Source organism: Pinus tabuliformis, chromosome 9 (genome assembly GCF_031772625.1).
Source record: "Pinus tabuliformis cultivar Carrire ecotype Pingquan chromosome 9, CPIR1, whole genome shotgun sequence".
Lineage (NCBI taxonomy): Eukaryota > Viridiplantae > Streptophyta > Pinopsida > Pinales > Pinaceae > Pinus > Pinus tabuliformis.
Window position 1 is genome coordinate 1,877,580,190 of NC_142307.1, and position 144,179 is coordinate 1,877,724,368.

The window sequence follows — 144,179 nt, forward strand, 5'->3', positions numbered from 1 at the left end:
TTTTCTCTCGCTCCATATATATCTATCTCTCTCTTCTTCCCTCTCTTCACCTTCCATCTATATCTCTATATCTATTTATATCTCTTTTTTATCTATATGTCACCCCAAAAAGATACACACTCTTTCTCCTTATCTATCTATCTCTCCCTCCCTCTCCATCTCCCTCTCTTTTCCCCTTCTCCCCCTCTCTCCCCCCTTCTATCTGTCTTACCTCCCTCTCTTGACATCTCCCTTATCACTTCCTCTCTCTCTCTCTCCACCTTTCTCTCTTTGTGTCTTTATTCTTACCTCCCTCTCTCTCTTCCTCCCTCTCTCCTTCTCTCCCTCTCTCCTTCTCTCCCTCACATCCTGACTCTCTTCCTTCCTCTATCTCCCTTTCTCTCCTATGTCTCTCTCTCTCTTCGCCCTCAAATTCTATCATTATATCCCTCCCTCCCTCCTTCTCTCTCATTCCTTCCCCCATTCTCTCCATCTATACTTCTTTGTATCTCTATCTAAACCAAAAACATACACACCCTCTCTCTAATTTCACTCTCTATGTATTTTTTCTTGCCTACTTGTCTCCCCTTCAAACTCAATCTCTATATCCCTCCCTCTCTGCTTCTTCCTCTCCCTTCCTCTCAAGTCCTCTCTCACTTCCTTTCTCTCTATCGCTTTCTGTCCTACCTCCCTCTCTCTCCCTTTCTCTCACTCCCTCTATCTCTCTACCTCTATTGCTCTATGTATTTGTTCTTCCCTCCCATATATATCTAGATTTAATATATCTAATGATATATTAATATATATTGTAATATAATAAATTTTAAATTATATTAGACTATAGAAGCCATGGTATTGTACTAATTGGTCCATTTTATTATATTGATGCATTATATAATAATGATTTCTAATCATATTCCAATCTACGAGTTCTCACGGATGGCAGCCACAAAAACCTCCTGGACAAAGATGGAGGAAAGTTTTAAGAAATTATTATGGGGAGGAGCCCAATAAGTAAAGAAGTGGGATTTGGTATCATGGCCCAACCTAACTAAGACCAAGATGGAAGGAGGCCTGGGTCTCAGGGACCCTTATACTCTGAATCAAGTAATGTGAGCCAAACTATGGTGGTGTTGGATATAAGGCAGACCCGACCTCTGGAAACAAATCTTGACACGAAAATGCAACATGCCAACTCGAACAGAAGATATCATCAGATATCGTGACCCATCTAAAGGCTTAGAAATTTGGAATATGGAAGTCCAAAACAAATATCTCATACAACAACATGTCTTCTAGGAGATCAGAAATGGGAAAACAACCTTGTTTTGGCAAGACTCATGGCAGCAGCGAGATAAATTTCTTGGGAGATAGGACTTAAGTGATCTCTTTCTATACACAAATGGAAGGAACTTCCATACGGTAGATTAGTATTGGGAAGAATAATTGTCTAGTGAAGAATGGAGGAAATGGAAGGAATGCATGGATTGGCCCCAGGCCCTTGAGTCAGAACAATGGAACTAGCTGGACTGGGAACTAGAATCTAGGAAGCTCTCTATCCTAAATGGACTAGACATCCTAATATGGGGATATACTATGAAAGACACATGTAGTATTAATAAATATGATTTATGGTAAACATATTCATTTTTACTTATCAATAAATTAAAATATAAATATTGTTCAATAATATTATGACTTTTTTAAAATTTAAGATTAGTTTATTATTCAAAATAAATATATTTCATGGTTCATATTGCCACTTTCAATGAGTAGTTTGACATACTTGTTTTTTAAAATTGTCACTCAACTAATCACTAATTGAATAGCATTGTAATTTTCACATATAAACATCATTTAAATTATTTTAACATCAACAATTTCTAAAAGTAGAGACAATCATTCCAATACTCAAGAGACCAATGCCCAAAATGAACTTCATGGATAAACAAACTAAATACAGAAAAGAAAATAACTTCATAGAGGTATAATGAATATCCTAAAGGCTTCTTCACCTCTTTCATGTTCTCCCACCCATGCCTAAAAACCATTAATAGAATGTGAAAAGAAATAAGTAGATTTAATTATATAATTTTATTGGCTTATATCATTAAATTTATAAATTTAAATGTGCTATCTATTTTATTTAATTGATTTTAACAAAATAATTAAATTTAAGAAATGCTCAAATAATTTTAAAACAATAAAGATAAATTAATTAAAATAGATAATAAGATGATTGTTTTATTGTATTTCTTAAAACAATGAAAAGTTTTCATCATAATTTACTTATCAAATCAATAGTGAGGAAAATTACTGTCGGCTACTATCAGTAAATGCATATCAAGGAATCACAATTATTCAAGTAAAACAATGCCACTTAGAATGACTTATTAGTACTCCATAAAGGGGTAGGGTTTAGCTCTTGCAAAAAATATTTTTATTTCAAAAAATAAAAGTAATTTATATCCTCTTGAAATTGAACATTTTGATTTATAGCAATTCTATTGTGAAATAATTTATAAGATAAAGGAATAAGTGAAGTGTCTAAAAGAAGAGAAAACATGAGAAAGATCCATTTTAAATGGTATGGCTGGTGTTGACTCAGGATATTTTCTCCATTAAGCCATTAAATAATGCTAAAATTAACTGCCACGTGTCCTCCATACAACAATGTCATGCTGATGTTATTTATTTGCCACCGTAAACTCCTGAGAGCCGATCAACTGCTACCATGTGTCATGTCCGAGGATAGAAAAAAGGTGCCTTGATACTTTGGTTTTGCCAACGAATTCCTTTGTAAACGGGTGCTCACGACAACCCTCGTAGCTTTTAAAAAGGATTCATTAATAATAAGTTACAAAATTCTAAAATTCCGAAGTTTTGAACCTCCAAGGTTTCGATATTGCAGCCTTTCGAGGTCGGGAGGTAAGAAGTTACGAGGTTCTAAAGTCCTGAAGTTTTGAAATTAGTTCCATGCTATCTCGAGTTTCTTTTAAATGAACCTCCGATATTTCAACGTTCTGAAGTTCCGATTTTCCTACCCTCCGAGGTCCCAAAATTTTGATTCTCCGACATTCTGAAGTTCCTAAATTTGGGGTTCCCAAAATTAATAGATCTACTTACAATTTATGTAAATTAATGAGTTTTTATTAAATTCTTCAATTCTATTATTAGAATTAAATGTGTAATTTTAACCATTTGGAAAATATGTATCAATAATAAATGGAAACATATAATATTTAAAATACCTTTATTTAGTGTATCTATTTAAAAATAAAAAGTATCAATAGAAAGTGATTCCAAAATATAAATACCATAAAACATTATATTTAGAATATTTTTATAAGGCTTAGAAAATATATCTAATAAAAATACCTTATTTTTATTAATATTTTGAGTACATAAAACATATTTATAATCATAATATTAATAAATAGGCTTTATCATCAACATATTCATTTTTACTTATCAATAAATTAAAATATAAATATTGCTCAATAATATTATAATATTTTATGAAATTTAAGATTCGTTTATCATTCAAAATAAATACATTTCACGGTGCATATCTCCACTTTCAAGCAGTAACACCCATGTTTTATAAAAATGTCATTCAATTAATCAATAATTGAATCTCATTGTAATTTTTCACATATAAAAAGTCATTTAAAGTATTTTAACATCAATAAGTAGCGACAATCATTCCAACACTCAACAAACCAATCCGCATGGATAAACAAACTAAATAGAGAAAGGAACTTCATAGGGATATAATTAATGTCGTAAAGGTTTTTTCACTTGTTTCATGTTCTCCCTCCCATGTTTGAAAACCATTAATAGAATGGTAAAAGAAATAAGTAGATTTACTTACATAATTTTATTCTCATATATCATTAATTTTATAAATGTAGATGTATTATTGATTTTATTTAATTTATTCTAAAAAAATAATTAGATTTAAGAAATGCTAAAATAATTTAAAAGTAATAAAAATAGATTACTTAAAATAGATAATAAGATAATGGCTTTGTTGTATTTCTGAAGAAAAAAAAATTTATCATAATTTACTTGTCAAATCAATAGCGAGGACAACTATTATTAGCTACTATAAGTGAATTTATATCAAGTCATCGCCATTATTCAAGTAAAACAATGCCAAGAAAGAAAATTCTTAAATATTATATATAATATATCTAATTAAATGGGCTTTACACCTCTTTTTCTTTGTGGAACACTCTTTTTTTTGTTAGCTGTCCTAAAACACGTATGATACCATCTCCATGCTAAATGTCAATATTAAACACCCTTAAAACATGTATGATACCATCTCCATGCTAAATGTCAATATTAAACACCCTTAAAACCTGATAAATATCACCAAAATACACCACAACATATAAGAGAGAAAAAAAAATACAGTCTTGCAAATTTTAAGTGATTTTTCTGGTTTTTAGTTAATAAAATTCAAAGTTGGAATATATTTACTCATTTTGCACTGTGACTGAATAGTCGATAAGTTAGATGAGGAGATCTTAAGCGATCTTGGAAATTTGACGAGAGAGAGGAGGGAGGACGTCATAGTGGAAAACCGCACCGCCTCAGCCACATGGCTAGCAAACCCGCATTCAAAACCCAAGAATGAATAATTTGTCTCAAAGACTAAGATGGTTTGGTATGTGACTGTGTTCACACTCACTATATTTTCTTCCTTTTCCTCATTGCCGGCTTCACAGTTGCGTGAGTCACTCATATATATTGGCGGCTTCACAGTTGCGTCACTCGATTTCGACCGACTTGACGGATAATCTGAATATTCATCGTCCACACGTGTTTCTGATTTACAGTCTCCTCTCCTGGAGTACGTATGTATGAATATTCAAAACCCAAGATATTCAAACAAAGCAAGCATAAGATTATAATATTAATAAATCGGCGGCTTCGCAGTTGCGGCTGGCGGCTTCACAGTTGCGTCACTCGATTTCGACCGACTTGATGGATAATCTCAATATTCAAAACCCATTCATCATCCACACGTTTCTGATTTACAGTCTCCTCTCCGCTCCTCTCCTGGAGTATGTATGAATATTCAAAACCCAAGATATAGCTGTATGGTTGGTTGGTGTTGACTATAAAAGCCATGGTATATAAAAGCCATGGTATTGGACTAATTGGTCTATTGATGCATTATATAATAATCATATTGGACTAATTGGTCTATTGATGCATTATATAATAATCATATTGGACTAATTGGTCATTGATGCATTATATAATAATCATATTTATTTCATATCACAGTGTATAAAATAGCTGCTATAGATTTAGAGATTCTTATAGCTATTCGACCAGACCAACAACGTAGAGTAAAGTAAAGTAAATATTGAGATTTGTTGTCCAGGGTTTGGTACCACGCTTAACCGCCTCATAGCATAGCATAGCAGAGCGGAGCAGAGATGGGGGGCGTTGATTTTGAAGGTTTCAGGAAGTTGCAGAGGGCAGATGGCTTCGCTTCGATCCTTGCTATCGGCACTGCCAATCCACCCAATGCTGTGGATCAGAGCACATATCCAGATTACTACTTTCGAATCACCGGTAACGAGCATAACACAGAGCTCAAGGATAAGTTCAAGCGAATATGTAAGTTTCAGTTTCTTTTCTTCATTCAGGCGCGATTCAGTTTCAGTTTCAGTTTCAGTTTCTATTATTATTATTATGTCATTACATTAGGCAGCCAGCTAGTCCAACAAGTGAGAGATTCCGAAATCTGCACTGCTTACTTTTCAAATTTAGTGGCTGTAACTTTTTCAGATATTATTGTAATATTTAGTGGCTGTATCTTTTTCAGATATTATTGCAATTTAGTGGCTGTAATATTTTTCAGATATTAAGTTGATTGATTATAATTTAAAAGCATTATTGCAATTTTTCAGTAAAATATAATTTCATATAAATAACTATTTCATAAATTTGGATTCATTGTTATTCAAATGAGAGCCACTAAAATTGGTAGCAATTTTTTTTTTTATAATATTAAAATGAATTAAAGTTTTTTTTTCCCTTGTCTTTCTCTTTCTCTTTGATATATATATTAACAAACTAGAGAATTTGTGTGGGAAATCCCTTGTCTTTCTCTTTCTCTTTGATATATATATTAACAAACTAGAGAATTTGTGTGGGAAAAACAGGTTCATGTGATGAATCATCCAAGATTTTGGATACAGAAATGATGTTAGTTTTTCTAATCATCATACATATGGCTCCATGCAGGTGAAAGGTCGGCAATAAAACAGAGATACATGTACCTGACGGAGGAGATTCTCAAGAAGAATCCCGATGTGTGCGCGTTCGTGGAGGTGCCATCGTTGGACGCACGGCAGGCGATGTTGGCTATGGAGGTGCCCCGCCTGGCAAAAGAGGCGGCTGAGAAGGCCATTAAGGAGTGGGGGCAGTCCAAGTCTCGGATCACTCATCTCATATTTTGCAGCACAACGACTCCGGATCTGCCCGGAGCAGACTTTGAGGTAGCCAAGTTGCTCGCGCTGCACCCGAGTGTGAAGAGAGTGGGCGTGTTCCAACATGGCTGCTTCGCCGGAGGCACCGTTCTTCGAATGGCGAAAGACCTTGCTGAAAACAATCGAGGAGCTCGGGTGCTGGTCATCTGCAGTGAAACCACCGCCGTTACCTTCCGTGGACCCTCCGAGACTCATCTGGACAGCCTGGTGGGGCAAGCTCTGTTCGGCGACGGTGCTTCTGCCCTCATCGTGGGAGCTGATCCCATTCCTCAAGTGGAGAAGGCCTGTTTTGAAATCGTTTGGACAGCCCAGACAGTTGTTCCCGACAGCGAGGGAGCCATCGGTGGGAAGGTGAGAGAGGTCGGACTGACCTTCCAACTCAAAGGCGCGGTTCCGGATCTTATCTCTGCCAACATTGAAAACTGTCTGGTGGAGGCGTTCAGTCAGTTCAAAATATCCGACTGGAACAAGTTGTTCTGGGTTGTTCATCCCGGAGGACGTGCCATCCTTGATCGGGTGGAGGCCAAGCTCAATCTGGATCCCACAAAACTGATACCCACCAGGCACGTTATGAGCGAGTACGGAAACATGTCCAGTGCGTGCGTCCACTTCATATTGGATCAGACGAGGAAGGCGTCTCTACAAAACGGATGTTCAACCAGCGGAGAGGGATTGGAAATGGGAGTTCTATTTGGATTTGGGCCGGGCCTCACCATCGAAACAGTCGTTCTCAAGAGCGTTCCTCTTCAATAATTCAACAACTAAACTTTCAGGTTTAGAATAAATAAATGTGAGCAACTATCCATTTTTACTCTTTACTCCAAGAGAATAAATGTAACCAAGATAGAGTGTTTCTAATAATAGTTCCAAATTCCAAGAGGTGCATGAGTTTCACTGTATCTTTCTTAATAAAAAGTCATAGTTTTAAATTCAAATTGGGAGAGATATAATTTTAAATTCAAATTCCGAAAGACACATCTTTGTAAATTTTAGCAATCAGCCAACAACTACCTTTTATAAATAAACAAAAAAAAATCAAATATCAAATTAACCACTCTTAGCTTTAAACTGTGACCACTCCTTCCTTCCTTAAAATAAAATTTTTTAAGTGAAATCTTTTATTTTTGGTTAATAAAATTCATAACTACCCAAAATAAAAGATGAGTGAATGTAAACAAATATTGTGAACGCACTGGCATATCTTTTTACGTCTTCTATTTGCTATAGTTCTAAATTTTATGTGAAATTTTCTATTTTTAATTACTAAAATTCATAACTGCCCCAAATAAATAAAAAATGAGTGAATGTAAAAAAAAAAAAAATATGACTTTTTACGGTCTTCGGTTTGCTATAGTTCCAAATTTTAAGTGAAATTTTTTATTTTTAGTTAATAAAATTCATAACTACCCAAAATAAAAGATGAGTGAATGTAAAAAAATATTTTGAATGTACCGGCATAATTTTTTAAAGTGAAATTTTAGATTTTTAGTTAATAAACTACATAACTACCCAAGATAAAAGATGAATGAATGTAAACAAATAATTTGAATGTACCAGCGTAACTTTTTATAGTTCCAAATTTTAAATGAAATTTCTGATTTTTAGTTAATAAAATTCTTAACCACCCAAAATAAAATAAAAAAAATCAGGGAATGTAAAAAATTATTGTGAACGCGCACGGTCATAACTTTTACGTCTTCAGTTTGCTATAGGTCCAAAATATGCGAATTTTTTTATTTTTAATTAACAAAATTCATTCATAATTACGCCAAATAAAAAATAAAAAATGAGTGAATGTAAAAAATTATTTTAAATGTACCAACCTAACTTTTTTTTATTTTTAATTAACAAAATTCATTCATAATTACGCCAAATAAAAAATAAAAAATGAGTGAATGTAAAAAAATTATTTTAAATGTACCAACATAACTTTTTAATGAAATTCAAAGTTTGAATATATTTACTTATTTTAAGCCATCTCTGTCGAGAAACTCCAAATTTGACAAGAGGAGGGGAGGGAGGACGTGATAGTTGAAAATCTTAAGCGATCTCGACAGAAAACTCCAAATTTGACAAGAGGAGGGGAGGGACGACGTGATCGTTGAAGGGGTGGAGGGACGACGTGATAGTGATAGTTGACCAGAGGAGGGGTGGAAGGACGTCATAGTTGAAAACCGCCGCCTCATATTGACACATGGCATTCAAAACCACTAGCGAACAACCCAACCCAACCCAACACAATCCCTCCCCTCTCGGGATCGGGAACAATTTGTTTCAAAGACTAAGACTAAGATCCCACAAAACTCATACCCACCAGGCACGTTATGAGCGAGTAATTATGTTAATATTCCACGTGCTTAATTGGTTCCGTACGCACGTCACTGATGTCCTTTCCTCTCCTCATTCGCGGCTTCACACTCACTCTCTTACCTCCATTTCCACCTCTTCACACCGACTTGATGGATAATCTGATTTACACTCTCCTCTCCTCTCCTGCACTATGAATATTCAAAACCCATTCTATCATCATTTACAGTCTCCTGGAGTACAGTAGAAATATTCAAAACCCATTCGTACACACATTTCATGGATTTAAAATTTTAGACATTTAGATGATTTTTAATGGCATCTTATTCATTTAACAAATAAATTATATATTATAATTTAAATAGGTTAAATGTTTAACAAATAAATTATATATTATAATTTAAATAGGTTTAATGTTTAACTAATAAATTATATATTATATTATAATTTAAATAGGTTTAATGTTTAATCAATAAATTATATATTATAATTTAAATAGGTTTAATGGTTAACAAATTTTAGAATCATATATGAGAATAAAAGGAAAACAAATTGACAAAGAAAGATGCACTTCACCAATAAAATTGACACAAGAATCCTGTGATGATTGTACTGTATTATTAAAAATCTTATCAATGGTGGCTATGTGAGCTGCTTTACAACACAAGTCTTTTTCTTCAAGCAAGTCCCAACACCTATTACTTCAATTGATGAAATATTGATACAAATTCTCCACAAAATATCTTCACAAAAAAATATCAATATTTATTACAAATATCTGAAAACGGTGTCACAAAAATATGACTAAAATATACGACATTCGAAACTAATGAATCTTCTTGGCACCATCTTTGAGGATTGTTGGTGATAAGGAACAATAATTCAAATTTCATAGCAAGTCTTATTTGATGAGGTGACATCCAAGTCACTAACTACCCATGAGCTTTTTCCACATGAAATACTGAAAAATAGGATCCAGTGATCCCTTTGAGTATCTCAACCCATGAGAGCGGTACAAAAACTAAGAGAGGTTTTTGTAGATGATGATGTTATCAACAAAAAATCTTTTAGTTTGTGAAAATTATTTTCCATCTCTTCGGAAACCACATTTGAAAACAGTGACTTCAAACGCGAAATTTATGGAAACTATACCTTCAAAGTTTCATGCGAATCTCCTAAACCATTATAGCTCTTAGAAACTTGAGACAGGCTTTTGTAAATGGGTCCATTCTCGACAAAAACATCTTTTATACTGTGATCTAGACTCTAGATCACAGTATATATACAATAAATATGTATTTCTCCTCTTCTCTTTTTGTTAACATATTTACAATGTATATACGAATGATACCAATGGTGAATAATGATTACCATTTATAAAATTATAAATATGTAGAATTTTTATTTCTTCTCATCCCTGTTTGACGATATATATAAGTTGTATATACATATGATATCAATATTGAATGATGGTTACTGTTTGTGTAACTGTACAGATGTGGGCTGGGCTAATATACAAAGCTAAAGAGGGAGGACTGGATTGCATTCAGACCTATGTTTTCTGGAATATGCATAAACCAGAGCAGGGAAAGGTAAGAGCCATTGGAAACTCACCAACTTTTCTATATAATATGGGCAATATTTTCATTGAAAGTGTGAGCGTCCGACTCTCATGGCATGTCAATTTTCAAATCACACTAGATTAACTCGAACATTGTCTACTAGTTCATCGTACAAGTTGTGAAAAGCTATGGCAAAAATGCTCCTCTGTGACTGATACCACACCTTCTCAAAAATTGAAAGCAAAAATGTTTTGATAAAATAGAAAAATGACGCTAGAAGCTTACAATTACATTATGATTTTACGAAAGTGCTTGCTATCTCTTTACTTTCATCCAGTTGGTAAATTACACTCATGCTACACACATCCCAATAATTATAACAAAATCAACTATCCCACATCACCTTGTTATCTAACAGTTAAATTACATATATGTTGGTCTTTCCAATAATGTAACAAAATCGATTACAACACGTCATCCCCACTTGCATGTTAGCTCCTCTCACCTCACGAGGAATGGTATCCCACCCTTTTAGTCTTATCTTCCAACTTGATACCTTTATTTATGGGACTTTTCCCAGAGGGATCCAAAGGAAAATTTACCCAAAAGAGGAAGATATGGGTTTTGATGTTTCATAGCGTATTCTTTAGCAACACATCAATTGAAATTGCATTTATGTTGATGATGGTAGTAATATTTCGATAAAAAAAATTAAATTAATTATATTGTTCTAAATATAAATTTAAAGTTATTTGTATTCATATAGAGGATAATGCTTCTGATAATTTTTACTTTATTTTATTTTATATAATATAATGATTCAATAAAAAATATCATTTAATTTTATATAATTTAATGACTTGATAGTTTAAAATAAGATTATGGCTTGATCATAGAGATATAATATTTCAGTTTATTTGTTATTAGTTTATATTTATCTATTTGTGTTTATTTATTATTAGTATATATTTATCTTGATGGAATTTAGAGGGATCAAAATTCTTTAGATGCGAATTTCTTCCAAGTATAAAATTTGAGGAAACGTTTTCATCTATTGATATTTGATATCGATTTGATCCACTTCAACACTTGATGGATCTAGAACTAATATGAATATAAACCAATTTTCATTTTAAACTATAATTTGTTATAATGTCCTTTAAATGTTGAAGTGGAATTATAAAAGGATTGCTTGTCATGTTTTCTAAGGATACAAGCCTCACATTGCTTCATGTTCCTTGGACCAATGGTGAGAAAGCCAAAAGCACCATTTTTTTTCATCAGGTGAAGATTGTCATAATTGATATGCCCCGAATATAGCATACCACAAGAGATTAGAGGACATTGTACCTTCATCAAGGTGTCAAAAATACATAGAATTATGTACCTATCTAGATGTCCCTTTCAGCTTCAATATTTTCTCATCCTCCCATTTTGTTAAGATGACCATGTTGTCAAAATACATCCTTATTTCAACTTTTCCATCAAACTTGTGAATGGAATGACCTTGTTATTGAATATGCAATGGAGACAACAAGTTCCTCTATAGCTCATGAAGATAGGTAACATTACTGTCCAATATTTGTTATTCAATATGTTTAATTTCATTCCTGGAAGCATCATTTTGAAATGATGCTATATAGAAATCAGTCATCCATGAATTTTGACCCAAGATGTTTTAAGCATCATTTTCCCTTCAAAATGTTTTGTATCCTTGATGATGGTAACAATATCTTCTCGAAGTTTCATTCGCCATGATACATTTTCATCATAATTATTGACAAAATATAGAAGTACTACACAAAACCTTTTTCATATTCTTTTATATAAAAAAAAATTGGCTGAAATTTTAACCTAACCATCTTTAAAATAGGGAAGTCTGATTATTCGAGGTTTTTGTCTTTTCATTAAAAAGATAATTCTTGTTAAAATTTCTATTTTTTATTACTTAACCAGAAAGGGAAAATCGAGAGTTAATGATTGGATAAAACATCATGCACATGATCTAAACCATAACCCAGTAAATAAGTGAAAAACACACACAACCCAATCAAAAAGTGAAATCACCAATAAACATGTCGTTTCCAGTTGTTGCATTCTTCTCCTCTCTGCTTGACATCTATGCGCATTAATTTCTCCTCAACCATGCTACCACCATAATTTCATCTGAAAATGGATATGTGTGACCCTGTAGTTTCAAACTTTGGTTTAATAATGGTAAAGAGATGTTTGATATCTATTACATATATCATAAATATCTATAAGCTCTGTCTCAAAATTCCCCTTCCTTAATTTCTACAGTTTATATTCCTGAATGTGGATTTTGATTTGATTTTTTGCCATATTATGCTACATTAATATTGTCTACATCCTATGAAGTCCTAATTTTTTCTTCTCTTAGAACTATGAAAGCATATTTCTTCTCTTAAAAGTATGAAATGAGGTGGTTGTGGGAATCAGTAACTTGTGGGTCAATATGAGAAATTTATGAGAGTAACAATCATCTCAATGCTCTTGGGAGCTTGGTACTCTAAAAAAGTGATTGGAGATTGCAAGGCAGCTTGGGAAGCTACAAGCATATATGGTGAAGCTGAAGCCAAGGCGATCAAACAGTTTAAGGAGATTTTTCAGGACCATAATTCCCCTCGCGGTTCCTCCATAAATTTTACTATTTGTCCTACCGGGATAGAAGTATGTATGATCAATACCTCATCCTACAAAATTCACTATTCCTTGTTTCAGTTTGTTTATGGAAGGATGTTGATTAACTAGTTTGTGTTGGTAGATTTCATTCTCTAAATATTGTTCGATTCCCGATAAGGACACAACAGTGACAGAGAACAAGATCATTTTTGAAGGGTTCCTCGCATCTATCATTGGAAAAAGTAGTGGATTGTCTGTCGCCAAGACTTCAATCGCAGATTGGGTCTCCAAGCTGGTAACTGCCTAGAAATAAAATTCATTGTATGTGCATTGAATGTGGATAGTAACACAACCATATGAACTTAAAGGCTAAAAGGTGAGGGTGGGTATGTACAATTTCACAGAATATTGAAATATTCAAATCCCTAGATTTTCAACCTTGAAACCTGGAGCTTTTAAACATGGAAATGCATCTTTATTTGATCAATTCCATTAAAAAACCCTTTCTCAAGCACATATCAGACCAAGATTTAGATGGGTCTATGTTGGATCTATGAACTCCACTGCAAGAAGTAGAAACCAGCCTCCTAATTTTTGGGTGAATCAAGATTGAAACTCCTCACACCTATTGCTTTAGGGATTCTCAGGTAAATTTTAGATAGGAATATTGAAATCCTCGGATTCTCTAACTTTGAAACCTTGAGCTTCTGAAAATGGAAATGATATTTTAATTAATGGATTCTATTAAAAATCATTTCTCAACCATTTACCAGACTGAAAAAAAATAGAGATAGATGATTAATTGAAATTGTCATTGGTTAGAAATTTTGGGAAATAATTCATCCCACAGTGGGATTCATTGTTCACTGAATTATTTTTAATCTCTATCAATTTTAAAGAAAAGGAGATGAAAACCATGTAAGGGTTTCTCACTTTTCCTTTCTAAATTGGGCTCACCCTGCATTTGATCCTCCGTCCCCAACTTTCATTCAAGAAAAGTGGCCCAACACAAGAACCACTCTTGAAAATAGAGGGTCATCCATATAGTGCTCCTTATGGTCGTTGCTTGTTTTATTTGGGGAAATTTAATGTAAATATTATGTGGATCAAGAAAATGCTATAAACGATGAGCTCGATGTCCAGAATAGACTTCCTCTTATCAAGTAAAATTATCCGTTTTTGATAATTATAGTCTTCATTGTGATCAATAGTCTTCATTGTGATCAATAGTCTTCATTTTGGTCAATATCAAACTATTTTCTTCTACTATTCTTATTGTCACCACTGTTAGTTTAGCCATCTTTTCATATCGATTATATGAAAGGGGTAGTTGAAATCGTAAACCATTCAAATATTTAATTCAAGCTATTGTACTAAACATCATATCTTCTCTCTCTTTCTCTCCAATATTAGTAGGTTGAATTAATATAACACACAAATCAATGCACATTCAAGTCAAGAATTTTTTTATACTTACACTGAAATCAATGCACACTGTTAATCCAATCACTTTAAACTTAATTTACCATCATACATACAATTACATCAAATTAAAAATAAGCATATACACTAAAATCAATGCAAGCAATCAGATATGATTAGAAGAAAAAGTCTACAATGAAATCAATGAATCTAATACAAGATATCAAATAGGATTAGCAAACAACATCTACATTGAAAAGCAATGCATCTAATGCAAGCAATAAAATAGCACTATAAATCAACATCTACTCTAAAATAAATGTATCTAGTGAAAGAAATCAAATATAATTAGAAATACACATCTACACTAAAATCAATGCATCTAGTGCAAGCAATCAAATAGAATTATAAATCAATATCTACACTAAAATCAATGCATCTTTTGCGAGCAATCATATATAATTAGAAAGCATCTAGATTGAAATCAATGCATCTAGTACAAGCAATCAAATATGACTATAAATCAACATCTACACTGAAATTAATGCATCGAGTGCAAGAAATCATATATCATTAGAAATAAACATCTACACTAAAATCAAGTCACCTAGTGCAAGCAATATTATAGTATTAGAAATCACAATCTACACTAAAATCAATGCATATAGTGCAAGAAATGTTCTTCCCTCTCTCCCCCTCCATCAATATTTATTTCTCCCTCTATCTCTCGTGCTTTATCTCTCTATCTCAAATTGAAACATATACACATTCTCTCCATCTCTCCCACGTCACTCCATATCTCTCTCTCTACTTTTCTCTCTGTGTGTCTTTCTTCTTCTCTCCCCCACTCCCCTTCCAACTCAAACTCTTTTTCCCTCCCTCTATCCTCCTCACTCTACCCCTCTCTCTCCCCCCTCTCTCCTCCTCTCTCTAAATTCCTCTCTCTCCCTTTCTCTCCTACCTCCCTCTCTCGCCCTCCATCTCTCTCTCTCTCTATGATAGGTCCCTATAATACTAGTGATTCCCCTATTACTATTGTTGTTGTATCTTTTATTATTATTGTTGTGCCCCTAATTTCCCCATATTGTTATTAGTGTGCCCCATAGAATCCCATTATTGTCATTTTTGTGCCTTTATATTATTATTGTTAGGTCAACTTTGGTTATATTGTGACCCCTTAGACTCTTATATATAGAAAGGAGGTTTTTTCATTTGAATCATCCAAGAATTTTTCATTTGTGTAATGTAAAGGAGGTTTCCCCCTCGAAGAGGCTTATCTCTAAGGTGTTCATCTATCTTTTCTATCTTTTTGTGAGTTGGTTTCATAACATTTGGTATCAGAGCTCTGGATTCTAGGGTTTCGCTGCTCCAAACCAGTCATCGTGGAATTTTCACTATAACTTTCTTTCTGCGACGTTTCAGAAGCTCAAAAAGAAAACCATTATGACGAAATCTCACTCAACCTCGGGCCCAAATTTCAGATCTTGTCTTGCTATATTTTCGGAGATATAATCTGAGGAATTAGGCTTTTTGCAGACCTTGAATTACATTCCAAACAGGTGACCTTCGGAAAACCATCATAACTTTTCCTTTGAGCATCATATTGAATTTTCGTAAGAAGTTACAGAAAGAGGACGGACTGTAGTTGTTTTGGGTATAATTTTCAGAACCTAAGGTTAAAACAGTGACCCACAGCACATTGTACAAGTTCTCTCTACTGAACCAGTATATACTCAGGTCATCTTGGGACATTTGGCATAACTCTTCATTGGAGAATCCAATCTTGATCAGACATGCGAGGTTAGAAAGATTAATCAAAGGGTTACCGCATGAAGAAATTTCAGACCTTGGAGATCCAAAATTACATAGATACATCAGATTCAATATCGAGCTCCTACAAAGTGAAAAAAGGTGTGCAACTTTTTTAAAATTTTTGCATAAGCTTGGATTGAAAATTAGGTTGAAGGAATTCAAAGGGCATAGTGAAACATTATTATTGGTAATTTATGCCCCAAAGAAAGAAAATGGAAACACCTAGTAAGCAACCTGAAAGCTCTAGCATGACTCACGAAGAAGAGGAAGAAATGCAACATGATATATCAAAATTACGAGACCAAGTGTAACAAATTTCACTAGCACAAAAAGTAACAGAAGCTAAGATGGATGGTTTAAAGAAAGACATAGAAGCTAAGATGTATGGCGTGGAAGCTAAGATGTATGTTTTAAAGAAAGGTGTAGAAGCTAATATGAATGACGTGGAAGCTAAGATGGATGGCGTGGAAGCTAAGATGGACAACGTGGAAGCTAAGATGGATGGCATGGAAGCGAAGATGGATGATTTAAAGAAAAACATGGAATATTTGAAGACTTATTTGAAGACGGATTTGACAAAGTTTCTTGATGTAGGAGCATGAGGCTTAAAGGCAAAAGGCTTCGAACTTATTCCAAAAATAGAAAAAAAGTTTACAAGCAAAGGAGTGGGGTCCTTTAACTGTCAATTTACAAATCTTTCTAGTTAGGATTTGAACTAGAATCTACAGTTTGGGTTATCATGTAATAAATTCAAGTATTTAGATGTAGTGGAGATTCTCGAGGAGAATATTATGCAAATTAGATAAGATTAGTTAATTCGATCCTTTGATTTAGGATCTGGTTGTTAAATGAACCAGTACTTAGGTAAGTCCTGGATCATTGTAAGGGGATTTTGACTGGTTCGGCTTGTTTTGCCATATAAGATTTAGTTGCAGAAATTATATCTCTATGTATTTCCGTGTATATTTGGTCAATCCCGAAGGTGTTGCATCCCTCTGTAATATCACTGTGTATTATTGAAATTCCAGTTTAGCCCTGAAAACTTAGAGTTTTATGTGATCGCATTTAATCACTTTTTGCCATTTATTACCAACTGCGGGGTTTGAAAGTGTATGGATTCCTTGATCGGGTTGAAACGCCGCAATCATTCCTAACTGTTGATTTCATTTTCAACGCCTTACGTCACAATCAATAGCGAGGGTTGGCTCTGGTTTTAACTCGTGTGTCAATAAAAGTCCTGCAAGCTATAGGATCTAATGGCCAGTGTTATCCAATGGATATCTAGCTTAAAAATGAATGGATGTTAATCTAAGTGCCAGACAAAAACTTTTATAAATTAAGGACTTATAAACCTCATTGGATCCTTGAGGGTGGATAATCGTCACGCAGATTCCCGTGCAATATCACAATGACTGTTGGATCACTGAAGACTGTTGACCATTAGATCAATCTCACATCGCATCGGTCATAAGTAAATGAACCTTGGCCTGAGTAACTTATGTTCGAGATTTGCGATGTTTTTAAGGACTTTTAAGGCACTTGTTGTTGGGGGGAAATTAAGCAGTTTAGCTAATTTAGCAAAATAGATAACTTTGGCGGTAGATGACTGATACTTCGCAGGAAACCCAAGAAGAGATTCAACCTGAAGTAGCAAAAATTGTTTCCGGTTTTGAATGATTTTCACTAACACTTGCACCTAGGCCTCCATTTGTGGTATCAGAGCAGCTTAAAGACACTGAACAGGATCTCAAGGACCAAAGAAATAAATCCACCATGGCTTTCAGAGTTGGAAGAGGACGTGGTAGAAGAGGAAGACCTGTTGCAAATGCTGAAGTGATGGAAGCTATGCAATAGATGCAAGCTAGATTAGAAGCAATGGAAACAGGGAGAGATGCAGATGCTAGAGATGTCAGTGAACCTGAAGTTGAAGCTGCAGAAGAGGAGGAACCTGTAGAAGTTACTCTTGAGATGAGATTCTTTAAGTCAGTGTTGAGATCCACATCTAGACCCAGAACTGAGGTTTCAATTTATGCAGGAGGATTAAATCCTGAGGAGCTGATAGACTGGATTAATGACATGGAGAAATTCTTCGATTATGAAGAAACAGAGGATGAAAAGAAGGTGAAGTTTGTTGTCACAAAGTTGAAAGGACATGCAGCACTTTGGTGGGATGGAGTGCAGGCAGAAAGAAGAAGACTTGGAAAACAACCAATTAAGAATTGGAACAGGATGGTGGCAAAACTGAAAAGTAAGTTTCTGCCAAGTGACTATCAGCAAACATTATTTAGACAGATGCAGAATCTTAGACAGAGGTCTATGACAATAAAGGAATACACAGAGGAATTCTACAAAGTGAGTATAAGAGCAGGACAAATCCAAGATACATATGAGAAGGTTGCTAGATATGTGAATGGTCTTAGAATGGACATTCAAGATGAGATAAGTGTACTGTCTCCTAAAACAGCAGAAGAAGCTTATCAGATGGTGTTGGGGGTTGAAGAAAAACTCATGAGGAAGCAGTTTTCCAGAAATAGAGGTACTTTCTGGGGAAGGGGAAGACAAGGTGGTAGAGGAATATCTACAACACCAGGAGATGGAGCTAGCAACAACTCAAGTCAGCATGCACCCACAGGAGGTGATGCAAGTGGTAGAGGGAGTTTTTCCAGAGGAAGAGAAGGCAGAGGAAGAGGAAGAGAAGTTAGATGTTACAGATGTAACAAGCTGGGACACAGAGCTTATGAGTGCCTAGAAAATGCAGGAACACCTCAGAGAAATGCAATTGTTGCTCAAATTGAAGAGGAAGCAGCAACGATGATAGAAGAAGAAAATGTACTAGAGAGAGGAGAATCTTTGGTAGTTAACAAAGTATTGCTAAAGCCAGCAAAGGAAGTTGTTGAACCGGCACAAAGGAAGACTTTGTTCAAGACTGTGTGAAAGGTTCAAGGAAAATGCTGTCAGATGATAATTGATAGTGGCAGCACTGATAATTTGGTCTCTACAGAAGTGGTGGAGAAGTTGAAATTGAGGACAAATAAACATCCAACACCTTACAAGGTGTCATGGCTACAAAAGGGACATCAATTGTTAGTAAATGAACAACGTGAAGTGGATTTGCAGTTGGGCAAGTATAAAGATAAAATTTTGTGTGATGTAATGCCTATGGATGTGTGTCATATATTGTTGGGTAGACCATTGTAGTATGACAGAGGATCTATGCATGATGGAAAGAAGAACACCTACAAATTCAGCAAAGATGGTGTCAATCATACAATGTTGCTGATGGAAGAAGAAGATACATCGAAGAAACATGAACCAAAGACCCTTTTGCTAAGTGGAAGGGAGTACTTACAGTAGATGGACGAAAATGAGGTGAATTTTGCGTTGGTTTGCAAACCTAAGGTAATAATTACTTCCCCAAAAGTTTCAGGTTTACCAATTGAAATTCAAGAGATGCTGGACAGTTATTGTGATATCATTGTACATGATTTGCCGAATGAGTTACCACCCATTAGAGAAATTAGTCATCGCATAGATTTGATTCCAGGAGAAAATCTACCAAATAAAGTAGCTTACAGGATGACTCCCACAGAGAATGAAGAAATCCAAAAACATGTTCAGGAACTATTAGACAAGGGACTGGTTAGAGAGAGTTTGAGTCCTTGCGCAGTGCCAACAGTGTTGAGCCCAAAGAAGGATGGAGGCTAGAGAATGTGCACTGACTCGAGAGCAATCAATAAGATAACAATCAAGTATAGATTTCCTTTACCTAGAATCGAAGATTTGATGGATTGTTTGAGTGGAGCTAGATATTTTACAAAGTCAGATTTAAAAAGTGGTTATCATCAAATCAGAATTAGAGAGGGAGATGAGTGGAAAACTGCTTTTAAAACTAATGAAGGATTATATAAGTTGATAGTAATGCCTTTTGGATTGTCGAATGCCCCTAGTACGTTCATGAGGCTTATGAATGAAGTTCTGAAGGAATTTATTGGTAAATTTGTAATAGTATATCTGGATGATATATTAGTTTACAACATATCTAAGGAGGAACATGTGAGACATCTAAATTATGTCTTACAAAGGCTACAACAAGAAAAATTACTGTTAAATTTAAAGAAATTTTCATTCATGAAGGAGGAGTTCGTGTATTTGGGCATTGTTGTTTCTGTTGAAGGGTTAAAGATGGATCCAGAGAAGATCAAGGCTATCATGGAGTGGCCTTCACCAAAAAGTGTCTTGGAGGTAATAATTTTTCATGGTCTTGCTAGTTTTTACAGGAAATTCATAAGAAATTTTAGTAAGATTAATGCTTCAATTATTGACACAATAAAGAAGGACAAACAACCATTTAAATGGAATGCTGAAGTAGAAAATAACTTCCAGCTGTTGAAGAGAAAGATTACTCAGAAACCTATTTTGATTTTTCCTGATTTTAATAAACCCTTTCAAGTGAAGTGTGATGCCAGTGGAGAAGCAATTGGAGCTATTTTGAGTCAGGAGGACAGGCATGTAGCTTATTTCAGTGAGAAACTGAATGAATCAAAGAAGAAATATTCTTCTTATGATAAAAAGTTTTATGCAGTGGCGCAGTCTTTGAAGAAGTGGAGACATTACTTGACGTCCAAGGAGTTTATATTGTATTCAGATAACCGTGCATTACAGTACATTATGCAACAACCAAAGCTTAACCAGAAGCATGCTAGATGGGTAGAATACCTGCAAAGTTTTAATTTTGTATCAAAACATATAACTGGTCAATCAAAAAAAGTAGCAGATGCCTTAAGTATAAAAAGCATTTTAGTTCAAGAAAGTCAAATTCAAGTGTTGGGTTTTGATTTCCTTTAAGAGTTATATGAGAAAGATCTAAATTTTAAAGAGGCATTTGAAGCTTGTAAAAATCCTGTTTTGTTAGACAGAAGTAAGTGGCTTGATTATTTCTTGCAAGATGGGTTGTTGTTTAAAAGAAATCAGTTGTGCATACCAAATTGTTCTATGAGGGAAAATTTAATCAAGGAGAAGCATAGTGGTGGACTTACAGGACATTTTGGTGCAGACAAGACTTATGAGCAGTTGAACAGGTTTTATTTCTGGCCGAAGATGAGGACTGAAGTGGAGAAGTATGTGAAAAATTGTAAAGTATGTTAGTATGCAAAAGGAAGAAGCCAAAACACAGGGTTGTATGTTCCATTACCTATTCTAGATAGACCTTGGGATATGGTAAGCATGGATTTTGTTTTGGGCTTACCAAAGACTGAAAGAGGAAATGATTCAATTTATGTTGTGGTTGGCAGATTTTCAAAAATGGCACATTTTATTCCATGTTATAAAACCAGTGATGCTACTCACATTACTAATCTGTTTTTTAAATAGATTGTAAGATTGCATGGGTTACCTAAGAGTATTGTTTCAGACAGAGACTCCAAATTTGTTGGACATTTTGGAGGACATTGTGGAAGAAGCTTGGAACTAAACTGAGTTTCAGTTCTGCTTATCATCCTCAGACAGATGGATAGACTGAAGTTGTAAACAGAAGCTTGGGTAATCTTCTGAGATGTCTTACAGGTGAACATCCAAAACAATGGGATCAATTATTGGCACAGACCGAATATGCATATAATGACTCTCCTAATAGGAGTACAAGGCAGAGTCCATTCCATATAGTTTAAAAAATGCACCCAAGGGGAGTGTCTGAATTAAGAAATCTGGGAAAAGCTGAGATGAGAAGTGCTGAAGGGGAAGATTTTTCTTCAGAGATGCATGCAATACATGAACAGGTAAAACAATAGTTACAGGAAAACAACATAAAGTACAAGAGCATAGCAGACTTGAGGAGAGGAGAAGTTAACTTTGAAGTTGGAGATTTGGTTTTAGCCCACCTGAGGAAGGAAATATTTCCAAAAAGAGAGTATAAAAAATTAAAGTTCAAGAAACTTGGACCATGCAGAGTATTGAGGAAATTTTCTGCAAATGCATATGAAATTGAATTACTCCCTGATATTGGAATATCTCCAATTTTCAATTTTGTTGATTGGTATAGGTATGAAGGTGAAAATGCAGATGACATGACAAAAGACCAAGAGAAACAAGAAATTGATTGGGTAAAACAGTTACCTACAGCAAAGGAATTGCAGCCAGAGAGTATTCTGGACAAGAAATTGTTGAAGAAGACAAGGGGACAGGAGTATTTTCAGTATTTGTTCAAGTGGAAAGATCAACCAATTACTGATGCTACTTGGGTGACAGATGCCATGCTACAAAAATTGGGCATTTCTGTAGAAGAGCTCCTGGACAGGAGCCCATGAAGAATTTTTTCCTCAGGAGTTTGATGTAGGAGAATGAGGCTTAAATGAAAAAGGCTTCTAAATTATTCCAAAAATACAAAAAAAGTTTACAAGCAAAGGAGTGGGGTCCTTTAGATGTCAATTTACAAAGATTTCTAGTCAGGATTTGAACTAGAATCTGGGATTTGGGTTATCATGTAATAAATTCAAGTAGTTAGATGTAGTGGAGATTCTCGAGGAGAATATTATGCAGATTAGATAGGATTAGTTAATTCGATCCTTTAATTTAGGATTTGGTTGTTAAATGAACCAATACTTATGTAAGTTCTGGATCATTGTAAGGGGATTTTGACTGGTTTGGCTTGTTTTTCCATATAAGATTTAGTTGCAGAAATTATATCTCTGTGTATTTCTGTGTATATTTGGTCAATCCCGAAGGTGTTGCATCCCTCCATAATATCACTGTGTATTATTGAAATTCTAGTTTAACCCTGAAAACTTAGAGTTCTGTGTGATCGCATTTAATCACCTTTCGTTGTTTATTAGCAACTGCAGGGTTTGAATGTGTACGGATTCCTTGATCGGGTTGAAACGCCGCAATCATTGCTGAACATTGAATTCATTTTCAATGCCTTACGTCACAGTCAACAATGGGGGTTGGCCCTGGTTTTAACTCGTGTGTTAATAGAAGTCCCGTGAGCCGTAGGATCTAATGGCCACTGTTATCTGATGGATATGAGGATTAAAAATGAACGAATGTTAATCTATGTGCCAGACCCAAACTTTTATAAATTGAGGACTTATAAACCTCATCGGCTTTATGAGGGTGGATAATCATCGCACAGATTCCCGTGCAATATCATAGTGGCCATTGGATCACTGAAGACTGCTGACGGTTAGATCAATCTCGCATCACATCAGTCATAAGTAAATGAACCTTGCCCTGAGAAAATTTCATTTGTGATTTACGATGTTTTTAAGGAATTGTAAGGCACTTTTTGTTGGGGGGAAATTAAGCAGTTCTGCTAATTTAGCATAATAGATAACTTTGGAGGTAGATGTCTCATACTCTGTAGGAAACCAAAAAAGAGATTCAGCCTGAACTAGTAGAAATTATTTCCGGTTTTGAACGATTTTCACTAACACCTGCAGCCAGGCCACCATTTCTATAAGAAATGCTCACTAATGGCGAAAGGGTAGTAAAGGAAACTCATGATGAGAACAAAATAAATGTTAATCATGATTTCATAGACTCTAACATTGGATCGAAGAACCACCATGTTCCAAAGATCGATATGAGGAAGTTTGATGGCAAGGATCCCAGAACATGGATACTACAGATGGAGCAATTTTTCAATCTCCATAATGTGAAAAACACACAAAAGGTATGCATTGCAACTTTATATTTGGAACCAAATCAGTTTGTATGGTATTAATGGATTTTCTCTCGTAAACAAATTGTCACTTGGGCTATTTTTACGGATGAAATGATAGCACATTATGAGGATACAAAAAGAAACACTTTTTTTAGCCAATTGATAAATCTCAAACAAAAGGGTTCAATGATGGAGCACATTGAGGACTTCCAAAAATTGAATATAAGGGTAAAAGATATTCCAGAGGAGGATAGGATTGGTCTGTTCATAGGGACTTTAAAAGATAACATCCAACATGAGGTTCTCCTTTGGGAACCAGATTCAATGGAGAAGGCATTCGGGTTGGCAAGAAAAATGGAAAGAAAAATTATGGCAAGAAGGAAGCCTACCACTCATAATCATAAAGATGGAAGTGTTGCTACCCCCAGCCATCTACAACCTACAAGGTTGACACCACAACAATTAGAAGAAAAAGAGCAAAAGGGCTTTGTTACAGTTGTGATAGTAAAAACACTAAAGGTCATAAGTGTGCAGAGAAGAAATTATTTTACATAGATTGTGAAGAAGAGGAAGAAAAGGAACAAGAAATGTCAAAACAATAGGATATACACCATGAAAAATCCCTAGAAAAAGAAGAAATGAATTCGACCATATCTTGTAATGCATTGGCGGGAATTACCAGTCCTCAAACTATCAATATAGAAGGGCATATCAAGAAGAAAAAGGTAATAGTGTTGATTGATTCAGGAAGTACCCATAATTTTACTCATTGTAAGATAGCCAAGGAATTGAATTGCTTCCTATATCCAGCACCAGAGTGTCAAGTGATGGTTGCAAGTGGAGGAACCATAAATTGCTCAAGAAAGTGCCATAATATTAAGATATACATGGGAGAATATGTATTTAATAGCCCAATGCTTTCCATTCCAATGGGTGGTGTTGTTGTTGGACTAGGAGTCTAATGGCTACAATCCTTAGGTACAATAGCTTTTAATTTTCAAGAACTTTTAATGAAATTCTCTTCAGAAGGAAAGGAAGTTCAATTAAGGGGTATCGCAGGGAAACCGAGAAAGATAATCAACTCTAACAGAATGACAAAGATTCTAAAGAAAGAACAATGAGGCATAATTGTACAATTATGTTCACTAGAGGTGGCCACATCGAAATCATCCATTTCTCTAGATCTCCAAAAAGTCTTGGACAATAATTCCAAGGTATTTGAGACTCCCAAAGGCCTCCCACCTATTCGTGATCATGATCATGCTATTAATTTGATTCCAGGAAGTGTTCCTCCAAACATCAGGACTTATAGATGTCCCTATGTCCAAAAGAGTGAAATTGAACGTATGGTTGACGAAATGCTAGAGGCTAGTATAATTAAACCTAGTCAAAGTTCGTTCTCTACTCCAGTAGTATTGGTTCACAAGAAGGATGGATCATGGTGCATGTGTCCAGATTATAGGGACCTCAACAAGCTCACTATTAAAGATACATTTCTCATTCCTGTCATTGATGAATTATTGGATGAATTGCATGGATCAATTTACTTCACCAAGTTGGATCTTCATTCATGATATCATCAAATTGTTTGGTCAATTTAGTGCGTCCTAAATTTCTATTTAAAATGTCAATCCGGGAGTCTTAAACTGCTGAAGTGAAGTGCATTGTATATGCAAGATAACCGATTTCTTAGTTCTTTGTCGTTTTTGATTTTTTGGTTTGTTTATGGGTTTATCTCCTGTGGATTCCCTAGTGTGAGATGGCGAAATTGAAAGTCAAGTATGGATGGTAATGGTGATTTCTACAATGATTGTCCAAACTTTAAAGTTCTCAAAAAGAAGGTTTCAACTGACTGTGACGAAATCAATTCTCAAAACGAAAGAAATGTACCAAAACAATGAACTAGTGACAATGGCCCAGTATCCTTACTGATGTATGAAAAGAAAATAAAAATTGAACTCAAAGCAACTCAAAGACTGAAAGCAAAGAAAACTAAATCACACTACTTCAATCCACATTCTGACCTTTCACCTTTCGACTCGCTCCGGCTATAGGAAGTAATCATAAACAAGCTGAGTAATATAATATCTAAATTGCATAAAAGGAAACTAAGATTTAACTACTCATTCATATTTCAATTCTTGAAAATGACATAAGTAATTCAATCACTAACTTGCAGGAAAGCAAACTAAATCATACTACATCAAATAATATTCTGATTCCTCATTAATTGAGTCGCTTGGCTATAGGAAGGAAATCATACACAGATGAGTAATATGATATCTAAGTGGCAGAAAAGTAAATAATCAAAGCAAAACTGAAAGAAATGACAATGCTGGAATTAAAACTCAGTAAACGAATCAGCAGAAAGGACAAGATGATCTCATGTCAGTAGTCATTAGAAATATGTAATTTGCCCGGGTTGCCTACAAGAACCTGAAAGAAAAGCACTGATCAGCTAACAGTCATGAGAAAACATAAAAGAAAATATGGACAACAATTAACATGAATATCAAAACAACGTAATATATACAAGAAATGATTATAAAAGCAGTAACATAATGAAAGAAAGCAAGAAAATATACAGTAGATACAGAGCTTTGGTGTACAGGGGCCCTCTGCAACCTCAGCCAATCAACACTTAGTCACAAATTGAACTCAAGAATGTTGTCTTCTCATATGTTAAAGTGCAATAAAAACATGGAAATAGAGCACGGTACAGTGGGCTCGGAAAACACAGTCAAGATTAGATATCAAAAGCTAACTATCCAGCGTATGATAACGCGTTATTTGTAAGTGAAAATGCTATAACTGATTCCTAGATTCTACGCTGCCAAATAGACACGTAAATCTCCACGGCCTGAGATCTAGCGGTATGGTAATCATGACAGATAAATCCATGGAGTGGTGGCTGCTCGATTCAGTTCACGGATTGCTCCACAGGTGTTAGCACACCTCCGGAAATTGAGGATCTTGCCATGCAAAACTTCACGTGGGCAAAACAGAGTCGTGCCACCGCAAAACTCTTGGTTTGACCCCTCCTTTGACCGTCTTTGACCATGGTTGTTTGTGAGTGATTCGGCTGAACCGAGGGGACATGCTCCATGTACATGTCATTTGCAGCTTGCCCATGTGGCCGGATTCTCCATTGGACACCTGTAACGTAGTCTTTAACAAAATGGCTGTGGAAACTTGAGCTGGCTGCAAAAAGTGACAAGTTTCCGCAGCTGATTGAACAAAAATCTAAATCAAACAGCAGTCATAAACATGGGAAACTATTTCATAAGCTCTTTTTAGACTAATATGCAATGATTTGACAGCTTGCTAGATCAAGTAAATGGAAAAGAAGGCTGAAAAGGTATATAGGGAAGATGCAGGTTTGGGACTCAACATACCCCCACTGTGAAGGTGTTGCATGTCCTCATGCAACCAAAATTTAGTCATTCCCCTTTAATCCATATGTTTTGAAGCCTCTGCCAGGACATCTAGTCCTGTTTTCTTCTTCTTTGGTGCTACCACCATCCTGGGTTTCCTTATTAGACCTCTGAATTTGAGATTGATCAATTCTCTGCTCAACTTTCTGCACTTTTTCTTCAGTTTCTTGTTTTTCTTTTTCCATAGTCCCAAATGAAGCATAGTGTTATCATGAATAATTTTATCTTCTTTTCTCTGCTCCTTAAGTGCTTCATTTTCTTGCTTGATATGCCTGTTTAGAACTTCTAATTCAAACACCTCTTGCTTTAAGGACTGAACTTGTGCATCTGGTGTCATGTGGGGCAGAGTGGTACTCGGACCTGCAGCTGTTTTTTCTAAAGATTCAAGGTAGTCATATACCTCCTGTTGACTGGGATCTATTTCAGGTGTCTTTCTTGGACTGAGTTCAAAATCTTGTGGAGGAGGAGGACTTCTCTCTAGCTCTGGCCGAGAAGGGCTTTCATCAACATGTGGAGGACTAGTTACAATACTGGGCTGAGGACGAGGTGGACTACGGCTAGCTGGAGGTTTCTCGGGTGTTTCCCCACCCAAGTCAATGAAGTGGGGCTGTTTTACTTGTGTTTTACTCCCCTTTCCTCTTAGCCTGGTGCTTCTCCTTAAGTATGGTGGACTAGTACTTCCTTCTTGTATGCTCTGTTTCCCTTTTTCCTTTTTCTTTGCTATAGTAGCCTGTTCTTGAAGATGCACTAATCTCTCCGACAGTGTTTGATAATCTTCCTCTATCGATGGCTCAGGTGATTGGTAGAATTCTTGTATGTTTCTTTTGCCTTTCACTTTTCTCTGTTTCTTGTCCTTAGTTTTGTTCTCTTTTTCTTTTTGACCAACTTCTTGAGTTTTTGTAGTAGGAGAGTCTTGGACTATGGCACTCTTTTCTTTTCTCGTACTCTTTCTTGGTGTCTTTGGTGTACTACTTTCAGATGCCTCAGATGGCTCTTGAAAGTAGTTTCTTATCAAGAATTGTTCCCAGGTATCTTTGTTTTTCTTCAGTTGGTCCTCAATGAGAATCTTTACAAGTCCATGATGATATAGATGAGGTTCTATATTGCCTATGTGTTTTTGGACTGTAATACTCATCATTTTCAAACTTAGCAGTAAGAAATAAGGAAAATTAATAGTTTGACTCTCTAAGAAATTCATCAACAGTCTAGCATGCTACATATACATTGAACCAAAGCGTCATTCGGAAGGGATAAATTTTTGGATAACTAACAGCAGACTGGCCCATTCTTCTTTCAATGCATGAACAGGAATTCCTTTTGTAAAGACAGTGGTGTCCATACCTAGGTTTCATAGCATAATTCTCCATGCTTGTTCATCCACGCTTTTGTTTTTAAACCATCGCTCACCTTCCTGGGGTAAGCCTATGGCAGCTGCTACTGTTGTTTCAGTCACCGTGAGCTTCAAGTCTCCAATCTCCACCATTTGGCCATCGAAAGACTGTGCAAAGGCTTTGGTTACCTCTTTATTATAGCCCTTAAATTTTTGGATGAAGCGTAACGATTTGGCTTTCTTCAGCAAATCTTTTGCTTGAGGGTAACCTTCTAAATATTTCGGTCCTTTTGGTTCTGCTCTTAGTAATTTTCCCATTCCTTCCTCTGTTTCGAATTTCAATCGAGAATTCAATTGCGTGTGAGGGTTTAGTAGAGGGAAGGAGGCTCGGTTGCAGGGTTTATGGCAAAATACAGTGGCTGCAATCGGTAGAGGGATAGCAGGTAACGGGAGTGCTTCGGGATTACAGGGGGAAAAGAGGATGAACAGCCGCAATGAGTTCACAAAATGGAGTGCAGATGTATGTGAAGAAGATGGTTTTAATAGAATGGTAAGTGAATGGAGTGAAGTCGAGATTTTTGAATTAATGGCTGCGTACGAAATATTACACATTTTAATGGATGGCTGCGGGAAATGTGGTGGAGAGGAGTGGTAATGGGATAGGTCACATCTCATGATTACAGGTGGTGAATGAAAGTGCAGTCCACTATGAGTTTAAACCCGAAAATCAATCATGAGACCGTTAAGAAATGAATGCACGGTGTGCGGAATAATATCGTGGAATGGTAGTGGGTAATGGAGCTATCATTGCACATAGTAGAGCTTTTATGGTTTGATAACTATGCATAATCATGACTTTAATTTTTATTTGATTAAAAAATTTTGCTCATACCTTTGGAAACCTTGTCATTTCTTGCTCATTAGCTTTTAACCAACTGCTCTTCCTTGATGTCTTGGAGATGCTCCATGTCTTCATAGCATATGCTCAGTTACACCTACATTTTCATGATTATTGCACTAACATTTGACTGTAAATTTGAAAAATAGAGTGGTCGTGGCTGCGGAAATCGTTTCTGGCTGCGGAAACTACTTCTAGCTGCAGAAACTGCTTCCAGCTACGGAAACTGAGACATCACCCACTTAGCTGAACAAAGATAGTTAGAAAATAACTAACTGAGTGAAAATGGTCCTCAAAGGGACATTTATTGATGAAATGGAGTGAGATGAAGCAGAGTGAAGTGAAATGAAAAATGAGATGGAGATGGAGTGGAATGGAAAATGAGGTGGGGTGAATATGGAAAATGAAGGAGAGAAGATTTTTTTTTTGGAAAATATAGAGTGTCAGGTGTCCCTGATTTTCACTCTACATTCTCTGCATAAGACCGCCAACCTTTGATTGGTTTTCAGGCTTATACATTTATTTATTTATTTTATTTTTTTTAACTGAAAGAAACAAAGGCTAGGCTGTTGGGGAAGAAGGATTCTTCTCCACCAGACTTATTGCAGAATTCTCTTGGAACATTTTGACAAATTCCTCTTTTGAGAGTGGCTTATGATAAATTTTCAATCGGTGGCCATTCACAATAAGAGGAGTTTGAAATTCATCAATGGTCTTGATTCTTACCGCTCCATTGCTAAAGACTTTGTCAATCTCATATGGCCCAAGCCAATGGGTCTGAAATTTAGCTTTGAAGTCTTTAAACTTGGAATCAAACAGTAGTGCCCAATCTCCCTCTTGAAACTTTTTCTCTTTGATGTATCTGTCATGCCACTTAGCTCTTTGATGTTGAACTAGATCAGTCCTTAAAATTTCTTCTTGTTGGATCTCATCTAGCTCATTCAGCTGCTCCATTCTGTGCTTTTGGGCTTCTGATAGATTCATCCCCAACTGAACTGCTATCTTGAAAGTCTTGACTTGAAACTCAATGGGGAGAAGGAATTCTTTCCCATAAACAAGTTCATAGGGAGAATGTCCTATTGTATTCCTCCATGTAGTTCTGTAGGCCCACAAGGCTTCAGGAAGCCTTTCTGCCCAATCTCTTTTGTGTAGATGGACAGTTTTGGTGATGATGCTCTCAAGAACATTATTTGCAGACTCCACTTCGCCATTTTCTTGCGGATGGTAAGGAGTAGATTTTCTGTGCTTGATTTTGTATTCTTCCATCAGCTTCTCCATCAAGTTATATGTAAATTGAATTCCCTGACCTGTCACAATTTCTCTTGGGACACCAAAACGAGTAAAAATATCCTCATAAAGAAAATTAACAACTAAATTTTCAGTAGCAGAAGGCAATGCTTTGGCTTCTACCCATTTAGTGACATAATCAGTGCATACCAATATATACTTCTTCTGTCTAGATGGTGGATTAATGGGTCCAATGAAATCTAAAGCCCATTTTTCAAAGGGTTCGATGAGTACCTATGGTTGTAATGGCATTTCATTTGAAAGAGTCGGTCTCCCAACTCTTTGGCAGTTGTCACACCTTCTGACATATTGTTTTGTATCATTGAAGAGGGAAGGCCAATAATATCCTAAAGAAATAATTTTATAGGCCGTGCTTTTGTCAGCAAAGTGTCCACTGCATGGCTCATCATGACATACCTTGAGGATGTCAGGCATTTCATCTTCCCGAACACATATTCTGATCACACAATCTAGCCCTGTTTTAAACAATTGGTTAGAAATCCATGAATAATTCGAACTCTCCTGAATAATTCTTCTTTTTTCACCAGGAAATAAATGTGGAGGTAGCTTCCTTGTAACCAAATAGTTAGTAATATCTGCATACCAAGGAGTCTTAATAGTTACTACAAATAAATATTCATCTCGAAACTTATCCTCTACAAGAGAATCTTCATTAGTATTTTGGATTCTAGACAAGAAATTAGCTACTCTATTTTGTTTCCCTGGTCTATCCAACACAGTAATATTGAATTCTTGTAAAAGTAAGAGCCATCTTGTAACTTTGCCATTAGTAACAGGTTTTCCATTAGATATCTAATTGCAGAATGATCAGTATGGACAAAAGCTTCATAGCCTGTTATATAATGTCTAAACTTATTGATTGCATGAACAATTAAGAACTCTTTTTCAGTCACAGTATAGTTCAACTCAGTGGGAGTAAAATTTTTATTGGTGTAGTAAATGGCATAAGGAACTAAATCCTTTTGACCTAGCACAGCTCCTAGAGCTGTATCTGAAGCATCTGTAGAAATATGGAAAGGAAGTTTCCAATTTGGCCCTCTCAAAATGGGTGCTTAAGATATTCTTGTTTTCAAAGTTTCAAATGCAGATTGACAATCAGGATCCCATTTGAATTCACAGTCTTTTGTAAGTAATTTGAAGACTGGAGGTGCTATTTTGGTGAAGTTTTCTATAAATCTTCTATAGTATCCAGTAAATCGAAGAAAACTTCTAACATCCTTTTGAGAATTTGGAATAGGGAACTTGGAGATGACTTCGACTTTTGATCTATCAACTTTAATCCCATCCCCTGAAATATGATGTCCCAAAACAATCCCTTCAGTAAACATCATAAAGCATTTTTCATGACTTAATGAAAGGTTTGTTTCTTTACACCTTATAAGGACTTTTTCCAAATTCTCTAACTCCTCTTCAAATGAATTACCATAAACTGTAAAATCATCCATATAAACTTCTACACAATCATTGATTAGATCAGAAAAAATTCCTAGTACTGCCCTTTGAAATGTTGCGGGTGCATTACATAATCCAAAAGGAAGTACTCGGTAAGCAAAAGTTCCCCAGGGACAGGTAAATGTGGTCTTATCTTGATCTTCAGGTGCTACCTGAATCTGATTATAGCCACTAAACCCATCCAAAAATGAAAAATACTTTTTGCCTACTAAAGTATCTAATACCCGATCGATAAAGGGAAAAGGAAAGTGATCCTTCAAAGTTGCTTTGTTAAATTCCTTATAATCAATGCATACCCTCCATTTACCATTCTTTTTAGGTACTATAACCAAAGGAGAAACCTGTTGGCTATCTGAAATTGGATAAATTAAGTTTACATTGAGTAGTTTTTGGAGCTCTTCTTTCACTATTTCCCTAAGGTTTGGATTCATCCTTCTCTGAGGTTGTCTGATTGGTCTACTATTTTCCTCGATATAGATGTGATGAATGCAAGTTTTAGGGTCAATACCTTTCATATCGGTATACTCCCATGCAAATGCAGTAGAATGTTTTTGCAAGATTTTGGTTAGCTCTCCCTGTTGTGATTTTTCCAAGTTTTTGTTGATATTCAATGTTTTACCTGGAAATATCTCAATGGCGGAACTACCAAACTCTTCCATAGAGAAAAGAGAAATTTGTCTAGATGATAGATACTCAATGTCAGAAGCTAACTGAAATTGTGTGTGGTCATATTCTGAAGATGTCTCAAAGTTTTCTAATGTTTTCAGAATTTGACTATCTTCACTGATTTCAGAAATGGTAAAGACAGGTTGTATAGTATCCTCATCATCAACCCACTCATTATCTCCTATTTCTGTCATTGCTTTTGCTGGAGGATACAAATTGAATTTCTTTGTCGAAATACGATCAGAAATATACATATCCCTAGACCTATAACTGATAAAAGCATCAGCTGTGGCTAGCCAAGGTCTTCCTAAAATGAGAGGGTGTCCTCCTAAATTACTCTTGGGAGTTAAAATCATGAAATCTACTGGATATTCCCAAGAGTTTAAGGAGACCGAAATGTCTTCTAGTACACCATCTGGTTTGATAATTGATCGGTCTGCAAGTTGCAGTAAAATAGGTGTAAAAAGAAGATTAGGAAGTTTTAGCTGTTCCATAGTCTGTCTACTCATGATGTTGATAGCAGCCCCTAAATCAATCAAAGTATTTGGAATTTCTACCCCATTGATATGTGTTTTGACAATTGGACTATCGAGATCTACATACTTCTGCATAGTAATTTTTCCCATCATGATATCTGCAATTTTTCCTACCAGGTGGATTCTTCTTGTATCTCTTGGTTTCCTTCCTGGTCTTTTAAGACTCAACTCCTTTATTGTTTTTGCTAGAATATGAATCTCTCTAATGGCTTGTAACAAGGGAATCTTGATACAAACATTCTTTAATTCAACTATAAAATCATAGTCAGGCAACAAGATTTGTTTTTCCACCCCTTTGTCAATTTGTAATCTTTCAGGAAAAGGAGGTGTGGATGAAGATGCAGGTTACTCAACTATAGGAGTTGTGGGGGTTGACTCTTTTTCCTTTTCTTTTTGAGTGCTTGGGTTTTGAAGAGATGCTTCAGAATCTTTATTGGCTTCAAGAGAATCTTCCTTATAAATGCTTTTCTTTTGAGCATCTATAGAAGGCTTATCTAAAACTCTACCAGATCTGAGTTGTACATCATTGAGAGGAATAATCATATAGGTAGGAAATTTTTGTCCTTCTACCATGTAAGCATTTTGAGGGTTTTTATTGTTGGGGTTCGGCAATGGCTGGGAAGGTAGTTGATTTGGCTTCTGTTGGAATGGAAGCAAGAGTTGAGAATTTGGATTCTGTTGAGAAGGTCGTTGTTGTGGTGGAAATGGCAATGATAGTTGTGGATTTTGATTTGAAAGTTGTGGAGCTTGTTGATTTTGAAAAGATGGAGGATATTGATAAAATTGAGCAAATATCCCATAAGGATTTTGCATACCTTGTACCCATGATTGAAAAGGATTTTGAGGTTGGGACCAAGGTTGTTGCCAAGGATTCCAATTTGGTGGGGGTTGAAAGTTCATAGAGTTATTAAACCCTTGGTTTTGTTGCCCCTGCCAAGGTCTCCTTGCAACAAAACAGAGAGACTCAATTGAATTTGGATCTTCTTGAAAGACAGCTTTGAGCCCAGGAATTGAAGGACAATCCTTGGTCTCATGGTTTTCTGAACAAATCACACATGTTTCTACAACTTTTTCATCCAAGGGACATTCCCTTAGAGCATGTTTCTTTCTACATTTTGGGCAAAAGATGGCCAAAGCTTTAGCTTCTGCTTTCTGCTTGTTTTGTATTTTAAGGGTGTCTAGTTGCTCACTAAGACTCCCTAAGATATCAGTTTTGAATTCATCAAGCATGTTGCCAATCTTAGACCTACTTACTAGTCCAGTTGTAGATTTGTTTGCTCTAATGAGAGAAGGATCTCTAGGCCCTTTTCCGGTTTTAGATTTTCCTCTTGAGAGATGGACACATAGCTCTGCTATATCATGAAGTGGAAGTTGAGATATATCTCCTTTTCCCATCATGTTCAAAATATCTATCCATTCATCTCTAATGGCTTTTAATAGAAGGGCTTTCAAGGTTTCCTCATCTAAGTTACTCATTTTTGCTCTTTTCATGTTGTATTGAAATCTTTCAAGTAAATCCTCCAAGCTTTCATCTTCTCCTTGCACCATTTTGAATACCTCATCCTTGTGATTGGTGGGCATACAATTGTCCAGGTATCTATCCAAATTTTTTTGTTTCATATCATTCCAAGTCCTAATGGATTGAGTGAGTAATCCCATGAACCATTTCAAAGCAGCTCCTTTCAATGTTGAAGGAAACAATTTGAGTTTTTGAGAGTCTTCCAGATAATCATAAGTTCGACACACGACTTCAAACTCGAATAGAAATGTTTCAGGATCCTCATTTCTTAACCCATGAAAGTTTGGGAGGATAGATGGTGAGATGTTTTTCATTGTTGCTTGAGAATCCCCATCAACTATAGGAAATCCGAATGAGTTATCTCCATCCCTATTTCCCCCATTGTTACCTCTACCTCCTCCATTGTTTCCTCCTCCTCCTCTACCTCTACCTCTACCAAATCCGTTTACTACTTTCTCTGTCATGATAGTTTCCTCAGAGACTCCAGAGTCGTCTGGTTCCTCTACTAATGGCGAACGAGGAGGAATTTCTCCCTCTTCTTCCTCAGGTGATTCTACTTCTTCAATTACAATGTGTTTTCCTATAGAAGTAAAGAAAGGGTCTTTTCCTAATTCATATTCGATGGATGGTGTGGGAGAGTCTCCTAATTCAACTACTGCCTCTTGAATTCCAGGAATCCTAAGGCTAGGAGTGTGAGTTGGAGATGATGGAGGTGTCTCTTATCTATTCCTCGAAGTAGATGGAGTTGTAAAAATTGAACTCTTGGCCCTAACTAAAAACCTTCCCCTAGAATCTCTTGCTCTATGCATGTCATTTTTTTTATTTTTCTTCAAGTCAGGCTAATAATCCTCTTTCTGATCTTCCAGGTCGCTCTAGGTGCAAGAAGAGAGCATACTCAAGAAATTATTAAACTAATAACTCTCTCTTTTCTGATCCTCCAGTTCACACTAAGTGCAAGAGGAGAGCATACTTTGAGAAGTTATCAATTTTTCCTTCCTTGAAATTTTCTTGTTTTTTTGTTTTTAAGAAATTAGCTACCTAGTTTCACTTCCCCGGCAACGACGCCAAAATGTTTGGCCAATTTAGTGTGTCCTAAATTGCTATTTAAAATGTCAATCCGGGAGTCGTAAACTGCTGAAGTGAAGTGCACTGTATATGCAAGATAACCGATTTCTTAGTTCTTTGTCATTTTTGAGTTTTTGGTTTGTTTATGGGTTTATCTCCCGTGGATTCCCTAGTGTGAGATGGCGAAATTGAAAGTCAAGTATGGATGGTAATGGTGATTTCTACAATGATTTTCCAAACTTTAAAGTTCTCAAAAAGAAGGTTTCAACTGACTGTGATGAAATCAATTCTCAAAAGGAAAGAAATGTACCAAAACAGTGAACTAGTGACAATGGCCCAGTATCCTTACTGCTGTATGAAAAGAAAATAAAAACTGAACTCAAAGCAACTCAAAGACTGAAAGAAAAGAAAACTAAATCACATTGCTTCAACCCACATTCTGACCCTTCACCTTTCGACTCGCTCTGGCTATAGGAATTAATAATAAAAAAGCTGAGTAATATGATATATAAATTGTAGGAAATCAAATTGCATAAAAAGAAACTAAGATTTAACTACTCATTCATATTTCGATTCTTGAAAATGACATAAGTAGTTTAATCACTAACTTGCAGGAAAGAAAACTAAATCTTACTACATCAAATAATATTCTGATTCCTCACTAATTGAGTCGCTTGGCTATAGGAAGGAAATCATAAACAGATGAGTAATATGATATCTAAGTGGCAGAAAAGTAAATAAGAAAAGCAAAACTGAAAGAAATGACAATGCTAGAATTAAAACTCAGTAAATGAATTAGCAGAAAGGACAAGATGATCTCATGTCAGTAGTCATTAAAAATATGTAATTTTCCCGGGCTGCCTACAAGAAAATCTCATGTCGGTAGTCATTAAAAATATGTAATTTGCCCGGGCTGCCTACAAGAACCTGAAAGAAAAGCACTGATCAGCTAACAGTCATGAGAAAACATAAAAGAAAATATGGACAGCAGTTAACATGAATATTAGAACAGCGTAATATGTACAAGAAATGATTATAAAAGCAGTAACATAATGAAAGAAAGCGAGAAAATATACAGTAGATACAGAGCTTTGGTGTACATGGACCCTCTGCAACCTCAGCCAATCAACACTTAGTCACAAATTGAACTCAAGAATGTTGTCTTCTCATATATTAAAGTGCAGTAAAAACATGGAAATAGAGCACGGTACAGTGGGCTCGGAAAACACAGTCAAGATTACATATCAAAAGCTAACTATCCGGCGTATGATAACGCGTTATTTATAAGTGAAAATTCTATAACTCATTCCTAGATTCTAAGCTGCCAAATAGACACGTAAATCTCCACGGCCTAAGATCTAGCGGTATGGTAATCATGACAGATAAATCCATGGAGTGGTGGCTGCTCGATTCGGTTCACAGATTGCTCCACGGGTGTTAGCACACCTCCGGAAATTGAGGATCTTGCCACGCAAAACTTCACGTGGGCAAAACAGAGTCGTGCCACCGCAAAAATCTTAGTTTGACCCCTCCTTGACCATCTTTGACCATGGTTGTTTGTGAGTGATTCGGCTGAACCAAGGGGACACGCTCCATGTACATGTCATTTGCAGCTTGCCCATGTGGCCAGATTCTCCATTGGACACCTGTAACATAGTCTTTAACAAAATGGCTGCGAAAACTTGAGCTGGCTACGGAAAGTGACAAGTTTCCGCAGTTGATTGAACAAAAATCTAAATCAAACAACAGTCATAAACATAGTTAGGAAACCATTTCATAAGCTCTTTTTAGACTAATATGCAATGATTTGACAGCCTGGTGGATCAAGTAAATGGAAAAGAAGGCTGAAAAGGTATATAGGGAAGATGTAGGGTTTGGGACTCAACATACCTCCACTGTGAAGGTGTTGCATGTCCTCATGCAACCAAAATTTAGTCATTCCCCTTTAATCCATATGTTCTGAAGCCTCTGCCAGGACATCTAGTCCTCTTTTCTTCTTCTTTGGTGCTACCACCATCTTGGGTTTCCTTATTAGACCTCTAAATTTGAGATTGATCAATTCTCTGCTCAACTTTCTGCACTTTTTCTTCAGTTTCTTGTTTTTCTTTTGCCATAGTCCCAAATGAAGCATAGTGTTATCATGAATAATTTTATCTACTTTACTCTGCTCCTGAAGTGCTTCATTTTATTGCTTCATATGCCTATTTAGAACCTCTAATTCAAACACCTCTTGCTTTAAGGATTGAACTTGTGCATCTGGTGTCATGTGGGGCAGAGTGGTACTTGGACCTGCAACTGGTTTTTCTAAAGATTCAAGGTAGTCATATATCTCCTGTTGACTAGGATCTATTTCAGGTGTTTTTCTTGGACTGAGTTCAAAATCTTATGGAGGAGGAGGACTGCTCTTTAGCACTGGCCGAGAAGGGCTTTCATCAACATGTGGGGGACTAGTTACGATACTTGGCTAAGGACGAGGTGGAGTACGGCCAGCTGCAGGTTTCTCGGGTGTTTCCCCACCCAAGTCAATGAAGTGGGGCCATTTTACTTCTGTTTTACTCCCCTTTCCTCTTAGCCTGGTGCTTCTCCTTAAGTATGGTGGACTAGTACTTCCTTCTTGTATGCTCTGTTTCCCTTTTTCCTTTTTCTTTGCTACAGCAGCCTGTTCTTGAAGATGCGCTAATCTCTCCGACAGTGTTTGATAATCTTCCTCTATAGATGGCTCAGGTGATTGGTAGACTTCTTGTATGTTTCTTTTGCCTTTCACTTTTCTCTGTTTCTTGTCCTTAGTTCTATTCTCTTTTTCTTTTTGACCAACTTCTTGAGTTTCTGTAGTAGGAGAGTCTTGGACTATGGCACTCTTTTATTTTCTCCTACTCTTTCTTGGTGTCTTTGGTGTACTACTTTCAGATGCCTCAGATGGCTCTTGAAAGTAGTTTCTTATCAAGAATTGTTCCCAGGTATCTTTGTTTTTCTTCAGTTGGTCCTTAATGAGAATCTTTACAAGTCCATGATGATATAGATCTGGTTCTATATTGTCTATGTGTTTTTGGACTGTAATACTCATCTTTTTCAAACTCAACAGTAAGAAATAAGGAAAATTAAGAGTTTGACTCTCTAAGAAATTCATCAATAGTCTAGCATGGTACATATACATTGAACCAAAGCGTCCTTCGCAAGTGATAAATTTTTGGATAACTAACAGCAGACTGACCCATTCTTCTTTCAATGCATGAACATGAATTCCTTTTGTAAACACGGTGGTGTCCATACCTAGGTTTCTTAGCATAATTCTCCATGCTTGTTCGTCCACGCTTTTGTTTTTAAACCATCGCTCACCTTCCTGGGGTAAGCCTGTGGCAGCTGCTACTGTTGTTTAAGTCACCGTGAGCTTAAAGTCTCCAATCTCCACCATTTGGCCATCGAAAGACCGTGCAAAGGCTTTTGTTACCTCTTTATTATAGCCCTTAAATTTTTGGATGAAGTGTAACCATTTGGCTTTCTTCAGCAAATCTTTTGCTTGAGTGTAACCTTCTAAATATTTCGGTCCTTTTGGTTCTGCTCTTAGTAATTTTCCCATTCCTTCCTCTGTTTTGAATTTCAACTAAGAATTCAATTGCGCGTGAGGGTTTAGCAGATGGAAGGAGGCTTAGTTGCAGGGTTTATGGCAAAATACAGTGGCTGCAATTGGTAGAGGGATAGCAGGTAATGAGAGTTCTTCGGGATTACAGGCGGAACAGAGGATGAGCAGCCGCAATGAGTTCACAAAATGGAGTGCGGAAGTATGTGAAGAAGACGGTTTTAATAGAATGGTAAGTGAATGGAGTGAAGTCAAGATTTTTGAATTAACGGTTGCGTATGAAATATTATATGTTTTAATGGATGGCTGCGGGAAATGCGGTGGAGAGGAGTCGTAATGGGATAGGTCACATCTCATGATTACATGTGGTGAATGAAAGTGCAGTCGACTATGAGTTTAAACCCGAAAATCAATCATGAGAGCGTTAAGAAATGAATGCACAGTGTGCGGAATAATATCGTGGAATGGCAGTGGGTAATGGAGCTATCATTTCACATAGTAGAGCTTTTATGGTTTGATAACTATGCATAATCATGACTTTAATCGCTATTTGATTAAAAATTTTGCTCATACCTTTGGAAACCTTGTCATTTCTTGCTCATTAGCTTTTAACCAACTGCTCTTCCTTGATGTCTTGGAGATGCTCCATGTCTTCATAGCATATGCTCAGTTACACCTGCATTTTCATGATTATTGCACTAGCATTTGACTGTAAATTTCAAAAACAGAGTGGTGGTGGTTGTGGAAATCGTTTTTGGCTGCGGAAATTGCTTCCAGCTGCAGAAACTGAGACAGCGCCCACTTAGATGAACAAAGATAGTTAGAAAATAACTAACTGAGTGAAAATGGTCCTGAAAGGAACATTTATTGATGAAATGGAAGGAAATGAATGAAATGGAGTGAGATGAAGAAGAGTGAAGTGAAATGAAAAATGAGATGGAGATGGAGTGGAATGGCAAATGAGGTGGGGTGAAGATGGAAAAAGAAGGAGAGAATATTTTTTTTTGGAAAATATAGAGTGTCAGGTGTCCCTGATTTTCACTCTACAATTTCTGCATAAGACTGCCAAGCTGTGATTGGTTTTTAGGCTTATACAATTATTATTATTATTATTATTATTATTATTTTTTAACTGAAAGAAACAAAGGCTAGGCTGGTGGGGAAGAAGGATTCTTCTCCACCATCCTTATTGCAGAATTCTCTTGGAACATTTTGACAAATTCCTCTTTTGAGAGTGGCTTATGATAAATTTTCAATCGGTGGCCATTCACAATAAGAGGAGTTTGAAATTCATCAATGGTCTTGATTCTTACCGCTCCATTTCTAAAGACTTTGTCAATATCATATGGCCCAAGCCAATGGGTCTGAAATTTACCTTTGAAGTCTTTAAACTTGGAATCAAACAGTAGTGCCCAATCTCCCTCTTGAAACTTTTTCTCTTTGATGTATCTGTCATGCCACTTAGCTCTTTGATGTTGAACTAGATTAGTCCTTAAAATTGCTTCTTGTTTGATCTCATCTAGCTCATTCAGCTGCTCCATTCTGTGCTTTTGGGCTTCTGATAGATTCATCCCCAACTGAACTGCCATCTTGAAAGTCTTGACTTGAAACTCAATGGGGAGCAGGACTTCTTTCCCATAAACAAGTTCATAGGGAGAATGTCCTGTTGTATTCCTCCATGTAGTTCTGTAGGCCCACAAGGCTTCAGGAAGCCTCTCTGCCCAATCTCTTCTGTGTAGATGGACAGTTTTGGTGATGATGCTCTCAAGAACTTTATTTGTAGACTCCACTTGGCCATTTGCTTGCGGATGGTAAGGAGTAGATTTTCTGTGCTTGATTTTGTATTCTTCCATCAGCTTCTCCATCAAGTTAGATGTAAATTGACTTCCCTGATCTGTCACAATTTCTCTTGGGACACCAAAACGAGTAAAAATATCCTCATAAAGAAAATTAACAACTGAATTTTCAGTGGCAGAAGGCAATGCTTTGGCTTCTACCCATTTAGTGACATAATCAGTGCATACCAATATATACTTCTTCTGTTTAGATGGTGGATTAATGGGTCCAATGAAATCTAAAGCCCATTTTTCAAAGGGTTCGATGAGTACCTGTGGTTGTAATGGCATTTCATTTGAAAGAGTCGGTCTCCCAACTCTTTGGCAGCTGTCACACCTTCTGACATATTGTTTTGTATCTTTGAAGAGGGAAGGCCAATAATATCCTAAAGAAAGGATTTTATAGGCCGTCCTTTTGTCAGCAAAGTGTCCACCGCATGGTTCATCATGACATGCCTTGAGGATGTCAGGCATTTCATCTTCCCGAACACATCTTCTGATCACACAATCTAGCCCTGTTTTAAACAATTCGTTAGAAATCCATGAATAATTCGAACTCTCCTGAATAATTCTTCTTTTTTCACTAGGAAATAAATGTGGAGGTAGCTTCCCTGTAACCAAATAGTTAGCAATATCTGCATACCAAGGAGTCTTAGTAGTTACTGCAAATAAATATTCATCTGGAAACTTATCCTCTACAGGAGAATCTTCATTAGTATTTTGGATTCTAGACAAGAAATCAGCTACTGTATTTTGTTTCCCTGGTCTATCCAACACAGTAATATTGAATTCTTGTAAAAGTAAGAGCCATCTTGTAACTCTGCCATTAGTAACAGGTTTGTTCATTAGATATCTAATTGCAGAATGATCAGTATGGACAAAAGTTTCATAGCCTGTTATATAATGTCTAAACTTATTGATTGCATGAACAACAGCTAAGAACTCTTTTTCAGTCACAGTATAGTTCAACTTAGTGGGAGTCAAATTTTTACTGGTGTAGTAAATGGCATAAGGAACTAAATCCTTTTGACCCAACACAGCTCCTAGAGCTGTATCTGAAGCATCTGTAGAAATATGGAAAGGAAGTTTCCAATTTGGCCCTCTCAAAATGGGTGCTTCAGATATTCTTGTTTTCAAAGTTTCAAATGCAGATTGACAATCAGGATCCCATTTGAATTCACAGTCTTTTGTAAGTAATTTGAAGAGTGGAGATGCTATTTTGGTGAAGTTTTCTATAAATCTTCTATAGTATCCAGTAAATCCAAGAAAACTTCTAACATCTTTTTGACAATTTGGAATAGGCAACTTGGAGATGACTTCAACTTTTGATCTATCAACTTTAATCCCATCCCCTGAAATATGATGTCCCAAAACAATCCCTTCAGTAAACATCATAAAGCATTTTTCATGACTTAATGAAAGGTTTGTTTCTTTACACCTTATAAGGACTTTTTCCAAATTCTCTAATGCCTCTTCAAATGAATTACCATAAACTGTAAAATCATCCATATAAACCTCTACACAATCATGGATTAGATCAGAAAAGATTCCTAGTACTGCCCTTTGAAATGTTGCGGGTGCATTACATAATCCAAAAGGAAGTACTCGGTAAGCAAAAGTTCCCCATGGACAGGTAAATGTGGTCTTATCTTGATCTTCAGGTGCTACCTGAATCTGATTATAGCCACTAAAACCATCCAAAAATGAAAAATACTTTTTGCCTGCTAAAGTATCTAATACCTGATCGATAAAGGGTAAAGGAAAGTGATCCTTCAAAGTTGCTTTGTTCAATTCCCTGTAATCAATGCATACCCTCCATTTACCATTCTTTTTAGGTACTATAACCAAAGGAGAAACCCATCGGCTATCTGAAATTGGATAAATGAAGTTTACATTGAGTAGTTTTTGGAGCTCTTCTTTCACTATCTCCCTAAGGTTTGGATTCATCCTTCTCTGAGGTTGTCTGATTGGTCTACTATTTTCCTCGATATAGATGTGATGAATGCAAGTCTTAGGGTCAATACCTTTCATATCGGTATACTCCCATGCAAATGCAGTAGAATGTTTTTGCAAGATTTTGGTTAGCTCTCCCTGTTGTGATTTTTCCAAGTTTTTGTTGATATTCAATGTTTTACCTGGAAAGATCTCAATGGCGGAACTACCAAACTCTTCCATAGAGAAAAGAGACATTTGTCTAGATGATAGATACTCAATGTCAGAATCTAACTGAAATTGTGTGTGGTCATATTCTGAAGATGTTTCAAAGTTTTCTAATGTGTTCAGAATTTGACTATCTTCACTGATTTCAGAAATGGTAAAGACAGGTTGTATAGTATCCTCATCATCAACCCACTCATTATCTCCTATTTCTGTAATTGCTTTTGCTGGAGGATACAGATTGAATTTCTTTGTCGAATTACCATCAGAAATATACATATCCCCAGACCTACAACTGATAAAAGCATCAGCTGTGGCTAGCCAAGGTCTTCCTAAAATGAGAGGGTGTCCTCCTAAATTACTCTTGGGAGTTAAAATCATGAAATCTACTGGATATTCCCAAGAGTCTAAGGAGACCGAAATGTCTTCTAATACACCATCTGGTTTGATAATTGATCGATCTGCAAGTTGCAGTAAAGTAGGTGTAAAAAGAAGATTAGGAAGTTTTAGCTGTTCCATAGTCTGTCTACTCATAATGTTGATAGCAGCCCCTAAATCAATCAAAGTATTTGGAATTTCTACCCCATTGATATGTGTTTTGACAATTGGACTACCGGGATCTACATACTTCTGCATAGTAATTTTTCCCATCATGATATCTGCAATTTTTCCTACCAGGTGGATTCTTCTTGTATCTCTTGGTTTCCTTCCTGGTCTTTTAAGACTCAACTCCTTTATTGTTTTTGCTAGAATAGGAATCTCTCTAATGGCTTGTAACAAGGGAATCTTGATACAGACATTCTTTAATTCATCTAGAAAATCATAGTCAGGCAACAAGATTTGTTTTTCCACCCCTTTGTCAATTTGTAATCTTTCAGGAAAAGGAGGTGTGGATGAAGATGCAGGTTGCTCAACTATAGGAGTTGTGGGGGTTGACTCTTTTTCTTTTTCTTTTTGAGTGCTTGGGTTTTGAAGAGATGCTTCAGAACCTTTATTGGCTTCAAGAGAATCTTCCTCAGAAATGCTTTGCTTTTGAGCATCTATAGAAGGCTTATCTAAAACTCTACCAGATCTGAGTTGTACATCATTGAGAGGAACAATCATATAGGTAGGAAATTGTTGTCCTTCTACCATGTAAGCATTTTGAGGGTTTTTATTGTTGGGGTTTGGCAATGGCTGGGAAGGTAGTTGATTTGGCTTCTGTTGGAATGGAAGCAAGAGTTGAGAATTTGGATTCTGTTGAGAAGGTTGTTGTTGTTGTGGAAATGGCAATGATAGTTGTGGATTTTGATTTGGAAGTTGTGGAGCTTGTTGATTTTGAAAAGATGGAGGATATTGATAAAATTGAGCAAATCTCCCATAAGGATTTTGCATACCTTGTACCCATGATTGAAAAGGATTTTGAGGTTGGGACCAAGGTTGTTGCCAAGGATTCCAATTTGGTGGGGGTTGAAAGTTCATAGAGTTATTAAACCCTTGGTTTTGTTGCCCCTGCCAAGGTCTCCTTGCAACAAAACAGAGAGACTCAATTGAATTTGGATCTTCTTGAAAGACAGCTTTGAGCCCAGGAATTGAAGGACAATCCTTGGTCTCATGGTTTTCTGAACAAATCACACATGTTTCTACAACTTTTGCATCCAAGGGACATTCCCTTAGAGCATGTTTCTTTCTACATTTTGGGCAAAAGATGGCCAAAGCTTCAGCTTCTGCTTTCTGCTTGTTTTGTATTTTAAGGGTGTCTAGTTGCTCACTAAGACTCCCTAAGATATCAGTTTTGAATTCATCAAGCATGTTGCCAATCTCAGCCCTACTTACTGATCCAGTTGTAGATTTGTTTGCTCTAATGAGAGAAGGATCTCTAGGCCCTTTTCCGGTTTTAGATTTTCCCCTTGAGAGATGGACACATAGCTCTGCTATATCATGAAGTGGAAGTTGAGATATATCTCCTTTTCCCATCATGTTCAAAATATCTATCCATTCATCTCTAATGGCTTTTAATAGAAGGGATTTCAAGGTTTCCTCATCTAAGTTACTCATTTTTTCTCTTTTCAGGTTGTATTGAAATCTTTCAAGTAAATCCTCCAAGTTTTCATCTTCTCTTTGCACCATTTTGAATACCTCATCCTTGTGATTGGTGGGCATACAATAGTCCAGGTATCTATCCAAAAATGTTTGTTTCATATCATTCCAAGTCCTAATGGATTGAGTGAGTAATCCCATGAACCATTTCAAAGCAGCTCCTTTCAATGTTGAAGGAAACAATTTGAGTTTTTGAGAGTCTTCCAGATAATCATAAGTTCGACACACGACTTCAAACTCAAATAGAAATGTTTCAGGATCCTCATTTCTTAACCCATGAAAGTTTGGGAGGACAAATGGTGAGATTTTTTTCATTGTTGCTCGAGAATCCTCATCAACTATAGGAAATCTGAATGAGTTATCTCCATCCCTATTTCCCCCATTGTTACCTCTACCTCCTCCATTGTTTCCTCCTCCTCCTCCTCTACCTCTACCTCTACCAAATCCATTTACTACTTCCTCTGTCATGATAGTTTCCTCAGAGACTTCAGAGTCCTCTTGTTCCTCTACTAATGGCGAATGAGGAGGAATTTCTCCCTCTTCTTCCTCAGGTGATTCTACTTCTTCAATTACAATGTGTTTTCCTGTAGAAGTAAAGAAAGGGTCTTTTCCTAATTCAGATTCGATGGATGGTGTGGGAGAGTCTCCTAATTCAACTACTGCCTCTTGAATTCCAGGAATCCAAAGGCTAGGAGTGTGAGTTGGAGATGATGGAGGTGTCTCTTGTCTATTCCTTGAAGTAGATGGAGTTGTAAAAATCGAACTCTTGGCCCTAGCTAAAAACCTTTCCCTAGAATCTCTTGCTCTATGCATGTCATTTTTTTTTATTTTTCTTCAAGTCGGGCTAATAATTCTCTTTCTGATCTTCCAGGTCACTCTAGGTGCAAGAAGAGAGCATACTCAAGAAATTATTAAACCAATAACTCTCTCTTTTCTGATCCTCCAGTTCACACTAAGTGCAAGAGGAGAGCATACTTTGAGAAGTTATCAATTTTTCCTTCCTTGAAATTTTCTTGTTTTTTTTTTTTAAGAAATTGGCTACCTAGTTTCACTTCCCCGGCAATGGCGCCAAAATGTTTGGTCAATTTAGTGTGTCCTAAATTGCTATTTAAAATGTCAATCCGGGAGTCGTAAACTGCTGAAGTGAAGTGCACTGTATATGCAAGATAACCGATTTCTTAGTTCTTTGTCGTTTTTGAGTTTTGGTTTGTTTATGGGTTTATCTCCTGTGGATTCCCTAGTGTGAGATGGCGAAATTGAAAGTCAAGTATGGATGGTAATGGTGATTTCTACAATGATTCAAGTATGGATGGTAATGGCGATTTCTACAATGATTTTCCAAACTTTAAAGTTCTCAAAAAGAAGGTTTCAACTGACTGTGATGAAATCAATTCTCAAAAGGAAAGAAATGTACCAAAACAGTGAACTAGTGACAATGGCCCAGTATCCTTACTGCAGTATGAAAATAAAATAAAAACTGAACTCAAAGCAACTCAAAGACTGAAAGCAAAGCAAACTAAATCACACTACTTCAATCCACATTCTGACCCTTCACCTTTCGACTCGCTCCGGCTATAGGAATTAATCATAAACAAGTTGAGTAATATGATATCTAAATTGTAGGAAATCAAATTGCATAAAAGGAAACTAAGATTTAACTACTCATTCATATTTCAATTCTTGAAAATGACATAAGTAATTTAATCACTAACTTGCAGGAAAGCAAACTAAATCATACTACATCAAATAATATTCTGATTCCTCACTAATTGAGTCACTTGGATATAGGAAGGAAATCATAAACAGAGGAGTAATATGATATCTAAGTGGCAGAAAAGTAAATAAGCAAAGAAAAACTGAAAGAAATGACAATGCTGGAATTAAAACTCAGTAAATGAATCAGCAGAAAGGACAAGATGATCTCATGTCAGTAGTCATTAAAAATATGTAATTTTCCTGGGCTGCCTACAAGAAGATCTCATGTCAGTAGTCACTAAAAATATGTAATTTGCCCGGGCTGCCTACAAGAACCTGAAAGAAAAGCACTGATCAGCTAACAGTCATGAGAAAACATAAAAGAAAATATGGACAACAGTTAACATGAATATCAGAACAGCGTAATATATACAAGCAATGATTATAAAAGCAGGAACATAATGAAAGAAAGCGAGAAAATATATAGTAGATACAGATCTTTGGTGTACAGGGGCCCTCTACAACCTCAGCCAATCAACATTTAGTCACAAATTGAACTCAAGAATGTTGTCTTCTCATATATTAAAGTGCAGTAAAAACATGGAAATAGAGCACGGTACAGTGGGCTCGGAAAACATAGTCAAGAATACATATCAAAAGCTAACTATCCAGCGTATGATAATGTGTTATTTATAAGTGAAAATGCTATAATTGATTCCTAGATTCTACGCTGCCAAACAAACATGTAAATCTCCACGGCCTGAGATCTAGCGGTATGGTAATCATGACAGATAAATCCATGGAGTGGTGGCTGCTCGATACGGTTCACGGATTGCTCTATAGGTGTTAGCACACCTCCGGAAATTGAGGATCTTGCCACGCAAAAATTCACGTGGGCAAAACAGAGCCGTGCCACCGCAAAACTCTTGGTTTGACCCCTCCTTTGAACGTCTTTCACCATGGTTGTTTGTGAGTGATTCGGCTGAACGAAGGGGACACGCTCCATGTACATGTAATTTGCAGCTTGCCCATGTGGCCGAATTCTCCATTGGACACCCGTAACACAGTCTTTAACAAAATGGCTGCGAAAACTTGAGCTGGCTGCGGAAAGTGACAAGTTTTTGCAGCTGATTGAACAAAAATCTAAATCAAACAGCAATCATAAACATAGTTAGGAAACTATTTCATAAGCTCTTTTTAGACTAATATGCAATGATTTGACAGCTTGGTGGATCAAGTAAATGGAAAAGAAGGTTGAAAAGGTATATAGGGAAGATGCAGGTTTGGGACTCAACATACCCCCAACTTGAAGGTGTTGCATGTCCTCATGAAACCAAAATTTAGTCATTCCCCTTTAATCCATATGTTCTGAAGCCTCTGCCAGGACATCTAGTCCTCTTTTCTTCTTCTTCGGTGCTACCACCATCATGGGTATCCTTATTAGACCTATGAATTTGAGATTGATCAATTCTCTGCTCAACTTTCTGCACTTTTTCTTCAGTTTCTTGTTTTTCTTTTGCCATAGTCCCAAATGAAGCATAGTGTTATCATGAATAATTTTGTCTACTTTGCTCTGCTCCTTAAGTGCTTCATTTTCTTGCTTGATATGCCTGCTTAGAACCTCTAATTCAAACACCTCTTGCTTTAAGGACTGAACTTGTGCATCTGGTGTCATGTGGGGCAGAGTGGTACTCGGACCTGCAGCTGTTTTTTCTAAAGATTCAAGGTAGTCATATATCTCCTGTTGACTGGGATCTATTTCAGGTGTCTTTCTTGGACTGAGTTCAAAATATTGTGGAGGAGGAGGACTGCTTTTTAGCACTGGCCGAGAAGGGCTTTCATCAACATGTGGAGGACTAGTTACAATACTTGGCTGAGGACGAGGTGGAGTACGGCCAGCTGGAGGTTTCTCGGGTGTTTACCCACCCAAGTCAATGAAGTGGGGCCGTTTTACTTGTGTTTTACTCCCCTTTCCTCTTAGCCTGGTGCTTCTTCTTAAGTATGGTGGACTAGTACTTCCTTCTTGTATGCTCTGTTTCCTTTTTTCCTTTTTCTTAACTATAGCAGCCTGTTCTTGAAGATGCACTAATCTCTCCGACAATATTTGATAATCTTCCTCTATAGATGGCTCAGGTGATTGGTAGACTTCTTGTATGTTTCTTTTGCCTTTCACTTTTCTCTGTTTCTTGTCCTTAGTTCTGTTCTCTTTTTTTTTTTTACCAACTTCTTGAGTTTCTGTAGTAGGAGAGTCTTCGACTATGGCACTCTTTTCTTTTCTCCTACTCTTTCTTGGTGTCTCTGGTGTACTACTTTCAGATGCCTCAGATGGCTCTTGAAAGTAGTTTCTTATCAAGAATTGTTCCCAGGTATCTTTTTTTTTCTTCAGTTGGTCCTCATTGAGAATCTTTACAAGTCCATGATGATATAGATCTGGTTCTATGTTGCCTATGTGTTTTTGGACTGTAATACTCATCTTTTTCAAACTCAGCAGTAAGAAATAAGGCAAATTAAGAGTTTGACTCTCTAAGAAATTCATCAATAGTCTAGCATGGTACATATACATTGAACCAAAACATCCTTCGCAAGTGATAAATTTTTGGATAACTAACAGCAGACTGGCCCATTCTTCTTTCAATGCATGAACATGAATTCCTTTTGTAAACACAGTGGTGTCCATACCTGGGTTTCTTAGCATAATTCTCCATGCTTGTTCGTCCATGCTTTTATTTTTAAACCATCGCTCACCTTCCTGGGGTAAGCCTGTGGCAGCTGCTACTGTTGTTTCAGTCACCGTGAGCTTAAAGTCTCCAATCTCCACCATTTGGCCATCGAAATATCGTGAAAAGGCTTTGGTTACCTCTTTATTATAGCCCTTAAATTTTTGGATGAAGCTTAACCATTTGGCTTTCTTCAGCAAATCTTTTTCTTGAGGGTAACCTTCTAAATATTTCGGTCCTTTTGGTTCTACTCTTAGTAATTTTCCCATTCCTTCCTCTGTTTTGAATTTCAACTGAGAATTCAATTGCGCGTGAGGGTTTAGCGTATGGAAGGAGGCTCGGTTGCAGGGTTTATGGAAAAATACAGTGGCTACAATCGGTAGAGGGATAGCAGGTAACGAGAGTGCTTCGGGATTACAGGCGGAACAGAGGATGAGCAGCCGCAATGAGTTCACAAAATGGAGTGCGGACGTATGTGAAGAAGATGGTTTTAATAGAATGGTAAGTGAATGGAGTGAAGTCGAGATTTTTGAATTAACGACTGTGTACGAAATATTACACATTTTAATGGATGGCTGCGGGAAATGCGGTGGAGAGGAGCCGTAATGGGATAGGTCACATCTCATGATTACAGGTGGTGAATGAAAGTGCAGTCGACTATGAGTTTAAACCCGAAAATCAATCATGAGAGCGTTAAGAAATGAATACACTGTGTGCAGAATAATATCGTGGAATGGCAGTGGGTAATGGAGCTACCATTGCACATAATAGAGCTTTTATGGTTTGATAACTATGCATAATCATGACTTTAATTTCTATTTGATTAAAAAAATTTGTTCATACCTTTGGAAACCTTGTCATTTCTTGCTCATTAGCTTTTAACCAACTGCTCTTCCTTGATGTCTTGGAGATGTTCCATGTCTTCATAGCATATGCTCAGTTACACCTGCATTTTCATGATTATTGCACTAACATTTGACTGTAAATTTGAAAATCAGAGTGGTGGTGGCTGCGGAAATCGTTTCTGGCTGCGGAAACTGCTTCCAGCTGTGGAAACTGAGACAGCACCCACTTAGCTGAACAAAGATAGTTAGAAAAAAACTAACTGAGTGAAAATGGTCCTGAAAGGGACATTTATTAATGAAATGGAATGAAATGAATGAAATGGAGTGAGATGAAGCAGAGTGAAATGAAATGAAAAATGAGATGGAGATGGAGTGGAATGGCAAATGAGGTGGGGTGAAGATGGAAAAAGAAGGAGAGAATATTTTTTTTTGGAAAATATAGAGTGTCAGGTGTCCCTGATTTTCACTCTACAATTTCTGTATAAGACCACCAATCTGTGATTGGTTTTCATGCTTATACAATTATTATTATTATTGTTAATTTTTTTTTTTAACTGAAAGAAACAAAGGCTATGCTGGTGGGTAAGAAGGATTCTTCTCCACAAGCCTTATTGCAGAATTCTCTTGGAACATTTTGACAAATTCCTCTTTTGATAGTGGCTTATGATAAATTTTCAATCGGTGGCCATTCACAATAAGAGGAGTTTGAAATTCATCAATGGTCTTCATTCTTACCACTCCATTGCTAAAGACTTTATCAACCTCATATGGCCTAAGCCAATGGGTCTGAAATTTACCTTTGAAGTCTTTAAACTTGGAATCAAACAGTAGTGCCCAATCTCCCTCTTGAAACTTTTTTTCTTTGATGTATCTCTCATGCCACTTAGCTCTTTGATGTTGAATTATATCAGTCCTCAAAATTGCTTCTTGTTTGATCTCATCTAGCTCATTCAGCTGCTCCATTCTGTGCTTTTGGGCTTCTGATAGATTCATCCCCAACTGAACTGTCATCTTGAAAGTCTTGACTTGAAACTCAATGGGGAGCAGGACTTCTTTCCCATAAACAAGTTCATAGGGAGAATGTCCTGTTGTATTCCTCCATGTAGTTCTGTAGGCCCACAAGGCTTTAGGAAGCCTCTCTACCCAATCTCTTCTATGTAGATGGACAGTTTTGGTGATGATGCTCTCAAGAACTTTATTTGTAGACTCCACTTGGCCATTTTCTTGCGGATGGTAAGGAGTAGATTTTCCGTGCTTGATTTTGTATTCTTCCATCAGCTTCTCCATCAAGTTAGATGTAAATTGACTTCCCTGATCTGTCACAATTTATCTTGGGACACCAAAGCGAGTAAAAATATCCTCATAAAGAAAATTAACAACTGAATTTTCAGTGGCAGAAGGCAATGCTTTGGCTTCTACCCATTTAGTGACATAATCAGTGCATACCAATATATACTTCTTCTGTCTAGATGGTGGATTAATGGGTCCAATGAAATCTAAAGCCCATTTTTCAAAGGGTTCGATGAGTACCTCTGGTTGTAATGGCATTTCATTTGAAAGAGTCGGTCTCCCAACTCTTTGGCAGCTGTCACACCTTCTGACATATTGTTTTGTATCTTTGAAGAGGGAAGGCCAATAATATCTTAAAGAAAGGATTTTATAGGCCATCTTTTTGTAAGCAAAGTGTCCACCGCATGGTTCATCATGACATGCCTTGAGGATGTCAGGCATTTCATCTTCCCGAACACATATTATGATCACACAATCTAGCCCTGTTTTAAACAATTCGTTAGAAGTCCATGAATAATTCGAACTCTCCTGAATAATTCTTCTCTTTTCACTAGGAAATAAATGTGGAGGTAGCTTCCATGTAACCAAATAGTTAGCAATATCTGCATACCAAGGAGTCTTAGTAGTTATTACAAATAAATATTCATCTGGAAACTTATCCTCTACAGGAGAATCTTCATTAGTATTTTGGATTCTAGACAAGAAATCAGCTACTGTATTTTATTTCCCTGGTCTATCTAACACAGTAATATTGAATTCTTGTAAAAGTAAGAGCCATCTTGTAACTCTGCCATTAGTAATAGGTTTGTTCATTAGACATCTAATTGTAGAATGATCAGTATGGACAAAAGTTTCATAGCATGTTATATAATGTCTAAACTTATTGATTGCATGAACAACAGCTAAGAACTCTTTTTCAATCATAGTATAGTTCAACTCAGTGTGAGTAAATTTTTTACTGGTGTAGTAAATGGCATAAGGAACTAAATCCTTTTGACCCAACACAGCTCCTAGAGCTGTATCTGAAGCATCTATAGAAATATGGAAAGGAAGTTTCCAATTTGGCCCTCTCAAAATGGGTGCGTCAGATATTCTTGTTTTCAAATTTTCAAATGCAGATTGACAATCAGGATCCCATTTGAATTCACAGTCTTTTGTAAGTAATTTGAAGACTGGAGGTGCTATTTTGGTGAAGTTTTCTATAAATCTTCTATAGTATCTAGTAAATCCAAGAAAACTTCTAACAACTTTTTGACAATTTGGAATAGGCAACTTGGAGATGACTTCAACTTTTGATCTATCAACTTTAATCCCATCCCCTGAAATATAATGTCCCAAAAAAAATCCCTTCAATAAACATCATAAAGCATTTTTCATGACTTAATGAAATGTCTGTTTCTTTACACCTTATAAGGACATTTTCCAAATTCTCTAATGCCTCTTCAAATGAATTACCATAAACTGTAAAATCATCCATATAAACTTCTACACAATCATGGATTAGATCAGAAAAGATTCCTAGTACTGCCCTTTGAAATGTTGTGGGTGCATTACATAATCCAAAAGGAAGTACTCGGTAAGAAAAAGTTCCCCATGGACAGGTAAATGTGGTATTATCTTGATCTTCAGGTGCTACCTGAATCTAATTATAGCCACTAAAACCATCCAAAAATGAAAAATACTTTTTGCCTACTAAAGTATCTAATACCTGATCGATAAAGGGTAAAGGAAAGTGATCCTTCAAAGTTTCTTTGTTCAATTCCCTGTAATCAATGCATACCCTCCATTTACCATTCTTTTTAGGTACTATAACCAAAGGAGAAACCCATCGGCTATCTGAAATTGGATAAATGAAGTTTACATTGAGTAGTTTTTGGAGCTCTTCTTTCACTATCTCCCTAAGGTTTGGATTCATCCTTCTCTGAGGTTGTCTGATTGGTCTACTATTTTCCTCGATATATATGTGATGAATGCTAGTCTTAGGGTCAATACCTTTCATATCGGTATACTCCCATGCAAATTCAGTAGAATGTTTTTGCAAGATTTTGGTTAGCTCTCCCTGTTATGATTTTTCCAAGTTTTTGTTGATATTCAATGTTTTACATGGAAAGATCTCAATGGCGAAACTACCAAACTCTTCCATAGAGAAAAGAGACATTTGTCTAGATGATAGATACTCAATGTTAGAATCTAACTGAAATTGTGTGTGGTCATATTCTGAAGATGTTTCAAAGTTTTCTAATGTGTTCAGAATTTGACTATCTTCACTGATTTCAGAAATGGTAAAGACAGGTTGTATAGTATCCTCATCATCAACCCACTCATTATCTCCTATTTCTGTAATTGCTTTTGCTGGAGGATACAGATTAAATTTCTTTGTCGAATTACCATCAGAAATATACATATCCCTAGACCTACAACTGATAAAACCATCAGCTGTGGCTAGCCAAGGTCTTCCTAAAATGAGAGGGTGTCCTCCTAAATTACTCTTGGGAGTTAAAATCATGAAATCTACTGGATACTCCCAAGAGTCTAAGGAGACCGAAATGTCTTCTAATACACCATCTGGTTTGATAATTGATCGATCTGCAAGTTGCAGTAAAGTAGGTGTAAAAAGAAGATTAGGAAGTTTTCGCTGTTCCATAGTCTGTCTACTCATGATGTTGATAGTAGCCCCTAAATCAATCAACGTATTTGGAATTTCTACCCCATTGATATTTGTTTTGACAATTGGACTACCGGGATCTACATACCTCTGCATAGTAATTTTTCCCAGCATGATATCTGCAATTTTTCCTACCAGGTGGATTCTTCTTGTATCTCTTGGTTTCCTTCCTGGTCTTTTAAGACTCAACTCCTTTATTGTTTTTGCTAGAATAGGAATCTCTCTAATGGCTTGTAACAAGGGAATCTTGATACAGACATTCTTTAATTCATCTAGAAAATCATAGTCAGGCAACGAGATTTGTTTTTCCACCCCTTTGTCAATTTGTAATCTTTCAGGAAAAGGAGGTGTGGATCAAGATGCAGGTTGCTCAACTATAGGAGTTGTGGGGGTTGACTCTTTTTCTTTTTCTTTTTGAGTGCTTGGGTTTTGAAGAGATGCTTCAGAACCTTTATTTAATTCAAGAGAATCTTCCTCAGAAATGCTTTTCTTTTGAGCATCTATAGAAGGCTTATCTAAAACTCTACCAGATCTGAGTTGTACATCATTGAGAGGAACAATCATATAGGTAGGAAATTGTTGTCCTTCTACTATGTAAGCATTTTGAGGGCTTTTATTGTTGGGGTTCGGCAATGGATGGGAAGGTAGTTGATTTGGCTTCTCTTGGAATGGAAGCAAGACTTGAGAATTTGGATTCTGTTGAGAAGGTTGTTGTTGTTGTGGAAATGGCAGTGATAGTTGTGGATTTTGATTTAGAAGTTGTGGAGCTTGTTGATTTTGAAAAGATGGAGGATATTGATAAAATTGAGCAAATCTCCCATAAGGATTTTTCATACCTTGTACCCATGATTGAAAAGGATTTTGAGGTTGGGACCAAGGTTGTTGCCAAGGATTCCAATTTGGTGGGGATTGAAAGTTCATAGAGTTATTAAACCCTTGGTTTTGTTGCCCCTGCCAAGGTCTCCTTGCAACAAAACAGAGAGATCAATTGAATTTGGATCTTCTTAAAAGACAGCTTTGAGCCCAGGAATTGAAGGACAATCCTTGGTCTCATGGTTTTCTGAACAAATCACACATGTTTCTACAACTTTTGCATCCAAGGGACATTCCCTTAGAGCATGTTTCTTTCTAAATTTTGGGTAAAAGATGGCCAAAGATTCATCTTCTGCTTTCTACTTGTTTTGTATTTTAAGGGTGTCTAGTTGCTCACTAAGACTCCCTAAGATATCAGTTTTGAATTCATCAAGCATGTTCCCAATCTCAGCACTACTTACTGATCCAGTTGTAGATTTGTTTTCTCTAATGAGAGAAGGATCTCTAGGCCCTTTTCCGGCTTTAGATTTTCCCCTTGAGAGATGGACACATAGCTCTGCTATATCATGAAGTCGAAGTTGAGATATATCTCCTTTTCCCATCATGTTCAAAATATCTATCCATTCATCTCTAATGGCTTTTAATAGAAGGGCTTTCAAGGTTTCCTCATCTAAGTTACTCATTTTTTCTCTTTTCAGGTTGGATTGAAATCTTTCAAGTAAATCCTCCAAGTTTTCATCTTCTCTTTGCACCATTTTGAATACCTCATCCTTGTGATTGGTGGGCATACAATAGTCCAGGTATCTATCCAAAAATGTTTGTTTCATATCATTCCAAGTCCTAATGGATTGAGTGAGTAATCCCATGAACCATTTCAAAGCAGCTCCTTTCAATGTTGAAGGAAACAATTTGAGTTTTTGAGAGTCTTCCAGATAATCATAAGTTCGACACACGACTTCAAACTCGAATAGAAATGTTTCAGGATCCTCATTTCTTAACCCATGAAAGTTTGGGAGGACAGATGGTGAGATTTTTTTCATTGTTGCTCAAGAATCCTCATCAAATATAGGAAATCCGAATGAGTTATCTCCATCGCTATTTCCCCCATTGTTACCTCTACCTCCTCCATTGTTTCCTCCTCCTCCTCCTCTACCTCTACCTCTACCAAATCCGTTTACTACTTCCTCTTTCATGATAGTTTCCTCAGACACTTTAGAGTCCTCTGGTTCCTTTACTAATGGCGAACTAGGAGGAATTTCTCGCTCTTCTTCCTCAGGTGATTCTACTTCTTCAATTACAATGTGTTTTCCTATAGAAGTAAAGAAAGGGTCTTTTCCTAATTCAGATTCGATGGATGGTGTGGGAGAGTCTCCTAATTCAACTACTGCCTCTTGAATTCCAGGAATACTAAGGCTAGGAGTGTGAGTTGGAGATGATGGAGGTGTCTCTTGTCTATTCCTTGAAGTAGATGGAGTTGTAAAAATCGAACTCTTGGCCCTAGCTAAAAACCTTCCCCTAGAATCTCTTGCTCTATGCATGTCATTTTTTTTTATTTTTCTTCAATTCGGGCTAATAATCCTCTTTCTGATCTTCCAGGTTACTCTAGGTGCAAGAAGAGAGCATACTCAAGAAATTATTAAACCAATAACTCTCTCTTTTCTGATCCTCCAGTTCACACTAAGTGCAAGAGGAGAGCATACTTTGAGAAGTTATCAATTTTTCCTTCCTTGAAATTTTCTTGTTTTTTTTTTTTTAAGAAATTGGCTACCTAGTTTCACTTCCCCGGCAACGGCGCCAAAATGTTTGGTCAATTTAGTGTGTCCTAAATTGCTATTTAAAATGTCAATCCGGGAGTCGTAAACTGCTGAAGTGAAGTGCACTCTATATGCAAGATAACCGATTTCTTAGTTCTTTGTCGTTTTTGAGTTTTTTGTTTGTTTATGGGTTTATCTCTTGTGGATTCCCTAGTGTGAGATGGCGAAATTGAAAGTCAAGTATGGATGGTAATGGTGATTTCTACAATGATTGAAGTATGGATGGTAATGGTGATTTCTACAATGATTTTCCAAACTTTAAAGTTCTCAAAAAGAAGGTTTCAACTGACTGTGATGAAATCAATTCTCAAAAGGAGAGAAATGTACCAAAATAGTGAACTAGTGACAATGGCCCAGTATCCTTACTGCAGTATGAAAGGAAAATAAAAACTGAACTCAAAGCAACTCAAAGACTGAAAGCAAAGCAAACTAAATCACACTACTTCAACCCACATTCTGACCCTTCACCTTTCGACTCGCTCCGGCTATAGGAAGTAATCATAAACAAGCTGAGTAATATGATATCTAAATTGCAGGAAATCAAATTGCATAAAAGGAAACTAAGATTTAACTACTCATTCATATTTTAATTCTTGAAAATGACATAAGTAATTTAATCACTAACTTGTAGGAAAGCAAACTAAATCATACTACATCAAATAATATTCTGATTCCTCACTAATCGAGTCGCTTGGCTATAGGAAGGTAATCATAAACAGAGGAGTAATATGATATCTAAGTGGCAGAAAAGTAAATAAGCAATGTAAAACTGAAATAAATGACAATGCTGGAATTAAAACTCAGTAAATGAATCAGCAAAAAGGACAAGATGATCTCATGTCAGTAGTCATTAAAAATATTTAATTTGCCTGGGCTGCCTACAAGAAGATCTCATGTTAGTAGTCATTAAAAATATGTAATTTGCTTGGGCTGCCTACAAGAACCTGAAAGAAAAGCACTGATCATCTAACAGTCATGAGAAAACATAAAAGAAAATATGGACAACAGTTAAGATGAATATCAGAACATCGTCATATATACAAGAAATGATTATGAAAGCAGTGACATAATGAAAGAAAGCGATAAAATATATAGTAGATACAGAGCTTTGGTGTACAGGGGCCCTCTGCAACCTCAGCCAATCAACACTTAGTCACAAATTGAACTCAAGAATGTTGTCTTCTCATATATTAAAGTGCAGTAAAAACATGGAAATAGAGCACGGTACAGTGGGCTCGGAAAACACAGTCAAGATTACATATCAAAAGCTAACTATCTAGCGTATGATAAAACATTATTTATAAGTGAAAATGCTATAACTAATTCCTAGATTCTACGCTACCAAACAGACATGTAAATCTCCACGGCCTGAGATCTAGCGGTATGGTAATCATGACAGATAAATCCATGGAGTGGTGGCTGCTCGATTCGGTTCATGGATTGCTCCACAGGTGTTAGCACACCTCCGGAAATTGAGGATCTTTCCACGCAAAACTTCACGTGGGCAAAATAGAGTCGTGCCACCGCAAAGCTCTTGGTTTGACCCCTCCTTTGACCATCTTTGACCATGGTTGTTTGTGAGTGATTCGGCTGAACCAAGGGGACACGCTCCATGTACATGTCATTTGCAACTTGCCCATGTGACTGGATTCTCCACTGGACACCTGTAACATAGTCTTTAACAAAATGGCTGTGGAAACTTGAGCTGGCTGCGGAAAGTCACAAGTTTCCGCATCTGATTGAACAAAAATCTAAATCAAACAGCAGTCATAAACATAGTTGGGAAACCATTTCATAAGCTCTTTTTACACTAATATGCAATGATTTGACAGCTTGGTGGATCAAGTAAATGGAAAAGAAGGCTGAAAAGGTATATAGGGAAGATGCAGGTTTGGGACTCAACATACCCCCACTATGAAGGTGTTGCATGTCCTCTTGTAACCAAAATTTAGTCATTCCCCTTTAATCCATATGTTCTGAAGCCTCTGCGAGGAAATCTAGTCCTCATTTTTTCTTCTTTGGTGCTACCACCATCCTGGGTTTCCTTATTAGACCTCTAAATTTGAGATTGATCAATTCTCTGCTCAACTTTCTGCAATTTTTCTTCAGTTTCTTGTTTTTCTTTTTCCATAGTCCCAAATGAAGCATAGTGTTATCATGAATAATTTTATCTACTTTGCTCTGCTCCTCAAGTGCTTCATTTTCTTGCTTGATATGCCTGTTTAGAACCTCTAATTCAGACACCTCTTGCTTTAAGGACTGAACTAGTGCATCTGGTGTCATGTGGGGCAGAGTGGTACTCGAACCTGCAACTGTTTTTTCTAAAGATTCAAGGTAGTCATATACCTCCTGTTGACTGGGATCTATTTCAGGTGTCTTTTTTGGACTGAGTTCAAAATCTTGTGGAGGAGGAGGACTTCTCTCTAGCTCTGGCCGAGAAGGGATTTCATCAACATGTGGAGGACTAGTTACAATACTTGGCTGAGGACGAGGTGGAGTACGGCCAGCTGGAGGTTTCTTGGGTGTTTCCCCACCCAAGTCAATGAAGTGGGGCCATTTTACTTGTGTTTTAGTCCCCTTTCCTCTTAGCCTGGTGCTTCTCCTTAAGTATGGTGGACTAGTACTTCCTTCTTGTATCCTTTGTTTCCCTTTTTCCTTTTACTTTGCTATAGCAGCCTGTTCTTGAAGATGCACTATTCTCTCCGACAGTGTTTGATAATCTTCCTCTATAGATGGCTCAGGTGATTGGTAGACTTCTTGTATGTTTCTTTTGTCTTTCACTTTTCTCTATTTCTTGTCCTTAGTTCTGTTCTCTTTTTCTTTTTGACCAACTTCTTGAGTTTCTGTAGTAGGAGAGTCTTGGACTATGGCACTCTTTTCTTTTCTCCTACTCTTTCTTGGTGTCTTTGGTGTACTACTTTCAGATGCCTCAGATGGCTCTTGAAAGTAGTTTCTTATCAAGAATTGTTCCAAGGTATCTTTGTTTTTCTTCAGTTGGTCCTCAATGAGAATCTTTACAAGTCCATGATGATATAGATGAGGTTCTATATTGCCTATGTGTTTTTGGATTGTAATACTCATATTTTTCAAAATCAGCAGTAAGAAATAAGGCAAATTAAGAGTTTGAATCTCTAAGAAATTCATCAACAGTCTAGTATGGTACATATACATTGAACCAAAGCGTCCTTCGCAAGTGATAAATTTTTGGATAACTAACAACAGACTGGCCCATTCATCTTTCAATGAATGAACAAGAATTCCTTTTGTAAACATAGTGGTGTCCATACCTAGGTTTCTTAGCATAATTATCCATGCTTGTTTGTCCACGCTTTTGTTTTTAAACCATCGCTCACCTTCCTGGGGTAAGCCTGTGGCAACTGCTATTGTTGTTTCAGTCACCGTGAGCTTCAAGTCTCCAATCTCCACCATTTGGCTATCGAAAGACCGTGCAAAGGCTTTGGTTACCTCTTTATTATAGCCCTTAAATTTTTGGATGAAGCGTAACCATTTGGCTTTCTTCAGCAAATCTTTTGCTTGAGGGTAACCTTCTAAATATTTCGGTCCTTCTGGTTCTGCTCTTAGTAATTTTTCCATTCCTTCCTCTGTTTTGAATTTCAACTGAGAATTCAATTGTGTGTGAGGGTTTAGCAGAGGGAAGGAGGCTCGGTTGGAGGGTTTATGGAGAAATACAGTGGCTGCAATCGGTAGAGGGATAGCAGGTAACGGGAGTGCTTCAGGATTACAGGTGGAACAGAGGATGAGTAGCCGCAATGAGTTCACAAAATGTTGTGTGGACGTATGTGAAGAAGATGGTTTTAATAGAATGGTAAGTGAATGGAGTGAAGTCGAGATTTTTGAATTAACGGTTGCGTACGAAATATTACACGTTTTAATGGATGGCTACGGGAAATGCGGTGGAGAGGAGCCGTAATGGGATAGTGCTTACCTGTGACTTTATACCTCTACAACTTCAGCCGAGTTCTATAGGGGGGAATCATAATTTCCCCTAGTGCTAATTCCCCCTACTACTTGACCTCATGGAAGATCTGCTTAGATAGTGGAGCGTGAGGCTTGAGGTGGGGTGAGGTGCCTTTTATGCACACATGTGAACCCTTAAAAATGTCATTCCTAGGCTAGGGTGGAACATTGTATCTAGAATAGGTTTCTTGCTAGTTTTACACACTTACCTCATGTTGTTCTCAGCCCGAGCTGCCATTCTAATTCAAACAAGAATCTCCCACATATATTTCATTGCATGTATATCCTAATATTGGAAGGTTAACACTCCTCACAACCACCCAGTCTAGCCCCAATTTACAATTTTTTTTTTTGAATATATATCTTGGCACTTCCTCTCATTCTAAGGATGGTATCTAGGGTAAACCCAAATTATTTGGGGTACGAGTAAATCAATAATACATTCATTAAGAGGTCAACATGTCACTTGTGAGAATTGGTCCTGGGTGTGGAGGGATAACATTCCCCCTCAATTGCTTGGGCTAGACCAAATTGACTAAAATTATTTTTGCAAAATATATCCTGAGAAAACCCAAGGAACTTTGCCTCATTCTGAGGATGGCACCTAGGCTTAAGAAAATTCCTTAGGGCCAAAGGCCATATCAACATGTCATTGGTGGGAATAGAACCATTGTAGGGAGGATAACAATCATTCCACCTAACCAGTGGAGCTAGACCCAATTGACATCAGATGTGTTTGCAGTTAGACAAAGGTGTAGGAATTTTGGAAATGAGCTTTTTGGTGTTTTTGGACGCATCACTACTTGTAGTGCTCAAGAGCACGAGTATTTCAAAGATCTAGGTTTTGAACCCTGACCTGTATATTAGCTGTGGGGATAAAAATATTATTGGCCTATTGTAGTGTAGCCTGCATCATCTCACCAGTGAGTTTCTCTTTGGATACTGGTAAAATAGATGGAAACCTGTATAAGTAACATGATCAAGTATACCATGTTTTAAAAAAAATTATTTTGCCACATTTGCTAAGGATTTGCACCATTGGTGTAGCTGGATTGTGGTGGTTCTAGTTCTTCAAGACTATTGAACAAAACTTTATTTGGAAATTAAGTTGTTTACAATTGTCAAATATGACTGATCATTTGAAATTCTTTGCCATCTGTTGTTACTGACAGGGTATTTTATAATATTGTGCAATATGGTTTTCTATGCTTTATAGCATGAGTATTTACTTGTTATGTTGATGTGTAGAGGATATGATATTCAAGTGGTTTTTATGCTGGTTTTGATGATAACATCTCAATGCTGATGGAACCCTTGCTTTGAATCATGCAAGGTTCTAATGGTGAACTGTGAAAGAGAACGCTTATTTTGGATTCTAACCACGAATTTTTTCTCAAAAGTACAACCCATAGAAAAAGGTGAAATGTTGTATATAAATGATGTTTGTTTATGAGCAAGAAGTCTTGTTAAAATTTGCAATATGATATATAATAGTGACTCTGTTTTTGAAGCACGTTTTTTGATTGTGAGGCATAGTTTTTTTCCAGTTATTTTTCAAAATTTAAACCTGCTTGTTCTTGATGGTTTTACAAATGCTTTTAGTGACATTGTATCCTTTTTGAACTAATGCTAGGGGTGCCTTGTTGAGAATAAGGGTATATTCTATGATATTGATGTCTTTTCTTTGATGGATTTCATGCACCATATGTTTGCATTGATGATGAAGTAACTCTGTGATTATCTTGATCTACATGGATAGCTCATTGTTGGTGTTGTTTGCTCATGGGTAGCACTGCATTTTTGAACTCTTTGGATTAATGATGGAGATGATCCCTGCTCGTTGCTTCATGTGATCCTGTGCTTCTTCAGAAGAGGTTGGCTAAGTAGTTGATCATTGTTTTGCCACCTTAGATGTAGCATTCTCTTGTTTGTGTAAGAAATTATGCCTGAATTTAGGTTCTTACATTGTTTCATTGGTGATTGACATGTCTTCTTGCTAAAGTTGTTTTGGTTATGATCAAGTTTTGTGAAGTTTTAACAGCGTTGACCCTCTTAGTTTCTTTGTGGTTAGGTGCATGTTCCAAGTCTTGAGCCAACAGGAATTGATCTTCTCTCGGTGAGGACAAACATTATCTTTTTTCTTTGGAATATGATCAAAGGATGTCTGGTAACAATTTTTCTTAATGCTGACAACTTTGCTGTTTGTTTCTTTGTTTTTATGCCACCATGTTCCCTCCTAGAAAATCCTGTGCCTAGAGCCCAGTAGACGCATCGCTGCTCATAGTGATCAGGAGCATGAGTATTTCAAAGATCTAGGTTTTGTACCCTAACTTGTATATTGGCTGTGGGGATAAAAAAATTATTGGCCTGTTGTAGCGTAGATTGCATCATCTCAGTAGTGAGTTTCTCTTTGGAGACTGGTAAAATAGATGGAAACCTGTATAAGTAACATGATCAAGCATACCATGGTTAAAAAAAAATTATTTTGCCACTTTTGCTAAGGATTTGCACCATTGGTGTATTTAGATTGTGGAGGTTCTAGTTCTTCAAGACTATTGAACAAAACTTTATTTGGAAATTAAGTTGTTTATGATTGCCAAATATGACTGATCATTTGAAATTCTTTGCCATCTGTTGTTAGTAAACATCAATGTAACAAAGAATAGATCCAAGCAAAAACAAGAGAGCACTTACCTTTTAAATTATTCCATCTACCCACATCACTTCAATATCCCCGTTTTTGAGACCTATAATATTCTCAATCGAGGATAAATCTAATTCTTCGGTATCCATACCTACTTTAGCCTTACACCTTCTTGAAGACCCTTGCTGGAAAATTTGCTCTGTAATTTTGGTCTCATTTACACATTTTGGCTTCAGTTCAATTTCTTTATCATCACTAGACTGATCCTCAAAGGCCAGACCAGCCTTAGCTTTTTGTCTTTTTCTCAAAGATCTATGTTCTGAAGATAGCTCTGTTCTAATACAATACTCAGGTTTTGGCTCCATTTCACAATCTTTCTCAATGTTTGAATCATTTTCTGTTTTCATACAATTCTCAAGTGATGAGATGTTTTGACACACCTTATCATCAACTGATGATTCAACAACACCAGACACTTCTAGTAGCTCTGCAATAGATGCCAGTCGAATAACAATGTCCCCAATACAATAATTGTAATCTGGGTGCTCAATTAGCTCAATTGTAATCGCAGCGCTAAGTTTTTATCTAAATTCAGTGACTGCAAAAAAATAGAATGGGTGTGGATGGTTTCTAAGGTTGAAAAGGAGATGTCAATATGGTGTAATAGATGGTTATCATCAAGGGGGGTAAGTTAGTGCTGGTGAAATCCCTACTTGAAGCCATCCCTGTGTACTGAGTGTTTTTTTCCTTTATTCCCAAATGGGTCCTGGAACAGGTAAGAAGACTTAGTTTCAGATTCCTATCGGTTGGGGACAAATAGAAAAAAGAATATTCCTCGGGTGTCATGGAAAAAAACTGTTGTTCCTAAAGAGTTGTGAGCATGGGACATTTAAAATCTCCATTGCTTGGAAAGAGCCTTGGCTGCTAAATATGTCTAGACAATTATAGAAGGGAAGGGCTTATTGAGAAAGGTGGTGAGTTGGAAGTACATATAGCCTCTGTCTACTGAGAATTGTATAAGATCTCCAAATAAATCCTACAATAAATCTTCAGTGATTTGGAAGGCAGTGGTGTTGGCCTTTCCGCTGATTGGAAGACAGTTGGTTTGAACTTTGGAAGGTTGGGGGTGGCAACAACACAAGGCAGGGGGATGATCCTTGGCTGCTTATAACCCATAATCCTTCTTTATATTCTCCCTTTGACATAAAATGTGTGCTCCCATAGCCCAAACATGATAAGGCACTGATCTTGCCTTTCATCCACCACCTCAAAACATAGAATCCATTTTTTTTTCCTTTTTTGTTTTCATTTCCATGCAATAACAGTACTTATTTTTCCACACAGGAAATGCTTGATGTGCCATTGTTATACATTTTTGGAGCTTTCATTCCAGCAACAATGATTGCAGTGCTTTATTATTTTGATCACAGCGTTGCATCCCAACTTTCCCAACAAAAGGAATTCAACTTAAGAAAACCTTCTTCATACCATTATGACTTACTTCTCTTAGGATTTTTGGTATGCAAATTACCTCAGTATATATATATATATATATATATTATTTAGAACTATGTTGTAATTTTTGTCAGAGTTCATGTTTAGGTTCAACTGTCACTGGCTACCCTATTCTGGAAGAGCTCTTGCTCTCCTGAAGACATCTTGATCTAACTCTTCATTCTTTGTTTTCACCTCCATAAAAAATCTCTAGTGGATTCATAAATTTTCCTTTTATTGTGGTAGACTATTTTATGTGGTCTTGTTGGCATACCTCCTTCAAATGGTGTTATTCCTCAATCTCCCATGCACATGAAAAGCTTAGCTACCCTCAAACATCAGGTACCAATATATTGGAATTATCAATTGCAACTTCTCAGGGCAAAGACACAATTCAGACATTTTATAGATGAGTAACTTACAAGTACTTTTGTTATAGTTGGTGCTTAGCAAGTTAGTGACAACAGTTCGGAAAAGTATGCAGAAAAATTCAGCCTTAGGGCAATTATACGGAAACATGCAAGAAGCCTATGAGCAAATGCAGACCCCACTGTTTTATCAGCCTCCACCTACCTTGGTAATGGTCTTATTTTTTAGTTTGGGTGTTTAATTTTATCTAATTTTCCTCTCCCTTTATTTATTTGTCTTGTCATGTCCCAACCATTTGTGCAGGAACTTAAGGAATTGAAAGAGACCACAATTCAGTTGGCCACAAGTACTGGGAATATGGATGCCCCAGTTGATGAATTAATTTTTAATGTTGACAAGGACGTGGATGACCTACTTCCTGTTGAGGTGAAAGAACAGTGATTGAGTAATTTGTTGCAATCTCTGATGGTGGTTGGCTACCTTGTAGTAATGCCCATCATTAGAAAGATCCCAACTTCTGTGATTTGGGGTTACTTTGCCTTCATGGCCATAGAGAGTTTGCTAGGAAATCAATTTTGGGAAAGGATATTGTTTCTTTTCACTGCTCCAAGCTGTAGATACAAGTATGAACTTTATTCAAACTATAATGTGATTGAATTTAATGCTTGTAATATAGTTTTCAAAGTTGATCAATGTTGAACTGATGGTTACAAAGAACTTCAGGAGTATCATGCTACATTTCTTGAAACGGTGCCTTTCAAGAAAATTGCCACGTTCACCATTTTCCAGAAATGTTATTTGCTGGCATGTTTTGGTATCACATGGGTGCCTATAGATGGTGTTCTCTTCGCACTACTGATCATGTTGTAACTTGTTAGTCCTAGCGAGGTAGTATATCCTTCCCAAGTTTTTCAAAGGAGCACATCTTCAAGAATTGGATGCAGCAGAGTATGAAGAAGCCCCTGGAATGCCATGCAATATAACAGTGAGTGCAAGACACATATCAAACAAATTTTAAAAATGTTACTCAATTCTATTTCATAAGCCCTGCAGCATGAACAGTACTAAATTGAACTGTAACATATATTGATTGCAGGAAGCTGGAATTCAGGGGTTCGGACTAGGAAGCATGGGGACAGGTGCAAATGATGGCGAAGTTTTGGATGAGATGATTACCTGAAGTCGCAGTGAGGTCAAACACACATATAGTCCACGGATAACTAGCTCGAGTGATTGCACACCAATTCATGGATTCAAGTTTGCATTAAGTCCTCAAATTGCAGAAGCTAAACAAATATATAGCCCCCGTATAAGTGAGATCAGGTAGACACATAGCCCTCACAGAGGGGAAAAGCATTCGGGCATTCCCCTGGTTAGTCAAGGAAAAAATATGAGTCCAAGTGCATCTGGTTTGAGGCCACATAAACCAACTTCAAATTAGGTGTTTGGAGTCTAAATCCTCGGCCAATAATCTTTCCCTTCAGTGAGCATATGTTATGTTGAATAGTACATATTTTGTTGGCTTATCATTATTTATTCATTGTGTCATAAATCACTCAGTTGAATTTGGTGTGTCTTCACAAAGAACCTCTGTCCATCTCAGAGGACAGGGTAGACCATATAGTGCGTGTAAAAAAATGTAATGGAAGTCGAGCTTAAAGTATTTCTGTTTTCTTGTAGCATGAAATCTATTATGTCAGTCTTGTGGTTTTGTAGACCATGGGCATGCCAAATAAGCATGGTGGTATTAAAGGGTCCTGTGAGTGGTTTGAGCTTCATAGAAAGTCATCCTTCTTCTACCAGTTGGATCTTAACCACAAAGTTTGCAGCCTTTAATGTTTCATTGAAATAAAAAATGTGGAAATTAAACTTGACAAATGAAAGGGAAATGGTAAGGCTTACAATATTAGAACTTTTGTAAATGTTTAGCCATTATCTTTAAAAACTAACCAAGGGAAATTTCAAATGATCAAGGATACGTTGAGATGGAAATATCTATTTTTCATGACAGTAAAACATTTAGATAATGGAAATAATGAATATGTGCATTCAAGTTAAATTAGATTTATCTTGAATGGTTGGGAAGATTTGTTATTATCTTTAATAATTTAAGTCTTGTAAAGCAAATTCAGATTCCACATTTTATTTTGACATATTTAATTTTCTTTGCAATCGTAAAACATTACAAATTTTATTCAAAATATGTGCAGTTACTATTTCAATGTTATATATCCATGCTTTCAATGAAGTTCCTCCATGATTTATCTCTGGTCTGTGTGGTCAATGGAAACAAACTTGAAGAAAAGCAAGGAATATGAAGCCATATACAAGGAATATGAAGCTTGTGTGTTACGTTAATTTATGAGCAGGTTTATGCTCTGCAGTATAATCTATGAGAAAATTGGCTACAATATTCAACAGACAGGACATTATGAGTTTCTCAATTTTTGCTATTATATGCTATGGATTTTCTAACCGATATCTTGAAAACGTGGTCTGCACTTGCCATCTATGTCTAAGTTCTGCAGCGGTTTGTTACTTTCAAGCCATGCCTAATGTCATATTGTTTGTTGCAACTTTAATGTAGAGAGCTAACCAGGAAGGCATTGGGTCATTCATAGAGGATGCTTAGGAATGATCCCAGGCTTTTGAAAATAATTGTGATTTCCATCTCTAGTCATAGCACTTGATATAAAGTTGGGATATTCATGAGTGTGAATTTATGTTTGTATGTTTACATACTTTCTTATGAATTAACTAACGCTCAGTAGCAGTAGACAATGGACAGGTATATTTGTATACTTCTGTTTTAAACTGAAACAAATCCAGGGCTAAAAGGAATGGATTGATTGCACTAGTCATCCTTCTATAACTTTCCAACATAGGATAGAGTAAACAGATTGTAATTTGGGTAATTTTTCTAACTACAAACAGGAACATACTTGTGTATTGGCAGGGTGGTTATGAGGTCCCTAGAAGTGATGAATTTGAATTTTTATTGGTTTTATATATAGTATTAGGTTTTTTCTCATGCTTTCTGTGAATGACATGGGTGAATTTTATCCTACACCCACTAGGTTATCGATATGTACTTTCGGTAATTTTGATTTCAAAAGATGTTTTAAAGAAATGCAATGATTTCATTTGTGTATTCAATAAACACAATATTCTAATGGAATTCTGCATTTGTGGTTTACCTATACAGATTCCATGGAGAAGTATTAGTGGTGTGACATCAATTTTCCTCAAGCAAAGGCTTTAGTTTTACTCTTTTCTGGAAGCAAATACTTTCTTCCAACATTTTTGAGTTCCATGAAAAATTTGAAAGTCCTAATAATATTCAGTTATGGGTTCAAGAGAGACATAGTATTCAATTATGGGTTAAAGAGATCCACACTGAATGATCTATCGGCCTTATCTTCACTTAGTTTAAGACTATTCACTTGGAGAGGCTGCATGTGCCCCCACTTCAAGAGCATAGTAAAGTCATGTAGAACTTAGAGAAGCTATCTTTAAGCTTTTAGTGAAGATTGGAAAAATGTCTAGGTTCAATAACACCTAGTCAAGCATTAAGCTTCCAATAATGCTAGATTTTAACCTGGATCACTTTTGTGATTTGGAGGAGATTCCCCCTCGTATTTGTGACACATCTTCAGTTGTGAATTGGAATATTACTAACTGTCATTTCCTTCGAAAGTTACCTATTGACTTGGGGAACCTCAACTCTTTAAGAATGTTAAGGAAGGAAAGTGTTGGGTATACGACCAAAGTCCCACATTGACTAGAAGTGGGGAGGATCATGGGTATATAAGGATGGACAAATATCTCCATTGGAGTGAGGCCTTTTGGGATAAAGCCAAAAAATAAATCCATGAGGGCTTAGGCCCAAAGTGGACAATATCATACCATTGTGGAGATATGTGGTGTCCAGAGTCCTAACAAGTGGTATCAGAGCCATGCCCCGAAGTTAGCCAAGTGGATGAATCCTCGGAATTCCGAACGAAGGTGGTGGGCCTCGGTAATATCACGATGGGATCCGTGGATGAGCTCGGTTAGATAGGCGGTGTGCTCCAGATTCTTCATGGACGTGTCCTGGTCCCAACACGGTGAAGAGGAGTTGACCTGGGATAGAGCAAGCTCTCGAGGCAGGTGGTGCTTCCATGGAAGGCGTGTGCTTCCAACGCATTGGAGTGGAGAATCCTGGTTGGTAGAGAGTGGACGGATGGATAATCATTTGAGGGGAGGCTCGATGGTCCTTTGTTTGAGGGGAGGATTGTTGGGTATACGACAAAAGTCCCACATTGACTAGAAGTGGGGAGGATCATGGGTATATAAGGATGGACAAATATCTCCATTGGAGTGAGGCCTTTTGGGGTAAAGCCCAAAAACAAATCCATGAGGGCTTAGGCCCAAAGTGGACAATATCATACCATTGTGGAGATATGTGGTGTCTAGAGTCCTAACAGAAAGAAAGTACATTATGCTAAGTTCTCTTATGCTTTTAAAGTTTTTCTTGGATATCTACAATGTTTCAGGTAGGAAAGTACATTCTGTTAATGAAAATTTGTCTTGATAGAAAGGCCCAATTTCAAACTCCAATGCTTTCAAAAAACATTGTATAACTGTAATGTTTCTAAAAGGAAAGCATATTTTTCAATTTAAGTATCATGATCCCATATTCCAACTTATTTTTCAATAACCCATTAGGCTTTGTAGTTTTGAATAAATCCATGTCTTTTGATAAGATCCTCTTCCAAATTAGAACGCAATTTCCTTTTGGCAATAACCACATACAATGTCTTGATTTTTTTATTGAGAAAATAGAGGTTGTGAAACAAGCCTGTGCCATACAAGGACTTGATTCATTCATTATGTATCAATTATAGCTCTTGATGTAACAATGTCTTGATTTTGTTGCTTGAAAATAGAGGTTATGCTTTACTATTTCACAAAATTTCTTACAATCTTTCCATAAGTATTGATTTGTAATCTCAGTCACTGAGGGATGACAGTAATGACAAAGGTAATATTCCATGGTTTGAAGTTCCCCTCCTACTAAATATTTAAATATATCACCACAATTTAACTATTAGTTAAAGGAATTGTATTTGATTCATAAACAATTCATTGCTTGATTTATAGATTTTGATTTTTTCCCTTTTTTATTTTTTTCTCAGATTTGGTATGAGATATCTTCCAAGATTTGTGTTCCCTAGTTTCCCCACCATAGCTACGAGGTTCAGATGCTATCATTAAATATTCTCAGAATGTTACAACTTTTCCAGTAAGTGTGCTTTGAAACATTGTTGTTGCTTTTCCATGGTGTTAATGCAAATAAGCACTGCAACTAGTGCCATTATTTAGATTAAGTGCGCAAATATAGGTGGTCTTGTAATGACGGAGTGATTGTTTTCTAGCTACTAAGGCCATGTGCATTTTTATCTCTTATGTTGTCCTGAGATATTCAAATTCAGAATAAGAATTGAGGTCTTGTTTCCACTGAAGATTGCAGTGAGTTTCTTGAACATAATATATAGTAGATTATCTTTTACTAATCAACTGTGGATGTGATCCCTCGCTGGAAAGGAAATTCAAAGTGACTTTGATTTCACATTGATTTTTCAAAACATCCACACAGGAAAGGAGATTCAAAGTGACACTGATTTCACATTGATTTGTCAAAATGGAGGCAAGAGAAAAGGAAACTTTGTATTCAACAATGCTCTTAATTTCATATGTACATGCATAGACATTTTAGTAGAAAATATTGAAGGGTTGCCTAAGTAAAATTTTCCATTCCACTACATTCTTTACAGCTTGTAAATAAATAACTCGGAGCAATTCATTACACTACTTGTTATTCTTTATTAATCAGTGGTTAAGATTTTGATATTGAACTGGCTAAGATTTTTCTTCCTTCTGTGAAATTGTGTGTTCTATAATGCTTCTTTTCCATTCACTATGTATAGCATATAAAGTGTGTCTAATGGAGTAGGAAGATTGGAAAGTCTTGTGATCCTTGAACTATGTTACAAGGCAGAAACCCAACGAGGCAGGGTAGGTGCATCCCCACAAAGGGGTCACAAATACCAAATTTGGTATTGGCTAGTGCCTTGAGCTAGAAAATTTTCTTTACCCTTGTATTAATAGTGAATTTGGAGAGGATTCTAATATTACCTTTATAAGATTTATATCAGTTAATATTGATGAATAAAATTCATGAGACATAAGCTAGGATGTCCTTGCAAGGTGGTTGTTGATTATTGGAAGCTATGATGGCCATTATGTCAGGCTAGGTGGTCGCACTCCCTTGATCGTTAGCACGATTGTGATCAAGATGGAAGACTTCATAGTCTAGATTGATTGTTTAGCAGTGATAGTTAGTGGGCTCATTCACAAAAGCTTCTATTTAACTAATCCTTTTTATAGAGTTGTCAGATTCAATTTCCAAAGGTTTTAATTACACTACAGAGTTGAGTTTTGAGAGAGTTGTGATTCACAGTGTTAAGTGTAGTAGCTATGACACTTGAATGAAGACAAGAATAGTAGAGGTATCAGACTCTGTTATAAGCTTACCTACATATTATAAGGGACTTGGTTGGCTTTTTTATAATTTTATAAACAAGTTCCATGTCATGCAAATGTGAAAGAAAAACAATGATATTGCCACCATGTGGCTCTTGTCATATATGGTTTTATACTTCTTCAAAAAATTCTCTAAGAGTTCACAATGCTAAGATTCACTAGGACTTTACAAAGTTTTATTATTTAGTGAAAGAATAGCCAAGATCTTAAACAAGATTTTATAATTGAGTAAAATATTCGCCATGCCTGGTGAGAGATTCGCCAAAAAATTATATATACATATTATATTATTGATAAAATCGCCTTCCATTTTTCCTATATACCATGGAGATTTGCCCATTTATTATACATATAAATTTAGGGGGGGTTCTAAAAATTTTCCCTGGAAAATGCTATAAACGATGAGCTTGATGTCAAAAATGGACATCCTCTTATCAAGTAAAATTATCCATTTTTGATAATTATAGTCTTCATTTTGGTCAATATCAAACTATTTTCTTCTACTATTCTTATTGTCACCATTGTCAGTTTAGCCATCTTTTCACATTGATTATATGAAAGGGGTAGCTGAAATCGTAAACCATTCAAATATTTAATTCAAGCTATTGTAGTAAACATCATATCTTCTCTCTATCTTTCTCTCCAATATTAATAGGTTGAATTACTAAAGCACACAAATCAATGCACATTCAAGTCAAGAATTTTTTTATACTTACACTGAAATCAATGCACATTGTTAATCCAATCACTTTAAATTTAATGTACCATCATACATATGATTACATCAAATTAAAAATAAGCATATACACTGAAATCAATGCATTCAATGCAACCAATCAGATATGATTAGAAGAAAAATTCTACAATGAAATCAATGAATCTAATACAAGATATCAAATAGGATTAGCAAACAACATCTACACTGAAAAGCAATGCATGTAATGCAAGCAATAAAATAGCACTGTAAATCAACATCTACTCTAAAATAAATGCATCTAGTGAAAGAAATCAAATATAATTAGAAAAACACATCTACACTGAAATCAATGCATCTAGTGCAAGCAATCAAATAGAATTATAAATCAACATCTACACTAAAATCAATGCGTCTTGTGCAAGCAATCATATAGAATTAGAAAGCATCTAGATTGAAATCAATGCATCTAGTACAAGCAATCAAATATGACTATAAATCAACATCTACACTGAAATTAATGCATTGAGTGCAAGAAATCGTATATCATTAGAAATCAACATCTACACTAAAATCAAGTGACCTAGTGCAAGCAATATTATAGGATTAGAAATCACCATCTACACTAAAATCAATGCATATAGTGCAAGAAATGTTCTTCCCTCCCTCCCCCTCCAATATTTATTTCTCCCTCTATCTCTCGTGCTTTATCTCTCTATCTCAAATCGAAACATATACACATTCTCTCCATCTCTCCCACGTCACTCCATATCTCTCTCTCTACTTTTCTCTCTTTGTGTCTTTCTTCTTCTCTCCCCCACTCCCCTTCCAACTCAAACTCTTTGTCCCTCCCTCTATCCTCCTCACTCTACCCCCCTCTCTCCCCCCTCTCTCCTCCTCTCTCTAAAGTCCTCTTTCTCCCTTACTCTCCTACCTCCCTCTCTCACCCCCCATCTCTCTCTCTTTATGTTAGGTCCCTATAATACTAGTGATTCCCCCATTACTATTGTTGTTGTATCCCTTATTATTATTGTTGTGCCCCTAATTTCCCCATATTGTTATTAGTGTGCCCCATAGAATCCCATTATTGTTATTTCTGTGCCTTTATATTATTATTGTTAGGTCAGCTTTGGTTATATTGTGACCCCTTAGACTCCTATATATAGAAAGGAGGTTTTGTCATTTGAATCATCCAAGAATTCTTCATTTGTGTAATGTAAAGTAGGTTTCCCCCTCGAAGAGGCTTATTTCTAAGGTGTTCATCTATATTTTCTATCTTTTTGTGAGATGGTTTCATAACATTTAGTATCAGAGCTCTGGATTCTAGGGTTTCGCTGCTCCAAGCCGGTCATTGTGGAATTTTCGCTATAACATTTTTTCTGCGATATTTTAGAAGCTCAAAAAAAAACCATTTGAGATGAAATCTCACTGAACCTCAGGCCCAAATTTCAGATCTTGTCTCGCTATATTTTTGGAGACATAATATGAGGAATTAGGGTTTTTGCAGACCCCGAATTACATTCCAAACAGGTGATCTTGGGAAAATTGTCATAACTTTTGCTTTGAGCATCAGATTGAATTTTCGTAAGAAGTTACAGAAAGAGGATGAATTGTAGTTGTTTTGGGTATAATTTTTAGAACCTAAGGTTGAAACAGTGACCCATGGCACATCGTACAAGTTCTTTCTATTGAACCAGTATATACTCAGGTCATCGTGGGAAATTTGGCATAACTCTTCATTGGAGAATCCAATCTTGATCAGACATGCAAGGTTAGAAAGATTAATCAGAGGGTTACCACAGGAAGAAATTTCAGACCTTGGAGATCCAAAATTACATAGATACATCAAATTCAATATCGAGCTCCTAAAAAGTGAAAAAAGGTGTGCAATTTTTTTTTAAATTTTTGCATAAGCTTGGATTGAAAAATTAGGTTGAAGGAATTCAAAGGGCCTAGTGAAACATTATTATCGGTAATTGATGCCCTGAACAAAGAAAATGGAAACACCTAGTAAGCAACCTGAAAGCTCTAGCATGACCCATGAAGAAGAGGAAGAAATGCAACATGATATATCAAAATTACGAGACGAAGTGTAACAAATTTCACTAACAAAAAAAGTAACAGAAGCTAAGATGGATGGTTTAAAGAAAGACATAGAAGCTAAGATGTATGGTGTGGAAGCTAAGATGAATGACGTGGAAGCTAAGATGGAAGCTAAGATGGATGGCATGGAAGCTAAGATGGACGGCATGGAAGCTAAGATGGATGGCATGGAAGCAAAGATGGATGCTTTAAAGTAAAGCATGGAAGATTTGAAGACAGATTTGACAATGTTTCTTGATGCAGGAACATGAGGCTTAAAGGCAAAAGGCTTCGAACTTATTCCAAAAATAGAAAAAAAATTTACAAGCAAAGGAGTGGGGTCCTTTAACTGTCAATTTACAAAGCTTTCTAGTTAGGATTTGAACTAGAATCTACGGTTTGGGTTATCATGTAATAAATTCAAGTATTTAGATGTAGTGGAGATTCTCGAGGAGAATATTATGCAGATTAGATAAGATTAGTTAATTCAATCCTTTGATTTAGGATCTGGTTGTTAAATGAACCAGTACTTATGTAAGTCTCGGATCATTGTAAGGGGATTTTGACTGGTTCGGCTTGTTTTGCCATATAATATTTAGTTGCAGAAATTATATCTCTATGTATTTCCTTGTATATTTGGTCAATCCCGGAGGTGTTGCATCCCTCTGTAATATCACTGTGTATTATTGAAATTCCAGTTTAGCCCTAAAAACTTAGAGTTTTGTGTGATCACATTTAATCACTTTTCGCAGTTTATTACCAATTGCGGGGTTTGAAAGTGTACGGATTCCAATCAAGGGAAAGTGTTTACACAAAGCTATTTATGAGAAGGAAATGTTGGCAATACTACATGCACTTAAGAAATGGTGATCCTACCTAATGGGAAGACACTTCAAGGTAAAAACAGATCATAATAGTCTTAAATACTTTTTAGAACAAATATTATCTTTAGAAGAGAGAAAAAAATGGGTCACAAAGATGTTGGCTTATGACTTTGAAATCATCTACAGAAAAGAAAAGCAAAATGTTGTGGCAGATGCACTCTCAAGAAAGGATGAGGATGTAGAAGCATTTCTTTGTGCCATTTCTATTATCCAACCAGATTGGATAAATGATGCAAGGGATGAATGGAAGAATGATGAGGAAGTGTGGGAACTCATTCAAAAGATACAACAATATCCCAGTACATCTGATACATTTAGCTGGAAAAATGATTCGTTATGGTACAAGGATCGGTTATACCTATGTAAGAATTCACAACTCAAACAAAATATTCTTAAGGAATTGCACACCTCTCCGTTAGGAGGGCACTCAAGATTTCTAAAAACCTACCATAGTGTTAAGAAGGATTTTTTTTGGGATGGCCTTAAATCAGATATTCAAAAGTTTGCGGCAGAATGTTTGGTTTTCCAACAAAATAAATGTGAAACAATTAACACCCTAGGACTATTACAACCTTTATCCATTCCAAGTCTACATTGGGAGGAGGTTTCAATGGATTGTATCATAGGTTTACCCACGTCTGAAGGAAAGAGTGTTATCATGGTGGTAGTTGACAGATCCAACCATGTCACTATCTCCCTCCCTCTCCAATTTTCTCTCTCCCCCTCTATCATCCCTCCATATTTGTGTCTCACCTTTTATATATTACCTTTCTCTCCCGCTCTCACTCCTGTCATTCTTTCTCTCTTCATTCCTCTCCCCTCTCGTTTAGTTTAACTCCTTCAATGCAAGCAATCAAATAGGATTAGAAATCACCATCTACACTGAAATCAATGCATCTAGTGCAAGAAATATTATTCCTTGTCCCCCCCACCATCTATATCTATATCTCCCTCTATCTCTACTTCTTTTTCTTTCTATCTCACCTCCACCCAAACACACATGTTCTCTCCCTCCATATCTATCTATCTCTCTCTTCTTCCCTCTCTTCACCTTCCATCTATATCTCTATATCCATTTGTCTCTCTTTTTTATCTCTATATCACCCCAAAAACATACACACTCTTTCTCCTTATCTATCTATCTCTCCCTCCCTCTCCATCTCCCTCTCTCTTCCCCTTCTCCCCCTCTCTCCCCCCTTCTATCTCTCTTCCCTCCCTCTCTTGCCATCTCCCTTATCACTCCCTCTCTCTCTCTCTCCACCTTTCTCTCTTTGTGTCTTTATTCTTACCTCCCTCTCTCTCTTCCTCCCTCTCTCCTTCTCTCTCTCACATCCTCACTCTCTTCCTTCCTCTATCTCCCTTTCTCTCCCATCTCTCTCTCTCTCTCTCTCTCTCTCTCTCTCTCTCTCTCTCTCTCTCTCTCTTCGCCCTCCAATTCTATCATTATCTCCCTCCCTCTCTCCTTCTCTGTCATTCTTCCCCCCATTATCTCCATCTATACTTCTTTGTATCTCTATCTAAACCAAAAACATACACACCCTCTCTCTACTTTCTCTCTCTATGTATTTCTTCTTCCCTCCCTCTCTCCCCTTCAAACTCAATCTCTCTATCCCTCCCTCTCTGCTTCTTCCTCTCCCTTCCTCTCAAGTCCTCTCTCTCTTCCTTCCTCTCTATCCCTTTCTCTCCTACCTCCCTCTCTCTCCCTTTCTCTCACTCCCTCTATCTCTCCACCTCTATTGCTCTATGTCTTTGTTCTTCCCTCCCATATATATCTAGAGTTAATATATATCATGATATATTAATATATATTGTAATATAATAAATTTTAAATTATATTAAATTTAATAATATTAATATTATAATATATTAATACTAATATTAGATTTAGTAATGATATTGATATGAATATTAATCTTTCAATATTAATATTAGATTTAATGATATTTTTTACATGGCATGATAACAAAATTTATATTAAAACTACATCAAATTAATGTTTTCAAAGATTACAATGTTGACGTGCAAATATTTATGGCTTTAAATATTTTAATATATAAATACGATATGGTTTTCCTTTTAAAGATTCATTTTACAAATATTTAATTAAAAGAAATATTAAAAGATTTTGGAGCAAGATTTTATATTCTTTGTCTTGAATTTACCTTTTTACTTTGATTTAAGAAATCATATTGACTTTAGTAAAGAGTAAATATGTTTAAAGTTTTACCTAATTTATAATTTTAATGTGGTTAATTTTTTGTTGAAGGTAAATTTTCATATTCAACATATATATAAAAAAACATGAGTTAATTGTATTTGAGACATTATTTATATGTTTTGTATGGTTATTTAGATATTTATTTTTTAGATTTTTATTTTGGCCGACATTAAATATAAATACCATAAAATAAAATACCAATAGTTTATCCAATAGTTTAAGAAAATGCATTAATATTGATTGATTCAAAAATATAAATACCATAAAACATGTTATTCACAATATTTTATAAAGCTTAGAATTGATCCCCATACATATACATTTTTCATAAATATGATATGAATATCCACTTTTTATTAATATTTGATATTTAACTATACAAAACATATCTATAATCATAATATTCATAATCATTTTCTAATATTAATAAATATGTTTTATGATAAACATATTCATTTTTATTTATAAATAGATTAAAATATAAATATTGCCCCCAAAAAATTATAATATTTTATAAAATTTAAAACTAGTTTATTATTCAAAATAAATATATTTCAAATTGTTTTGGATATCCTTGGACATGTGATCTCAGCTAGGGTTTCAGTATGAAAACCCTGACTCCCCTGCAATAGACCTACGGTTGCGGCAATCCCTTCATCTGCACCTACCTCACTCTGGACTTCTGACAGAGGCATGAGTACACCTGCTGGGGGGGTGGGGGTGGGAGAGATCCCCTCCTACCAAAACATAGCAGCTGGTGAAACAAGAAGTCAAGGAGAAGTGGTGGCAGGAAATCATGGACGAAATGACAAAGGCCCTCCTATCCTCAGTGTCCAGTGGCAAGCATGCTTGTGTGGGCAGTGTCTTCCACGGGTTGCCAAAAAACTATGATTTGTCATACCCAACAACAAGCTGGACACATACAGGAAGTACATGAAATACCATGGACTAATATGTAAATTTATAGGGGCTTGGCCAACAAAAAGGGACTTGGTGAAATGGTCCAACAAAAATGGCATCCAAAAGGTCATATTGAGCTCAAGCTGGGGGCTAAAGGCTTCTTTACCATGATTTTCACCAATATGGAGGACAAAAAAAGGGTTTTCAAAAATGGACCATACTTTTTTAACAATGGAGGTCTCTTTATGAGGCATTGGAAAGAATGTTATAATCTTAATGAGGAAAAACTCTTAGCAACACGAGTCTGGGTCAGATTATTTTCCTTATCGGCATACTTTTGCGATCCAAAGATCTTAGCAGGGATTGGAAACTTTGTTAAGGTTGGAGATTCCATGTGGCGGGGAAGATATACCTCTTATGCCAAGATCTGCGTCTACATGAATATAACTAAGCCTCCCTGAATTCATTGAGCTTGAATACCATGATGACGTTTGGCAGAAACCCCTGGACTACGAGCATATACCCTTCACATGTCTTAGATGCCACGAGTATGTGCACCTATTTTGTGAATGCCCTCTCAACCAGTTTGAACCTCAAGAAGCACCCAACGCAAATAGCTAGGCCAAAACAGAATAGGACGCAGAGGGTTTTCAGGAAGTTCAAAGGAAGAAACTAAACCAGAGGAATCAACAAACTCCCAACCAACCTCCAAGTAGTAAAGGCCTATGAAATAACAATCGATATGACATCCCGCAGGAGGAGGAGGAGGGTATGGAAGTCCTAAATGAAAATACGGGCCTAGAAAACCAACCAACCCCACAAAAGGGAGGGAACACTACAAAGAGAAAAGTGGAAGAGGAACCCCAAGACAAAGAAGCCAACACGCAAACATTTGATCAGGCCAACATGGAGATCGACAGCCACAAGGAGGATCTCAGCATAGAAGATGAAGTAATGAGAATATTATTGAATGAGTGGGAGCATCTAGACGAGAGATTCATCCTGGAGGACCAGAAACAACTCTACAAATACACCTTTCAACAATACAAGGCCAAGTAGAGAATGACAACTATAGACCAACCGAAGCATTTTGGATCCCAAGCAAGCCAAGTTTTGGAACAAGGATCTGAAGAAAACGGAGGGAAAAAGCTAGGAAGGAAAAACTTAAATGAATCCATATAGATGGTAGGAGAAATGCTAGTAATCTGGAAGGGTGGTGCCATTGTCGGTGGTCTTCCACCAAATTAGAAAACCCCTGAAATGATAATTACATCCTGGAATGTAATAGGCCTCAACAATAGGGGAAAACATAGGTATCTAAAGGACATGCTCAAAAGGGATAAGCTAAGTATTATGGTGACTCAAGAAACCAAGATTGCATAAAAAAATCTAAACGAAATTCTAAAGAGTTACAAACCCCATTATGAAGCACTGGCTCAAGATGCCAGAGGTAGTGCTGGAGGCCTAGTTATCCGACGGAGCCCTGCTGAAATATTATTCGAGGATTGGTTTAGCCTCCTAAGAATACTCACAGGAAAATTTCGTCATATTGCATTGAGAGATTGGGTCCTATTGATAGGAGGTTATGGGCCTCAAAGCTTAGGAGAAAAAGGGGTTTTCCTCTAGAAACTCACAAAAATATGACAAATGTATCCGGATGATCTCTAGATAGTAGGGGGTGACTTAAACGTATTATCTATTTTATTTAATTGATTTAAAAAAATAATTAAATTTAAGAAATGCTAAAATAATTTAAAAACAATAAAGATAAATTAATTAAAATAGATAATAAGATGATTGTTTTATTGCATTTCTTAAAACAATGAAAAGTTTTTATCATAATTTACTTATCAAATCAATAGCAAGGAAAATTATTATAGGCTACTATGAATAAATGCATATCAAGGAATCACCATTATTCAAGTAAAACAATGCCACTTAGAATAACTTATTAGTACTCCATAAAGGGGTAGGATTTAGCATATTATTAATATTTTTATTAATATTTTGAGTATATAAGACATATTTATAATCATAATATTAATAAATAGGCTTTATCATCAACATATTCATTTTTACTTATCAATAAATTAAAATATAAATATTGGTCAATAATATTATAATCTTTTATGAAATTTAAGATCCGTTTATCATTCAAAATGAATATATTTCGGGGTGCATATCTCCACTTTCGAGCAGTAACACCCATGTTTTATAAAAATGTCACTCAATTAATCAATAATTAAATCTCATTGTAATTTTTCACATATAAAAAGTCATTTAAACTATTTTAACATCAATAATTTCTAAAAGTGGCGACAATCATTCCCATACTCAACAAACCAATGCGCATGGATAAACAAACTAAATAGAGAAAGGAACTTCATAGGGATATAATGAATATGGTAAAGGTTTTTTCACTTGTTTCATGTTCTCCCTCCCATGCTTGAAAACCATTAACAGAATCTTAAAAGAAATAAGTAGATTTACTTACATAATTTTATTCTCATATATCATTAATTTTATAAATGGAAATGTATTATTGATTTTATTTAATTTATTCTAATGAATAATTAGATTTAAGAAATGCTAAAATAATTTAAAAGTAATAAAAATAGATTACTTAAAATAGATAATAAAATAATGGTTTTGTTGTATTTCTGAAGGAAAAAAAAATATCATAATTTGCTTGTCAATTCAATAGCTAGGACAATTATTATTAGCTACTATAAGTGAATTTATATCAAGTCATCACCATTATTCAAGTAAAACAATGCCAAGAAAGAAAATTCTTCGATATTACATATAATATATCTAATTAAATGGGCTTTACACTTCTTTTTCTTTGTGGAACACTCTTCTTTTTGTTAGCTGTCCTAAAACATGTATGATACCATCTCCATGCTAAATGTCAGTATTAAACACCCTTAAAACATGTATGATACCATCTCCATGCTAAATGTCAGTATTAAACACCCTTAAAACATGTATGGTACCATCTCCATGCTAAATGTCAATATTAAAAACCCTTAAAACATGTATGGTACCATCTACATGCTAAATGTCAATATTAAAAACCCTTAAAACATGTATGGTACCATCTACATGCTAAATGTCAATATTAAACACCCTTAAAACATGTATGGTACCATCTCCATGCTAAATGTCAATATTAAACACCCTTAAAACATGTATGGTACCATCTCCATGCTAAATGTCAATATTAAACACCCTTAAAACATGATAAATATCAACAAAATACACCACAACATATAAGAGAGAAAAGAAGTACAGTCTTGGATTTGCTATAGTTGCAAATTTTAGGTGATTTTTTTGGTTTTTAGTTAATAAAATTCAAAGTACTCATTTTGCACTGTGACTAAATAGTCGATAGGTTAGATCAGGAGATCTTAAGCGATGTTGGAAATTTGACGAGAGAGAGGAGGGAGGACGTCATAGTGAAAAACCGCCTCAGCCAGAAAACCCGCATTCAAAACCCAAGTATGAATAATTTGTCTCAAAGACTAAGATGGTTTGGTATGTGACTGTGTTCACACTCACTATATTTTCTTCCTTTTCCTCATTGCCGGCTTCACAGTTGCGTGAGTCACTCATATATATTGGCGGCTTCACAGTTGCGTCACTCGATTTCGACCGAGTTGATGGATAATCTGAATATTCGTCGTCCACAATCACAATCACGTTTCTGATGATTTACAGTCTAGTCTCCTCTCCTCTCCTCTCCTGGAGTATGTACGTATGAATATTCAAAACCCAAGATATTCAAACAAAGCAAGCATAAGATTATAATATTAATAAATCGGCGGCTTCACAGTTGCGGCTGTCGGCTTCACAGTTGCGTCACTCGATTTCGACCGACTTGATGGATAATCTGAATATTCAAAACCCATTCATCATCCACACGTTTCTGATTTACAGTCTCGTCTCGTCTCGTCTCGTGGAGTATGTATGAATATTCAAAACCCATATGGTTGGTTGGTGTTGACTCAAGATATTCAAAGCAAGCAAGCATAAGTCATCATATTAGATGATGGTATTAGACTATAGAAGCCATGGTATCGGACTGGACTAATTGATGCATTATATAATAATCATATTTATTTCATATCAAAGTGTATAAAATAGCTGCTATAGATTTAGAGATTCTTATAGCTATTCGACCAGACCAACACAGTAAAGTAAAGTAAAGTAAATATTGAGATTTGTTGTCCAGGGTTTGGTACCACGCTTAACCGCCTCATAGCATAGCAGAGCAGAGCAGAGATGGGGGGAGTTGATTTTGAAGGTTTCAGGAAGTTGCAGAGGGCAGATGGCTTCGCTTCGATCCTTGCTATCGGCACTGCCAATCCACCCAATGCTGTGGATCAGAGCACATATCCAGATTACTACTTTCGAGTCACCGGTAACGAGCATAACACAGAGCTCAAGGATAAGTTCAAGCGAATATGTAAGTTTCAGTTTCAGTTTCTTCATTCAATTCAATTCATGAATCAATCATGTGATCGAAGAAATATTATTCTTGTTACAAAACACCCTGTTTTCATGCGAAGAAATTTTATTCTTATTACAAAAACTAACCTGTTTTCATGCGAAGAAATATTATTCTGAAATCTGCAATACTTACTCAATATTATATTATATTAGCGTAGCGTCACTTTTCAAATTTAGAGACGAACTTTTTATTATTATTTTCAAATTTAGAGACGAACTTTTTAGGCCGATAGGCCTTCCTTTGGAACAGAGTTTCGTCGTTCCTTTGGCTCTCGTGTTGACACGTGGCATCAGATTCTGAATGGCTCCTTTGTTCCTTATACTGACACGTGGCATCGGATCCAGGAGTTTTTCAGTCTAGTGCAGCTAGCGTCAGAATAGACCGGGACAGTTCTGGAGGGAGTGGTTCTGCGAGGGAATGGCGGGTGGTTCTACGAGGGAATGGCGGGCCGTGTTAACTTCTTGCAGTTATCTTCCACCTTATTCGATGCATTCGAGCAGTGAGCAGTGAGCTAGAGTTCCCCTTGACCCGTGGGGTGTTCCATTCATTTGATAATGTTTTGGATTAGTGAAATATTTTGGTGCCCTAGGGTTTGTTGTTCGAGTTTTAGTAACTGGAATTCTCCTTGAGGTCGTAGTAACTGGTTGATTCTTCAATTATTTTTGTGCCCTAGCGTTTGTGATCTTTATTATAACAGCTAGAGTTCCCGTGAACCCGTGGGGTGTTCCATTTATTTGATAATGTTTTGAATTAGTAAAATATTTTGGTGCCCTAGAGTTTGTTGTCGCAGTTTTAGCAACTTGAATTCTCCTTGAAATCCTCGGCCGTTCCCATTTTAGAATGTGTTCCATGTTTACTGTACCCTGTTTATTCTCCTTTAATATCTAGGGTTTACTGTGGATGCTTTCTGTTGTCCTTTTTGTGATTCACATATGACTTGGAATGTGAGGGTTCACGTTCTCCGTGTTTCTTAGGTTCTGTTTTTTCTCTTTTATTATTTAGGGTTTATGGATGTGAGGGTTCTGCTTTACAGTAGAATGATTGTTTGAGGAGATTCGTAATATTTCTGTATTTATAGCTGGTTTTTGGTATTTTAGGGTTTCGGCTGAGATGGCGTTGGGGGTTTCAGCTGAGACGGCGTTTATGGCTTGGCTGATATCTTCGTTCTTGTTGTCACTGAAACAGATAACTCTCTACCTTGCTGGTCGTTAATTGCACCTAACAATGGCTCGTACGAAGCAGACAACTCGTAAATCGACTGGAGGAAAGGCTCCAAGGAAGCAGCTGGCAAAGAGGTAATTTTTATTTATTTATTTCTTTTTCCTTTCTTGTCGGCTATGTGGCTTTCGATGTGTATTACCTCGTATGTATGCTGAAATACTGTTCTGGTCTAGGCCGCATGTAAATCTGCTCCTACCACAGGTGGTGTTAAGAAGCCTCATAGATACCGCCCTGGTACAGTTGCTCTTCGGTATGTTCTCTTGATTTGAAATTGTTATGAATGCCTTATGATATTTTTTCTGGTTTTATTGCCCTATTCTGTCTACTAGATATCTAATTGCAACTTATCAAATCATACAGAGAAATTCGAAAGTATCAGAAGAGTACAGAGCTGCTTATTCACAAGCTGCCCTTTCAGAGGCTTGTTAGGGAAATTGCCCAGGACTTCAAGGTAACACTTTCCTTTTCACAGTAGTAGTCAAAAAAGCTCTGCAAGGGCATCCACAGCTCAATTTTGAATCAACTGGCAGAGTGCACCTAGTACACCAAAGGCTGACCTTTCTAAAATTTGTTATTTATTCTTTTGTAGTGCACGTAGTACACCAAAGGCCGACCTTTCTAAAAATTGTTATTTATTCTTTTGTACACGGATCTGCGTTTCCAAAGTCATGCAGTGCTATCCCTCCAGGAGGCTGCAGAGGCCTATCTTGTGGAACTGTTTGAGGATACCAACTTGTGTGCCATCCATGCCAAGAGGGTGACGATCATGCCTAAGGATATTCAGCTTGCAAGGCGTATCCGTGGGGAAAGGGCTTAGGATTGATTTTGATGCTTAGGATCAGATAGAGCTTTGTTTGAATGTTTCTAATTTGTATATATATTTGATATTGGACACCCTACGCAGAAATGCAATGTTGACTGCTGGATTTTTGTCGTATTAACGGAATTAATTGGAGTTTAATGGATATTATGTACCTGAAGTTAATTGGCATTTTTGTTAATGCCTAACTTATGAGGTAATTGTGATTGTTTGATTAATTCTTATGACTACAATTTACTTTTTGCTTGAAGATGTTTATGGTGATATCCAGAAAAAGTATCTGTATTAAGATTGAAGCTTTAGAACATGCAGTGCGTACTCTGTATATTCATTGATAGTAGTATGTTTTATATGGAGCTTCTTTACAATTTCTCTATATCTTTTGGATGTGCGACGGTTTTATGTTAAAACTCATCCAAAATTAATCTGCTCTCGCATTTGTATAGTCACCAGGAGGTGATTGATCTTGCTAATTTGGGTAGTAATAAGTTTGTGGGTGGTGATACACACACACATATATAAGTGGGCGTGTTGGGGACTTGTCTGTGTTAAAACTCAATTCAAAGTTTATTTGCGCTTGCATTAGTATAATCACCAGGAGATGATTGATCTCCCTGATTTGTTTATTAATAACCTTGTGTGGGCGTTCTCTCCCACTCCCTCTCTCATATTTATGTATATATACGCACGAGTGAGTGTGTTGGTGTGGTGAGGGACCTTATCTGTGGATTGCTCATGTTTGATTGTACTGAGCACTAACCTATAATGACTATGAATTTGTAGAGCCATTTCAGGAAAGTTCATCCGAGGGAGGGACATGAATTTGAATAGGAATGAGCTATGTGCTAAACTAATGGAAAATAGAGGTTAGTGTAAAATGTGAATCCCTTTAATTTGAAGGAACGAGCTATGTGATAAACTAATGGAAAATTGAGGTTAGTGTAAAATGTGAATCCCTTCACCCCTCTCGTAACAGGTGAGGCGATAAATCGTGACAGGGTGGTTGTGGCCGAAGACATTCCACGTGCATGTAGCATTTTGGTGCCAACAGAAAAAGATTGCTTTCAATACTTATACTGTATTGAAAGACAATTTTCTGTATATTCACGAGCACAACCAGGGGAATCGGTCCTACAAACTGGATCTGAACCAGTTTGCAGATCTGAGCCACGAGGAATTCAAGGCCACATATCTGGGTGCCAAGCTGGACACCAAGAAACAGTTGCTGAGGTCTCCCAGCCCTCGATACCAGTATTCCGACGGCGAGGATTTGCCAAAGTCCATTGACTGGAGAGAAAAGGGAGTCGTGGCTCCCGTGAAGGACCAGGGTCAATGTGGTAAGTTCTATCTTATGAATTGTCATACCCTAATTTTCAGTTTTATGAGAATTTATATCTGATGAATTTTCATACCCTAGGCCATAACAGTGCCCTGTACAGTACTTTTTAATTGAGAAGTTTTATCTCCTGAATTTTATACCCTAGACCATAAAAATGCCCTGTATTGTACTTTTTCTGTTCGATTTTTTCAGGAAGTTGTTGGGCGTTCTCAACTGTGGCGGCCGTTGAAGGAATCAATCAAATCGTGACCGGCGATTTGATTTTGCTGTCCGAGCAAGAACTGGTGGACTGTGATACTTCTTACAACCAAGGATGCAACGGTGGTCTCATGGATTACGCTTTCGAGTTTATTATAAACAATAGTGGACTTGACAGCGAGGAGGATTACCCCTACACAGCCTACGATGGATCATGTGACGCTTACAGGGTAATTCTCATGGTCTTTTGTTTAAGCGGGATTCGATCCCGCTACCTGCTGATTTTTCTAATTTATCATGACTGATAAATTTGCATGCATGTGTGTAGAAAAATGCCCATGTGGTAACAATCGATGACTACGAAGATGTGCCTGAAAACGATGAGAAATCGTTGAAGAAGGCTGCGGCTAATCAACCAATTAGCGTTGCCATCGAAGCCAGCGGGAGGGAGTTCCAGTTTTACGAATCTGTGAGCACTTGATTTTGTGAAGAATGATCATTTAACCGTTTCAAATCTTAATCATCAATTTAGGATAAGTCGTCTTCATTAATCTACATGGGATAACCCCTAAAATTTTCTTGCCAGTCAGTTTCTCTTAATGCCATTTATTTTTTTTCCATGTGACTTCAACAATTAATTATTTCCCTTGGAATTTACCACCTGAAATGCTGTAAATTACGTTGTCTAAGTTTATCTTTACCATTATTAATGATTTTGCCATGCGATTTTACCAATTGATTAATTTTCCATGGAATCTACCTCCAGGGTGTGTTCACTAGTGCCTGCGGAACCCAGCTAGACCACGGCGTGACTCTGGTGGGCTATGGGTCAGAGTCGGGCACTGACTACTGGATTGTGAAGAATTCTTGGGGAAAGAGCTGGGGAGAGGAGGGATTCATGAGACTGCAGAGGAACCTTGAAGAAGCTTCAACAGGTATTTGTGGTATAGCAATGGAGGCATCTTACCCTGTAAAGAAGGGTGCCAACCCTCCAAACCCTGGGCCTTCTCCCCCAAGCCCAATAATGCCTCCCACTGTGTGTGACAACTATTATTCCTGCCCTCAGAGCAACACCTGCTGCTGCATGTATGACTTCGGAGGCTACTGCTATGCCTGGGGCTGCTGCCCTCTTGATTCGGCCACCTGCTGTGATGATCACTACAGTTGCTGCCCTAACGAGTACCCAGTCTGCGATCTTGATGGTGGGACCTGCCTCAAGGTAGTACCAATATTCCTAACCAGTCATTTCAAGTTTGCAACTTCGCTAGATTCGATCTCAAATTTCTGATATTGTGTATTTTTGGGGATAAATTGTTGTTGTCACAGAGTAGCAAGGATTCATTTGGAGTGAAGATGCTAAAGCGTACCCCAGCCAAACCCTATTGGGTTGCTGCTACTGCCTGAATAGTCGCTGATGTTCTTTTGCAAACCTGATCGTCTAAGGAGAAACTGATACATAAAAAAAGGGTTTGTGTACAAAATACTTCTGCTATGTTACCGTGTCTGGCTTGGCTTCTCCAGTTGGATCAGAAATTGCTTCTGTCCTGTCATCAATTCTATCCCTTCTCATTTATACATGTACAACGCTTGGTTATGTTAGCCATTGTTATTGTTTGTTCTGAGGCTTATAGTCTATGAACAAAACAACCTTGTGATTACGGAAGCTATTATAGATCTTAACTCCAGGAGTTAAGGTAATGTTCCATATTTTTCAATTGTTATTGTTATTTCAGATTAGTAAGATTATTCCCAACCTGGGTGCAAAAGGTTTTGGTGTAATCCCCCATTGTTCTGTGTACTATTTGGAAATTAATATCTATTACTCTTCATGTACGAAATTTGTTCATTTATATTTGCTCTCTGTCTTCTTGTTAATCTATGAACAAAACTTGCTTGCATATATTAGTTTGAGATTGTTGTTGGCAACAGGTCACACGCCTGTGCCCAAACCAATTACCAATATAATTACGTCGGGCTGATAAATAAGTTAGACAAATATCTCACGTGAAATCTCTTATACGATTTACAGGCCTGCTAAAATTTTCGGCCATGGAACAAAGATTGGGATGTTAAAATTATAGTTGCCAAATTAATGGAATTTGTATGGAGACAAAAAGTGAGTGTCATATTTAAAATTCCAAAATGAAGCACAAAACTAGGATGGGGGGGAAGGTTCTCTATAGCAGAGCATGAGCAGTCGAAGCTAATGAATTTAAAAGTGATTGAATTTAGATTCAAATTGATTAAGATGATGAAAGGCAAATAGAAACCAACGAAACTGAAGATTAAAAATGGTGAGGATTGTTAAGAAAGCAATGAGAGATTGGAAAGTCAATTCGAAACCAATGATCAAATCTCAAGCGAGTGCAAGAGGAAGTCTAAATGATTTTAACACTGGTAACACAGCGATGTTCTCAGGCATGTGAGAGCCAGTGAGACTAAACCTTTGAAGGCAAGGTAACTCGGAGTAAAATCTGAAGACCTCTACTTCAACATTTAGCAATATGCGAGAGTTAAATGATATCTCCTAAATGAAACTTGGCCTTTATTTCATTTACCACATTTTTATGAGCTGAATACATATCTATAAATGCATTTTTTTATCATTTTTCCAATTTTCATACTATTTATGCAATTGAGAATTTGTGATTATTTAATATTCTTAGTTTGAATATTTGTGATTATTTCACCCTTCAATTACTAGCCAAACTCATCCTGGCCTTCATTTTTGTTATGGGGGTCCTTCATTTTTATGAGCTGAATACATATCTATAAATGCATTTTTTTATCATTTTTCCAATTTTCATACTATTTTCCTAATTTAAAAAACCTATCGGCCTCTTTTTGCACTTTTTAGGGCAATTGCTAGTTATTATTATTAGCCAGCCAGCTAGTCAAACAAGTGAGAGATTCCGAAATCTGCACTGCTTACTTTTCAAATTTAGTGGCTGTAACTTTTTCAGATATTATTGTAATATTTAGTGGCGGTAACTTTTTCAGATATTATTGCAATTTGGTGGCTGTAATATTTTTCAGATATTAAGTTGATTGATTATAATTTAAAAGTATTATTGCAATTTTTCAGTAAAATGTAATTTCATATAAATAACTATTTCATATATTTGCATTCATTTTAAATAAATCTATTATCATTTTTAAGTTGGAAAAAAATATTGTTATAAAGTATTATTATAATAGAATAATGGAAATTTCAATATCCATTTTAAGTTGATTTTATATTACAACTTTTATTTATTTAATTAAAAATATGTTTTTAGGTGTTTATGTTAAAAAATTTAAAAGAAATTGTATAAAATCCTTGTTATTCAAATGAGAGACATTAAAATTGGTAGCAATTTTTTTTTTTATAATGTTAAAATGAATTAAAGTTTTTTTTTTTCCCTTGTTTTTCTCTTTCTCTTTGGTATATATATTAACAAATTAGAGAATTGTGTGGGAAAAACAGGTTCATGTGATGAATCATCCAAGATTTTGGATACAGAAATGATGTTAGCTTTTCTAATCATCATACATATGGCTCCATGCAGGTTAAAGGTCGGCAATAAAACAGAGATACATGTACCTGACGGAGGAGATCCTCAAGAAGAATCCCGATGTGTGCGCGTTCGTGGAGGTGCCATCGTTGGACGCACAACAGGCGATGTTGGCTATGGAGGTGCCCCGCCTGGCAAAAGAGGCGGCTGAGAAGGCCATTAAGGAGTGGGGGCAGTCCAAGTCTCGGATCACTCATCTCATATTTTGCAGCACAACGACTCCGGATCTGCCCGGAGCAGACTTTGAGGTAGCCAAGTTGCTCGAGTTGCACCCGAGTGTGAAGAGAGTGGGCGTGTTCCAACAGGGCTGCTTCGCTGGAGGCACCGTTCTCCGCGTGGCTAAAGATCTCGCAGAGAACAATCGGGGAGCTCGGGTTCTGGTCGTCTGCAGTGAAATCACGGCCGTTACCTTCCGTGGCCCCTCCGACACTCACCTCGACAGCATGGTGGGCCAAGCTCTCTTCGGCGACGGTGCATCTGCACTCATCGTGGGAGCCGATCCCATCCCCGAAGTGGAGAAGCCCTGTTTCGAGATACTGTGGACCGCACAGACAATTCTTCCCGACAGCGAGGGAGCCATCGGTGGGAAGGTGAGAGAGGTTGGACTGACATTCCAACTCAAAGGCGCGGTTCCGGATCTTATCTTTGCCAACATTGAAAACTGTCTGGTGGAGGCGTTCAGTCAGTTCAAAATATCCGACTGGAACAAGTTGTTCTGGGTTGTTCATCCCGGAGGGTGTGCCATCCTTGATCGGGTGGAGGCCAAGCTCAATCTGGATCCCACAAAACTCATACCCACCAGGCACGTTATGAGCGAGTATGGAAACATGTCCAGTGCGTGCGTCCACTTCATATTGGATCAGACGAAGAAGGCGTCTCTACAAAATGGATGTTCAACCAGCGGAGAGGGATTGGAAATGGGAGTTCTGTTTGGATTCGGACCGGGCCTCACCATCGAAACAGTTGTTCTCAAGAGCGTTCCTCTTCAATAATTCAACAACTAAACTTAATCGCAACATCTAAGGTTTAGAATAAATAAATGTGCAACTATCCATTTTTACTCTTTACTCCAAGAGAATAAATGTGACCAAGATAGAGTGTTTCTAATAATAGTTTCAAATTCCAAGATAGAGTGTTTCTAATAATAGTTTCAAATTCCAAGAGGTGCATGAGTTTCACTGTATCTTTCTTAATAAAAGGTTATAGTTTTAAATTCAAATTGCGAGAGATATAATTTTAAATTCAAATTCCGAAAGATACATCTTTATAAATCTTAGCAATCAGCCAACAACTACCTTTTATAAATAAACAAAAAAAAATCAAATATCAATTTAACCACTCTTAGCTTTAAACTGTGACCACTCCTTCCTTCCTTCCTTAAAATAATTTTTTTTAAGTAAAATCTTTTATTTTTGGTTAATAAAATTCATAACTACCCAAAATAAAAAATGAGTGAATGTAAACAAATATTGTGAATGCACTGGCATAACGTTTTACGTCTTCGATTTGCTATAGTTCTAAATTTTATGTAAATTTTTTTATTTTAATTAACAAAATTCATTCATAAAAATAAAAAATGAGTGAATGTAAAATATTATTTTAAACGTACCAACATAACTTTAGTTTGAATATATTTACTTATTTTAACCCATCTCTGTCGAGAATCTCCAAATTTGACAAGAGGAGGGGAGGGAGGACGTGATAGTTGAAAATCTTAAGCGATCTCGACAGTCTGTCGAGAAACTCCAAATTTGACAAGAGGAGGGGAGGGACGACGTGATAGTGATAGTTGACAAGAGGAGGGGTGGAAGGACGTCATAGTTGAAAACCTCATATTGACACATGGCATTCAAAACCACTAGCGAACAACCCAACACAATCCCTCCCCTCTCGGGATCGGGAACAATTTGTTTCATGGACTAAGACTAAGGAAAGAGCTAACCAGCCATATATTGGGTATTTAATGCCCTCAGAGCAGCACGCGACTTAACGCAATAACATGGGAGCGGGCAAATTCGGCATTAAATAATATTTGCCCGCTCCCGTGTTATCGGGCTAAGTTGCGTGCTGCTCTGAGGGCATTAAATACCCAATATATGGCTGGTTAGCTCCAGCCTAAGACTAAGACATGTAATTATTTTAATATTCCACGTGTTTAATTGGTTCCGTACGTACGTCACTGATGTATTTTCCTCTCCTCATTCGCGGCTTCACACTCACTCTCTTACCTCCATTTCCACCTCTTCACACCGACTTGATGGATAATCTGATTTACACTCTCCTCTCCTCTCCTGCACTATGAATATTCAAAACCCATTCTATCATCCACACGTTTCTCATTTACAGTCTCTTGGAGTAGAGTAGAAATATTCAAAACCCATTCGTACACACATTTCATGGATTTAAAATTTTAGATATTTAGATTATTTTTAATGGCATCTTATTTATTTAACAAATAAATTATATATTATAATTTAAATAGGTTTAATGGTTAACCAATAAATTATATATTATAATTTAAATAGGTTTAATGGTTAACAAATTTTAGAATCATATATGAGAATAAAAGGAAAACAAATTGACAAAGAAAGATGCACTTCACCAATAAAATTGACACAAGAATCCTGTAATGATTGCACTGTATTACTAAAAATCTTATCAATGGTGGCTATGTGAGCTGCTTTACAACACAAGTCTTTTTCTTCAAGCAAGTCCCAACACCTATTACTTCAATTGATGAAATATTGATACAAATTCTCCACAAAATATCTTCACAAAAAAATATCAATATTTATTACAAATATCTGAAAACGGTGTCACAAAAATATGACTAAAATATACGACATTCGAAACTAATGAATCTTCTTGGCACCATCTTTGAGGATTGTTGGTGATAAGGAAAAATAATTCAAATTTCATAGCAAGTATTATTTGATGAGGTGACATCCAAGTCACTAACTACCCATGAGCTTTTTCCACATGAAATACTGAAAAATAGGATCCAGTGATCCCTTTGAGTATCTCAACCCGTGAGAGCGGTACAAAAACTGAGAGAGGTTTTTGTAGATGATGATGTTATCAACAAAAAATCTTTTAGTTTGTGAAAATTATTTTCCATCTCTTCGGAAACCACATTTGAAAACAGTGACTTCAAACGCGAAATTTATGGAAACTATACCTTCAAAGTTTCATGCGAATCTCCTAAACCATTATAGCTCTTAGAAACTTGAGACAGGCTTTTGTAAATGGGTCCATTCTTGACAAAAACATCTTTTATACTGTGATCTGTCTAGATCACAGTATATATACAATGAATCTATATTTCTCCTCTTCTCTTTTTGTTAACATATTTACAATGTATATACGAATGATATCAATGGTGAATAATGATTACCATTTATAAAATTGTAAATATGTAGAATTTTTATTTCTTCTCTTCTCTGCTTGACGATATATATAAGTTGTATATACATATGATATCAATATTGAATGATGGTTACTATTTGTGTAACTGTACAGATGTGGCCTGGGCTAATATACAAAGCTAAAGAGGGAGGACTGGATTGCATTCAGACCTATGTTTTCTGGAATATGCATGAACCAGAGCAGGGAAAGGTAAGAGCCATTGGAAACTCACCAAATTTTCTATATAATTTGGGCAATGTTTTCATTGAAAGTGTGAGCGTCCGACTCTCATGACATGTCAATTTTCTAATCACACTAGATTAACTAGAACATTGTCTACTAGTTCATCGTACAAGTTGAGAAAAGCTATGGCAACAATGCTCGTCTGTGACTGATACCACACCTTCTCAAAAATTAAAAGCAAAAATGTTTTGATAAAATAGAAAAATGACGCTGGAAGCAACAAATCTTGGTCAGAAGTGTTTTTTATCGAGTTCAAATCAAGCATTTGATGACACTAGTAGCAACCAATCTTTATCACAAAGCGTGTGGAGATCATAGAAAACGCTTGAAATGATCAATTTTCACCATACAACCTGATGTATTTTTTTGGGCTATAAGGGGTACCAAGTAGTCACACGGCCACACCTTAGGTTGTATTTCCTTTCTCCACGGGGTATTTATGCCGGTAGAATGCATCCACTACACGGATGATGTCGTCGTGTCCGAGACGACAAAGTTGAATTTGGTGCACAATGCAACAAGTTCGTCGTCATTGAGGCTTCGACCACCATCCACTCTCAGATTGAACAAACTTTCCACGTACGCACGACAACTAGTTCGAGGCGATGCATCGTGACACTTGTTTATGAGCCCCAACAAGAGTTCTTGATGCCTCTCGTATATGTCCACAAAATCATTCATATCATTCTTAGTGACCCTATGGATATCATTATTCCACGCTTGTGCCACCCTTTGGAATATTCAACTAAACTAAAGCTTACAATTACATTATGATTTTACGAAAGTGCTTGCTATCTCTTTACTTTCATCCAATTGGTAAATTACACTCATGCTACACACATCCCAATAATTATAACAAAATCAACTATCCCACATCACCTTGTTATCCAACAGTTAAATTACATATATGTTGGTCTTTCCAATAATGTAACAAAATCGATTACAACACGTCATCCCCACTTGCATGTTAGCTCTTCTCACCTCACGAGGAATGGTATCCCACCCTTTTAGTCTTATCCTCCAACTTGATACCTTTATTTATGGGACTTTTCCCAGAGGGATCCAAAGGAAAATTTACCCAAAAGAGGAAGGTATGGGTTTTGATGTTTCATAGCGTATTCTTTAGCAACACATTAATTGAAATTGCATTGATATTGATGATGGTAGTAATATTTCGATCAAAAAAATTAAATTAATTATATTGTTTTAAATATAAATTTAAAGTTAATTGTATTCATATAGAGGGTAATGCCTCTGATAATTTTTATTTTATTTAATTTTATATAATATAATGATTCAATAAAAAATATCATTTGATTTTATATAATTTAATGACTTGATAGTTTAAAATAAGATTATGGCTTAATCATAGAGATATAATATTTGAGTTTATTTATTATTAGTTTTTATTTATCTATTTGTGCTTATTTATTATTAGTATATATTTATCTTGATGGAATTTAGAGGGATCGAAATTCTTTAGATGCAAATTTCTTCCAAGTATAAAATTTGATGAAAGGTTTGCATCTATTGATATTTGATATCGATTTGATCCACTTCAACACTTGATGGATCTAGAACTAATATGAATCTAAACCAATTTGCATTTTAAACTATAATTTGTTATAATGTCCTTTAAATGTTGAAGTGGAATTATAAAAGGCTTGCTTGTCATGTTTTCTAAGGATACAAGCCTCACATTGCTTCATGTTCCTTGGACCAATGGTGAGCAAGCCAAAAGCACCCTTTTTTTTCATCACATGAAGACTGTCATAATTGATGTGCACAAATATAGCATACCACAAGAGATTAGAGGACATTGTACCTTCATCAAGGTGTGAAAAATACATAGAATTATGTACCTATCTAGATGTCCCTTTCAACTTCAATATTTTCTCATCCTCCCATCTTGTCAAGATGACCATGTTGTCGAAATACATCCTTATTTCAACTTTTCCATCAAACTTGTGAATGGAATGACCTTGTTATTGAATATGCAATGGAGACAACAAGTTCCTCTATAACTCAGGAAGATAGGTAACATTACTGTCCAATATTTGTTATTCAATATGTTTAATTTTCTTCATGGAAGCATCATTTTGAAATGATGCTATATAGAAATCTGTCATCCATGAATTTTGACCCAAGATGTTTTATAGCATCATTTTCCCTTCAAAATGTTTTGTATCCTTGATGATGGTAACAATATCTTCTGGAAGTTTCATTGGCCATGATACATTTTCATCATAATTATTGACAAAATATAGAAGTAATAGACAAAACCTTTTTCATATTCTTTTATATAAAAAAAATTGGTTGAAATTTTAACCTAGCCACCTTTAAAATAGGGAAGTCTGATTATTCGAGGTTTTTGTCTTTTCATAAAAAAGATAATTCTTGTTAAAATTGCTATTTTTTATTACTTGACCAGAAAGGGAAAATCGAGAGTTAATGAGTGGATAAAACATCAAGCACATGATCTAAACCATAACCCAGTAAATAAGTGAAAAACACACATAACCCAATCAAAAAGTGAAATCACCAATACACATGTCGTTTCCAGTTGTTGCATTCTTCTCCTCTCTACTTGACATCTGTGCGCATCAGTTTCTCCTCAACCCTGCTACCACCATAATTTCATCTGAAAATGGATATGTGTGACCCTGTAGTTTCAAACTTTGGTTTAATAATGGTAAAGAGATGTTTGATATCTATTACAGATATCATAATATCTATAAGCTCTGTCTCAAAAGGCCCCTTCCTTAATTTCTACAGTTTATTTTCCCGAATGTGGAGTTTGATTTGATTTTGTGCCATATTATGCTGCATTAATATTGTCTACATCCTATGAAGTCCTAATTTTTTCTTCTCTTAGAACTATGAAAGCATATTTCTTCTCTTAAAAGTCTGAAATGAGGTGGTTGTGGGAATCAGTAACTTGCAGGTCAATATGAGAAATTTATGAGAGTAACACTCATCTTAATGCTCTCGGGAGCTTAGTACTCTAAAAAAGTGATTGGAGGTTGCAAGGCAGCTTGGGAAGCTACAAGCATATATGGTGAAGCTGAAGCCAAGGCGATCAAGCAGTTTAAGGAGATTTTTCAGTACCATAATTCCCCTCGCGGTTCCTCCATAAATTTTACTATTTCTCCTACCGGGATAGAAGTATGTATGATCAATACCTCATCCTACAAAATTCACAATTCCTTGTTTCAGTCTATTTATGGAAGGATGTTGATTAACTAATTTGTGTTGGTAGATTTCATTCTCTAAGGATTGTTCGATTGTCTGTCGCCAAGACTTCAATCGCAGATTGGGTCTCCAAGCTGGTAACTGCCTAGAAATAAAATTCATTGTATGTGCATTGAATGTGGAGAGTAACACAACCATATGAACTTAAAGGCTAAAAGGTGAGGGTGGGTATGTACAATTTCACAGAATATTGAAATATTCAAATCCCTAGATTTTCAACCTTGAAACCTGGAGCTTTTAAACATGGAAATGCATCTTTATTTGATCAATTCCATTAAAAAACCCTTTCTCAAGCACATATCAGACCAAGATTTAGATGGGTCTATGTTGGATCTATGAACTTGAATACAAGAAGTAGAAACCAGCCTCCTAATTTTTGGGTGAATCAAGATTGGAGCTCCTCACACCTATTGCTTTAGGGATTCTCAGGTAAATTTTAGATAGGAATATTGAAATCCCCGAATTCTCTAACTTTGAAACCTTGAGCTTATGAAAATGGAAATGATATTTTAATTAATGGATTCTATTAAAAATCATTTCTCAACCATTTACCATACTGAAAAAGAATAGAGATAGATGATTAATTGAAATTTTCGTTGGTTAGAAATTTTGGGAAATAATTCATCCCACATTGGGATTCATTGTTCAGTGAATTATTTTTAATCTCTATCAATTTTAAAGAAAAGGAGAAGAAAACCATGTAAGGGTTTCTCACTTTTCCTTTCTAAATTGGGCTCACCCTGCATTTGATCCTCCGTCCCCAAATTTCATTCAAGAAAAGTGGCCCAACGTAAGTACCACTCTTGAAAATAGAGGGTCATCCATATAGTGCTCCTTAATGTAAAGATTATGTGGATTAAGAAAAAGCTATAAACGATGAGCTCGATGTCCAAAATAGACTTCCTCTTATCAAGTAAAATTATCCGTTTTTGATAATTATAGTCTTCATTGTGATCAATAGTCTTCATTGTGATCAATAGTCTTCATTTTTGTCAATATCAAACTATTTTCTTCTACTATTCTTATTTTCACCACTGTCAGTTTAGCCATCTTTTCATATCGATTATATGAAAGGGGTAGTTGAAATCGTAAACCATTCAAATATTTAATTCAAGCTATTGTACTAAACATCATAACTTCTCTCTCTCTTTCTCTCCAATATTAATAGGTTGAATTAATATAACACACAAATCAATGCACATTCAAGTCAAGAATTTTTTTATACTTACACTGAAATCAATGCACATTGTTAATCCAATCACTTTAAACTTAATGTACCATCATACATCCAATTACATCAAATTAAAAATAAGCATATACACTGAAATCAATGCATTCAATGCAAGCAATCAGATATGATTAGAAGAAAAATTCTACAATGAAATCAATGAATCTAATACAAGATATCAAATAGGATTAGCAAACAACATCTACACTGAAAAGCAATGCATCTAATGCAAGCAATCAAATAGCACTATAAATCAACATCTACTCTAAAATAAATGCATCTAGTGAAAGAAATCAAATATAATTAGAAATACACATCTACACTGAAATCAATGCATCTAGTGCAAGCAATCAAATAGAATTATAAATCAACATCTACACTAAAATCAATGCATCTAGTGCGAGCAATCATATAGAATTAGAAAGCATCTAGATTGAAATCAATGCATCTAGTACAAGCAATCAAATATGACTATAAATCAACATCTACACTGAAATTAATGCATCGAGTGCAAGAAATCATATATCATTAGAAATCAACATCTACACTGAAATCAAGTCACCTAGTGCAAGCAATATTATAGGATTAGAAATCACCATCTACACTAAAATCAATGCATATAGTGCAAGAAATGTTCTTCCCTCTCTCCCCCTCCATCAATATTTATTTCTCCCTCTATCTCTCATGCTTTATCTCTCTATCTCAAATTGAAACATATACACATTCTCTCCATCTCTCCCACGTCACTCCATCTCTCTCTCTCTACTTTTCTCTCTATGTGTCTTTCTTCTTCTCTCCCCCACTCCCCTTCCAACTAAAACTATTTGTCCCTCCCTCTATCCTCCTCACTCTACCCCCCTCTCTCCCCCCTCTCTCCTCCTCTCTCTAAAGTCCTCTCTCTCCCTTTCTCTCCTACCTCTCTCTCTCGCCCCCCATCTCTCTCTCTCTATGTTAGGTCCCTATAATACTAGTGATTCCCCTATTACTATTGTTGTTGTATCCCTTATTATTATTGTTGTGCCCCTAATTTCCCCATATTGTTATTAGTGTGCCCCATAGAATCCCATTATTGTTATTTTTGTGCCTTTATATTATTATTGTTAGGTCAACTTTGGTTATATTGTGACCCCTTAGACTCTTATGTGTAGAAAGGAGGTTTCTTCATTTGAATCACCCAAGAATTCTTCATTTGTGTAATGTAAAGGAGGTTTCCCCCTCGAAGAGGCTTATCTCTAAGGTGTTCATCTATCTTTTCTATCTTTTTGTGAGCTGGTTTCATAACATTTGGTATCAGAGCTCTCGATTCTAGGGTTTCGTTGCTCCAAACCAGTCATCATGGAATTTTCGCTATAACTTTCTTTCTGTAATGTTTCAGAAGCTCAAAAAAAAAAACCATTTGAGAGGAAATCTCACTGAACCTTGGGCCCAAATTTCAGATCTTGTCTCGCTATATTTTCGGAGATATAATCTGAGGAATTAGGCTTTTTTCAGACCTCGAATTACATTCAAAACAGGTGACCTTCGGAAAACCGTCATAACTTTTCCTCTGAGCATCAGATTGAATTTTCGTAAGAAGTTGCAAAAAGAGGACGGACTGTAGTTGTTTTGGGTATAATTTTCAGAACCTAAGGTTAAAACAGTGACCCATGGCACATCGCACAAGTTCTCTCTACTGAACCAGTATATACTCAGGTCATCTTGGGACATTTGGCATAACTCTTCATTGGAGAATCCATTCTTGGTCAGACATGCGAGGTTAGAAAGATTAATCAGAGGGTTACCGTAGGAAGAAATTTCAGACCCTGGAGATCCAAAATTACATAGATACATCAGATTCAATATCGAGCTCCTACAAAGTGAAAAAAGGTGTGCAACTTTTTAAAATTTTTTGCATAAGCTTGGATTGAAAAATTAGGTTGAAGGAATTCAAAGGGCATAGTGAAACATTATTATCGATAATTGATGCCCCGAAGAAAGAAAATGGAAACACATAGTAAGAAACCTGAAAGCTCTAGCATGACTCATGAAGAAGAGGAAGAAATGCAACATGATATATCAAAATTATGAGACCAAGTGTAACAAATTTCACTAGCACAAAAAGTAACAGAAGCTAAGATGGATGGTTTAAAGAAAGACATAGAAGCTAAGATGTATGGTGTGGAAGCTAAGATGTATGTTTTAAAGAAAGGTGTAGAAGCTAATATGAATGACGTGGAAGCTAAGAGGGATGGCGTGGAAGCTAAGATGGACAGCGTGGAAGCTAAGATGGATGGCATGGAAGTGAAGATGGATGATTTAAAGAAAAACATGGAATATTTGAAGACGGATTTGACAAAGTTTCTTGATGTAGGAGCATGAGGCTTAAAGGCAAAAGGCTTCGAACTTATTCCAAAAATAGAAAAAAAGTTTACAAGCAAAGGAGTGGGGTCCTTTAGCTGTCAATTTACAAAGCTTTCTAGTTAGGATTTGAACTAGAATCTACGGTTTGGGTTATCATGTAATAAATTCAAGTATTTAGATGTAGTGGAGATTCTCGAGGAGAATATTATGCAAATTAGATAAGATTAGTTAAGTCGATCCTTTGATTTAGGATCTGGTTGTTAAATGAACTAGTACTTATGTAAGTCCCGGATCATTGTAAGGGGATTTTGACTGGTTCGACTTGTTTTTCCATATAAGATTTAGTTGCAGAAATTATATCTCTATGTTTTTCTGTGTATATTTGGTCAATCCCGAAGGTGTTGCATCCCTCTGTAATATCACTGTGTATTATTGAAATTCTAGTTTAGCCCTGAAAACTTAGAGTTTTATGTGATCGAATTTAATCACTTTTTGTCATTTATTACCAACTACGGGGTTTGAAAGTGTACGGATTCCTTGATCGGGTTGAAACACCGCAATCATGTAACAAAATCGATTACAACACGTCATCCCCACTTGCATGTTAGCTCTTTTCACCTCACGAGGAATGGTATCCCACCCTTTTAGTCTTATCCTCCAACTTGATACCTTTATTTATGGGACTTTTCCCAGAGGGATCCAAAGGAAAATTTACCCAAAAGAGGAAGGTATGGGTTTTGATGTTTCATAGCGTATTCTTTAGCAACACATTAATTGAAATTGCATTGATATTGATGATGGTAGTAATATTTCGATCAAAAAAATTAAATTAATTATATTGTTTTAAATATAAATTTAAAGTTAATTGTATTCATATAGAGGGTAATGCTTCTCGTAATTTTTATTTTATTTTATTTTATATAATATAATGATTCAATAAAAAATATCATTTAATTTTATATAATATAATGACTTGATAGTTTAAAATAAGATTATGGCTTAATCATAGAGATATAATATTTGAGTTTATTTATTATTAGTTTATATTTATCTATTTGTGTTTATTTATTATTAGTATATATTTATCTTGATGGAATTTAGAGGGATCAAAATTCTTTAGATGCAAATTTCTTCCAAGTATAAAATTTGAGGAAAGGTTTGCATCTATTGATATTTGATATCGATTTGATCCACTTCAACACTTGATGGATCTAGAACTAATATGAATCTAAACCAATTTTCATTTTAAACTATAATTTGTTATAATGTCCTTTAAATGTTGAAGTGGAATTATAAAAGGCTTGCTTGTCATGTTTTCTAAGGATACAAGCCTCACATTGCTTCATGTTCCTTGGACCAATGGTGAGCAAGCCAAAAGCACCATTTTTTTTCATCACATGAAGACTGTCATAATTGATGTGCACAAATATAGCATACCACAAGAGATTAGAGGACATTGTACCTTCATCAAGGTGTGAAAAATACGTAGAATTATGTACCTATCTAGATGTCCCTTTCAACTTCAATATTTTCTCATCCTCCCATCTTGTCAAGATGACCATGTTGTCGAAATACATCCTTATTTCAACTTTTCCATCAAACTTGTTAATGGAATGACCTTGTTATTGAATATGAAATGGAGACAACAAGTTCCTCTATAACTCAGGAAGATAGGTAACATTATTGTCCAATATTTGTTATTCAATATGTTTAATTTTCTTCATGGAAGCATCATTTTGAAATGATGCTATATAGAAATCTGTCATCCATGAATTTTGACCCAAGATGTTTTAAGCATCATTTTCCCTTCAAAATGTTTTGTATCCTTGATGATGGTAACAATATCTTCTCGAAGTTTCATTCGCCATGATACATTTTCATCATAATTATTGACAAAATATAGAAGTAATACACAAAACCTTTTTCATATTCTTTTATATAAAAAAAAAATTGGCTAAAATTTTAACCTAACCATCTTTAAAATAGGGATGTCTGATTATTCGAGGTTTTTGTCTTTTCATAAAAAAGCTAATTCTTGTTAAAATTTCTATTTTTTATTACTACTGCCACATATTAGATTACCTTTGACACAACAGAAGATCATGAATCAAGCTGAAGCATTGGAGATTGTGATGAAGTTGGAAGCTTCACTGGTTGGAGATACTCATGCAGGAGTGGAGTAGATACAGAGTCAACTGGCAAATTTGACCTTGGAATTGGAGGATCACAAGAAAGGTAAAGGGACCAGATGAGAAGTATGGTGTATAAAATGTGAAGAAGAGGGTCGTTATAAGGATCAATGCCCTGTGTTTGGAGATTATTTTTCAAGTGGAGCACCTAATCCAGTAAATCTAGGTATGTGGTGTGAGATTTGTATAATGAGAGGAAAGCATTAGTCTAAATATTTCTACCTATTACAGAAATATGTGCAAACCCCGAAGCAATTGTTTTGTAATGTTTGTAGATCAGTAGGCTATGATGAGAGAAATTTTTGAAGTTATGACTTAATGATGGAGCACACTGCTGATACTTATAGACGGCAAGATGAAGGACATACACACAAAAATCCAGGCCAACACGCTAGTCGGGGAGGATTTCAAGGATGAGGATGAGCACGAGGATGAGGAGGTGGTCGAGGACAGGCATGACACTTTGGATAGGCAGGACACTTTGCAAGAGACTGTCAGAACCCTACGACACCCTGTCGTTACTGTAAGTGTTTTGATCATGTGATATAATAATGCCCTATCCTTAATGTGAAGATATAGGAGAAACGAAATTAGCAGACTGCATGAAATATCCAAATGATGACTGTTAAGCCAATGGAGGATCAACCATGCATCGACATTGTAACAAGTAGTGGAACCTTGACTGGAAATGATAAGTCCAATGGGGAAAAGGAAGTTGAAGCTACATGGGTAAGAAAAACTACTTAAAAAGCTATTGCATTTGATATCCTAAAGGAAAAGAAAGTTTTCATGGAGGTGAGGTGAAGCTTTATGGATGATGGGGCCTCGACCTCTACCAGAAAACTAACTCAGAGGGATAACAATGAGATAGTACTAGTTGCGAGACAAGATGTGGATCTGAATATTTTGAAGTCTTTTCTACAAACTTGCATGAAGTTGTTTAGAAATCAGAAGGTCATAGAGGGATTATAGGAATTGATAAACTCATGTGCTCCTAAAGAGGTATCGCAGAGTGAGATGTGCATATTGAATAATCTACATAGACACAAGAAGCAGATTGGAAAGGAAATGAGGCTTGTAGCGCATATTGGGGAATATGGCATGGATCACGTTATCTTGGATCTAGGATTTGATGCCAATGTCTTGCCAAAGGAAACATGGGAATTGATGGGTAGGCCAAAGCTACAATGATAAACTATCCACCTGAATATGGCGAATAAATAGAAGATTGTACCTCTATGAAGATTGTCAGGAATCACAGTAGACATTGATGGAGTGTGCACTACCACTGACTTCGAAGTGATTGAGATTGTGGATGATAGTAATCCCTACCTCACATTTCTTGGATTGGATTGGGAATTTGATAACATGGCTATAATTAACTTGAAGAAAAGGAAAATGATATTTTAAATCAATAACATGAGAGCTATTGTGCTATTAGATCCATTGGAGGGATTGAGATATATTGAACCTATCAAAGAAGAGTATATTGGGGAAGACATCGACAACATTTATCAAATAACAACAAAAGAGGAAGAATGGATTAACCCTACTGCAGATGGAAAACTAACTTGGGAACAAGATAGTTCTTGCACTTCAGATTTAGAAGAGGAATTGGAAAAATGAAAGAATAGGTTGCATGAAGTGTCTACAAGGCGATGTGCAAGGATCACTAAAGTAGTGCGATGTATGATAGCTGAAGTATGTAATTTATCTTTGTATGATGGTTTCGGTGAAGTAAATACTTTCTTTAGAGATTATGAAAGACGGGTACCTGAATGTTAGAGATCATTAGCTCTGCATCAAGCACTGAGGGATACTCTTGCTAGATGGTGGGGTACTCATAAGAATAATATAGGACATTGGAAAAAACATAGAAGGTTGATGTGGGTAAGGTTTGGTGAAGTAGAAATAGAGCTTGTAGACACGTATGATGGATAGAATGATCCTAGAGACCACATACAACTCTGTATGGCAACTTGGGGAGATATTTCGCAAGAAGAATGGGTGCATGGATTCATCCATACCCTGGAGACAATTCCTTAGAATTGGTATTTGGAAACTGGGCTTCAACATGGTACTACTAGCTGGGAAAAAATGATTGATGGATTTATAATGACATTCAGATTTCAAGATGACTATCCACATATAGATGAAACTCTTAATATAGTTAAGAAGAAGATTTTTTAGAACGAGGTTCTAGTTATTTAGTAACTTGATTGGGATGTGCAGATACACAATGTAATGGGATGGTATAATATCACTGCAGAAGAGGATGAATAACCTCACAATATTGACATCAAAGAATCAGAAGTTCATCGCAAAGTAAATGGACCTGAGATAGAGATGCCTGATATAACTAAGACATTAAAGACAAGAAAGGTAAATATAGGGTCAAAGGCTGAACCGAGGTACGCAACAATAGTAGAGTACTAGGATCAAGACATAGTTAGAAAGGTAATCTCTTGCATGAATATCAGTCATTGTTCCCTACTAATTTTTCAGATATGAAGGGAATATTAGGATATTTGGGAGTCATGAGGATTCCTCTGAAACCTGATGTGAAGCCTGTCAAGTAGAGACCTTAAAAACTGAATCCAAAATACAAGGAGAAGGTGAAAGAATAATTAGACAAAATGTTAAGAAAAGGGATAATTGAACCTGTTGAAAAGTCTGAATGGGTAAGTCCCATGGTGGTTCAGGAAAATAATGAAAAGCGGGAAATCAGAATTTATGTTGACTTAAGGAAATTGAATGATGCATGCCTACATGACCCCTTCCCTACAACATTTACAGATGAAGTATTGGATAATGTAGGGGGATAGGAGGCTTGATCTTTTACAGATGGCTTTTAAGGATACCATCAAATCAAGATTCTGCCAGAAGATAGACATAAAACAAATTTTGCGACATAGTGGGGCTCTTATCAGTACACGATGATGCCTTTTAGATTAAAGAATGTGCTTTCTATATTTTCCAGAGTTGTTATTGCAGTCTTCAAAGAATACGTACACAAGTTCATGGAAATATACATCGACGATTAGACAATATTTTGTCTATTAAAGAAGCATGTGGCAAGCTTAAGGTTGATGTTGGATACATGTAGGAAGTACCAGATCTCATTGAAGTTGAAGAAGTGCATCTTTTGTGCACCATTTCGTATATTGTTGGGACATGCATTTTGTAAACAGGGATTAATGGAGGATTCCATGAAGATAACAGTTATTGTGAACTTGCTAGCACCAAAACAAGTGAGACAACTGTGCACAACACTGGGACACACTGGATACTATAGAAAGTTTATAAAGGGGCATGTGCAGATAACTGTGTTGATGGAGAAATTTCGGATGAAAGATGTGAATTTTTCAATGGAGCAAAGAGTGTTAGAACAGATTGGATGTACTGAAAGAGAAGATGGTAACTACACCCATTCTAGTTTTCTCGGACTGGAAAAAGGAGTTCCATGTACATGTTGATGCATCTTGCATAGAATTGGGTGTAGTGCTAGCGTAGCCAGGAGTAGGGGAAATTGATCATCCCATAACATTTGCTAGCAGGAAATTGTCTAATGCGGTAAAAACCTATATCATGAAGGAAAGAGAGGGATTAGCTATTGTGTATGAATTACAGAAGTTCAGGCACTACTTTTTGGTGCGCATTTAAAAATATTCACTGTGTTATCACTCAGATTTTTTCCTTAGAAATTATCAAAGAAGGAATAGTCGGAGGTAACCACAAACCTAAAACTTTAAACTCAGGTTCTAGCTAACCAAAGTCCAGAGAGGGCTCTCTCTTTATGATTTAACTTTGTTTGAATAAGATATCAGGCTAGTTCTTAGTGTTCAGAATTGTTTTGTTTTGATTGGGTGGTGGAATTAAGAAGACAGATGGGCAGAGCAAGTATTTAGGCCATTTTCCTATGGAGTCAATCAAAAAAGGCTCAACTGGATTTGATCTATCACTAAGGTAAGAGTCCATAGGGCAGGCTAGCAAAACAAAAGGCAAATCTGTAGGTTTAAATGAATGAAAGAGTCCTAACCAAGGCAAAGGGCAATGAAGAATCCTTAAACAGGATTAAGATGAAGAAAGGAAGGATGATCAGTAGTAAAGGAAAATGAAGAATCCTTTACTATGGACCAAAGGGGGGGTAAATTACAAAAGTAAGGGGCCAATGAAGAATCCCGAGACCAAGGCAGTTTAGTAGAAAACATAAATAAAGCAAACAGTTAAAACAGAGAGCACTTAAGCTAATTCTAATGATATCATTCCTTTCGATATCATTTTGGGATTCAACTGCGTTAAGTAAGATCACCCGATGCAATGAGTGCTAAGTCAACTATTCAAAAATCATGAGAAATTAGTCAGTTACGACTACCTCTCATGGAAATGGTCATACGTGAATGATCTTACTTAACGCAGTTGAATCCCAAAATGATATCTAATATAATGCACTGCGTAAAACCCCCATACTTAAATTCAAAAAGAGTCAAGGGATCTCTACTTGAATGGTTCATGAGGCACAATACTTGCTAAGGTTTTGCAAATGGGGTAGCAAGCTAAGTGGGCTTGATTGTGGGAAAAACTCCACAGTTAAGCGCGCTTGAGCCAGAGGAGTTCTGGGATGGGTGACCTCCTGGGAAGTCCTGGTTACCGGGTGCAAGCCCCAGAAGTGATGATTGATGCTATGTGATTCGTTCTCCACATTTCACTAGTTTCAATCCCACTTCTTCACCCCTGTGAGCATCACCCGATGCAATGAGTGCTAAGTGAACTATTCAAAAATCATGAGAAATTAGTCAGTTACAACTACCTCGCATGGAAATGGTCATACGTGAATGATCTTACTTAACGTAGTTGAATCCCAAAATGATATCTAATATAATGCACTGCGTAAAACCCCCATACTAAAATTCAAAAAGAGTCAAGGGATCTCTACTTGAATGGTTCATGAGGCACAATACTTGCTAAGGTTTTGCAAATGGGGTAGGAAGCTAAGTGGTCTTGATTGTGGGAAAAACTCCACAGTTAAGCGCGCTTGAGCCAGAGGAGTTCTGGGATGGGTGACCTCCTGGGAAGTCCTGGTTACTGGGTGCAAGCGCCGGAAGTGATGATTGATGCTATGTGATTCGTTCTCCACATTTCACTAGTTTCAATTCCACTTCTTCACCCCTGTGAGCATCACCCGATGCAATGAGTGCTAAGTGAACTATTCAAAAATCATGAGAAATTAGTCAGTTACGACTACCTCTCATGGAAATGGTCATACGTGAATGATCTTACTTAACGTAGTTGAATCCCAAAATGATATCTAATATAATGCACTGCGTAAAACCCCCATACTTAGATATCATTCCTTGTTTGCTTTACAGATTTAATAAGAAACACATGTGAATATTTACAACACGAAGAGAAAAACAATATTTAAACATGAGAAGATGATACTTATTTGTTCCAACTGTGCACAAGAATCCACTGAAATGTCCTCAGCTTTATTTCATTTCCAGCAAAACCAGTTCAGTCTTGAGTACAATATCTCCTTGGCTCAAAAATAAAATGTTTACATAAATGTATTCTAATCCACACTAATTACTTCAATTTGTGAAGTATTTATACAAAATTTGATACAAAATATCTCAGATGTTTGGGGCTACGCGAAGTGGGAGGATTTATAGAAACGAAGGTAGTGTAGAAATGGAAACTAGCCCCTTGATTTCGCCTTGGCGAGAAAGCGAGGAAGAGCTCGCGAAAACCAAGAAGTGCGATCAGTCTAATAAGGTAGCGAATTCTGCGCATACCACCTCCACCTACACCACCACTAGTCTCACCATCTTCACCCTCATCTCTACCCACACCACCTCTGCCACCACCACAGTTCAATATGGCGAGCGCAATAAAATTGCCAATGTTCAAAGGAGTAGGGAACGAAGATCCAGACGAATTTTGGTTCGTAGTAAAAGCTGTATGGGAAGCACAAGGAGTTGTGGATGATAGTATAAAGAAGGCAACGCTGGTAAGCGCATTGCAGGATCACGCACTAACATGGTACATTAAGCATTCTAATGACCATCCAAATGCAGGGATCGCAGATATCCAGGTTGCGCTGAACAGGGAATTTAGCAGGCCAAAATTGGAGACACAATCAATTATCGGGTTTAAGGAAATCACGATGCTTCGAGGTGAGACCCCCTCGGAGCTGGATTATAGATTGGAGAGTATGATTCACGAAGCCAACATGACCTTGATGGATGGAAAGCACCGTGCATGGTTTGTAGCATCACTAACGCCGCATTTAAGGACAGCGTTGTCACAGCATAAGTTATCCACCTAGGCCAAAGCTTTGGAGATTGCAATGAGACTGCACGAGACCCCAATACAAGATCCTAGCCTGGGAGTCCAAAAAATCTATGCGCAACTGAAAAATTTGTGTCTGGAAATGCAGAGTTTGAAACAGGACAGGACAACTCGACGAGAGGCGCGCGAGGAGGTATGGTGCATAAAATGCAAAGGCCAAGGACATGACAAGAACCATTGTACAGTCTTTGCAAACTACTTGGTGGGAGGAGGGTCGATGCCATTAAGACTAGAGGCACAAGCAAGACCGAGCGCAGTGCCTGCATTATGGTGCGCAATTTACCAGATAGGAGGAAAACATGCTACGGATAATTGTCATCTCTTGCAGAAGTATACACAAACGTCCCAGCAGTTGTTCTGTAATTTCTATAGATCAGTAGGCCATGATGAGCACACCTACAGAAGTTATGAAATGATGATGGATCAGACTCCTACCTAAAGAGTGCAAACCAAAATGTGAGCCCTCGATCAAAATGCAGGGATGGCACGCACTGGATTTCAGGGGCGCAAACGAGGTCGAGGTGGAATGGGACCAGGAAGGGGTCGCAAGCAGCTGATTTGTTACAATTGCGGAGGGCTAGGGCATTATGCCCACGATTGTACAAATCCGACAAGAGCATCATGTTTATATTGTACCCAGTTTGGTCATGAGATGGAGGACTACCCTACATTGATAGTGAGGTTGCACGATAAAGGAATACTCCAACCTCCCTCAACTCAAAACCTACAAATGATGAGATCTGAGCCGCGTGAAGAGGACCCGAATGTAAACATCGTGATCCGAAGCGGTATCACGACAGGAGATGACAAGGGCAAGTAGCTTGAAGAAAGTGCGTCAGTTCGCAAGGCTCCCATAAAGGAACCTAAATTTTATTTGGAGCGCGCGAAGGAGTCATTCATGGAAGCTAAGAAGAGCTTCAAAGAGGCCTCCACTTCAGGTAGTAAGGATCAACTAGAACCGTAGATGGATCCTTCAATGCTCACTACCTTTCTGGAGACATGCATGATGCTGCTGTGTGACAACAAGGCTGTGAAGGGACTACAGAACTCATCACTAGGTGCACTAGGTCAGGAGCACCGCACATAGTCCGAAAGCTCGGGAAGCACACATCGTGAACAGGAAGGGAAATGAGATTGATTGTGCAAATCGGAGAGTATGAAATGGATCAAGTGATTTTGGATCTAGGATCGAACGCTAATGTACTGCCAAAGCAGAAATGGGAGAGGATGGGCAGGCCCGCGTTGCGATGGTCCCCTATTCAATTGCGAATGGAAAACCATCAGAAGATCCTACCAATGGGAAGATTGCAGGGAATAATGGTAGACATCAATGGTGCGAGCATGCTTGCATATTTTGAAGTGATAGAAATTGTCGATGACAGCAATCCCTATCTCACGCTACTAGGAATTAATTGGGCCAATGACATGAATGGAGTGATAAACCTAAATAAGCGCAAAATGATTTTTGAGAAAAGGTCACTGCGAGTAGTGGTACCTTTGGACCCCCCGGAAGGATCGCGCTACACAGATCCAATATGTGAAGACGAGAACGATGATGATCTAGACTGTATTTACAAAATAACTATGCAAGAGCAGGATTGGGTGAATCCAATAGCGGATGGTAGGATTTCGTGGGAACTTGAAAGCTCCTGCACATCAGATTCAGATGAGGAAATAGAATGATGGCAAAACCGATTACATGAGGTAACCATGCTCAATTGCAACATGATGATAAGATTACTGTCACGCACCATTACAGATCTAAATTTTTTTTTTTACCACCGTAAAAATATGTATATATGTTTCATTGAATCTTCGCATCGCCAAGCAAATTATAAACATTATGATTGCCGAACATTATAACAAAGATTACTTATTATAAAAGCATTCATATATTTATTGTATACTCCTACCCGTTCATGCAAAGGTCAATAATGATTCACTATTCACATCTTTCCATACCTATGATTCGTTAACGAATATGCTATGGTTGACTCATGATATGTCGCGAACCTTAACATGCGGATTACAATCAAAGGTATATACAAAGGAGCGATGAACGGTACTCAATCATAAATGTTTTTTTTATGGCATTTACTATATATGTGTGCTGGTTCATATCCCCGAGGTACGCTGAAGCCGTGGGTTCTGTCCGGCTCAGGCGCTCACCCAGCTGGCCGGCTTTGCATCGTCCGTTTGGCACGATGAACGGCCAGCCAACAGATCGTCATGTGCCTTCGCGTGCTCGGTGCTCCAAACGCCATACGGTCTGACATCCCTCGAACTTGCCAATTCACGGTTGCTTTTCCCGGTTCAATTCCTGCTGATCGGACGATGGTAACAAGCCCGCCCAGATCCAGGGCTGTCGTTGAGCCACGAGGCGGTGGAAGCTGTTAAGGTATTTATGGTGAGGTTAACTCTTTTGGCTTGTTTCTTGTTTCAATGTTGAGCGACCTTCTGTCACTCACAGCATAGTGGCGCTCCGCCTTACTCTGAACCTTCCGTTCCCAAGTGGTCTGGTGCACAGCAGAATGCCTCTGCCTTCCTTCACCGGTTCAGGTAATAACTTTTCTTGTTCAAGGTTCCGTTTCTCTCATTTTCCTGCTCGTGTTCTACACAGGTGCTTGAGCTCCACAGCTCCGGTTATGGTTACGATCTCTGCTAGTTCATATGCTTTTTCTCTCAGCGTTTTTATTTAAGATCTCTCAGTTTATGGTTTCTGTTGATGTTCTCAGGGGAATGGCACGATGGCTAAACCAGCGGTGTTGGAAAGCCTTCTCCGCTTCTCTGCCATCCCAAATCCGGGTAAGAACTTTATGCGTTTAACCATAGACTCGTTTGGCTTTTTCTGAGGTAATGGCTGAGCCGTTGTTCGTCTAAACAGGAATGTCGGGGCCTGCTCTTTGTATTCGGAGTCCCTCCGCCATACACAGGGGTTTCCTCTCTTGGGGAATTCTTCGTTTCTCTCTCATATTTTGTTGTTGTAGTATGTTTGGTTTCCCCGCCCATATTCAGGCGGGAACCGCCGCTAAGAGGCGTTGTACGCCTAACTTGAATTGTATAACTTGTCTTTCATATAATGGACTATCGCTCCTGAACTCGGACGAATGCTTCCTGTTGAACAATGTTTTGTTTATATGATACTATTTCTCGGTTTAATCTTGGTTAAGGAATTGTTACTGTGACACGGGAATCTTTATTTGGTTTTAGTACTGTATTTCAATGCTTTCTGGCGTACTTGCCTTCTCTGTAGCTTTACTGTGAATATAGGCTTGAATACTAGTCTCTAATCGTTTCTTTTCCAGCGTAAATTCGCTTCTATGGTTAAATCTTCTATATTAATGGTTCTGGCATTAGAAGCCCCTGCTGGCTATACATATATTCAAGCTCAGCTTCGGCGTTCTTTTTAGAGCCGGGACAATTGTTAATATGTGTTATGCATGTATTGTGGTTACGGCTCTTCTTTCGTTCCACGGTGACAGGAATATGTCCGTCTGTTTATGTTTCTTTCTGCATGCATATGTATATTCTGCTAACTGTTTAAGTTATATAATTGCTAATGAATTTGTTACTTCGAAGTTCGTGCATTGTTCCGCAGACGATTCGTTCGGCCTGCGATTTTCCCTTGGTAAAAGGTTTGGGTAGTTTTGGTTGTTTTAATGTTGTTCTCGGTTCGGAATATGAACCCAACGCCTATGCGCAGTGTTAGATTCTTTTTGTTTTCATTCCCATATGGGTTACAGATAAGGGTTTACACAGTAATCTTTTCCTGTTTAACATTCTTGCTATCACTTATGCCACAGAGATTTTGATCCGATATGTATTTCGCTTTTGTTCTTTGATTGAAAAATCCAGTTCCGTCTCTGCCGGTTGCGCAGAGACTAGTTTTTAAAAAGAAATGATTAAATTGTTTCCCATTATTGTTATTTGCCTATCAAAGACCTTAAAGGAATTCCACAGATATAATGTTTTAGCAAGCCATACCTGAATAGCAGCAAACCTTTTCGTAGCGCTTGTCAACCACCCGACCGTAGGAAGATCCTCCTCGATCTTCCACCCCCAAGCACTTCTGCAGATCTTCTTGTCTGCAAACCCTCTGGCTATGCCAGGGTCACGCTATCTGATCCTAACCAGACGTAGCGGATTCAGGAAGTCTCTTACTTCCAACACATGCTATCTGGTCACTACCAGACATAGCACCACACCACTTTCCTGCCATCTGATCCCTACCAGACTTGGCATTTCCCCCTTTTCCTCCTGGGGTCTCAACCGTCTCCTGAAGGTAGTTAGGTTTTTCTTTATTTAACTACCTCAACAGCTATTAACAACAATTAATCATATACTTAAATTAAATAGTGGTGACACAATTAATTATCATAATAATTAACAACAATAACAACAGAGTCATTATAATTTACCTAAACAGAGTTTTAGTTCACAGTTAATTTTACTATCTTACTCAACATTATCACTTCACTAGGAGCATTACAATTACTGTGTTGTGTGACAACAGAGGTAAGGGATCTACTTATGTATGACGGGTTGACAACAATGGATGAATTCCTGAACAAATTTGAAAGAGAAGTTCTTGAATAGCAGCGTTTTGACACTCTGAAATGGGCACTATGTGCTATGCCTGCAAAATGGCGGGGTACACATCAAAGAAGTTTTGAAAACTAGCACGAATGTAGAATGGTGATGCTTATATGGTTTGGAAAGCCTCAGCTGCAGATGGAAGCCAGATATGATGGATGAAACAGCCTGCGCACCCACCTCTCTAGATGGGTACAAGCGTATGGTATGCAACTTGCACGAATGCACACCGTCCTCACGATAGAAAATAGGAACAACAAGCAAGAGTGGGCAAGACAAGGGTGTGAACAACGAAGTTGGACAAGACCAAGTACACCAACAATGATCCACGTAGAAGCCTTTGACAAGGTGTGCGAAGTGTTGAACATGGTCCACCATGTGAGACGCACTGATTGGGACCTGCGCGTACCAGTAGTTCTATGGGCTTATAGGACCATGTGCAAAACCCTGACCATGCAAGCACTTCCGAAGCTGAAGTATGAAGCAGGGGCTGTGATCCCTATGGAGCATGCGAAGCCTAGTCTGCGCATAGCAGCATCCGTAGATATGACGGTCTGCGAAGCCCGGAACGAAGGAATTACACAGTTGCAAGAAACAGAACACATTAGACTCGAGGAAGAAATCCGACAGGGAAACTTTAGACTCCACGAACTTGAAAAAGAAAGGGTACTATTAAGGAAGAAAAGCTCTTTGATGGATGCGGAGGTCCAGAAGTTGGAAGATAAAATAAAGGAAGAATTTCTCATCGAAAAACTAAGGATGGTAAGGCAAGGTGCATACGATCATACTGACAAGTGGGAGGACTATTGCCGTGAACTGGTTAGTCTGCTGCCTTGGATTAGACCGTGTATCGCCAAACGTAGTGACCAGGGTAGCGTGTTGCAAATAGTAGAGTGCGCGATGCCGACCACAACGATGGAAGGTGGGGATTCTCTGCGAACCATGATGGAGGACGGGATGGAGCCCCACATGGGTGGTGTGACCACCTGACTAGCCACAGGAAGAACAGCCTTAGCACTCCAGGTAGTTGAAAGGGAGCGCAAGGCTATAAACTATTCTTCCGAGGAGCTACGTGATATTGGGGATGCACGCAGAAGCAGAGTGTCACAGGTTCCACGACTGTGCACGGAGGGTTGTGATGCCGTGTGGGCTAGCTGGAAAGTGACCTTGAAGTCACTATTCATGATGGGATGCTCAACTTGAGGCCAAATGGAGTGGGTGGCAGGAATTTAAGATGTGATTTATGGGCAAGATTTGGGAAAATCTGCCGCCAAGAAAGCATTCATGGCCCAAAATTGGGGGGAACGATTGAATTCAAATTCAAAAGGCGCTATGAAACACAAAGGGCTAGCCAGCGAACAACATTTGGTCATTTGAGCATTGAGCGCTTGAGCAGAGCACTGAGCATTGAGAGCCGAGTGAGAATTGAACCCCTAAGTTCGCGAGTGACAGAATACAGGATAGATATGATGACAACAACTAATGAAGGTTTGGGAATCGAAGAATTAACGATCGGCAAGGTTGTGCAGACACCAATGATGGAGGATGTTCCAGAAGGCACCGGGGTTGCGGTAGAAACCCCCAAATCATCGCGAACGCTGAGGCCCAAGAAAGATAAACAAGCAATGGCCCCCGTACGCGTGTCCCCAAGGAACCCACTACGCAGTAAGCTATCAATGGCCAATAAAGGAAAAGCTGTCACGGTTGACATAGATGAGAAAGAAAAAGATTTACATGCCCTTATCATCACAGGGGAAGAAGACGAAGATACGGAGGAAGATATTCAACCTATACACTCTACAACAAAACTGCCCACGTATGTCCCTCCGTGGAAAGGGAAAACCAAAGTGCCGAAGGACCTGGACAAAACGAAGAGTTCACTCCAGACCCCACTCCTCCCAGATGGAATTGTGTTCGAGGGCACGCACCTAGGCCGCGTGCCAACCATGAAGTTTGAAGACTGGGACCTCGCTGACCGCGATAAGTTCTCGCACCTAGAGACCGGGAACCTAATGAAGCAGAATACTAAGGGGGCAGTGATAACATTAGAGCCATGGAAATGGCTACTCGGTGTGGAAAAGGCCAGGTCGCTGCACTTATTATGGATACCACATTTCCACCACGTGCCCATCACCATTTTCATCATCAGGAAGCTGCTCTGCCTGGTGCATGATGGGTATCTATGGCTGGAGGAGCCTATTCCCATCACGGCAGACCTCATTCACCGTATTTCTCGGCTCCCCTATAAAGGAAAGGACCCTGCAACCATCGCCGAAGGAAAGGGCAATGATTTGGCCCTTGCAGAAGCCATGAAGACAAAATATAAGTTGGAGAAGAAGAAGAGCGGTTACGCCATCTCCAGCATCAAGGACAAAGGGGTACACGTAGCAACCCAACTCTTGGCCGGCAAAGTTATGAGGAAGTGTTGCACCGATGAGGTACCGACACTGGTGGTTGCACTGGCCGAGCAGTGCATGGAGGGGGTCCAGTTCAACTGGTCCAAATTCCTCTGCGAGGAATTTTTGACAAACTATCGGGAAGCCCGGGAGTAGGGTAAAACCTTCCATTACGCGTGGTTGTTGTTATTCATAATGCTTGTAGTGGGGGAACTACTAGAAGACAATCAATTCCCCAACATCAACAGAGAGTTATCGAAGGCCGCGAAGTATGCTTCGCTCTGGGCCATAAAGGATGCAAAACAGATTCGCGACACAAAAATTTTCTGGGTGCTCATGTAGATGAGCATCCAGATGTTGATCAATCGGAGGCCGTGCCTGTCACCTGTTAGCGCTTGAAATTTCACCTCAGGCTGAGAAAGGTAAACCTCAAGGCAGCATCAAACCACTTAGCCTCGTAGCTAGCCCTACGGGGCTGGAGAGGGCTCTCTCTGGTCAATCTCAGTAAAGATCTTCAATGGGCGAGATGACCAATAGGGTAACACTGATTTTAGGCTAGTAAAATGATCCAAAGGGTTGATTTGGGGTTTTTAGGGTTTTTGGTGGAAAATTGGGGAAATGGCAATTTTGGGTGCGGGGATTGGACACAGTTTCTGCAGGGGTTCTTTGGGGCGAGATAGGAGACAGTATTGATGCCTTTGGTTGAGGTGGATGGTCAGGAATGACAGGTGAGGAGCTAAGGAGAGCAAACAATAACTTTGAATTCTCCTTAAACAGTCGAAAACATTGAAATTAAACAAACTTAAAAGCAGAGCATGACAGTCATGAATTCTTACTTTAACACTTCGTTTGCTTAATGTGCAGAAGGAAAAGAAAGGAAATGATTCACATAACACACTTACAGGTACATAGAGAAACACACCATAAATACATGTAACCACAAGAATCCCAAAGAGGACTGCAAAACCCTGGTCTTCCTTAGCCAAAAATTGCAGAGATACAGTGAATAATACAATGATAGCTTATCCCTCAAGAGTCCAACCTTCCAAAACCCCTGAAAATGATTAAGAAAATACATAATATAGGCAAGACAACCTCTTCCCTTGCCTCTAGGGGTCGAGCTCATCCTTCTAGGAGCTGTTTCAACTAATTCTAAACTGAGCACTAAAATCTAGGCAGTCAAAATCTAGGCCTCTATAAGCTAGGAAACCAATTCATTCATTTAATTTTCACCTATTTCATGAATGAATCTTCTAGAAGAGGTACATAAGAGTAAAAGTATCATAAAAGTACAATAATTACATCAAAGATCCTAATAATCCACCCCAAAAAGTCAAACAGGGTCAAACTGCGTTTTTCTGAGTTGTACACTGAAAATTGGAGAAGTTTGCCTGACGGGTCGCGCGCCTCTGCCAGACGGGTTGCGCGCCTTTGGGACCACATTTGGGGCACTTATAGGTGGCCACATTGAGCAAGAGTAGGCTTGTTGGAAAGGTCTATGAGTCTACTTTCCAACCCAACTGGAATTTCGGAATTTGGTGGTCATTTTCCCCTCCAAAATTGCAATCTCCCAAGACTGCTTTCTGCAACTCAAAAATGTGGCAGAAAGTCAAATTTTTCTTGTTTTTTGACTTTCTGGAGGCCCAAAACTTCATAAAATCTCAAGTCCATTGATGAGCATATGTAACTTCTCATGAAAAATATAGAAATGCTGAGTTTTTGCAAAATAGAGTTGCCATGATGTAGGGTCGCGCGGGGGGTGAGACCCGTTAATGAGCAAAAACCTGTAAATTGCCTGAAAAATCAAAATTGACCCAAAATTTTCAAAATTTCTTGGGATTTGTGCTGTGGCTGGGAGGTTTAGTGCCTTGGTCCTTCAGTGAGGCCTCGGCCAAGAGATGGAGGGGATCGGGCCTCTTTCTCCCTTTTTGTTCCTTGGCCAACCGCCTTTGGAACATTTTCATCTTTGCCTTGTACACGTGCATTCGGGCCCAATAGTGGTTTTTCATGTTCCGGAGCAGGCTCAACTTCTGGTGTTGATTCACAGTCATCACTTTTCTCATAGTCGGTTTCGGTTTCTGACATGGTTTCAGGGGCAAAGTGGCTGCAATGTACTGCTGCTCCTGCTTTGAAATCTGTTGTTTTAACTGTTTTGAAACGTTATTTCAAGGGGACAAGTAGCACAAGGGAAATTTTAGGGAAGGGAGACTTGGAAGGGAAATTGGGAAAAATATATGAAACAGGGGTTAAAGAGAGGAATCATGACATCAACATCATCATACAATTTCATTTGCAAGGATGTTATGGAAGGTAGGGTTTAGGGTGTAATTTTTTGATTTCTTGGGAAGAGGGGTAGGGTTTAGGGCTTTTCACATATTTGGAAGGGAAGTTTAAATAAAATGATAAGGAATATGTAATGGGAGGTGGACAATAGGAAAGAAAAAGGGATACCTCAAAACAGCATAATAAACCCTAGCAATTTTGACAACTTTAAGCCCAAAAGCACAATGGAGACTTTTACTTGCAAATGAAGACCTTTAAAAATACAATCATGATCTTCTTGAACTGTAGCAAGCAATAATTTTTCATGATGGAGGGCCTACCTTGCAAAATTTGGCAATTTGTGGCTCCTTGGTGAATTTGCAGGCGGTTTTACAAAGAGGGCGCTGACGGGTCGCGCGCCTCTGACGGGTCGTGCCCGTTATAGTTTTGCACTGGCGGAGGGTGCCTGATGGGTCACGCGCATGTCAAGCTCACAAATTTCACTCAAACTCTCTTGCAATCAGTTTCTCTATCACTTGGATGCATAATGACGCTTGATAGAGGGAGATTAGGGCTTTTATAGCCTTGTTTGAATTAATTTCATGTCACAACCCACATGGTTTCCTTTTATCCTGAAATTGGTTGATTTGATGCTTTTCTTTGATAATTTTTGTAGGGACAGCATCTGAGGGATCTTGGCAAGGGAACCAGGGTTATATGCTGTCCTTTGAATCATTTTGAATTTTCATCACTTTTTACAAAAATTTGAAAAATGACCTTGGCTTTAAAAACAAAGTTTTTAAATCCAAGGTAAAGATTAACTGTACAAGATTGAAATTTGCGAAGAAACACCTTTGAAATCATCCCTCTGGCTTGCTGGGCACTTATTGACCTTCAGAGACATGACCTTGTAAACCATCTTGACCAAAACCCTACACCTAGGAATTTGACCTCAAGACAAGACAAGACAAGCTTGAAAGTGACTAAGGACTGAAATGACCTGATCCAGCAATGCCAAGAGGGGAACAAAGACACCAGCTCCTCCATCAGGGTTATGGCATGCCTAATGGGATGCAAAAATTGACACTGATGAGACACCTACTTATGCAAATGCAAAGAGCTTTGATCACTGATGGAGGGCTACTAGACCGACTCTAACTATAGGGCGAGGAATTTTTGACAAACTATCGGGAAGCCCGGGAGTAGGGTAAAACCTTCCATTACGCGTGGTTGTTGTTATTCATAATGCTTGTAGCGGGGGAACTACTAGAAGATAGTCAATTCCCCAACATCAACAGAGACTTATCGGAGGCCACGAAGTATGCTTCGCTCTGGGCCATAAAGGATGCAAAATAGATTCGCGACACAAAAATTTTCTGGGTGCTCATGGAGATGAGCATCCGGATGTTGATCAATCGGAGGCCGTGCCTATCACCTATGGTGTACAATGGTCTACAGAGTTTTGCAGAGTTTAAAGCCGACATGCATAAGGTCTACATCAGGGCGCGCAAGGATACAACGAAGCAGTGGATGAAGCTCCCGTTTATAGCCATTGACGACACCATCTTCATTGTCTTGGAGACATGGCCTCTAGAATGGCGCACCCCAGACCTGGCAGAACTTGAGAAGGTGGCAGCGTAGAAGAAGAAGGATGATGCCAAGTTGCACGTCACACAATTGGTCACAAAAAGACGAAAGGAAACCGCATCAATTAAGGAAAGGGTAGCAGGGGAAGCGATAAAGAAAGCCGCAGAACAGAAAAGGTTGCAGATGCAGCATAAGCAGCGGCAGAAGCAACAACGAAGACAGATGAGGACCAAGCAACATCCTCACAGGGGCAGGAAGCAAAAGAAACAGAAACAACAGAAGGGAGCGTGGACCCAGGGGCCTTGTCCACAAAGTTGAAGCGGCCACACATCGCAGAGCCAGCAGGACCAATGAAGAAGGTTAAGGCCACAAAGTTGGCCATTGACCCGATAACCTTAACTGAAGGTGATCTCCATGACATTGGCGAGATGGTCCGCGATGTCACAAATGAGGTGCTTCAGGATTTTATGCAGGAGCACCAGACTGTGTTGGGGGGCCTCAAGGCACAGCTGTTGGAGTTACATGCGCATCCCCCTCAGGAAGGTACATAAGGAAGCAGTTCTCAAAGCACACGTTCAGCCATGGATTGACTAGGCCTTCACAATCACGGTGAATATCGAAGGTAAGCTCGCGCACATAGAGGGGATGCACGCATAGATATAGGGAAGCATGCCAGACACAGAGGTCTCAGAAGAACGGATGCAGTAGGTTCAACAAGGAGCATCTCAGTGCGCTACGGACATCAGTACCATTCGAGAATAGTTGGAGGGACTCTGTGCCAAGATCGTCGCGCCAATAGAGTGACTCGAGGGTGAGTCATGATGTTCATGTTGGGGGATTGTTGGGCATGGAATCCCCCCACGGCAAGTTTTGGGGCTCTAAGCCCAGTTTTTGAGTTGATATTGTTGTAAAGCTCCGCGAATTGCGGGCACGAAATGTATGTTAGAGTCATAGGGCTGTCTACCCTAGTTTTGAATGTAATGTTGGCCTACCCATGGTCCACGGACCATGGGATTGTATAAATAGAGAGAGGCTCTAAGTTGTAAAGACATCGAATAGAGGATGGGCATGAAGGGTCTTAGAGATTAAGTAAAAGTGCGAAGTGTGTCTTGGGTCATAGAGTAGGAAAAGGCTCTGCAGCTGAGTCCGCAGAGGTCTAGTAGAGTCTGCAACTGAGTGTGCAAACCCCTGCAGCTGAGTGCGCAGGGTAGAGTTGAGCTTGTAACCGAAGAAAAGATTAATAATCAAAGGTTTTGTTACCAATTCTGTGTATCTATTCTGAGTTATTGCATGTTTGATATCATTTGCGAATATATTGTTTCTTTACTACGCGCACTTGTATGAATTGTGAATATTGTTAAGTATAACCGAAAGCATACAGATAAGCTAAGTTAATCAACTAATATTAGATTACTAGTAAGGACTTAGGTAATAGCGTTGTTCGGCCCCCAAATAGGGCTGTGCAAAGGCAGCATCTTAGGCTGCAAGGTACGGGTAAGTGCACGTAGTGACGTGCGTGCAGGGTCGAACCACGGACCACTTGAACTCATCAGACATCTCCAGGGTGCAGAAACCTGGTTCTAGCATCCTCCCATACTACTTCGGGTGAGACCTCAGTCCGCGCTTCACAGACTGTTGCCATAAGGGCCAGTAGTACCGGGATTTGTTTGGCTAAATCACCTCTGAACCTAGGTCAGGCCCCAACAAGCCAACAATTATAATAGTAACATACACATCATTATTTTCATAAAATAACCTTAAAAAAATTATCTTTTAATAAAAACCATAAAAAATATTAAAATAGATAATGTAAGGAATCCATGAGTAAGATGTGAAAGATTTTCTTTTGCAAGTTTATATAAATTTGTTTTATAAAGTTTATCATGATAATTCTTACACAGCAAATAGTGAATATCTACATTAAAGTTAGTGAACTAAGTGACTTTCTAATTCCTCACTTTGAAAAAAATTAATCTAGTTAAAGTTCTAAATTCTAGATCCATTGACTACTTCCAAATTTAATGAAATATGTGTTAAATGCTCGAGTTCTAAATATTGCAGATCCGCATAAAGAGTTTGTGGTATATACAAATGCTTGGAAGAGAGGACTGGGTGGGGTTCAGATTGAAGAAGGATAGGTAGTGTGCTATGAATCAAGGACTAAATGAGCATGAGCATAATTATGTGACACGTGATCTTGAATTGGGAGTGTCATTCATGCATTGAAGATGTGGAGGCACTATCTTATTGGTAGGAAGTTTTTATTTATGAGTGATCACAGTGGATTGAGATACTTATTTGACCAACCTAACCTGAATGTCGGGTAAGATAGGTGTTTGGCCACGATCAGTGTGTTTGACTTCGAGATCAGGTACATTAAGGGAAAAGAGAATAGGGTTACATATGCTCTTAGCATAAGAGTACAGGTAAATCAGATAGTTGTTATGAGTTCATATGGGATAGATTTACAGGATCAAATCTTGTAGACATGACAACATGATGATAGGTACCAACAACGTAAGCATAGTTTACCAAAGAAGGATACAGGTGAACATGATGTGGACTATCATATCACAATAGATGCTTTGTTTAGGTTTAGGGATACGATCTATGTGTTAGACAATAATGAGCTAAAGAATATTATATTGCGGGAATTTCATGTCAAGTCGTATTCAGATCACCCGAGATATCAAAAGACATTGACAGCGGTTAAGAATTTATACCATTAGCATAATTTGAAGAAAGAGTTGGCAGAGTTTATTCCAAGATGCTTTGATTGTCAACATGTAAAAGCATAGTGTAAGCATCTAGGTGGGTTACTACAACCAATTCAGATTCCAAAGTGGGAATGGGAGGTAATTTCCATGCACTTCATTACCAGTTTTCCACATGGACATCTAGAAAACATGATTCTATTATGTTTGTGGTTGATAGGTTGACAAAGATAGCTCACTTAATTCTAGTGAAGTCTATGAATTCAACTAGTGAGGTGGCACAAGTCTTCATTAGAGGTATAGTTAGGTTGCATGGCATTTCGAAGAATATTGTGCAAGACAGAGATGCCAAGTTCACTTCCAAGTTTTGGAAAGAGTTTTTTGTAGCTTTGGGGACAAAGTTGGCCTTCAATATAGCTTATTATCCACAAAAAAGTGGACATACAAAGAGGACAAACAAGATTTTGGAAGACATGTTGAGAATGTACATCATGCATCAATAGTGTAAGTGGGAAGAGTATCTTCCACTGGTTGAGTTTTATTATAATAATGGGTATCAGGAATCTTTGAAGATTAGTTTATTTAAGGAACTTTACGAATGAATTTGTAATAATCCTATCAGTTGGATTGATCCAGTGAACAAGGTGTTGATTGGATCGGACATGTTGGCAACTATGGAGCAGGAAATGCAGATTATTAGGAAGAATATAAAGGCAACACAAGATAAACAAAAGAGTTATGCGGATTAGCACAATGTTTTTAAGTATTTTTAGGTTCGGTAACAAGTGTACTTGCACATAGTGCCCAAGAAGAGCTCCTTGAGGATTGGATCATGTGCCAAGCTGGCACCTAGATATTATGGGCCTTTCAATATTCTTGAGAGGATTGGACTAGTAACCTATCGACTTGCACTACCTTTGGTAGTGAAATTCCATCATATTTTCCATGTGTCATTGCTTAAGAACTATGTGGAAGATGTTGATCATGTGATTGAAAGGTTTGTATTGTAGGTTGAGCCATAAGGATAATTCTAGCTGAAACCTCAGTGAATTTTGCAAATGAAACTCCAAAATCGAGCAATCGAGCAGGGTAAAGTGCAATGGAGGCACATTGGGCCCAATGAATCTATATGGGAGATCGTGGATCATATGCGGGCTATGTATCCTTCTATATTCATTGGTTGAGTGGATGTATTTTGATATATGTTTTGATTTTGTATTTTGGTTATGTCTACATGCATATATATGTTGTAAATACCATATTGAGCTATGTTATAAATCTCCAATAAGCGGTATGGTGTTCATGATATGTTGGGTAGGTCTTCAGTACTATGATATGATGTAAATGTTGCATCAAGTTGTGTTTTAAAGATCCAGGAGAAACAAGTGTTCTTTTGTTTTATTGGTCTCATTGAACACTGGGGATGGTGTTCCCCCAAGGGGGAGGGTTCTATAACAACCCCGGTTAAAAATCCATGTAATAAAGTTAATAAAGGAAAAATAAGACCAAGGTCATGGAATACATATTCCAAGACGAATGTTGGGGAAAAACATAGTGATGGGGATCACTTATTATTAATTATTGTTTGTGGAATTTGGAAAAGGAAAATAGGCATTAATTAGCAATTATTTATGAAAATAAAGGAAAATAGGAGAAAAGGAAGGTGAAGGGTCACAAGATTTCATGTGAGAAAAATTGAAGGGAAAATAGAGCAAAATGAAGAAAATAGAGGCCTCAATGATAGAAAGACTTCTGAGGATCGATACACAACCTTTTTCAGTTGAAATTTTTTTCATTTCTAGCTTGGAGCTCTCTTTCTATTCTCTCTCCCTTATAATGTTTCACACTTAGAGTTCCTTGGAGCATTGTGGCATACTTTGGATTTGGAGAAAGAAGGAAAAGGAAAATTAAGAAAGTGCAAGGGGATAGCGGGATACCGCTATAGTTGGATTTCTTTATAGGTACTGAGTTGCATGTATGATTTGATTTCTATTTTTAGCATGCATGGTATATGCATGTGGTTATTTGGTTATTATTTTCCATTGACATGGATGATTTCTTCGATTAACAACAACTTTCATTGGCCTTGCCATTTCCTGGATAGCCATGGTGTTGTGGGTTTCCCACTTGATTGTTTTCTGATTGGTGCTCATATTCCTTATGGTTGTGGATTGAGTTACTAGTCATGGAGAAAGGTTTGAGAAAATGCTCTCGACCATTGGGAAGATTGGGTAGAGACCAATTTGGTGATGGTTAGTCATGTCCTCTCATGAGGTGGAATTCCTTGTTGAGGGTTGCAGTGGTTTGTCCTATGGAAGCCCTTGTTTGGTTTTGTGTGGTTTATTCCATGAGATCCCACATTCATGTTTGGTTATAGCATTAGGGTGATTAACTGAAAGAGATATTTGGCTCAGCCCAATCTATGGTCGGGTGGTACGCGAAAGTCTGAATTTGTTTCCTTTTGCATATGTTAATAAGAGATTTTTCCTCTTGTATTTTTATGATTATTTACACTTGTTACTATTTAGCTTGATGGTTGTTCTATCATTGTTATTATTCGACTTATATGTTGGTTTTAAGCATGGTTTCATGGCAAATCCTAGTCATGGCCCTTAACATGTTTTGACTGGTAAATCAATGGTTATTAAATGAATGATCCAATAGATTTTATTGCAACCATTGTGAGAGGGAATTAGAACTTCTCGATGATTATAAGATATGTATCAAACCTCTATGTTTATATTTGCATTTATGATGTGTAGATTACATTTTCAAAATGTTCAAAATGTATGTCATGGTTAGGCCTAGATAGGTCATTTTGTTGAATAAGTTTTGCATTAATGTATTTTTACTTATGTCATTCAGCATTCTTAAAATTTGTATCAAGTTCTGGGTAGAGGTTTAGATACTAGCCCTGAAAAGGTGGCTCAGACTCCAAGGTTGTATGCCTAGAACTGATAAATCTATACTACAATCATTGGGAGAGAGGGTTATCCATGCGACTGGAGGGTTATAGTCATTGGCTTGCATCATTATACAATCGATTGGGAGCCTAGATAACTAAAAGAGAAATTTAACTCAAGGTTATGGCACCTAGAGTGGTTAACACTTCGATCTATTGGAGTCATCCAATGAATAGGATGTTGATTGGACCAGAAATTTTGGGAGAGATGGAACATGAAACATAGGTTATCAAGAAGAATCTAAATGAATCATATGATATACAAAAGAGTTATGCAAATCGACACAGGGTGTTTAAGGAATTTCAGGTTGGGGAACATGTGTACTTATGCATCATGCCCAAGAAGATCTCCTTGAGGATTGGATCATGTACCAAGATGGCACCTCAGTATTATGGGCTTTTTAATATTCTTGAGAGGATTGGACTAGTAGCGTATTGAATTGTACTAGCTTTGATAGTGAGAGTACATGATTTTTCCATGTGTCATTTCTTAATAAGTATGTGAAAGATGTTGATCATGTGATTAACTAGTCTATATTGTAGGTGGAGTGAGAAGGAGAATTCTAATGGGAATCTCAGTGCATTTTGCGGAGAAAGATGCTCATTCTCCGAAATAAAGTAATCGAGCAAGTTAGATTGTGGTGGAAGCACGTTGGGTTTGATGAAGCTACATGGGAGATGGTTGATCAGATGTGGGCTATGTATCCTTCTCTATTTGTTGATTGAGCAAATCTATTTTGATATATGTTTTGATGGTATTCTTTGGTTATGTCTATATGTATATGTATGTTGTAAATATCATATCGAACTATGTTATAAACCTTCAATAAGTGGTAAGGTGTTCATGATATGTTGGGTATGTCTTTAGTAGTACGATATGATGTAAATGCTGCATCGCATTGTGTTATAAAGCTCCATGGGAAAGATGTGTTTTGCTGGTTTATACATGTCATCAAACACTGGGGATGGTGTTCCCCCAAGGGGGAGGGTTTTGTAACCGCCCAGGTTAAAGATCCATGTAATAAATTTAATAAAGGTAAATAAGGAAAAGCTCATGGGACACGTATTCCAAGTCGAATGTTGGGAAAAAAAATAGTGATGGGGATCACTTATTATTAATTAATGGCTATGGAAATTAGAAAAGGAATTAGAAAAGGAAAAAAGGAAATAATTGACATTTATTTATCAAAATAAAGGAAAATAGGAGAAAAGGAAGGTGAAAGGTCACAAGATGGCATGTGAGGCAAATTTAAGGGAAAATAGAGGAAAATGATGAAAATAGAGGCCTGAAAGATAAAAATACTTTTGAGGATCAGTACACAACTTTTTTTAGTTGAACATTTTTATCAATTCTAGCTTCAAGCTCTCTCTCTCATACTCTTGCACACTTAGAGTTTCTTGGAGCATTGTGGAATACTTTGGATTTGGAGAAAGAATGAAAATGAAAAGTAGAAAAGCACAAGGGGACAATTAGATCAATGGCTTTAGTTGGATTTATTTGCAGGTACCGAGTTGCATGTATGATTTCCTTGATAGTTTTGGCATGCATGGTATATGCATGTGGTTATTTGGTTATGATTTTTCATTGACATGGAGGATTGACTAGATTAACAATGGTTATTCCTAGCCTTGCCATTTTCTGGATAACCATTCTGTTGTGGGTTTCTCACTTGATTATTTTTTGATTGATGCTCAGGTTCCTTATGGTTTTGGGTTGAGATACTAGTCATAGAAGCCTTGGTTGGACAAACAACCTGGATCCCTTTGTGGGTTGAGATACTACTCCTGGAGACTTTCTTGGACAAACTCTCTGGAGCCTTGCAACAATGGTGGGTTGAGTTACTAGTCTTGCAGCTAGGTTGGAAAAAATGCTTTCGATCCTTTGGAAGTTTGGGTAGAGACTGATCTACTGATGGTTAGTGATGTCCTATCGTGAGGTAGAACCATTGGTTGAGGGTTGAGGTGGTCTGACCTCTCGAAGCCCTTGTTTGGTTTTGTGTGGTTTGTTCCATGAGATCCCACATTTATGCTTGGAATATGGCATGAGGGTAGTTTAATGAAAGATAGATTTGGTTCAGCCCAATCTATGGTCAATTCGTACGTGTAAGTCCTTGAATTTGTTGGCTTTTGCATATGTTAATAAGATCTCTTTTCCTCTTGTATTTTTATGACTATTTACACTTGTTATTATGTGGATTGATGGTTTTTCTATCATTGTTATGATTATAGTTATATTTTGGTTATAAGCGTGGGTTCATGACAAATTCTAGTTATGGATCTTAACATGTTTTGATTGGTAAATTAATGGCTATTAAATGTGTGACCTAATAGATGTTATTGCAACCATTGTGAGATGGAATTAGACATTATTGATGATTCTCATATATGTATTGAACCCCTATGTTTAGATATGCATTTATGACTTGTAGATTACATGTTCACAATGTGTTTGGTGAAATGTATGTCATGGTCAGGCCTAGATAGGTCAATTTCTTGACTAAGTTTTTCATTGATATATTTTTCCTTATGTCATTCATCATTCTATAAAGTTATATCAAGTTCTGGGTAGTGGTTTCGATATTAGCAATGAAAACGTGGCTTAGGCTTCGAGGTTGCATGCTCAAAACTAGGAAGTCTAGACTACAGTCATTGGGAGGCAGGGTTATCCATGTGAATGGAGGGTTACAATCATTGGATTTCCTCGTTATGTATGCAACTTGGAGTATAAATCACTAAAAGATAAATTTAACTCATGGTTATGGCACTTGGAGTGGTTGTTTAGCTCCTGGGGGTCTTGTAGCTCCCGAGGAAAGTCAATAAAGTTTTGGTTGTCGATTCCACTTCCTTAATTATACTTAAGAGGTTGAGTCATGTCACAGTAGCTATTCCTCTCATGTTTACCCTGGAAGGTCAGTGAAACTAGGTAGATATGGAAGGGTTGGTTACACTGAAGATGTTGAGGGATGTCAAGCATGCTCTTAGGTCCATGGTTATTTCAGAGTTTTAGTATTTTTGGAGAGAGATAGATCAAGTAGCCTCAAAAAGAGTCAAGGACAGTATTAGGTGATTCTTGATGGGAGAGGGTAAATATTACTATTAATATCATGGACCGTATCATTTCTTTGTTGCGATTTACATATATAGACCAACCCATCATAGGAAAGGTTTATGAGGGAGGGGATTTCCTGGTTGAGACTGTGAGGACCATTATTTTTTAGAGTGAGTGCCCTAAGAATGAGACATCAACAAAGGCCTTCTTCCCCATGATATAGGATATTCTTATCAACAGGGGGTACAAGAATTGAACACATTATCATCTCTTATATCACACATTGAATCTAAAATATTTCAGCCATGAGTGGTTGAATGGTGGACTTTCACACAAATTCCCTCCTCACATAGATGGTAAGATTTCACAAGGGAAGAAGGATGCATTGAGATCGATATTTCAAGATAGAGAATCCCTTGATGATGTGGAGGATGCCTTTGTAGATATTTCCACTAGCACTGGGAAATTTGTAGTCTATGATGTTATTAGAGACAAGACGGACGAGAAGCCCTATTCTTGGTGGGCAACTCATGGGTAACATGCCCAACTCTACATTAGTTAGCCCATTAGGGGAATTTTGACGTCTAAAATGGGTCTCTTAAGAAAAATGTACAACCAAAATAAACTTTATAAGAACCAATTGGATTCCAGATGATGATGTGAACCATGGGGGATGATTCACCATTTTTGGAGTAAAAAGGTAAAAATATTAAAAAATACTTGAATTAATAAAACTACTTTTTCAACTCGTATTTTCAACTTATCTCCCTAAGGTTTTAATCAAATTTATAGAGGGAGTACTCGTTTGATGAAAAAATTAATTCCTCATCCAAAGAGTACCCATGTTGAATACTTTCAATGGACCCCACTACATGAAAAATGAGAAATACATGAAAAAACGTGATTGCAATCATGTTTTTCATGTATTTCTCATTTTTTATGTAGTTGGGTCAATAAAAAGTATGTAACATGGGTACTCCTTGGATGCGAAATCAAATTATGCATCCAATGAGTGTTTCCTCTCGAAATTTGAGTAAACACATAGGGAGATAAGTTAAAAATACGAGTTGAAAAAAATAGTTTTTTATTTTTTCCCTCTAAAATTTGATGATGTCATATAATATTATTTTATTATTTCCACTATTATTTTATAATTTACTTAGGAGGACTATTTTAGAACTCAAAACTCCCATAATGCATGAGTCTCCTCTCTCAGATTACTTCATCCTCTTGTTATGAGAGGAATTAGAGCACATATGGGAATCTATATAGTTTGAAGAGGAGTATACCTCAGCAGTCCAGGGTAGAGACAATGGTGTATGTGCACACCACCCTTCGTCTTATTGACAGGCAGAGAGAACAGTGGTTGGAGGTAAAGACAAATATGTGGGATGTGTTTCCTAATGACATTGGTTTGGACAACAATGTTGAGTTGGCATTGGCCAACTTGGATCTTAATCACCAAGTTCTAAATCATGTCACTTTTGATGATGGAAATAATCTTGAGGAGCCATCCTCCACACCAACATATATAGAGATTACACTGAGTACACAGGAGGAGGAGGCAAAAGAGGGCATTAGGGGTATTGATGTTGATTTTCATGTTGATGGCTTTGAGCTATATGTAGCATTGCAGTAGCACACAACCTATGAGATTCTTCCTTCCTGTTCTATAGTTTTGGGTTCTAGTGTCTACCCTATTTCGTATTTTCTATTTTCTAGTGACATTCTTAGTCACGAGTCCTTAGGAATCAATACCAATGTAATACATTTTTATTTTGATGACCTGATGAGAAAGTTACAATTTATGGTTTATTTCTTGTGTTTATGGTTAATTTCTAGTTGTAAACTTATATCATTGATGAATCATGATTGTATGCATAATGTTACAAACTTATAATGTACATGCATGAATCTATGATTGAATTTGTTACTTGTATCCTCATGATAATTTGTGTAACATCATAATATGATCTATCTATTATTTTTTATACATACACACATGCATACATGCATGCATACATACATACATACATACATACATACATACATACATACATACATACATACATACATACATACATACATACATACATACATACATATATATATATATATAGTATGTAATGTGTCTTACGTGTCATTTTCTGGGGGGTCTCTGTGTCCAGTTTCAGATTCTCGTATCCCAGTGTTCTGTGTGCCCCGTGACCCCGTGTCAGGTGACTTAAGTTATACTTTATAGTCCATATAGTGTTCTTTTATGTAGCTTTTCCATACTATATTATTTTATATAATTATCATATTAGGAACAACAGAGAGAATATCACAATTTTGAGTTTATGTTACTAGTATAGATTCCCTCGCAGTAGACCAAAAGAAGCTATCTATATTGTACCATAATGTTTTTTGAATTAATATAATATCTCTAACCATACAAAAGAAAAAAAACTCAACTAATAAATAAACAAAAATTTCATGGAACTTAAGACTCATTGTGCATTTAATTGTTTCTACTAATTTTTTAATTTACTCTATATAAGAGCACCCTATGCACCTTATCCCATGGGAGCTAGAAAGCTCATAGGAAACAACACACAAGGAAAGAATAGCTTTACTCAAGAAGTGACAACTCCCTCATGTTGGTTTCGTTATTTTCTTTACACTAATATGGTTATGTTATTATGATATCTAAGCTCATACAACTTCTCCATGTAGCATTGACATTTTTTCGTTATTTATTTTAGCACAATTTTTTTTCTCTTATAGGTTGTTGTGTATGTAGTTGATATTTATCAAGTTTTAATAGTGGCCAATATTGAGATCTAGCATGATATGGTAGCATACATGATTTAAGGGAGGCCACAAAAAGATGAGAAACATATTTTATTTTATTTTTTACTACACTATGTGTGGATGTTGATGGTCACCAAGGTCATGTAGGAGTGTTCCACAACCAAGAAGAGGTGCAAAACATATTTATGTAAATTGAAAAATATAAAAAATTGTACTATTTTAGAATTCTCCTTCTAAGTTTCATGAGAGAAACATCAACCATATCACTTAAAATTTCTCTAATCCATCTTAAGATAATTAATCTCTCTCATGTTTCGTTCTCTTTTTACTCGAGACATTTAGATTATATATTATTTTATTCATTTATCTTATAAATGTATTTAGCAATAGAATCATTGTAAATCAAAATGTTTGATTTTAAGATAATATAAATTGCTTTTACTTTTTGAAATAAAAACATTACGACAAGAGCTAGAACTCACCCCTTTATGGGCCATTAAGAAGTTATTCTAAGTACCATAGTTTTTCTTCAATAATGGTGATGATTTGATATGCATTCAATCATAGCAGCCCATAATAATTGTCCTCATCACTAATTTGAAAAGTAAATTATGATAAGAATTTTCCTTGTTTTAAAAAAAAAACATAAAACAATTGTCTTATTATCTATTTTTATGAATTTATCTTTATTGTTTTTAAATTATTTTAATATTTCTTAAATTTCATTATTGTCTTAAATTAATTAAATAATATAAATAATATATTTTAAATCATAAAATTAATTATATATGAAAATAAATTTATATAAATAAATTTACTTAGTATTTTTAATATTCTACTCACATATGCTTATTATCTATTTTTATTAATTTATCTTTATTGTTTTTAAATTATTACAATATTTCTTAAATTTCATTACTTTTAAATTAATTCATAAAATAAATAATACATTTTAATTCATAAAATTAATTATATATGAAAATAAATTTATATAAATAAATCTACTTAGTATTTTTAATATTCTACTCAGGGATTCAAAGTATGGAAGGGAGAATACGAAATATTTGCAAAAGCCTTAGGATATTCATTAGATCTTTGTGAAGTTTTTTTTCGGCATTCAATTGGTTTCTCTATGAAGTTCGAATTGGGTATTTGGTTTGTTGAGTATTGGAATAATCACCTCTCAACCTTAGAAATTGTTGATGTTAAATTATATAAATTGCTAATCTTAAATTAGTTTAAATGATGTTTTAAGATGTGAAAAATTACAATGAAATTCAACAATTAATTAATTGAGAGACATTTTGAAAAACACATGTGCCAAACTACCAATAAAGTCCTGTGATTGTGGTCCAACTATTAGGTGGGGAGGTTTGGTCCCCACATTCTCATGGGCCAATAATGGGCAAGACTATGTATGTCTCAGAGCTGTTCTAGGTGTGATTTCTTGAGGCCTGAGAGTTGCTCCAAGTGTGATTGATTCAGTTGATTTTTTTTTGTCAAACTACCAATTGAAAATAGATATATGCACTGTGAAATATATCTATTTTGAATAATGTAATAAAGTTAATTTTTTTAAAAATTTATTACTTTTGGGGGCAATATTTATATGGTTTAATGAAATATTCTAGTTATGGCTCTTATCATGTTTTGATTGGTAAATGAATGGTTATTTAATGCATGACTTAATAGATGTTATTTGAGCCATTGAGAGAGGGCATTAGACCTTCTTGATGATTCTCATATAAGTATCAAACCCCTATGTTCATATATGCATTTATGACTCGTAGATTACATGTTCACAATGTGTTTGACGAAATGTCTTCCATGATTAGGACTAGATATTTCAAGTTCTTAACTAAGTTTTTCATTAATTCCTTTTTCCTTTTGTCATTCATAATTTTGGAAAGTTATTTCAAGTTCTGGGCAGAGGTATGGATACTATCCCTGAAAACGTTGCTCAGATTCCTGTGTCGCATGCTCAAAACTGGGAAATCTAGATTGTAGTCGTTGGGAGGCAAGGTTTATCCATGCGACTCGAGGGTTACAGTTGATTTATTTCCTTTTTATGCAAGTGACTGGAATTCCATAACATTAAAAAGGTAAGTTAACTGAGGGTTATGTCACCTGGAGTGGTTGTTTAGCTCATGGGGATCATGTAGCTCCCCATGAAGGTTTGTAAAGTTTCGGTTATTGATTCCACTTCCTTAATTGTAATTATGAGTTTGAGTCATGTCATAGTAACTCTTCCTCTCATGTTTACCCTGTTAGGCCTATGAAACTAGGTAGATATGGGAGGGGTGGTTACACTAAAGAGGTTGAGGGAGGTCAAGCATGCTCTTGGGTCCATGGTTATTTCATATTTTTTTGTCTTTTTGGAGAAAGATATATCAAGCAACCTAAAAAAAAGTCAATGACACAAAATTAGATGATATTTGGTGGGAGAGGGTAGATCTTACTATTAAGATTATGGACCCTATCATCGCTTTGTTGTGATTTACAGATATAAACCAACCCATCCTAGGAGAGTTTTATGAGGGAGAGCATTTCATGATTGAGTCTGTGAGGACCATTATTTTTCAGAGTGAGTGCCCTAAGTATGAGATATTAGCAGAGGCCTTCTTCACCACCATATAGGATATTCTTTTCATCAGGTGGGGAAATAATTACACGCCTTTGCATTTCTTAGGTCACTCATTGAATCTAAAATACTACAACCATGAGTGGTTGAATGGTGAACCTTCATGCATATTCCCTCCTCACATGGATGGTGAGATTTTAGAGAGGAAGAAGGATGCATTGAGATGGATATTTCAGGATAGAGCATCCATTGATGAGGTGGAGGATTCCTTTGCATAGATTTCTACTCACACTCGAATTTACATGATATGATTTTATTAGAGACAAGGGAGGCTAAGAAGCACTATTCTTGGTTGGAAACTCATGGGGAACCATGGTCTCCTCTAAATCTGTTAGCCATGAGGCTCCTCTCTCAGGTTACTACATCCTCTTATTGTGAGATGAATTATATCACATATGGGAATCTGTATATTTTGAAGAAGAGCAGTTTTGAGTAATCCAGAGCAAAAATAATGGTGTATGTGCACACCAACCTTCATCTTATTTATAGGAAGAGGGAGGAGTGGTTGAAGGGAAATAAAAAGATGTGGGATGTGTTTCTTGATGGCATGGGTTTGGATAATGATGTTAAGTTGGCATTGGCCAACTTGGATCTTAATGACCAAGTGCTAAAGTCTGTCACTTTTGATGATGGCAATAATCTTGAGGGGTCATCCTCCACACAACGAGATGTAGATATTACATTGGATATGTTATCACTCTAATATTTCTCAGGAGTTGATTTGAAAGAAATGATTAGAGGTAACCACAAACCTACTTTGGAGATTAGGATCTAGCCTTCCTAATTCTCAGAGAGGGCTCTCTCTTTATGATTTAACTTTGTTTAGTTATTTGGTTTTAGGCTAGTTATGATTGTACTTGGGTTTTGATTTGGATTTGGTGGTGGGATCACTTAATTAGATGAAAAGAGGTGTGTCTTTTACCATTGGGCTATGGGCTCAAATATTCGGCAAACAGGACTAGATCAAGTTCTAAAAACAGTGTCTACAGGGAAAGATAGCTGAGTTATTTCAGATCTCAAAGGCTAGATGGTGAAGTGGTTTTGAATCGGATCCAAGGAGAAATTAAGGGTTCCTTAGGCCGGATTATGAATAAAGTGAAAGAGGTTAACCGGGATGGGAGAGGAATTAAGGATTCTCAAATACAGATATCAGAGGAAAACATAGAAATAATCAATTGTTCAAAACAGAGTGTACTTAAACAAATTTTGAGATAAATTTCCAGTTAATTCATTCAACTTTAGATGGCATTTAAGTTTTTGTAATACATAAGAAAATAACAAAATCCAACAAAGAAAATACTTCACTATAATAGCTCAAGAGTCAACACATGAATCTTGTAATGCAATCTCTTTATTACTTGGTCCATTCTGCTGACTTGAAATATTTGGTAAAATAACCCTTCCGTTTATTATCAAAATAACTCTACAAATGTATAGAAATCCACCCTTAATACTTCGAACTATGAAGTATTTATACAGAAATAATTTACAAAATATCCCAAACTGTCTTGGGAATTAATCTAGGAGAAAGAAATATCTTCATGCAAGAAGATAGAGACAACTATTGAACTAATGTTTTTTGTCCTTGTTTATTAGGTTGTGCTGTCTTTAAGTTCTGATATTTTTCCTTTTAATCTCTGCTTTGTTGTTTGGTCTTCACGCTAAATGCTCTTCTTACTCTGATCTTTCAACTGATACACTTTTACCTGATATTCTTTCATCTAGCTGACCTGTCATTATCCTTTTATTGTGCCTTTTACCCTTACTGTATATTTTTACATTTTGACCGTGTATTTCTACAGTAATTCATTCAATTTCTCCCATGTTTTTTCATCTGGTAATTGGATATTTATCATTTTCCTATAGATCTCATATGCCTCCGTGTACTTGGCAAAAGTGGGCTTATTCACAAAAATGTGTTTTACCTCATGCTGGAGGTAAAACAAGTTCTCAAAAGTTTGGTATAGGACCTTGCCAGTTGGGATCCCCTTCATAGATGAAGTGTTCACTTGATCTCTGGCCACTTCTCTGATTTTCCTGTTGTAGTCCTCCTATGGCATTAACTTATCATTTATTACCAAGGGATTGGGCAAACCCTTTTGCCTCAAAACTTCAAATTTAACCATGAACCTGTCTATAGCCAGTTGCATGGTTTGGCACTTATCTTCAAGGTTTAGCATTAAATTCCTCTTGGTGAGGACCCTTTTTACTTCTAGTATTGTACCTGTCCTGTCAGGTATCTCTAATTCTTACAATTCATACTTATTTTTGGAGTTAAGGAAGTGAATGATCCTTGTTGCTTCCTCTGGCATATCTCCCAATTCTGTTTTCACTCTCTGTATGGCTTCTGTAGCCTGCTTCACTAAGTCAATCTGTTCAAAAATTACTTGAATGGATGGCCAAATATCATTGACAAAGTCAATGATATTGGCCCATAATTGTTCCTTAGCCTGTCCAAGGGGTTCCTTTAAAGTCAATTCCTTCTCCAAGTTTTTTATTCTTTCATTCATCCTGGTTGATTTCTGCACTTCTTCTTTGTGCATAATCTGTGCAAGCTTATAGTCAGTCTCTAGACTGGTCACCTTTTCCTTGAGCTTGTTCATTTCTGTGGTCTGAATGGACATGTCTTCCATTTCCTTGACCAATTTGCTAGCCTCATCACCTATTGACCCTGTTGCTGATGTAGACACTATAGAAGATGGCAGTGTTGTAGCCATTGGAGCAGTAGGAGCTAATGATGTTGCCAAAGTGGAAGGTATTGCAGTAGTAACTATTGGGATAACAGTGGCAGGGGCAGTCTCCAGACTAGCTTGTTTTACCTGTATCAAGCTATCTAACTCCTTTTCCATTTCCTTCAATTGATCATTCAATTGTAAAACCAGGTCCATCATCTCTTCTTGATGTGTTTGGCTCTCTAGGACCTCTTTTGTCTATGGGTGCTCTAAATGAGGAAGTTTTAATTGTTTTTTAAGAGCTGCAATGTCCTCATTCTTCTTCTTGATCAACTTCTCAGCAACTTTGATGTCATTGGGATCATGTCCCAGCTCAATTACCAAGTCCTCCAATGACTTGATCCTGTTGTCCTTGGCCTGTGAGGAGGCCTTTTCCAATTTATATTGGGTTGTAATGTTATCCAAGGAGATTTGCAGCTTATGTGTAGCCATGGCCTTTCCTGTCAAGGTGGAGTAGATCATCTCTCCTGCCTGCTTGTGGAATTCTATCTGGTCAATGGGATGAACATCCCTCGCCAACACCTCGAAGTCGATTTTTCTGTAGTGAGATGATGTTTTTGGCTGTTGAACAATAGGCTACATGAAGGACACCTGCATTTTTCCTACTTTGGTTTTAAAAGTTGGCATCAACCTACTCTGATTAGCTGGTGTGTGCTTGAAGTATTGGGCATATGTTTCAGCCTTCAACTTCTCATTTCTCAACTTGATCTCCTTGTACCTATCCTTGATATCTTTTTCCTTATCTGCTGGCCTGGTAAAAGAAGAAACCTCAACACTGAGATGTCTCTCAATCAGTTGAGTTTTAGATGTTGATGGTTGCTGTGTTTCTCCTGAAGCAGTTGTGCCTTTTCTTCTTTCCACCATTGTATCAGTGTCAGTGATTTCCACTGATTCAATGGTTTCTTCCTGTTCAGTTACATGATTTAGCTTGGGCCTTTTCCTGAGCTCAAAATGCTCATCTGTGGTCTCCATAGCAGAACTAGAACCCTCCTCCCTGTTTCTCTTTGGGTTTCTCTCCTCATTTGTTGGGGTTTGTAAAATAAGAGGAATATTCATGGGTTCCCTAGTTCTGGAACTTGTAGGAAAGAACTTTCATCAATTTATTTCTCTACATCAATCAGTGTATTTTCTACATCCACTATTGTGCTATCCATGTCAATTAATTTTTTTTCCAACCATTTTGATTGGTTGGCAAACCTCTCAATATCTGGTCTAGGATGGTGGATGAAAGGTCCCAATTTGACCTTGATTCTCAACTTATTGATGACTCCATGAGGGTCATACTTCCACATCAAACTGTTTTTGAACTTCATTTGTTGTAACATCTTGTCTGCCTTAGCTCTAGCTTCTCTGGTATTGCAAATGAAGGGGCCAAATTGATTTTTCATTTTGAATTGGATTTTCTTCCTAGTTGCTAGGAAGTTGACTTCATCAGAATTGATGATCTCCCTAAAATATTCTAGTGCAAATATCCTCATAGCAAGGTATTTGGGAAGTTTGTAAGGGGAAAGTTGGCATCCATAAATTCTATTCTCTGTGTGGTTTTGGTACAAATACCAGTCTCCCACCTTGTTGTTCTTGGCCAACTGTAACACCCTCTTGATCTCGTGTCTAATTCTGGGCTGAGGGCTACTGGTTAGCATGTTTATGACTGGATGGACAAATGAATCAATGAATTCCTTATAGGTGAATGTACTGGAGTACCTTTGGATCAAGGGTGTCCAATAAATAACTAATATTTGATTTCCCTTGGTATCAAACTTCTTGATGTTGACAGGGAATTTATCTAATTAATAATATAAAAGCATGTGAAATAATACAGAAGAGTACTTGAAGACTCTTTCAGTAGGTAATCTAGTGAACTGTTCATGCATCCTGTCTGCAATGAACTGAGCATAGTTGTAAATCACAGCAGGAGGCTTGCCTGAGCTAAAAATGGAAAGAAAGGCCAAGATGACCTCATCCACATGCTCATCTGAGGTATATCCTAAGATGCAAGAGAGCATAGTAATAATCTGTCTGCCTCTCTCTGAAAAAATGGTGGCAGCATAAGGGGGACTATCTGTGGGAGTATGGCAGTCCTCTATGATGAAAGTCTAGAAAATTTGTGCTATTTTGGCCAGGTCTAACTTGACATATAGGTCCAGCAAGTCTCCAATAGACAGTGGGGTCTCATTAGGGCTTGGTTGGACCTGCAACATTTGGTTAATAGACTCTGCAGTGATGGTAAATAACAGTTGTTGGTTAGGGGTGATAATAGCCCTTTGGCTAGGAATGTAACAGGCATGACAGAAGTGGATGATGTCAGGGAATGGGTGTACTTCTGGGAACAAATACTTGGGCAAATTAGACTCCCAAAGGTGAATGTCATCGTTCTGGTTTAGGAACTTGTCCTTACTCCAGCAGTGGAGCTTTAGAAGGTAGGCAGGGGAGGTTGTGTCCTTTATTTGGAAATATTTGTCTGCTAATGCAAGGTGGTCAATGTCTAGGTGAGGGGTTGACAGAGGTCTCACGTCCAGAGAGGTTTGGGAAGCCATAACTGAGTTTATGGATATGAATTAGGCTTGTAGAGATTCTAGAAATGAGGTTTAGGAGTTCTGGTACAGTGAGAGGGTAATTACAGTTAAAAAAAAGGAGGGTTTGGGATATACAAATAAGCTTGTATTCAATTTAGGAAAATTCCTTAATTTATTTCAATTAAGCTTTCAATTAGACTAACTGTTTTCAAATTTAGGGGCCATTCTAGTTTTTCCAAGAATACCTGGAAATTGATGGTCTAACTTGCAAACTGGGTTTAGTTGCGAATGCAGGGGGTATGGCAGCTTGAACTATGAACTGGTTGCTTGAATTAGGTGTCCGGAGCTTCTTCAGGTGGCAAATGGTGGTCAATTTGGTCGCAGAGGTTCAGGGTGCAGCAAAAAGGCTTGAGCAACAGTTGTAGTGAAAAACGAGTGAAAAGAGTGAATTGGGGTTTTTCTGGCCTTTTAAAGGGTAACTATCACATTTTGGCACAGAAACTATAAATGAACAGTGGGTGGTTTTTGGTCTGGGAAGGGAGGCGGTTTTCTGGGCCATCACACCGCATTTGGAGGGCAGGCGATATTTTTCGCGAGCACGCGATCTAGCCTAGGGATGCCACGTAGCAGAAAAGAGCCCAGGAAAAAAGGTGAATCTCGTGTGCTCTCGGGTTGCTATCGGTCGAATGGTGAACCCGCGCGATATGGATGCGCACCGTCGGATCTGGGGATAGGAGATTGAACTGCTATCGCATGGTTAAGCTACACGGAGGGAATCGGGAAGGGATTTGTGGGGCTCGGGGTTTTAATTACAACAAATTGTAATTAATTAGTGTATAAGGTCGGGATTAAATATAAGCAGCGGGTTAATAAAGTGGGACCAAGGGTTATGTGGCGGGGTTTTTTAACCATACCAAGGGTTGGTGGGTTAAAAAAGGGTTTGTCGGGGAAATATAAAGCGGGGAAATTAATTAGATAATGGGGGGTGGATAAAAACTTAGGATAAGGGGGTTTCTATGGGTTTTTGAAGGGAAATAGGGAAATTAATAAGGGGGGAGGGTAATATTTGCAATGGGAAATGGGTTTCACACTAGGGAAAAGGGGTTTTGGGTAGGGGGATGATTTTTGAAGGGTAATTACTAGGGAAATGTGTGAAACCAAGAGGTAAGGGTTAAAATGAAAGGAAAAGGGGATTTATAACTGATAAAGGGATAATGGGGAAATTAGCAAATAAGCATGTGGGGGCATAGTGAAATGAGGGGAAATTAGTTAAACCAGCTTGTGAACATCTTTTCTTTCTCATAAATGATCTTGCACTTGAAACATAGGATTAAGCATGATAAATGTGCTTTTGACTCAGCAACCTTGTACATTTGCAACCTTTCTTCTACCTACCCTTTATTTATCCTAGCATTTTTTCTTCACTTTATTGGGTGCATTTGAGCTTGCTGACCCTTTATTTCCTTTTCTTTTGATAAGAAAACTATCTAATTCTAACCTTATAACTTCCAATGGCTCAGATTAAGCTGATGAGCTCATTTTTATTCTCTACCTAACTACTGATCTGCCAAGGTTAAACAATTTGGCTAGATCTTTATTCTCTATCTATCAACATAAAATTTAAAGCATGAATAAGTCAATATTAAGCTATTTGACCATCATGGATTGTGGCATTTGTGACAAGCTGCACACAACCTTATTTTTCATAAAAAGATAAAAAGTACTGGCATTTGAATTTGCACACTTTCATGATCTATTTTATTTCTTTTTGGGGTTCAAAATTTTCACTTTTTTGATATTTTTATTTCTTTTTGTCCTTTGATTATTCTTTTAGGAGATACCTTATTTATATTTTTTAAAATTTTTAATATGGAAAACATTTTGTAGAAAGAAAAAGTATGTACAATATTAGAAGACTAACCATAGCCAATTCAAAATTATGAATCCTATTATTATAGCACCCTAACAGGATACATAGGAGGAGGAGACTAAAGAGGGCAGAGGTGGTACTGATGTTGATTTTCATGTTGATGACTTTGAGCTATAGGTAGCACTGCAATAGCTGACAACCTATGAGATTCTTCCTTCCTATTCTACATTTTTGGGTTCTAGTGTCTACCTTGTTTCGTATTTTCTATTTTCTATTGGCATTCCTAGTCATGAGTCCTTAGGACTCAGTACCTATTTAATACATTTTTATTTGGATGACTTAATGAGAAAGTTACAATTTATGGCTAATTTCTTGTGTTTATGGTTAATTTCTAGTTGTAAACTTGTGTTATTGATGAATCACAATTTTATGCATAATGTTACAAACTTAAAATGTACATGTATGAATCTATGATTGAATTTCTTACTTGTATCATCATGATAGTCTGTGTAACATCATAATATGATGTATCTATTATTTTTTGAACACGCACACACACACACACACATATATAACGTGTCCTATGTGTCATGTTCAGGGGGGTCTTAGTGTCCCATGTCAGACTCTCGTATCCCCGTGTCCCCGTGTCAAGTGACATAGGTTATACTTGATAGTCCATACAATGTTTTTTTATGTAACTTTTCTTAATATTTTATGTTATATGATTATCAAATTAGGAACAAAAGAAACAATATCAAAGTTTTAATTTTATGTTACTAGTCTGGTTTCCTTGGCATTAGACCAATAGAGACTATCTATATTGTGCCACATTTTTTTTCGAATTAATATAATATCTCAAACCATACAAAAGAAAGAAAGAAAGAAAAAAAAACTCAAGTAATAACGAAACAAAAATTGCATGGAACTTAAGACTCATTGTGCATTTAATTATTTCTACGAGTTTTTTAATTTTCTCTATATAAGAGTACCTATGTGTCATATCACATGGGAGCTAGAAAGCTCATAGGAAACAACACAGAAGGAAAGCATAGCTTTACTCTGGAAGGGACAACTCCTTCATGTTGGTTTCATTGTTTTCTCATTAGTTCATGGTTACATTTGACACTAACATGGTTTAGTTATTATGTTATCTAAGCTCACACAACTTCTCCATGTAGCATTGACACTTTTTCTACCATGGAGATGGTAGCATACGTGATTTAAGGGAGGTCAGAAAACAAGAGAAACATATTGTCTCATGGTCCAATAGCAATCAAGACTATGTACGCCCCCACGTGTCTCATGGTCCAATAGCGGGCAAGACTGTGTACGCCATCCTAGAGGTGTGATTTCTTTAAGGGTGAGAGGTGCTCCAAGTATGATTTCTTCAGTATTCATATCATATTTATGAAAAATGTATATGTATGGAGATTAATTCTAAGCTCTATAAAAATACTATGAATATCATGTTTTATGGTATTTATATTTTGGAATTATTCAATGTTAATCCATTTTCTTTTTAAAAAGATAAATTATAAAATAAATTTTAAATTAAATAAAAAATATTATATTCCATGGTATTTATATTTTATAACTATTTATTATTATACATATTTTCCACATAGATAAATTATATATTGAATTATAATAATAAAATTGAAAAATGTAGTAAAGAACTATCAATTTACCTAAATTATATATAGTAAGTTGATGTGTTGATTTGAAATTATCATTATATCTATTTACTCAAATGTTATATAGTAAGTTGATGTATTAATTTGAAATTATAATTATATATTAAAATAATAAAAATATATATTAAAAATAAGAAAAACACATTTTCTTAACCATTAAATTTATTTAAATTATAACGTAACTTATTTGTTAAATAATAAAATTATGATATATAACTTATTTATTAAATAAATAAACTAGGATTGATATTAAAAAAAATTAACATGTAAACTGGGG

At 36.9% G+C, this 144,179-nt stretch overlaps 2 protein-coding genes, 1 long non-coding RNA gene and 2 pseudogenes across 4 annotated transcripts; all 5 read left to right on the forward strand.

Moving 5' to 3' along the window:
* The first annotated feature begins 5,335 nt into the window (after positions 1-5,335).
* On the forward strand, positions 5,336-7,392 carry LOC149156399 (pinosylvin synthase-like). Its single transcript, XM_089443712.1, has 2 exons — positions 5,336-5,619; positions 6,250-7,392. The coding sequence occupies exons 1-2, from the start codon at positions 5,436-5,438 to the stop codon at positions 7,245-7,247; spliced, it is 1,182 nt and encodes a 393-aa protein (XP_089299838.1). The 5' UTR covers positions 5,336-5,435; the 3' UTR covers positions 7,248-7,392.
* A 10,723-nt stretch (positions 7,393-18,115) lies between these two features.
* On the forward strand, positions 18,116-67,404 carry LOC149156400 (boron transporter 1-like; annotated as a pseudogene).
* Positions 67,405-83,601: 16,197 nt separating this feature from the next.
* On the forward strand, positions 83,602-92,213 carry LOC149156401 (pinosylvin synthase pseudogene; annotated as a pseudogene). Its single transcript, XR_016262247.1, has 2 exons — positions 83,602-83,908; positions 91,080-92,213. The product of XR_016262247.1 is annotated as a pinosylvin synthase pseudogene (transcript).
* Positions 85,088-86,222, forward strand: LOC149156402 (uncharacterized). The gene is made up of 3 exons (XR_016262248.1): positions 85,088-85,248; positions 85,348-85,424; positions 85,535-86,222. It is a non-coding gene; the product is annotated as an uncharacterized LOC149156402 (long non-coding RNA).
* LOC149156403 (cysteine proteinase mucunain-like) lies at positions 86,848-88,861 on the forward strand. The gene is made up of 5 exons (XM_089444751.1): positions 86,848-86,860; positions 86,993-87,331; positions 87,526-87,761; positions 87,860-88,000; positions 88,298-88,861. The coding sequence occupies exons 1-5, from the start codon at positions 86,848-86,850 to the stop codon at positions 88,817-88,819; spliced, it is 1,251 nt and encodes a 416-aa protein (XP_089300877.1). The 3' UTR covers positions 88,820-88,861.
* Positions 92,214-144,179: the final 51,966 nt, after the last annotated feature.

Excerpts from the sequence above, each read along its gene's own strand:
- LOC149156403 (XM_089444751.1), top strand. Across the intron at positions 87,332-87,525 it reads GAAGGACCAGGGTCAATGTG|GAAGTTGTTGGGCGTTCTCA; the intron begins GTAAGTTCTATC and ends CGATTTTTTCAG. Across the intron at positions 88,001-88,297 it reads AGTTCCAGTTTTACGAATCT|GGTGTGTTCACTAGTGCCTG; the intron begins GTGAGCACTTGA and ends ATCTACCTCCAG.
- LOC149156399 (XM_089443712.1), top strand. The coding sequence starts at position 5,436 with ATGGGGGGCGTTGATTTTGAAGGTTTCAGGAAGTTGCAGAGGGCAGAT. Across the intron at positions 5,620-6,249 it reads GGATAAGTTCAAGCGAATAT|GTGAAAGGTCGGCAATAAAA; the intron begins GTAAGTTTCAGT and ends GGCTCCATGCAG.